This window comes from Malus domestica, chromosome 16 (assembly GCF_042453785.1).
Source record: "Malus domestica chromosome 16, GDT2T_hap1".
Taxonomy (NCBI): domain Eukaryota; kingdom Viridiplantae; phylum Streptophyta; class Magnoliopsida; order Rosales; family Rosaceae; genus Malus; species Malus domestica.
In genome coordinates this window covers 37,808,823-37,919,456 of record NC_091676.1, presented here as the reverse complement: position 1 = coordinate 37,919,456, position 110,634 = coordinate 37,808,823, and the positions used below count along the sequence as shown (strand labels likewise).

At 38.9% G+C, this 110,634-nt stretch overlaps 4 protein-coding genes and 1 long non-coding RNA gene across 5 annotated transcripts; 3 read left to right on the top strand and 2 right to left on the bottom strand.

Moving 5' to 3' along the window:
• The first annotated feature begins 43,669 nt into the window (after window positions 1–43,669).
• Window positions 43,670–50,781, top strand: LOC114822182 (protein NUCLEAR FUSION DEFECTIVE 4-like). The gene is made up of 3 exons (XM_029096402.2): window positions 43,670–44,125; window positions 48,836–49,785; window positions 50,009–50,781. The coding sequence occupies exons 1-3, from the start codon at window positions 43,817–43,819 to the stop codon at window positions 50,475–50,477; spliced, it is 1,728 nt and encodes a 575-aa protein (XP_028952235.2). The 5' UTR covers window positions 43,670–43,816; the 3' UTR covers window positions 50,478–50,781.
• Window positions 50,782–71,006: 20,225 nt separating this feature from the next.
• Window positions 71,007–74,371, top strand: LOC139192824 (uncharacterized). Its single transcript, XR_011577246.1, has 5 exons — window positions 71,007–72,611; window positions 72,886–73,124; window positions 73,229–73,447; window positions 73,571–73,662; window positions 73,858–74,371. It is a non-coding gene; the product is annotated as an uncharacterized lncRNA (long non-coding RNA).
• Window positions 74,372–81,822: 7,451 nt separating this feature from the next.
• On the bottom strand, window positions 81,823–82,461 carry LOC139193145 (uncharacterized mitochondrial protein AtMg00860-like). Its single transcript, XM_070816120.1, has one exon. The coding sequence runs from the start codon at window positions 82,459–82,461 to the stop codon at window positions 81,823–81,825; it is 639 nt and encodes a 212-aa protein (XP_070672221.1).
• Window positions 82,462–87,159: 4,698 nt separating this feature from the next.
• On the top strand, window positions 87,160–88,862 carry LOC114822223 (uncharacterized). Its single transcript, XM_029096523.2, has one exon. It carries the CDS (start codon window positions 87,269–87,271, stop codon window positions 88,742–88,744), a length of 1,476 nt encoding a protein of 491 aa, XP_028952356.1. The 5' UTR covers window positions 87,160–87,268; the 3' UTR covers window positions 88,745–88,862.
• Window positions 88,863–97,927: 9,065 nt separating this feature from the next.
• LOC114822069 (probable serine/threonine-protein kinase PBL15) lies at window positions 97,928–102,035 on the bottom strand. Its single transcript, XM_029096066.2, has 5 exons — window positions 101,529–102,035; window positions 99,252–99,387; window positions 98,983–99,119; window positions 98,680–98,803; window positions 97,928–98,466 (listed from the first exon to the last, which is right to left on the bottom strand). The coding sequence occupies exons 1-5, from the start codon at window positions 101,763–101,765 to the stop codon at window positions 98,018–98,020; spliced, it is 1,083 nt and encodes a 360-aa protein (XP_028951899.1). The 5' UTR covers window positions 101,766–102,035; the 3' UTR covers window positions 97,928–98,017.
• Window positions 102,036–110,634: the final 8,599 nt, after the last annotated feature.

Sequence of the window (110,634 nt, the reverse complement as noted above, 5' to 3'; positions counted from 1 at the left end):
CTATGGGTTTTTTTTATCCCACCTTGGGTTTTACCATACCGAGGTTTTGTGAGTTTTACCTTTTATGCATTATTCCGTTGATTTGAGATTCGCATTCACTCATTGCGTCTACAACTTGTCCAACTGAACTTACTTCATCATTGCAGACCTAATGCACCATTTACTTGAGTAATTACACACTAAAGGGGGAGCTTTGGAGTCATAATAGTTTAGGAATGTGATTGTGTAAATCCTAGGAAATCCTTATGGGATTATACTATATCTTATACTTTAGATATTATCTTATTAGAGTTGTAATCATATTGGAGTAAGGAATTAACCATCCCTACTACTATAAATAAAGGCATAATGGGGTGAGAAATCACACCTCAAAATTCACCCAATTCTCTCTCTCTCTCTATGCTTGCCGCACTTCACTATAATTCTTCAGTGAAATAGGCCCTATAACAAGTTCATCTTAAACTTTTATTTGTGATTGTGTTTTTTTTTTTGTACTTATTGACAATCCTTACCATATGGAGGTGAGTTCCTTAATACGTGACCTATAAAAATAATAACTTAATATAATGTGGAGTTTATTCTTATACATAACAAGCCCAAGTTAAGACCTTAAATTTTTATGACTATAAGGAGGTTTTTACTACATAGTGGTTTGACTGTATTTAAGTCTAAAAGCAACTTAATACTTCTCTCATGCACAAGAGTTAAAAGTGAAATTTGACTCTGTATGGATTGAAGATGATTATTACACTTGAACATTTGGAGCCAACAATGACTTTATAACGTTTAACCTTTTCTTTTAAAATTAGAAAAGTTTGGAAAAGCTACCATTTTATTAATAAACTTTTAAGGACCATTGTTAATCCGTGTTTTCATGTATAAATCGAGAAACATATTCTCATGTGCAGAAGTAAACACTCTCAATCATTTGATTAACAAACATTTAGGGAAAATGTTACAAAACTAGAAAAATGATGATAATTTGATGTATAAAAATGTGAAATATTATTGACACATCATATAACTTGGACAAGGCTAGATATTTAACTTGGTGAGGTTGTTTGGGTATTATGTTGTCTTTCTTATCGTCATGTAATTTGGTGTCACGCTATTGATGTGGGTGCTTTGGCCTTAGCTTCCAATCGTGCTCACACGTCTGCTATTTTATTAGGGATTTGGTCGTTAAAGCCAAAGGTGCTATTTTGATTCGTTTACAAACTCCTTCTCTGTTTTAGGTTCTTTTTTTTTTTTTTTTTTGGAAACTAGGAACTTCATTCCAGGGCTAAGAAGCCAAAAGGTACACGAAAGGCTACCGAGAGGCAAACACCTAGAAAGACAGACTAAGGTGAAAGTAGTGAAAGGGGATACATCCAGAAGACCCCAATAGTCCCCGATGCCCTCATTGCATCCAAGAATGATCCCATCACATTTGATAAAGCCAACACCACCTTGGTGGGGTTGAATGGTACCTAATAAATATCAGTGTGCGCAACGAACGAGACTATAAACTAATAGAAATATTATTAAACAAACGAGAATGCCGGAACGGCTACAAAATCTTAAGAAGCTACATTGTGACTTGCTTTTTTTTCTAATGAATAACAAAACACCCTATTTATAATAAACTAACCCTAATTTCTAACAAAACCTAATTATAATGGGCTAAGCCCAAAAAACCAAAATACTAATATTTTCCAACACCCCCCGTCAAACTCATGGCAGTATACGACATGGGTTTGCAAACAAGCAGATGCGGACTGACTCCGTTAGGCGGACAGACAAACATGCAGGCTCCGCAACGCGGACAGGCAGACATGCAGGCTCCGCAACGCGGACAGGCAGACAGGCAGGCTCCGCAACGCGGACAGACAGACAGGCAGGCTCCGCAACGCGGACAGACAAACAGGCAGGCTCTGCAACGCGAACAGACAAACATGCATGCAAACTTGACTTGACTTGACTTGACTTGATTCTTGATTGCAAACTGGCAAACTGGTTCTTGATTCTTGACTGGCTAGTGTTGAGAGTATGAAAAGAACCCGTCACTAAACAGACGAGATTTTCATATCTCAATTCTAGCAACGAACAAACAAACACAAATACTATCACTCGAGTGGTCACAATTCAACACTCGAATGACGATCACAAAACAATTCCAAACACGGCAACCAACAATTCCTGCGGGTCTAAAACAAACTTAAACCATATTTTTTTCTTTTGCCCGTGTGGGCCTAAAAAACTCCAAACAATTTTTTCTTTTTCCTTTTTTTTTTCCTTCTTCTCTTTTCTTCTGGGCGAAACCGATTGCAGCAAACAAATCTTGCGAAACCGATTGCAGCAATCAAATCTTGCAAAACCAATTGCAGCAAGCTTCAAAAACTTATAGTGCAAAGGCAACCTGCTGAAGGGGACTTCATAGGGTTGTGACATATTCAAGCAGGCGGCGGTTCGAACTGGTGCAGATGGCGAGTACGAGGATGGCTGGTGGTATGGTGCGAGATGGGTACGTTTCTTCAGTCAACAGCAGTGGCAGGTTGCAGAAGGCACGACAAGTATGCTTGGTGGGTCGATTCTAGCGCAGCAGCGGCAGAGGATGCGGTTCAAAGGGCGAGGATGCGGAGGTGCAGGTTGTGGACGGAACTGATCAGGTGGGCTTGGTCGGCGGGGTGGATGTCGAGCAGCAGCGGGACAGTGATGGTTTTGCAGATCAAGTACGGTACGGTACGAAGGCTGGTGGGCATAACGGCAGATGTGCAACAAAGTTTCAGTGGCCCTCTTTTTTTTTTTTTCTTCAAACTGAACCAACGACAATACTAAACAATGAACAAGACGGATATACAAACTAATAGAAATCAAGGGCAAATTAAATTCCGAAGGATCAAACCTGCTCTGATACCAACTTAAATATCAGTGTGCGCAACGAACGAGACTATAAACTAATAGAAATATTATTAAACAAACGAGAATGCCGGAACGGCTACAAAATCCTAAGAAGCTACATTGTGACTTGCTTTTTTTTCTAATGAATAACAAAACACCCTATTTATAATAAACTAACCCTAATCTCTAACAAAACCTAATTCTAATGGGCTAAGCCCAAAAAACCAAAATACTAATATTTTCCAACAAATTGAACACAAAATCACAACAGGCTTTCCAAATAAAGCAGCAGGTGAAAGCAACATATGACTGAACCCACTTCCTATTGGCTGTGGACCCAAGGTTTGAAGACAAAAATACCTGTAACCAAAGCACCCACGTTTGAATACCTGCTGTATCAACTTTATAGTTTAGAGCTCCTCCAAACAAAATTGCTTCCGCCCATGGACAAAGGAGGAAGAGATGCTTAATAGTTTCCTCTTGACAAAGACAAATGGAACAAGTTTGGGTAGGGGATGATCGTCTTCTAAAGAGATCCGCTCTAGTTGCGAGGCCATTGCGTAGTGATAACCAAAGGAAATGACAAATCTTTGGGGGCACTTCCAACTGCCAGACAACTCTTCATAATTCCTTCGGGACCAATCGAACGCCTGACTGACGATGATCCCTCAATCCAATTGTCCTCAATTAAATCCAACGGTACCCTGACTTAACCAAGTACCTTCCATTCTTGCTAGTTGCCCAAACTAACCGATCCTTCCTTCTCAAGTCGTCGAATGGCGTGTCTCTAATAGCCGCTTGAGCCACCGCATAGAGAAACGGCTACAGAAAGCTTATATTCCACTCACGGGATAAGGAGCATATAAGAGAGTTGACACGCAAGTTTGTAGTAACCGCAACTTCTCCAAGCGGCATCGGATGCCTCGCAGGTAAAGATGGCAACCATCGATCCACCCAAACTGCACATCCTTTCCTCCCATGATTTGCCAATGAGATCCAATTCTAAGTAACTCCCGTCCCGTGCGGAGACTTGTCCAGGCCCAAGAGGCCCGACCCCCTTTTTCGGCATCCCAAAATGAACAATTCGGGAAGTACTGGGCCTTGATAACTCGAGCCTAAAGAGAATTTGGTTCAGAAATCAAACGCCAACATTGTTTGGCAAGCAAAGCACCATTGAACTCTTGAAAATTCTTGAAGCTCAATCCTCCCATATCCTTTGGAAGACCAAGGACCTCCTTCGAAACCTAATGAATCTTCCGCAGGTCCCCCACCAAAAACCAGCAACCAAAGCGTCCTTCTCTGTTTCTGGTTTTGAGCATTTGAAAAACATGTCCCATGCCCTTCCGCTTGAGGGGTGATATCGACACATCATGGGCTCTATTGGACAGGTGCTCTCCTGATGATAAGTTAAACCAACGGTTGAGGATTAGTTAGTTATATATAATGCTAGGGAGTTACTGTACAACTATCATGAGTTGTCAAGAGGAGAGCATAGCTAGTGTGGTTAGCCTTCTCTATGTATATCTTAAGTTTGGCCAAAACAATAGCACGTTGCGGTTGACATAACGTGTTTGTCCATACCATAAAACCCAACGAACAACAAGAAGTGATGCAAAGCTCCAAATATCATATAAAATCCATCTGATGGAAACATATTGGCGTCCAAGCACTCTCTATTTTTGTCCACCTACTGTAATGCTAGGACACTAAAATTGTAACTAGATTTTGCAAACTATATGATTTGGTTGTTAATAAGTGGATTATTATGAAGCATTGATTAACATGCTTATTTTCTATTGGCGACACATCATTTAGTTTGCAAATTTAATTTAAAAATTTAGTCTCCGTAGAACCGTCTACAAGCTTCTAAGGGTGAACAAAAGGAATATTTATGCCAAAAAAAAGAGCCAAAAAGGAATACCAAATACAACAATTCAATTTTTTGAACAAACAATAATATTTACACCAAGAAAATGGAGGAGTGGGATAAACCTTACAGATACAACAATTGAATTGGATGTTCTAATTGATTACGAAACTTTTTTAGTGCTATTTTCCGTCTACAAAGTAAAAGTATATTTTCTTCAAGTATTGTTTAAGTATTTAATTTGGGGATTGAGTACAACATATAAAATATAGATTTAAAACAGTCACTAGTCAGACATAATTCATGTAAATGTATGTATGTTATACAATTGTCATCGGACTGTTGGGATGGTTACAATGTAAGTATTGAAGCCAAATTCTTTAAATTTGAAACATTTTTCTCGAAGTGTAATCTTATCAAAGGCTTCAATGTGGAGCCTTAAAATTACTAGCAATTGACCTGCATGATTGATGTGTGATAATTTCTTACTGTATATACTATAGCTTGATAATACTTAGGGCTTCTTGTCCTAATGGTTTAGGAATGTGATTGTGTAAATTCTATTATATCGTGGGATATCATTGGTGGATTCTATCATATCTTGTAAATTAAATATTATCCTATTAGAGTTGTAATCCTTTATGGTTAAGGAATTCACCTTCCTACCACAATAAATAAAGGCACAATGGGGTAAGATCATATACACCTCAGAATTACACATCTCTCTCTTGTAGATTAGATATGTGATCGTGTAAATCCTATTACACACTCAAGGCAGAGTGTTGCAGTCCTAATGGATTCTACCATATCTTGTAGATTAGATATTATCCTATTAGAGTTATAATTCTATTGGGGTAAGTAATTCACTTTCCCTACTACTATACATAAAGGCACAATGGCTGAGATCAGATATATCTCAGAATCAAACATCTCTCTTCTCTTTCTTGTCCTGTTGTAGCCCCCTCTCTCTGTCTTTTTAGTTGTTTAGTTAAATAGGTGTACAACAATTTTTTGTTTGTTTTGTTTTTCACTTTTTGTCCAAAAGATGTATGAAACCTATATGGGCCGTAGAAGAGATGAAAAATGATGATAAGTGATGGAGGAAAAAAATAAAGGTTAATGAATGAAAATAAAAGGCTTGTTATCTTAACACCCTAACACCCCACATATTGTTGAATTCACTCCACATACTTACTACACTCCACATTTGCTTTTTCAATTAAAATTTAGGATCATTTTAGTTCCGGTCCTTAGTTAACCTAATTGTTAGAATAAAACCTTGTTTGTTAAAATAGTTTAATTGAGGTCGCTAAAATGATTTAAGAAATTTAACTCTTGCATTATGCATTTAATATCCCACTTATGAAGTTTAAACAAATTCAAATAATATTTTTACAATATAAAAATTACTTAAAATCAATAATATTGTTCTAGGCATAATTTATTGAACAATTATGGAGGCCAGAGAGAAAGCAGGGGTGCGGCAAATAGATTGGGAAGAAAGAGATGTGTAATTGTGAGGTGTGTTCTATTCCACCCCATTGTGCCTTTATTTATAGTAGTAGGGAAGGTTAATTGCTTACCCTAATATGATTACAACTCTAATAGAATAATATCTAACCCTAGGGAATATTCCAAGATATCCCTAGATACACTAGGATTTACACAATCACATTCCTAATCTAATAGCATTGCAACACTCCCCCTTGAGTGTGTAAATACTTAACTACATGGTGCATCAGGTCGTCAACGATGAAGTAAGTACAATTTATGAAGTCGTCGGCACAATGAGCGAATGCGAGTCTCAAATCAATGGAAAAATGCATAAAAGGTAAAACTCCTAAAACCTAGCTATGGTAAAACCCAAGGTGGGATAAAAACCATAGACTAAGGAGAAATGTGAGAAGTTGCATTAAGTCAAAACTATACATCTTCTAGACGCAAGTAGAAGAACTCACAAGGGTATGACTAGCCCAAGATAGGTGCCTCGTCAAAACCTAGTTAGGTAGCAAAAACCCAGTGGAAAAAATGATCCTAATCGTAGGGAAAAAGAGTACATTAAGATCAAGTGAGTATACTTCTAGATACTCCCCCTGAGTTTGACAGAACTTCCAAATGAGAACTACAAGCATTGCATATGAATAGTTAGACATACCAATTCCTCGGACAAGCTTCTGGAAGGTTGACTTTAGTAGTGACGTCATATAGAGGTCGGCAATGTTGTCTGGGATTGGCTTGCATGACTTTAATATTCTGATGCTTTGTTGATATGATGTAGACGCAATATGTCTTGGCGTTGACTTCGTTGATGTATCATGTCTTGGTCGAGTGGATACATGAGGCATTGTCTTCATGGATCATCGAAACTCAACAATGGATGAAAACTGCAAGTACTTTGAATATGCTCAACAAGAACTCTTAACCATGTCATACATGTGGCGTAGTGAATTGAGGTGAGTCTTGGAATGATTTGAAGATTTCGCAACTAAGGTCATATCGTGGACCTCCAAGATATTGCGATATCCCTAAAGGGAAGGACATAACCATTTGGGGGTTTACCTTGTGCAGGTTTGATAAGTAACCAACATCAGCATAACAAACAAGGCAAGCATCATTCTAAGGATCAAGGGGGTCAAATCCGCTCGGGATGTGTTAGGATTAGCCCAAATCCTAGTACCTTTTAGGGTAGCGGAAAAACGTCTTTAATACCAATTCAGTGGTTGAGTGTAGGCACAATGCTGCATCATTATCAATAGATCAACTGTGAAGGAGATGTCCTTTCTAATTGCAATGAGCTAAGTATAACAAGCGCAAAGTTGAACTCAGATATGGAACTTTGGATTCCATAACCTCTTCCAGGGTCTCATTTGCATATAGTGTATGGAAGATTATAGGTATACTCAAAGGTAACACCTTCGAGGTGTTGTTTGATTGGTAGACCAAAGTACCGTCAAAACAATGCTTGAACTTCAAGTCAAGATGAGTTTTCCCAAGATCCATCATCTCAAATTCCGTCTTTAGGTGCAAGATAGTTTTCTCAAGCTCTTTTAGAGTCTTGGTGAGATGCATGTCATTAACATAAACTGTAACTCTAACAATTCGGAATAAGACTTCATAGTTTAACACGCAAGGGCATAATTCATCTATAACTGATCAAATAATCACTTAGATAGTTATACCACATTCGTTGGATTGTTTTAATTCCTAAGTGAACGCCTTAAATAAGTTAAGAGGGTGTTCTGTGGTTTGGAATTATTTGAACTAGTCCATGTAATTCTTTGGGAACTTACATGTAAATCTCCGTATCTATATCCCCATGGAGAAACACTAACAACATTCGTAATGCTGCAGTCAATCACAGGGCATTTGAGAGAAACCTGGGTCGTAAGGTGTGGATCATATCACACTATTTCATTCATCTCAGTACGTTTTCTTTCCCACATGTAACACAACAGCGTTACCTTGGATATTGTGTGAATGATAGGTCCAAACACACTTTGGTAAGAAATTTAAACCTGGATTGTGATTTTGGTTGTCCAATCAGTTATGCATTGTTACTAATCAATGGAACATGGTTCGATATCGTCGTTTTTCTTTTAAGTCGGTAGCTACCATATAAGTGAAAACATCATCAATGATAATCTTATTCCAATTCCATTTATCTTATCCAAACTAGTATACTGGACCAAGAACTTCAAGTCTCAGGAGTAATTTAGATTAATCTCATGAGATGTAAATGATTTGAGACAACAATCAAGTATGGATTCATTATGTGTTGTGACCTTCCTCTTCTAGGGAAGTGAATTCTATGAACTGAGTGATATGTCGTGCTTCAGGCCAAGACAAATTGATTGGTTATCCGTTAATGTACTGGATCATCTAATAGGAGTGGCCAAACCGTCCAACAAGGGCGGCACACTTTTCCAGGATGTTGACTTGACGTTCGTTAAGTACGTCTATCTTTGTAGGCAAGTTTACAGCTAGTATATAATCTCGTCACTTCGGCTAGATCAAAGGAATGTGTCTGGAGCAACATTCTGAAAGATAGAATTCATCACACTTGTGCGGTATGGGGATCGAGATGAGACATAATGGGCAACGTCCATGCAAGTTCGCGTCGTTCTACAAGAACTTTGATGTTCTTATCTATCCCTAATGACAGGAAGACTATCTCATTGAAGTGATAATCCGCAAATGATCGGTAAAGAGATCACTTGCAAGGGCTCTAAAGGAGCTAGTTTGAAGGAGAATCATGATCAACAGATATTCACAACCTTCTATGAGGGCCCATATTGGTAAGTTGCGACGGCGCAACTTGGCACATGGAATGCATACCCAAAACGTGTAAGTACAAATGTCAGGGTCGTACCCAGTAACCAACTGTAACATCGAATAGGTTGGGTGGCAATAGGCCTCAAGGTGGACAAACATAGATGCGTACAAGATTGCATAACCCTAGGCAGAAACTGAAAACTTAGTGCGTTCACTAAGGTTTGGGCGATCAATTAAATTGCGCTTTATGATCGCTCTATGAGGCTATTTTGGGGTGAACATGGGAATTCGATGTTCAATTATAAACCGAAAAGGCATGCAATACTTATTGAAAACCGTCGATATAAACTCTCCAGCATTATCCAGTTTTTCAGATTTTATGGGATAAGTAGGGTGGTGAACCCTTAAAATTGGCCATGAGGTTTAGTAGCAATGTGTGTGGACAAACATGTGACCAGTTTGTCGATTCATCAACTAAAACTATAAGTATTTATATGTTCCGCATTTTGGTTGGATTAGTCCACATATATTCCCTTAAATCCACTGTGAAAAGAAGGTCATTCCCTATCTTTGCTAGGGATGATTTAGAAATCAAATTCCTTAAATGAGCAGGCTTGGCAAAGTGTGCTTGTAAGCATAACATCATTACTTCGCGTAAGGAGATGCGTCGTGGCATCATTGTTCGACCTAAATGTCCCAAATGGTCGCTCCAAGGCAAGTTAACTGCTTAATCACCAGGCTCCAGGCCGGCCACATGTGGCGTGTTCCTAGTTGGGAGACAGCCCATTGGCCCCAAATCAAAGCTTCAGGCTTTTTTTTTGGAAGTGGTGCAAGGATATTTCACTTTATTTTCTTCAATGGTTTCATTCATAATCATTGTTCTCTCAAATATCCTTAAAACTCAACGACGTTCTTCCAGAACGGGGAGAATATAAAGTCTCTTAAATGGTACTTTAGTGCCATTCATACACTCCTAATCAGGTTGGATAGACCTGAAGTCATTCCTAAAGATGTGATTTAGGTATAAAGTTAGTGTGCGTAGTATCGTATTCATCCAGACAACTAATTTCCCACATTCCTACCTAATCACATGTTTAATTGAATTTGGTCACATATATTAAGAAACATGATTCAATTAATTCATATTCGAGGACAATATCAATAAGATTATCCATAACTAAACAAACACCAAATGTGAATCCAAGAACATAGAAAAATGTTCACAAAGTAAGCCAAGGTTACTAAGGTGGATTCGGCCAACATGGCCATTCATGTCAAAATTCTGCTTTTCCAATGATGTTTGGTGGAGCAAAATCAATCTCACATATTGACTACTAGAATGGTACTCCTCAACGACATTGGTAAGGGTACAAACAGGTGCATAACCAATGATTTATTCCATCGAGACAGAAGTAGATTCTGCAGGGTTAAGGTTTAGGAACAATATCCTTAATTCTTGAAGTTTTAGGTCTTAGGTGCCAAGGATCACGCTTCGGCATGATGCAACACCTTGGTTGTCCTTGATTCAACCATAGGTTGTAAAAACAAACTTGAAATTGAATCGTGAGAGAGACATACCTAGACTTGGGTTTGGTAGGCTCCTAGCCGAAGCTAGAGGGGCCTGTTTGGTAGGTCTCTACCGAAGCAGAGCAATACCGTTTAGTGCATTTATGCTGAAGTAGAGCATGCCATTTGGTGCATCCCTGCCGAAGTAAGGCACCACCATTCTGTAGGCCTTGACCGAATTGGGTCGAGCCATTCAGTAGACTCTAGCCGAGGCTGGGTCTATACATTTTTCTCACATTTATGGTAGTAAATTTGGTAAACTTCCACTCTCTACACTGCTGCTTCAAGAGCAAGTTAGAAACATAGAAGGATGAGAAAAGTATTCTCCAATCAAAATTTGATTAGATTTATAAACTTCAAAATTGTACTTATTCATGGACGTAATCATGGTGTGCTTCAGGCAATATCTTTCATGATTAGACAGTTCGTATGAGCGAACCAAAGAGCCATGGAATCCTCGTTCGGGAGGTACTTCCGCTTGTAGTGCTTTGGGCATAGGTCTTCGAATGAAGATCATGGCAGAGGCTTATTCAGCTCTTCCATGCCATTGTTAGCTTTAATGGTTTCTCAACTACTTGATAGTCAAGTGGAGATTCACGCTTGTACCCCACATAAAGTGGTTTCTATTAGAAACGTACAAATCAAGAAAATCAAACTTGTCACGGTTCGACAATCCACTGAATAGAGGGAACAAGATTGTGAATAGTGCTATGGGCAATAAAACATCCACAAGCATCAAAGGTAGAACATTCGGGGTTCTAAGACATGGTTTTATGAAAAAACGTCGGGTTTTCATGGGTGTATTATTTTAAGAAAACTTCGGGCTTCAAATGCACTAAATTTGAAACTATAGGTTTGATTTAGTTATGAACATTCGGTTCACATATAGGCATACCAACAAGAATACAGAAGACAATATACAATAAAGTGTAGTGAATTTGTGGATTGCTTCATGAACCCAAGTGTGAGTGCATCGGGACTACGAAAGATAGTCAACGGTTCAAAGAAATGAAATAAATTATTGAATCGTTAATGTCCAAAAGCTTCAGGCCAATAATTTTAGATTTCTTGTCAGATTAATAGACTGTTGGTCACTTTTAATTAATTCAATAAATCGGGACCATACTGGGTTGATCGTGGAAGCAAAATAATGGCATTCGGGTTTTATTAGCTTCAATTGGCGGTGGGCCAAGTGACAAGTGAATTATATCTTAATTAGCGTTAACCAAAAAATGTCCCAAAAATATTTGGGTATGGTTAAGAACCAGAGGATGCCAAAATATGGCATTGGGTCGAAAAAAGAATGCAGCCTAGCAGGTATGGGCTGGCTGCAACACACGGCCCTGCAACATGTAAAATATTGTAGGTCCTTAGGCTTGGGGACATGGCTACCAAGCAGCCTAGTCCACTGCAGGGTAAGCTGCAAACTTGTTGCAGCATTTAGGCCAAAGGTATGGGAAAAGCCCAGCAACTCATAAGCTGCTGGACGCTGGCGAAAAACTCGGGAGGGAGCCTAGCATTTACAGGCTTTGGGCTGGTGTGCGAAAAGCCCACCTTTGGTGCTGGACAAGCTCATCAATGCTGGCTTGGTAGGCCGAGTGGGTGTGACAAACCCAACATCGCTGGCTTAGTCTGCGCAGGCTGGCTTGTGAGAAAGGGGCCCAGTGAGGTTATTATGTGGCTTGGAGAGGTTGCAGGGCCATGCAAATTTTAAACCCAGGCCAAGAGCCTGTTCTACGCATACAGTAAAGTAAAAAAAAAAAAAAAAAAAAAACTACTGCCTCACATGGACGTTGAAACAACGTCGTTCCAACTCCCAAGCCTCGAGCTATAGACTCGGCTTAGTGTCAAGTCGGCGTGGTGGCGCGGCTGTGGGCTGTTGCTCAGCTGCAAATTTCCCATAAATTTTGATTTTTTTTTTTTTTGAAATTCTTAGGGTTTGAAAAACCCTAATTGCTTCTAATTTCTTTCGATTCTTTGACTCACAAATTCCACATAGCAAAAATTGCGTAATACATGAAACATATATATATATATATATATTGACAAATATATGAAATATATACAATATATATATCGGAAGGAAAATATAAATGTAGGGGGTTCATGCATCATGGGGAATATTTTGGTCGTTTCAAATATCTTCCTTTATTTTAAGCGTACCTGATTGGCAGAAAACAACAAAAGCCTTTGAATTTGTGGAAGATCCTTCTTGGAAAGCCGGAATTGCATCTTCAATGCATTGTATCACATTCAACAAAGAAAACTTAAGGGTAAAAGACTGTTTACTACCCTCATGTTTCGTGGTTTTCAACATTTAGTACTTCAAGTTTTTTTCGTCTCAGAGTCATACCTAAAGTGTAAATTTTGGGATAGTCTCATACATCCGTTAGTCAAACTGTTAAATCTACCGTTAATTGTGATGTGGCGCTCATGTGGACAATGACTGGGTACCACGTGTCATCCACGTTTTGTTTTTTTGTTTTTTTCTTTCCCTTTCTTCTTTTTCTTCTTCTTCATTTTTCTTCTTCTTCTGGGGTTCGGTCTTTTTTTTTTTCTTTTTCTTTCTTCTTCTTCTTTCTCCTCCTTCTTCTTCTTTTGGGTTGCAGGGGGTTGGGTTTTGGGGGGGGGGGGAAGGGGGGGACGAATTGGGTTCCATTTTTTATTTTTTTCTTCTTCTTCCTCCGAATCTGGGTTGCAGATTCGGTTTTTTTTTTTTTTTCTTCTTCCCGTTCTTCCTATCCTTCTTCCTTCTTCTCCTTCTTCTTCCGAATCTGGGTTGCAGATTCGGTTTCTTTTTTTTTTTTTTAAATTTTGTTTTTCTTCTTCCTCCTCCTTCTTTTTCTTCTTCCTCCGAATCTGGGTTGCAGATTCGGTTTATTTTTTCTTCTTCTTCTTCCTCCTCCTCCTTCCTTCTTCTTGTTCCCTCTTCTTCTTCTTCCTCTGAATCTGGGTTGCAGATTTTGTTTTTTTTTCTTCTTCTTCCTCCTTCTTCCTTCCCCTTCTTCTTCTTCTTCTTCCTCCGAATCTGGGTTGTAGATTTGGTTTTTTTTTTTTTTTCTTCTTCCTCCTTCTTCCTTCCCCTTCTTCTTCTTCTTCTTCTTCCTCCGAATATGGGATGCATATTCGATTTTTTTTCTTTCCTTCTTCCACCTTCTTCCTTCTTCTTCTTCTTCTTCTTCTTCTTCCTTCGAATCTGGGTTGCAGATTCTGTTTTTTTTTCTTCTTCCTCCTCCTTCTTCTTCTTCTTCTCCTTCTTCCTTCCTCATTCTTCCTTCTTCCTTCCCCTTCTTCTCCTTCTTCCTTCTTCTTCTTCTTCTTCTTCTTCTTCTTCTTCTTCTTCTTCTTCTTCTTCTTCTTCTTCTTCTTCTTCTTCTTCTTCTTCCTCATTCTTCCTTCTTCTTCCTTCTTCTTCTCCTTCTTTCCTCCCTCCTCCTTCTTCCTTCCCCTTCTTCTCCTTCTTCCTTCTTCTTCCTTCTCCTTTTTTTTCTTCCTCCAAATCTGGGGAAGATGAAGGTTTTTTTATTTTTTATTTTTTATTTATATATATATATATATATAATTTTTTATTTTATTTATTTTTAATTTCCATGTGGGTGACACGTGGCACCCAGTCATTGTCCACATGGACGCCATGTCACAGTTAACGGGAGACTTAACAGTTTGACTAACGGATGTATGAGACTGCCCTAAAATTTACACTTTAGGTATGACTCTGGGACGAAAAAAACTTGATGTACTAAATGTTGAAAACCACGAAACATGAGGGTAGTAAACAATTTTTTACCCAAAAATTAAATTAAATCAATAGCAAGTAGATCAATATAATAAAAGAATTAATCATAAAAAATGATTAAAACGTAATACTCTCATGATTGAAGTATAAAATGTTATGCTCTTAAATTCGCTATTATATATATAATAATTCTCCTTGTTTACACCTTTGTCTTACTCTTCTAACAAGCAAAGATGGCAAAAGGAGATAAAAAGGCTTTTACAATCCTATGTCATCAGCACAGCCTGTGCAGATCAGCTGTGTTCGTGCGTTAAATTGTATTCACTCGGGAAGAACCAGGAGATGTGCCATATATGCTTGCAAAGCCACGGATGTCTATTTTCCATAGAATTTTACGGTTCGTGAATATCATTTTTCTAGAGGGAGTTATGGCAGTTTTAGTACGGTTCGTGAATATCATTTTTCTAGAGGGAGTTATGGCAGTTTTAGTACAAGAAGGTTGGGCGCGAATACAAAGTTTTCTAGAAACATGTATCTATGTGATAGATTAAAGGAAGATTAAAATTCCTATTTATTAGGAGTTTTAACCAGTTGAAGAAAGCCAAAAAGTATGAGAGAGAGTAAATTAACAGTCTTTGTAATATAATGAGACTTTAAAGCTCATTAAGCTTGATAAGGAAAAGAAGGCTAATTGCCTTGTCGGTTACAACTAGAAGGGAGAAAAAGGAAGGACCAGAGCACCATTCTGCAATTCGTCATGGAAAAGTTTCTTCTTCTCCTTTTAATTTCTGTTTTGTTTGTCTTTACTGCCCATTTACATTATGAGTAACTAAATTTCATAGTTGGGACTTGGTTGAAGTCCTAATCATGTTTGCTTGAGTATTTTCAATACACTTTTGTTATGAGACAATTTGTTGATGCTTTAGTGATTAATTCCAATTTTAATTCCAATCTTATTGAGTTATTTAATCATTGATCACCATATAATAGCTTTGTAATTGAGTTTGTTACATGGGTAAATTTGGATGATCGAGTCTTGTACTTATGCCGAGTAACAAGAGAACTAGTTACGGTTCTTGGAATAAATTTTCATGAATAACTGGAATAGATACCATGTTCTAGGATTCGTGTGTTTGCCGATTTCCGTTGTATTATGCTTTCTCAGAGTGCAACTTAGTAGATACCATGCTAAATACTTCGAGAATGAAAAGAGTTAGTGTAGACACCCATGCCTAATTCGTTGTTTAGGGAAATCAATAACTTAAAGAGTAGATACCATGGATTTAGGTTGACAAACATAAAGCATCAAAAATCCATTTTGTATCATAGTGTGTATCGGTTGCTTAGGCGAAAAAGGTTAGAGATGGAAGTCAAAGTCCTAACCGTTCAAACATCATTTTCAAAACCCTTATTGCCAATTACATTTAGGGAAGTGTTATTGGCACTCCAAAAATCTCATTCCACACTCCTCACAAGTGTATTGTTCTTTCCTAATATAGAAAGTTTGGAGTGTAGAATGATATTTTTGGAGTGCTAATAACAATTCCCTACTTTTAATTGCCTACGTTCTTTATATTGTGCTTTTATACTTAAACTTAAGACGTCTCTAACTATTTTGTAAAACTTTAGTTGCATATTTGCTAGTTTTGTGAATTAATTAATTTAAATTTTTAGGAATCATAGTCTAGATACATATTAGTACAATCCTCGTGGGAATGATCTCGTACTTGCTTTCTATACTATGTGTTTGATCTTGTGCACTTGCGAGTTTAAAACGTGAAATTAGTAGCTTAATATTTAGGTTGCTAATTGCATAACATAAACTCTCTTTAGCACAACGTCAAGAGCGTGCTGATAACGTGTTGTAGGCATAATTTACATAATAATTGCAGAGGCCAGAGAGAGGGGGTGCGGCACATAGAGAGGGAAGAGAGAGATGTGTAATTGTGAGGTGTGTTCTATTTCACCCCCATTGTGCCTTTATTTATAGTAGTAGGGAAGGTTAATTCCTTATCCTAATAGGATTATAACTCTAAGAGGACAATATCTAACCCTAGGGAATATTCCAAGATATCCCTAGACACACTAGGATTTACACAATCACATTCCTAATCCAATAGGACTGCAACAAATATAATAATATAGTTCTTCATATAGTTATACTAAAAAAATAATGTACCCACGTAATAATCAATAATATAATAATATTGTTCTTCGTATAGTTATACGAAAAAAAATAATGTACCCACGTAATAATTAATATACTTTAAGAAATAACTATAGATATATTTTAAAACATACAAAAATAAATGTAATTATGTAAGATCCCACATCGCCCAGGGGTGAGGATCCTGTAAGCCTTATATGTATATTTCCATCTCTACCTAGCACGTGACCTTTTGGGAGCTCATTGGCTTCGGGTGCCATCGGAACCTCGTAGTTAAGCTAGTTTGAGTGAGAGCATTCCCAAGATGGGTGACCCACTAGGAAGTTCTCGTGTGAGTTCCCAGAAATAAAACAGTGAGGGTGTGGTCGGGGCCCAAGCCCGGGATGTGGTGGGGGCCTGGGCCGGGATGTGACAATTTGGTATCAGAGCCTATCCCCGGCTGAAAGTGTGCCGACGAGGACGTCGGGCCCTTAAGGGGGTGGATTGTAAGATCCCATATCGCCTAGGGGTGAGGATCCTGTAAGCCTTATATGTATATTCCCATCTCTACGTAGCACGAGGCCTTTTGCGAGCTCATTGGCTTCGGGTTCCATTGGAACTCCAAAGTTAAGCGAGTTAGCACGAGAGCATTCCCAGGATGGGTGACCCACTGGGAAGTTCTAGTATGAGTTCCCAGAAACAAAACTGTGAGGGCATGGTTGGGGCCCAAAGTGGACAATATCGTGCTACAACGGAGTCGAGCCCGGGACATAGTGGGGGCCCGGGCCGGGATGTGACAAATTAGTATGGGTACATTTAGCAAAAAAAATATGGGTACAAATTAAATTTAAAAAAAATGGTTACATAATAGATCTTAAAATATGGGTAAAAAATAAAAACTAAAAAGAATTTTGATATAAATTTTAAAAAGGGTACAAATTAAAAATAGAAATATATGAAAAATAATAAAAATATATATTTGGAAATGGTTAATAATTTTTTTTTCATTCTTAATATTGACATCTAATGACATGTAAATAATTTAAAATGCAAATAATGACATAGATAAAAGTCAACGTGTTGCAGTCCTATTAGATTAGGAATGTGTTGACCCTAAAAACTACCAAGCCTATGTGGCGCGTATGCCGAGTAACTAATGAGCTAACTACATCATTCGGTTGCTGCGGGGCATGCCAACTCGTCAACTGAGCTTGGCCGAGGAGTAAAATGTGCTGATGTTGCGTTGAGCGCGCAACTGACTTCTCGATCTTGCGACTGTGCCGAGGAAGGAACACGTCTTGGCCTTTGGGTTCTAGAGCCTGAAGACAAGGCTGCTAGTTCTACGAAGTTCACAAATCGTCGGCGCCGGATTCAGTCACAGTGATTATATTCCTAAGAGTATAAGCACGCCGAATCGACACCAAACTATATGGGAACAAGTACTCAAAGCAAATGTACGTCTTAATCGTAAACATAGTTCGGCCGTCTGAATGGCGAACTCTAAATCCCACTTGGGAGTATCCAATCATAAACAACTCGGCATTGAATGTTCTGAGCCTAGTAATTCGTAATACCTCATTTCGCCGAGAAGGCTAATGAGATGACCTCTGCCAACAAGAACTAAAAAATCCTTCTTGGCCGAGACTTGGATAGGTAACCAGTCGGCCTCGACGCAGTGTTGTTTATCCAAACTGAAGGTACTCCGAGGTCGGCTGATTCTATGGCAACAGCGCTGTTTGTCCAAACTGAAGGTGTTCGCTGGTTGCCTTCACAGTGCTGTTTATCCAAACTGAAGATGTGTTGGCGAAAAAGAAAATAAAAATCTTAAGATGTTTGAGAGGTTTCGCGTAGAGCGAGGGTTTGCTCAGGGCAGTTTGTGTGTTGAGTTGGAGAGAGTTGAATGATGCACCCCTCTATCTATTTATAGTAGCAAACCTATTTCTGATCAAATCAAAACTATACTCAGATTAGGACTCCTTACCTCGATCCAATCTTATCTTGGCCAGTCCTACTCCTATTAGAACTTTGAACTCATCCCCTTATCAGGCCGTATTCATTCCCAAGTTTCAGCATCCTCATCCTGTCGAAAGTCCTTATTGTATCAGGATTCAACTACCCCATCCTGATAGGACACGGTCGGCCCCTGAGCAACGCTTGCGGGCCGAGAACAATCCTAAGCTTGGCCCAAACCAGTATTTTGGGCCCAAACATTGCCCCCTCGCTTCTGAGGTCGTCGACCTATATTCCTTGGTTCGAGCCTCGGCCTAGAAGAAGCGAAACCGTCATAAAACAAACATTGAACCCTCTTACGAAATACCACCATGCGTATTTATGAGACATGATCTCACGATTTTGATTTTCCAACCGTCCTGCCATGTGTCGGTCCCTTGATTAACCTAGCAGTCCTTAATCATAACCCTCGAAAATTTGCGACAGTCGAAACGTCTCTTCTACATTGAACCCGCCGTAACACGTAATCGTGCATCTTCAAACCGCAAAAAACCTCGGTCTTTTCGCCTGGATTCTCTGAATATCCACAATGATTAGCAACTTTCCCGCTTGATTTTATCCTCAATTTTGAAAATCAAACCCTTAACCTTCCTTCCAAAATGCCTATAAATACCTGAATCTTTTCCATTCGTACTTTACACTTTCCAAGGCCCTTGAAACCTTCTTGCCATTTTGCTTTCAAAATCCTAAAAAACCCCAAGCTCTTAACCCAGAAATCCTCGAGTCTTCATCAATGGCCTCATTCATCTCCAAGCTCTCCGACGAATGCAACAAGTGCAAAGACTTCATTGATAGGAGCGTCGTCAAGACTCTGCGCTTCGAGAGTGATTTAAGCGCCACTCATCAAATCCTGGGACTACTTTTCAAGGATGCAGTGCCATCGTCTATCATCAACCTCTTCAAAGACCACTGCCTGACACCCTTGCTGCAAGGGTTTGATTGGTCGAAGTGGTGCTTGACGAAGCCCCAAGGAGCCTGGCTTTTGACCAACGCGACCTGGCCTACTTGGGTCAAACAGATGGAAAAGTTCTTCGGAAAAGAATGGAAGGCTCCCAACATCCATGACGCCATTAAACTTTCGACCATGGAGATTGCCATAGATAAAGAACTCTTTATGGTAGCTCTAAGCTTCTGGTGCTCGGCCACCAACACCATGATCCTTCCCTTCGGCCCTATCACCCCCACCATTTTTGACATCTCAACCATCCTTGGGACCCCTCTCTCTGGTGTCCTAGTAGATGCCGCCATTTTTGGGTGCCCATTGAATCTCGACCTTAAAGTACTATTCGAAGAATGGGCCGTCGAGACGCTGAGCCAAGAAGGTGAAGAGCCTTCAGAAGAAGAAGTTTAGAAGTTGCACAAGAACTTCTTCAACACCCTCATCCTCCATTTTGCTGGCCAAGGGGAGGAGAGTCTACGAAAGGGAGAGCACGAAGCTTTCCTATTTTACTAGTACAACAAGTTTGTCTATTGTACCAAGTCAAATGAATGCTTGGTCGAAAATATACCGGTGGCTGAAGCCCTGGCTAGTGGTCACTCCCTGGCGTACAGTCCAGCTATTATCACCAACCTCTTACGTTGTCTGGCTGAAACGACCATCAACAAGATCGACCCATACCAAAACAGACCTCTCTGGTATTCCAACTCTGGCTGCAGGTCTATTTTTCCATACTTCAGCTAAAGATCCCCAACTTTCAGTCTACTACAGCGCTAGGCCTTTAGTTGGCATCTCGACCGGCTCCTTATCACCGGGTTGAAGAAGTCTTCAAATACTTATTCGGCTTAGATGTCTTCTTAGACGATGAGTTTTTGTTATGTCGTCGTCAAGAGTACCCTTTTTCCCTCAGGCTCCAATCATCATCATGGATTGAAAGTGAGGATGCTGATCTTCGTCAAAACTAGGGGTCGTTCATGATAACACATGACCTTCCTCTTGGCTGTGATGCTCGTCGAGTGAGCTGGGATGTCTACCAACCTTACTTTGCTGCCCGACAGCTCGGCTACCTTCAAGGTTGCCCGGTTCCTTTACTTACTTCCTGCTCCCTCCTAAGCCGAGGACGTCTCTCTGGTTCCTTAGAGAGCGAGTGTAGAGATACCGAGAAAGAGTTTCAGGAACAGTGTAAAAAATTTCATCTCCGACCAACTGTTATTGAATCTCTCGGCACTGACACCTTTGGTGATTGGTGGGAAGGGAACACTCATGACTTTTTTGGCGCTTCAGTCGAAGGCGTGGTCAACAAAATTTTTGGCAACCGACCCAAAAAAACCCCGCTCTTCAATCCAAAAAGACGACCCAAGGTATATGGCTATCTTTACCTTTATTCTTCAAACACTTAACTCTATTTTACTAACTTGACTTCGCTTTCTCAGGCAGTCAAGTACTGAAACAAGCAGACGTGATCGCCGCAGCTACGGCCAGAAAAAAATTACCCCCTTTCTTTATGAAGACTAAAATTGCCGCGCAAACCTCGCCGAGCAAATGGCCTTACCGGGAAACTAAGACGGCATATGAAGCTCCTCGTCCCATAAAACGCGTCAAGAAATTTACAAAGAAAGGGGAACGAGAAATTCACGTTATCTCCAGCCAGACCACGAGAGCGACCACTCCTAGTGCCTCTCATCCTGCTCCCGTTGTCCAGGCCTCGACGGAGAAGCGACCAACTCCAACTATCCCAGCACCCCAAATTCAATATGTCCCTAATGTCCCTGAGGTCATGGTCGAACGAGTTGCTGCACTGCTGGTCGAAAAGCCTGCAGCTCTGGGGCTGACCGTTGTACCTGTCTTGGAGGAGGTAACCCTTTCGGTCGGGAAAAGTCTCCCTAAAAATCCAAAACAATCAGCGATCAACTTGGAAGAGGTATGATTATGTTGTTGGTAACTCCATTTTCTCATTAAATTCAAAAGTATTAACAACTTTTTATTTCAGGATGACGAGAACGACGAGATTCCACTCGCGAGTCGCCCTCGACTAATTAAACCTCCTCCCATTGAGCCTCCCTCTGTGGTTGAGGCGACTGACCAGGTCGATCCTCCTGCAGTCGATCGTGGAAAAATGCCTCAAGTTGAGCCTGAAGCGACAACAGAAACACCAATTCACCCGCAGGATCAAGACCTCAACGTTCCCCCTCAAGAAGCGACTTCGGCTTTTGTAAGACTCGACCACTTTCTCGTGTTAACTTTACTATAACGAGTCTGAACCGAAAAAATATTACATGTTGAATGTAGATAACCTTCATTAGTCATGTGAATTGAGAAGCAGTCTAAAACACTAGGCTCGACCATTAAGCGCTCTAGGTTCGAGCAATGAACCAGGAGACATGGTCGAAGTCTCTTCTTGGCAGGTCTAAAAACAAATTATCTCTGCTATATTCTTTTACGTTTTCCTTTTGCCAAAATTCTTTTCATGTGCAAGCTTCATGGGAAATCGAGTTCGATGCTCTTCTTTTAAATACTTCAGGAATAGCCGGCCGTTCGGTGGCTACAATCAAGTCCTCCATATCAACGGCTGAATCAAATGCTCCTGTTAGGCTGCAAGAGGTCTTGTCTCTCTCAGCTTCACAAATTCTCGAACGCCAAGGCCTCGACTTAGTGGGTGCGTGTTTGAACGTCTTCTACCCTGGAACGAACCCGAGAATATTTTGGTACTTTCGAGAAAGCTCTTCGGGCCGAAGACGACTTGAAAGCTGCAACAGCCGTTCGAGAAGCTCTTCGTCTAAAGGTCGAAGTTTTGAAGGCGAAGAGAGAAACGATAGCCGACCTTGACTATCAAATTGTCGAACTCTAACGTCGAAGGTCGGCAGTCACTTCCGAGCTTGCAAAGGATTTTGAGTTGAGCGGCAAATCTTGCTTAACCGAATACGCGGCTAGCGTGAAGCGGGTCGAACAACTGAAGATGGATAAGAGGAATCGGCAAGCTGAGGTCACCATGGGTGAGGTGAGGTGGGTGAAGTTAAAGGCTGTTCTTGAATCTCTCATTCCTTCATCACCTTAGAATTATTTATTTGTAAATTGATCGACCAACTTTATTTGTACATCCTTTTGCAAATTTAATGAGATGAACTTTTGTTCCCGCATTTCCCATGTGATTAGATATTATTTCTTTAAAAACTTCCTATTGATTAGCAACTTGTGAATTACACCAGTTCGATCCCTAAGATGGTATGCCCTCTTGCAGAGAACTTTATGAATAACGAATGGCCCCTCCCAATTTGGCGACCACTTGCCGAACCTGGGGTCTTTCATTCCTATGGGTAGTAAGGTTTGCTAAACCAACTCTCATTCGCCGAACTTTTTTTGTCTGGCCCGTTGATTATAAGCTCACTCGGTGATCTTGTTTTGTGCCATTAATAAGTTATAAGCATCAAGCCGAGCTTCTTCTAAATCTTATAACTCTTGTCTCATGGCTCAACTGTACTCGACACTGAACAAATTACTTTGTTCGATTACTCGCAACGAGTTTATACTTAGCTCGACTGGTAACATTGCTTCGTGTCCATAAGTGTCATTCCAGTGGCTGATCGAAGAGAAGTTCGATAGGCCCATAACGCTTCGTTTATCTTTAGATGCCACATACCAAGCCTTTCTCTCACCATTTTTTCAAGAATACCAATCAAAACTTTATTACTTGCTTCGGCCTACCCATTTGCCTGCAGGTAATATGGCGTAGACTACTCAAGTTGAATTTTCAAATTCGTTGTATACTCTTTAAACCTGTCTAATGTGAAGATCGTATCATTATATGTTATGAGTGTTTCTGGTACGTCAAATCTAGTCACGATGTTTTCTTCTATGAAATTACAAACTTCTTTAGACGTTAACTCGGCATATGACTTTGCTTCGACCCATTTGGTGAAGTAGTCCGTCGCGACAAGTATCTATGCATGCTTTGCGGACCCGAAAGATGGCATAATTTTGCTGATTACATCCATGGCCCATCCTCTGAATGACCATGGTTTAGTGACCGAATGTAGTGATTCAGCCGGGACCCTTTGTATACGACCATGAATTTGGAACTGTACACATCCTCGTGTGAACTTAATGCAATCTTTCAGTATACTTGGCTAGAAATAGCCGTGTCGGCGAAGCAACCACCGCATCTTTCGGCCGGACTGATGAGCCCCGCAAATCCCTTCGTGAACTTCTGCGATTTCTTGGGTAGCCTCTTGCGGTCTGAGGCATAACAGTAATAAACCATCCTCACCCTTTCGGTATAATTTTTTTTGGTATAATACGTAGTTTGTGGCATGGACCCTTGTCTGTCGGTCATGTTTTTCGCTAGGGTTATCAATATATCACATAATCACCCTTCTCCAATCGTCTGGTAATGCCTCGACAACACAAACCTCAATAGTGTCCTTCCGTTCTAATAACGAAGGTAAGGACATGACCCGTGTACGGATGACGTAATCGAGTTGGAGAACTTGCTCATTAATCAAGGGCGAGTGTGCTTGTCGTGACACAAGTATTTCTCGGCCTAATTTTCCCCCCAAGAGTTGTGCTCCAGAGGCTATTTGAGTTAATTCGTCAGCGTCGGTGTTACGAGCTCGTGAAGTGTGTTTGAAAGTAATGCCGTCAAAAGACTCGGCCAAATAGCTGGCAACCATGTGGTAGGGCGCCAAAGTACAACTTATGCAACGAAAAGTCCCATTGAGTTGATTAATGACAAGTTCGGAGTCACCAAGAACAAAGACACGAGTCGCCCGTAAATCGTGTAATACACCAAGGCCGATGACAAGGGCTTCATATTCGGCTTGATTATTTGTACAATAGAAATCGAGCTTGAGGGAAAAATACTAACGGTTATGAGTAGGGGATTGAATAACAATCCCAACGCCAACCGAGACTGAAGTACTAGAACAATCAAAGTACATCGTTTAGTAATTATCACGTGTTTCTACCATGCCGATTTCAATGTTATTACCCCCGAACTCGTACGGGGAAGGGTATTGGGCCAAGAAATCGGCCAACGCTTAGCCTTTGACAGCTTTATGGGGCACATATTGCAAGCTGAACTCAGAGAGGGCCATTGTCAACTTGCCGATTCGGCCCTTTACGATTGGCCAAGTAAGCATGTAACGAATGACATCGGTCTGGGTGATGACTTGAGTGACTGACAGGAGCATGTAATGTCTGAGTTTTGATGCAGCGAAAAATAGGGCGAGACAAAGCTTCTCAACAACGGAGTAATTAATCTCTGGTGGGTTGAGATTTCGGCTAAGGTAGAAATTACCTGTTCTTGCCCAGCGTCATTGTCTTGTGCAAGAAGGCATCCGATGGATTCTTCAGCGGTCGAGATATATAGCTTAAAAGATCTGCCACGTCGTGGTGGGATGAGGACGGGTGAAGTTGTTAGGAAGACCTTGATATGCGTAAACGCCTCTTGGTGTTCTGCGCGCCATTCGAAGATGTTAGAATCCTTAAGTTTCAAAAGTGTGGAGAAGGCTTTCATTTTCCCAATCGAATTAGCAATAAATCGACAGAGAAAGTTAATCTTGCCGAGCAACGATTGTAGTTGTTTCTTAGTCGTTAGGGATGGAGCATTGATGATTGCGCGAGCCTTGTTATCGTCTACTTCAATACCATGATGATGTACGAGGAATTCTAAAAAATGGTCGGTTGATACACAGAAAGCACATTTGGCGGGATTCATCTTAAGATTGTGCTGGCGCATACGCAGGAAAGCCAGACGGAGGTCATCCAAATGTGTCTGTCAACGTTCGAATTTGATTACAACATCGTTGATGTAGACTTCGGCGATGGTTCCAATCAAATAATGGAAAATAGTGTTCATGGCTCGTTGGTATGTGGCACCGGTGTTCTTGAGGCCGAATAGCACGACGACCCATTCATATGTGCCGAGTGCCCCGGGGCAGCGAAAAGTGGCTTTATGGACATCAGCTTCGGCCATGAAAATTTGGTTATAACCAGTATGTCTATCCATAAAGGATAAGAAATCGTGACGTGCCACTGCGTCGATTAACAAATTTGAAATTGGCATTGGATACTCGTCTTTAGGCGTTGCCAAGTTCAAATTTCGAAAATCAATATAGATGCGCAGGGCACCACTTTTCTTTAAAACGGGGATGTTGTTTGCCAGCCATTCGACGTATCGAGCTGTTTGAATAAACCCAGCTTTTAAAAGTCGAACGAGTTTGTCTTTTATGCCGATTTTTACATGTTGGGGGTAACAAAGCACTAATGAACAAAGGTCGTCGCTCTTCAACCATTCCAACATTTATTTCCTCTAACGAATCTTTAACTTGAGGTTGACTATCCTCGAGCTCGGCTGGTGTAGCCTGAACTTTGTCTAGTGATAGTATGGGATCGTTGTCTCATTCGGCCAAAAATTCGACTAAGTTGACGCCCGAATTTGGGTGTTTGGAAATAGCATTCCAGTGGGCTAGCAGTCGTTCCATGGTAGATGAAAATGCGGCTCGGCGTCTATCCTGTCTTTCTTCAGGCATCAATGTCGGCGATCAAGTTGGCCAACCCAAGTCTCGCCGAATCCTGATGGACAGTCTCGGCACCTACTTCGATCGCTTTCTGGACCGAAATTCAAGTCGGTCGCCCTTCCTTATTCAAACCTTGTAGGGTAATATAACCAACATGGTCATCATAATATTGTGCCTGAATCATATTGGCTTCGAATGGTTGACTGTCGGCCGGATGAACCACAACTGATTGTCCGTCCCAAAAGATGAGAACTTGATATAAAGAAGAGGGAATGCAATTCATTTGATGAATCAAATCCCGACGGAGCAATGCATTATACTCGGTCTTGGAGTCGACGATAAAAAATACGGTCATGTGATTGTGACCTGCAATGTTTACCTCTAAAGGGAGCACTCATTTGGTTTGGGATTTGTCACATACGAAGTTGCTCATGGTTATTCCTGATGGGATGAGTTCGTCGTTGGATTGTCGTAATGCTTTCATGATGGATATAGGCATGATATTGACCGTCGCCTTACAAATGACGAAAATTTTAGAGATTGGATAACCTTCGATGTGAGCCGTGACATACAATGGCTTTAAATGTTGAAGATTGACCGAGGATGAGTGGGGAAACAATATGGCCAGAGCTGCTTTAAGTTTGTCGTTGTTATTTGCTTATCCATGTTCGGTGGTGGTGATGAAATCGACTTGTGTTGCTTCCTCAGTGACCACATCACCATCCAAGAAATTTGGTTGGTGTGCAATTGGCTGGAATTCAGCAGGTAGAACATGAACCATGCTGATTTCCATGTTCTCGAGGATTGAAGGGCCCATCGGATCTTGGTTGTCGTCTTCTGGGTTATCGAGAACTGTAGCATCGTGCGTTAGAGCATCTTCGGCCTGATTATCGTGTGCCTCAACGAGTACTCACTCTTGTGATATATAGCCCGACCTTGCTTCCTTCTGACTGTAGTCTTCGAGCCCGTTCGTTTCTGGTGTCTGACTTTACACCTGCTGTGCTTTACGGGCTCGTTATTCATAGGCAATCTGGGCTTCCCTTGTGTCTAAGTAGGCGTCCAGACGTGTCACCTAATCTTTTTCATCGGCCGTAAGATCGAAGAGAGATACGATCGAGAAGACTTCGAAGTGGTGTCGTAAGTATTGAAGGTCTTTAAGAGAAAAATGAAGCTCGGCCATATCAATGTCTGTGTATGGATCAACCTCGAAGCCAAGGACCCTAGCTTCTCGTACATGCTGGAACCTGGCCTTCATTGCCGGATTTGTGGTTTTTTGGATAATTTGTTCAGCATCAGGACAAGTTAGTGCCCGATCGAGAGCTTATTGACATGTCTTGGGGAGGCCATACAAATTGTTGGCAGAATATTTCTTATGAAACTTTCTCATGTACTCCAAAGATTCACCGAGGAATGAAGGGTGTAGATTATGCGAAAACGAACTTTCATCTCCCCATGCCGAATGAGGAGATTGATGCGCTTCTCAGACTCCTCAATGGTGGTTTTGAAGTCACAATCGGTTCTCTTTCGCCCTTGTAATTCAGCCATGATTGTTGGTGTTTGTTGGTCATCTCCACTACTTATCGCTTATTTCGGCTGCCATTTAGTGATTGAAATGGTCTGGGCTGCCTGTCGTCGAGCCATGCAATCTATCTGCTGGCGTCGAAGTTTTTGAGATTTAGATAGTGCAATATACGTGCCAGTGAGAGAGTTGTAACTGTACCAACGTTGGTCGTGTGGCTCAAGCGGCTTGAAGGTTTTTTTCTTCACATGATGAACTTGAACTACTGGAATTACGCGAGTAATAATCCTCGTTATAAAATGGCGCGTCAAAATCAAGACGTCGTCTGGCCAAGGTAGGGTCGTTTATCTATTCCTGAGGGCCGAGCCTATCAAACACTTTCTGGCGCTGGCCTCCGCCAAGTTCTTTTGGAGGTGTTGCCGCGGCCTTGGATGGTTGTCGAGGTGTTGGAGTCTGAGGCGGTCTCTCCTTCTGTTCGGTTAATACGATGCATGCCTTATAATTATTGCACAAAACCATTGGCCAGTCAGTTTTTTCTGCACTGGAGTCTGACATAGATTCGACTATGGCCGATCCTGAAAACTCGGTGGGCGGTTCGTTGGAAAATAAATCAATTTTGAGTCGTGGCCGAGAGTTTTTCTTTGGGACGTGTTGTATTGGGACAAACTCGGCCTTCCCTTTCCCTTTGCTTTTGGGCAAATGGGCGTCTACCATGCTAACTATTGCCGAAGGGAATGGATCAACGTCGATCACCGTTTGTTTTTCAGGAAACTTTAGCTTACCTTTATCAATATAGCTTTGAATGTCATCACGGAACACGACCCAGTTGTTCGTGGTATGCTTAGTCGAGTTATGGTACTTGCAATACGTCTTTCCTTTAAGCTCTTCGGCCTTGGGAATGTTATGTCCTAGCAGAAGTTTGATAATCTTTGCTAACAACTACTGGTCGAAAATTATGTCGGCCTTGGTAATATCAAAAGTGTAAACTTTTTATGTTTTCACCGTCTCTTCAGTGGCCGAGCGGGTTTTGCCATCCTTGGAATTAATTTGAGTCAATGCCTTGCAGACATATGGTTTATCTATTACTATCTCAGCCGCGTCCACACTGAAGTATAGGGAATCCTCGCCTTCGGCCGATGTGTAGCTGACCATTGGATTTTTGTAAATCGTTCCTCGGAATGGGGACATCGAGATCTTTTCCTCTCGGAGAAAATGATCATATTGCTCGACATGTTGGGCTAATTCGTACATATCTCGGAAGTTTAACCCTAGGAATTTCTTTTTGTACTTCACGTCTAGCCCATTAAGAGCAAGCCTAACAAATTTGACTTCGGGTAGCGGTACTCGACACCAATTCCTGGCCGATTTAAACCTTGTGAGATAGTCCATTGGTGACTCATCAGATGCTTGAGCCATCCTGGCCAATGAAGAAACTGACATTTCCATCCTTGGCCGATAGAATTGCTCGTGAAATTTCTCGAGCAGCTCCAGCCAACTTTGGATGGAATTAGGTGGGAGGTTAATATACCATGCGAATGCTGAGCCCGTCAACGAAAAGTTGAACAATCGCAGTTTATGGAAATCACTATTGATGTCTCCGCATTACGCAGTGAACCGGGCCACATGTTCTAACGAGGACAAGGACGATTCTCCAGCAAAAAGGCTGAAATCTGGGATCTTGAAGCCTTTAGGATATTTGAATTTTTCCACATAAGCTGGATATGGATGGATGAATTTCGGGAACTTCAGCCCCTTTTTCATGGCCGAATCAATCATCATTTGGATCTCGATTATATCGACGGATGCTACTTTCACTCTCTGGTCAGGTCCATCTGACCTACTACCTGATCCTCCCTTTTTTTCCAAGTCAATTGTTTTGAGCCGAGTAGACCCTACTTCGGCCTGTAGCGGATTACCTTTGAGCGAAAATTGTCGGGATTGATCAGTAGGTCCCCCGGCAAAGAATCTGCTAACTAATAATTCGAGCAATTGGATGTGTGTCTCACCATTACTTCGTATTACCTCGAGCAAACTGTTCATTTTTTGGATAACTATCTGGTCAACCTGCCGAGATTGCTCGTCAAGTCGTCTTTGAAGAAATGACCTAGTTGGAGAGTCAAAGCCTTCACCATCGTCAATGAAAAAGCCTGCGGTTCGGTTGGGTACTTCTATGTTTCGGGGCTGGGTACTGAGACAAACCTTCTTTTCTCGGTGTGTCACATTTGCAGCCTCAAGGGTCACAGCAACGAGGGGATTTCACGCATGTGACATTTCTTGTCCAGGATTCTGAACTGGCAGATCAGTCGTCGACTTTCCCATGATTGTTTTCTTTTTAACCGATCATGTCTCGATGGTCATGAACTTCGTAGTTTTAGCATCGGTCCCACTGGGCGTGCCAAAATGTTGACCCTAAAAACTACCAAAGCCTACATGGTTGTGTAAATCCTAGTATATCTTGGAATATCTCTTATATTCCTTTAGGAGTTGATTACCTATTAAATGTTGTAATCCTAAAGGGAAAGGTTTTTACCTATCCTACTACTATAAATAATGGCACAATGAGGTGGAATAGAACACACCCACAATTACACATCTCTCTTTCTTTCTACTAGTGCCGCACCTTCTCTCACTCTAAGGCTTCCATAATTGTTCAGTAAATTATGCCTACAACACGTTATCAGCACGCTCTTGACGCTGCACTAAAGAGAGTTTGATCTTTAATCTGGGGAGTATTACATTTTAGTCATTCTTTTTATGATTAATTTATTATTTTGAATTGATCTACATGTTATTGATTCAATTTAATTTTTTTGTGTTGAACATGATACAACGCATTAGAGATGTAATTTTGGCTTTCCGAGAAGGATCTTCTACAAATTCAAAGGCTTTTGTTGTTTTTTGCCAATCAGGTACGCTTAAAATAAAGTAAGATATTTGAAAAGACCTTGAAGCATGAAAACATTCCCCATGACGCATGAACCCCCTATGTTTATATTTTCCTTCCGATATATATATTGTATATATTCATATATTTGTTAATATATATATATATTTGTTTCATGCATCGCACAATTAAATTGTTATGTGGAATATGTGAGTCAAAGTATCAAATTAAATTAGAAGCAAATATGGGTTTCCTAAACCCTAAGGGATTTTCGAAAAAAGGGGAATTCGGCATGGTGCGGAACACCCACCGCACCATCGCTGTGCAAACAGAAACCAGGCTTTGGCTTGGGGTCAATTTGATGGGCCTGAAGCCCTCAACCTGTTTGTACCTTGACCTATAGCCTGCTACTTTCTCTCAAACTGAACCAAGCCTCAGATTGGGTTCTATACAGCCTAGGCCTGCAACCTTCATCCAATCCAGCCCAGTTGGCTGGGTTTTCTGCCACGACCCGTGTACTTCACGCAGCCTACATGGTTGGGCTTGGTCACTGCGGCCTGCATCACCCTGCAGCCAGCCCATGCAGCTGGGATTTGCTCATGCTCGCCCAGAACCCACAGCTAGCTTGCACTGGACCTCACCCGTGCCCCCACCCTTCGGCCCAGATTTGAAACCCAGCTACGGCTAAGATTTCACCTCACCCCTTTGACCTGCAGTTACTCCTGAGGACCTTTTTGGGCCATGCCTTTTCTACTTAAGGCACCCAACCAAGCCAAAATATTTTTGGGGCTAGATTTTTGATCCAATAATATTATTTTAATATTATTTAGCTTCTACAATCCACCCTATATGGCCCCGATTTATTAAATTAATTAAAAGTGACTTGCAATCCATTAATCTGATAATGAATCCAAAATTATTGACCTGAAGATCACTTTTGGACATTAACGATTCAATAATTTATTTTTATACTTTGAACCGTTGACATCTTTCATAGTCCCGAAGCACTAACACTTGAGTTCCTGAAGCAACCCAAATCCACTACACTTAGTTGTATATTGCATTCTGTGTTAATGCAGGAACCTCTCTTTTATGAACTAAACGTTCATAAACTAAATTGAACCTGTAGTTTCAAATTAGTGCCCTTGAAACCCGAACTTTTCATAAAACAATACACCCCTGAAAACCCGACGTTTTTCATGAAAACCATGTCTTAGAACTTGAATGTTCTAGCTTTGATGCTTATGGATGATTCATTCCCATAGCACCAATCACAATATTGTTCCCTCCAATTCAGTGGATTGTCGAACCGTCATAAGTTTGATTTTCATGATTTGGACGTTTCTAATATAAACCACTTTATGTGAGGTACAAGACGTGAATCTCCACTTAACTATCAAGAAGCTGAGAAACCATTGAAGCCAACAATGGCATGGAAGAGCTGAATAAGCCTCCGTCATGATCTTCATTCGAAGACTTAAGCTCAAAGCATTACAAATGGAAATACCTCCCGATTGAGGATTCCATGGCTCTTTGGCTCGCTTCTACGGACCGTCTAATCATAAAAGACATTGCCTGAAGCACACCATGATTACGTCCATGAATGAGTACAATTCTAAAGTTTATAAATCCGATCAAATTTTAATTGGAGAATACTTTTCTCGTCCTTCCATGTTTCTAACTTGCCCCTGAAGCAGTAGTGTAGAAAGCGGAAGTTACCAAATTCTCGGATCTGATTACTACCATAAATGTGAGAGAAAGGTATGGACCCAGTTCTGCTGAAGTCTACCGAATAGCTCGACCCAGTTCGGTCAAAGCCTACCGAATGGTGATACACTGCTTCGACAGGGATACACCGAATGGCATATTCTCTCACAATCCAGTTTCAAGTTTGTTTTTACAACATATGGTAGAATCAGGGCCTGCCAAGGTGTGGCATCATGCCCCGAAGCATGATCCTTGGTACCTAAAACCTAAAACTTAAAAAATAAGGGATAGTATTCTCGAACCTTAACCCTGCAAAATCTATTTCTGTCTCGATGGAATAAACCATTAGTTATGCACCTGTTCGTGCCCCTACCAATGTTGTTAAGGAGTACCATTCTAGTAGTCAAGACGTGAGACTAATTTTGCTCCACCAAACACCGTTGGAAGAACAGAATTTTGACATGGATGGCCTTGTTGGCCGAATCCCCTTAAGTAAACCATTTACTTTGTGAACATTTTTCCACGTTCTTGGATTCACGTTTGGTGTATGTTATACTTATGGATAATCTTATTGATATTGTCCTCGAATATGAGTTAATTGAATCATGTTTCTTAATACATGTGACCGATTCAATTAAACACGTGATTAGGAAGGAATGTGGGAAAGTTAGTTGTCTGGATGAATACGTACTACGCACACTAACTTTACACCTAAATCACATCTCTAACAACAACTTCAGGTCTATCCAACCTGATTAAGTGACCTTAAATTCTCCCTAACGTTGAGTTTTTGAGGATATTCGAGATGACAAAGATCATAAATGAACCACTAAAGAAAATATAGTGGAATATCTTTGCACCACCTCCAAAAATGAGCCTGAAGCTTTGATTTGGGGCCAATGGGTTGTCTCGTAACTGGAAACATGCCACATATGGCCGACCTGGAGCTGGGTGATTGAGCAGTTTACTTGTTTTGGCACGACCTTTTGGGACACTTAGGTCGAACAATGATGCTACGACGCATCTCCTTACCCAAAGTAAGGATCTTGTGCCTACAAGCACACTTTGCCAAAACCCACTCATTTTGGGAAATTTGATTTCTAAATCATCCCTAACAAAGATACAAAACGACTCCTTTTTCACAGTGGATTCAAGGGAATATATGTGGACTAATCCAACCAAAATGCGGACCATATAAATAGTTATGGTTTTGGTTGATGAATCGAAAAACTGGTCACATGTTTTCCCACACACATTGCTGCTAAACCTCTTGGCCGATTAAGGGTTCACCACCCTACTTATCCCTTAAAGTCCGGGAGATTGGATAATGCTTGAGAGTTTATATCGACGGTTTTCGATAAAGTATTGCATGTATTTTGGGTTTATAATTGAACATTGAATTCCTATGTTCACCTCTAATAGCCTCGCCTAGTGATCATAAAGCGCAATTTAAATGATCGCCCGAATTTTGGTAAACGTACCAAGTTTTTGGTTTCTGCCTAGGGCTATGCAATCTTGTACGCAGTTATGTTGGTCCGCCTTGAGACCCATTGCCACCCAACCTATATGACGTTACAGTGGTTACTGGGTACGAACCTGACGATTTTTGTATTTACGCATTTCGGTGTGCATTCCATGTGCCAAGTTGGGTCGCCGTAACGTACCACCATGGATCCTCAAAGAAGGATGTGTATCTTTTGTCGATCATGATACTCCTTCACACTAGCTCTCTTCGAGCCCTTGCATGCTATCTTTTTACCGCTCATTTGTGAGTTGTCACTTTAATGAGACAATCTTCCCACCGTTAGGGGGAGATAAGAAAGTCAACGTTCCTATAGAAATGCACGAATTTGCGTGGACGTTGCCCACTATGTCTCATCTCGATCCCCATACCGAACAAGTGTGATAAGCAAGTGTGATGAATTCTAGTTTTCAGAATGTTGCTCCAGACGCATTCCTCTGATCTAGCTAAAGTGATGAGATCATATACCAGCTGCAAACATGCCTACAAGGATAGACGTACTTAACGGATGTCAAGTCAACATCCCTGGAGGGTGTACCGCCCCTGTTGGATGTCTAGTACACCAACGGATAGCCAATTAATCTGTCTTGGCCTGGAGCACGACAGATCATTCGGTTCGTAGGATTCACTGATAGACGCATATTTATGCGACTTAGTTAACTAGTTTTCTTGCATTTACGTTATTAGTTCTTAGTTATTTTAGTACTTTAAGCCATTTTCGTGTGTTTGTAGGTCCAAAGGGCTAAGGTAGCAAGAAAGTGCATTTTGGTGCATTTTGGAGCAGTTTTGAGCTTGGAATGGATTACATATGATATGAGCAAGATGGATGGACGAATTTGAAGACAAAAGAAGCTAAGAACATGCTAAAAATCTGGTGAAACAAATACAAGTTGCAACAAGGGATAAATTTCTAGAAGGATTGGCCAAAACTTCACTCAAAACACATCAATGCCGTGGCTTTTACTTCCACCTCCACCAGAAATTTGAGTAATGATGCAATGCTTAACTCACCATGACATGTGAGTGGATGATGCAATGCTTAGCTCACCATGACATGTGAGTGGATGATGCAATGCTTAGCTAACCATGACATGTGAGTGGATGACTCAATACCTAACCCACCAACAATTCCCACTCTTTGCCATGCTCACCTACTCAATTCCACCAACATTTTGTGTTAAACAAGTCCATCCTCTTCCTATAAATACCATGGCATCAACCTCATTCAAATCATCCAGAAATTAACCATTCTCCAAGCCTTTCCTTGCCTCTCCTACATATCTAAACCCCTTCCCATCCATTCCTCCAAATAACCAACCCTTCAACATCATTCCAACCTTGTTGTTGCGGCAAAGAGAAGGAGAAAAGTCCTTAGACGCACTTGCTATCCAACATGGATCGTTGGAACGTTTAGGTGCTTTCTTTCCTTTGTTTTTCAATGTTTAAATTTGTTTATCTTTGTTTTGTAATAATGAGGAACTAAACCCCCCTTGGCTAGGGGGGGATTCGAAACCATGTTAATGCTTGCAATATGATTTGATTACTTTTAATTGCGTTTCATAAGTTATGAATTCGATTTACTTATCTATTTGATTGATAACATGTTTATGTATGTTGATTAGGGATGCATACTTAGTTTGCATGCATAAATATGATACTAGAGTATAAGGGAATTTTACCTAATCGTTATGAACTTATATTCATGAGTAGTAAAAGTCGCTAGTCACGATTGTGTTAAGTAAATCCTTGGCATAAGTTTCATGCAAATCATAGTAACGAGTGCCTCGTCAATGCTTATGTTTTTCATAGAACTTAATGATTCTTGCTTGTATCTCTATTATGCAATTCATGTAGGGAACTTGTAGGGAATGTTTTGGGTTGTCGTATGCAATCATCCAACCCAATAACTTGTGGAAAAACTGAGGGTTAATTAGTGCAATTCACGGTTAATTTGGGGCGTTGAGAATTAATAAGTTATTGAAATGCAATTGGAAATCATTTTGTATGCAAGCAAGACATGTGTGGAGAAGAACCCCTTAGCTAGCCTTCCATTATCCATTCAACCCAAATTTGTTTAAAATCTATTTAAGTTTTTAGTTTATTCGTTTTTACTTTCAACTTCACCAAACTCAAATCCCCCTTTTACTTTCTTGTTTTAAAATCTTTTGTTTACATTTTTAACTTTGTTTTTATGTTTTTAAATTAGTTTTCAAGTGATTTAGCAATCCCTCCTAATCCCCGGTTTAGAACGATCCCTACTTACATCTATACTACAATTGTCAAAAGAGGGTTAAATTTGTGTGCTTATATATTTCGCATCATTCACTTCCCTAGAAGAGGAAGACACGACACAAAAATGAATCTAAACTCGATCGCTGTCTCAAATCATTTTCATATCATGAGATTAATCCAGATCTCTCCCAAGACTTAAAGTTCTTGGTCCAGTATACTAGTTTGGATGAGCATAATGGAATTGAAATGAGATTATCATCGATGATGTTTTCACTTATATGGTAGCTATCGACATAAATGAAAAGAGACGATATTGAACCGTGTTCCATTGATTAAGTGACAACGTAGAAATGATTGGACAACTAAAATTACTATCCAGGTCAAATTCCTTACCAAAGTGTGTTTTGGACCTGTCGTTCCTACACTGCCCAAGGTAACCCTATTATGTTACAAATGGGAAATGAAGCGTTATGAGATGAATGAAATAATGTGATATGATGCATAACTTACGGCGTAAGGTTTCTCTCAAAACGTCATGTGATTAATAGCAGCATTATGAAATGTGGTTAGTGTTTTCTCCATGGGGATATAGATACGGAGATTTACATGTAAGTTCTCGAAGAATTACATGGACGGGTTCAAATAGTTCCCAAAATCACGGAACACCCTCTTAACTTGTTTGAGGCGTTTACTTACAATCCAACAGATGTGGTATACCTGTGTAAGTGATTATTTGATCAGTTAGGGATATGAATTATACCTTTGCGTGTTAAACTATGAAGTCTTATTCCAAATTGCTAGAGTTACAGTTTATGTCGTTAACACGAATCTTACTAAGACTCCGGAAGAGCTTGAGAAAACTGCCTCGCATCTGAAGATGGAATATGAGATTAAGGATCTTGGGAAAACTCGTTTATGCTTAGACCTGAAGTTCAAGCGTTGTTCTAACAGTATTTTGGTCTACCAGTCGAACTACACCCTGAATGTGTCACCTTTGAGTATACCCATGATCGTCCATATGTTATATACAAATGAGACCCTTGAAGAGGTTATGGAATCCGAAATTCCATATCTGAGTTCAACTTTGCACTTCGTTGTACTTAGCTCATTGTATTTAGACAGAACATCTCCTTCCATGTTGATCTTGGTAAAGATGCAGCATCGCGCCTACACGTAACCACTGAATTGGTATTAAAGACGTACCCTGAAGGTACTACAAGGGCAAATCCCAGCGCATCTCAGCTGATCCAACCCCCCTGATCCTCGAAATGATGTTTGTCGTGTTTGTTATGCTGACACATGTTACTTATCAAACCCGCACAAGGCAAATTCCCTAAATGGTTATGTCTTTACTGTTAGGGATATCGTAATATGTTGGAGGTCCATGATATGACCTTAGTTGCGAAATCTTCAAATCGTTCCAAGACTCACCTTAGTTCACTATGCCACAAGTGAGACATGGTTAGGAGTTCTTGTTGAGCATATTCGAAGTACTTGTTATTTTTCATCCATCGTTGAGTCCCAACGATGATCCATGAAGATTATGCCGCATGTATCCACCCGACCAAACCATGATACATCAACAAAGTCAACACCAAGACATATTGCGTCTACATCTACATCAGCAAAGCATCAGGAGATTTAAGTCATGCAAACCGATCCCAAACAACCTTGCCGACCTCTACACGGCGTCACTGCAGAAGTTAACCTTCCAAAAACTTGTCCGAGGAATTTGTATGCCTAACTATTCATATGCAATGCTTGTAGTTCTCATTTGGAAGTTATGTCAAACTCAGAAGGAGTATCCAGAAGTATACTCACTTGATCTTAATGTACATTTTTTCCCTACGATTAGCAGCATTTTTCCCACTGGGTTTTTGCTACCTAACTAGGTTTTAATAAGGCACCCATCCTGGGCTGATCATACCCTTGTGAGCTCTTCTACTTGCATCCAAAAGACGTATAGTTTTGACTTAATGTAACTTCTCACTTTTCTCCTTAGACTATGGGTTTATCTCCCACTTTGGGTTTTACCATAGCGAGGTTTTGCGAGTTTTACCTTTTTATGCATTCTTCCACTGATCTAAGACTCGCATTCGCTCATTGTGCCGACAACTTCATCAACTATACTTGCTTCATCACTGAAGACCTAATGCGCCATTTACTTGAGTATTTACACACTCAAGGGGGAGTGTTGCAGTCCTATTAGATTAGGAATGTGATTTTGTAAATCCTAGTATATCTTGGAATATCTCTTATATTCCTATTAGGAGTTGATTACCTATTAAATGTTGTAATCCTAAAGGGAAAGGTTTTTACCTATCCTACTACTATAAATAAAGGCACAATGGGGTGGAATAGAACACACCCACAATTACACATCTCTCTTTCTCTCTACTATGGCCACACCTTCCCTCTCTCTAAAGCCTCCATAATTGTTCAGTAAATTATGCCTACAACACAACGGAAATTGATAAAAAAATAAAAAAGTAATAAGGTTTCAATTAATAAGAAAAGAAATGAAGGATGAAAATTTAATTTATCCTATATCTTAATACTCCTTACATACTTTCTCAACATACACCTTACATTTTTCTACATACACTCACTTTTCTACATACATCCACACTCTTCACTTTCACCCGTTTACCCGAATTCCTTACCCATTTACCCGTCTGGAATGAAAATAAAAAGACTCTCACTTTTGCTATGTATTGGAATAAATAATCAAATATAAGCTTCTGAGTCGTATAGCAATTTAAGACTAAGAAAATGGGGGACAAAACCTAGTTCATTTGACTCCGGAAGCCATGGGAATCGACGGTGCTACTCCATACATGCGTATAAACATGAGCAATTCCTATCTTGTATTTAAATATTTGCACCCAACAAAGTACACGCGCAGTTGTTGAATTGAAGTCTACATACTTCATCCAGCGGTATCTCAAACTGTCAACCAGATTATGGTTGAATAACGTTGGAGCAAAATAATTATTCCAACCAGCTTCAGTCTGCAACCTAAAGCTTAAATTGTATATTTAGTTGTTCTTGTAATTAAGGTAACAAAAAAAAAATTGCTTCTCCAATACTTTTCAACTCAGGAATTCTTTGAAGCTTATATTTTTTTCTTGCACTTTCTCTTCGATTTTCCTCCACCCTCTTCTATATTTATGGTATCAAAGCTTCAACCTAACAGTGTTTTTTTTACCCAAATCCAAGGTAAAGACAAACAATGATTTCAATTAAGGGGTGTGGATCACCCCTTTTACTTCTCACACATCTCTTATTAATTTCTGTCATTTGATATTCTTCAATTCATTCGATCTAACGGTCAGAAATTAAGAGAGTATATAAGAAGTAAAAGGAAGAGCGTGGATAGCACACCCCTCAATTAATTGTAAACATCCAACAAAGATTACTCATGGCATCATGAATTGGCAAAACGTTCAGAGGCCATATGATTAACACAAACCTCTCTGTTCTCTGTGAAGAAATAATAGTGAATCTCATGACCCATCAATTTTACATATTGCTTTTAGTGTCTTGTAGACATATTTTACATATTGCTTTTAGTGTCTTGTAGACATATTTTACGTAGTGAAGAAAAAAAATCTCTTTCTTAGACATCCGAAAGAATTTATCATACCACATCAATCTTGTGCATATATTCTTCATTTCATGTCCATCTCTTCTTTCTACGTTAAATATGAAGTCTTACCTCATGTGAAGCTTCTGTTACGTCAATTTCATGTTTCATTCATCAAAAATAAATTTTTTCATTCAACGTGTTTATAGTTTTATTGGTTAGGGTTTTGTTGTACAATATAGGGTGATAGTGGTTTTGAGAGTCAAAGACATAAATAATCTTGGCTTGCCACTAGATCATGCTGAGTGACACTACCACACCCTTCATAACTTGCCATGTGTTAATCATTGTTGCATTAGTATAATTTCTTATTTTCAATTTATATAATAGAGAATAAAATTAATAATAAAAAAAAACTATATGAAAAAAGTAAATTTTTAAAAGGCCTTCTTTCACCAGTTTTCAAATACTATGTACTATTGATGTGAAATTGAATTAATTATATAAGCAATCATGAGAGAGAAAGATGAATGATGGGGGAATGAGGGAAGGGGGAGGCTGAGTAGTAAGGGAGGAGAATTGACGGCGTTGGGGACACAGACCAACGAGAGAAGAGTCCATGGGCGGGTTTGCAGATGGAGGAAGGTGAACTGGGGTTGTGAGTTTTATTTTAACAATTTTAGTTTCTTGAAGAAATAATGCTTTAAGTTTTTAATTTTATTTTGATATAAAACAAAAAATAAGAAATCATATTTATGTTTAACACCTGGTAAGTTACAAGTGGTGTGTAGTGCCACTCAGCATGGTTCAATGACAAGTTAAGCCTCACACAAGTTTTTCTCGTTTCCAATATTATGTTGGATGCTAATAAAAAACCCAAACAAAATCTTGAAATTGAAACACTCAAAATAGTTTTTTGTTTTAGTTTTATATTTCGTGGCCATTTTCTTATACATTTCTCCCATCATCCTTCATCAACTTTTCTTCATCCCTTATTTTCACTAACATCAACGGTTATGCTTAAGATATGAGAAAAGTATATGGTGGTGGAAGAGAGGAAGAAATAAAGAAGATTGAATGAAAATACAATCTTGAAAGTGAAACACAACTGAAAAAACAGAACTAAAGTTAAATTTTTTGTTTTTGGATCCGATGTTGATCCAAAAGGTCATTATATTATTTTGGCAAGTGGTGAATTAGGCGTTGTAGCATGTTGGATGTATGATGTTGATGAAGGTAGGAATCAAATCAATAGGATTGGTGGACGCTGTGCGAGGCAAATCTATTTCCATAGGATTGGGAAATTAGGATAGAACTTGCTTTGGTGAGATGTTTTGTAACCCTTCGTTTCCGATTTGAATACAACTACAGACTCGAAATAAGGTATCATTTTTTTGTTCAACGTAAAGAAGGTATCATTTCTTGAGATGTTTCAATTATTATATTTTCTTTATTCCCTTTTGGGTTTTCGATAATAAGAAATTAGAAAAATTCTATCCTATGTGGCAAATCCGATGCCAAATTGAAGACCACAATTAGGAATTGGCATCCATTATCTGAACAGAAGTGAAAGAAGTCGAACGATCGTAAAATCAATTGGTAAAAGAAGGACTGACCAAAATTTCTTATAAGCCTGCAAAGGTTCTTAAATTTTAATGTGAGATTTACAATTTGGATATGCTCATTCACTACCAAAAAAATACTATTTGTAAGACGAAATATTCTTATAAGAATGCAAAGGTTCTTAAATTTTAATGCGAGATTTATACTTTTAATATGCTCATTCAGTACCAGAAAATACTATTTATCTAACTAAATATTGTCTGATGAACCATATTTCGTCTTGGAGTAATATCCGATAAGAGCCAACTTCACTTAGAGGGATAAGGTTTTGTTGTTGTATAACGTTTACCGAGCGAAATTGTCGTCAGGCTAAATATATTTCCTCTTTTTTTCCTTAAATTTAAACTTTGCTCTATAAAAAAACTTTGGTCGGGCATGTGTAGTTCATCTAGTATAGTTGGTCAATGCATTTTTGGCCGACAAAATGGTCATCAGAAATTTTGTCAGGCAAAACGCCGTTGCCTGACGGTTTCTAAGTTTCGTCAAGTAAACCTTTGAGAGACAGCTTTTGCGTCACTAACTTTGCCTAACGAATTTCCTCAGCTAAAAGTTCAGGCGACGAAAACTTATTTGGCCCAACAAATTATTCGGTCTGGCAAAGGATTTTTGTTTGTAGTGATTCCTTCTTGTATGACTCTAGGGCAATATATATTACATGGATAACTTGTTCTGATAGCATGAATAAATTGATGTTTTATCCAAAAACCAATTGGAAACAACGAGAGTGGCTAAAATTTTACCATAGGCCTATGTAAGGTTCTTTTAATTCATCGATATAAGAATCACACTCTCAACCGGAAGAACTGATATTGGAGAAAAGGCAAATCGAAGTGAAAATGATGCAGACGTAAAAATTCTTAACTACTTAAATTATTTTGAAAATCTTTTGCATTATTCTCATTTCGATTTGCCCTTATAATTATTTAATTCATTTTCTTTGCATTTTAAAATCGTCTCACATAGACTTTTTTTATTCCTTTTGGTCGACTTGGAATACCTGTAATAGAAAGAGATGTAATACTAAAGGAGAGTTGTTATTACCACTCTAAAAGTCATCATGCACTCTAAAATTACCCTATATAAAAAAGCAGAATGTGTCAAATATAAGAACTTCTAATCAAGTAATTGAACAAACTTGTCTAGGTCCTTTCGTTCGTATAAACAAAATCAATTAAGAATGCAAAACAAAAACATAGAGTTAAAGTGATGCGTGGATCTCAACGTTGAGGGAAGCTCTCTATTGTAGCTAGAAACTCTTCCTCGACTAACTGTGACGCGTGGGGATACATTTGATCTTGAATCTCTTCGCTGGACCTTCCGGCATATTTCTTGTGTGAATATCTTTGCCTCAAAACTCTCCGTTGGCCGCATGAGCCTTAGGGATATTCAAGAATAAAGGCTCTTTGTCGGAAGTTTCGTCGGAATTAACTCAAAACTACATTATTGTCAACCACATGGACTATACCAAACCATGTGTTAAAATGTGGCTCAAACAATAATTAATGCCAGAAATCATATATTAGATTTGTTAACCTCTCAAATTGAGTAAGGTTCAAACAAATGGAAAGAGAATATGTTTTGAGGATTTGCATGTGCATTAGAGACGTTAACCTCAGCGATGGGAATAACTTATACACATGTACATGTATATACACAAACATATATTACTGAATGAGATGGTGGTTGCCCCTTCTCGAACAATCAACATGGTCACCACCACACAGCATATGTACGAGGTGGGGATTCTCCCCTTAATACAGTTCAAAATTATTAGGGTTCTTACAACACATATTGTACCGACCAACGCCAAGTGATCCAAGACAAGTAGTCTTCCGGCTGCCCTTGGATGCCTCTGTCACATGATCACATGTTGCCACATTATCATGAATTTGAAGCGGATAAATGATACACTCTTTTTTGGTTTCATACGTACCCTTGTTTAATCATGTTTACTATTTTTGTTTGAATTATTATTTAATCTGATGACTATAAACAAAGAGCAATGTGTACATAAGCTAAAAAGATTGTCTGAAAACATACCCGGAAAAAAAAAATTGTAAAAAAAGGACTGCCCTCAGTTCCATCCCCTTGCGCATAAGCGCTTATCTTGAACTTTAATGCATTCTTCACCTCACATACAACAACGGAAAGAGATTCTCTTCAGATCTTTTCTTCCAAAGTCTAGGAACAAAATGATTCGAATTTTTAAATTTAATTCAATGGTTAAAAATAGAGAAGTTAGTAAAAACTTTTAAAAGCTATAATAATTTTTTGTTGTTGCATCAAATTTTAAAAATCCAAGTCACTTGTTCTCTAAGCTTTGAGGGGAAAGATGCGGAGAGGATCTCTTTCCTACAACAACGGTCCTGGGTTAGCTTCCGCTGGGTTTTGTACAGCCAACTGACGTGCACTAATTTTAAAGCGTTGATGCACTTTGAGCTTTATATACATCAACGGTCGAAATCTTTTCACTTGTGCATGTGCAATTAACCCGATTACTAAGCCTGTGTAAAATCTTCAATAAGTATTAAAAAAACAAAAAGAACAATTATTAGTTACTAAACGACAAGAGAGAGAAAGTACGTCAACATTATAATGAAGAGAAATTCTAGAGAGTGGGGGCCCACATCAAGGGATATGAGATCGTTGGTTTATAAATGAGGCCACGCAGGGAGACAGAGAGACGCAAACCACACAACACCAGCAGCAGCAAGACACAACAACGACAACCGTGGTGGCCTTTGCAGCGGAACGGAGGCGCTGCCGCTGGTGGCGTTGGTATTGTAAACATCAAATATTTTTAAGGAAATTCTGATGGCGGGGCAGTCGAGAAAATGGATGATTCTGGTGGCCACAATATGGATTCAGGCGTTTACAGGGACGAACTTCGATTTCTCATCGTATTCGTCGTCGTTGAAGTTGGTGCTGGGAATCTCGCAGGTGCAGTTGAATTACCTGGCGACGGCGTCTGACCTTGGGAAGGTGTTGGGGTGGTCGTCGGGGCTGGCTCTCATGTATTTTCCTCTGTGGGTGGTGCTGTTCATGTCCGCCTTCATGGGATTTATCGGTTACGGCATGCAGTGGCTCGTCATTCGCCAAATCGTCTCCTTGCCTTATTTCCTGGTACGTATGTTTCAATTAATTTAATATATATCTTTCTCTTAGTTATTTGTTTTCTCTTCCTTAAAAAAAAATTATTTGTTCTCTTTCTTCTCCTTCTCTTTCTAATTTCTCCAACACTAAAATTCTACGCCATTGCCATGTTTTATGTGATTTCTAATTAATTGGGTGCTTATCTTTGTATTTTGTTTCCTTTGATGTGGAGTGTTGTTTTAATTTAATCTATACCATGAGAGAAACTCAAACGTTAGATGTAGAAGGTGCATATTGTTGTACTCAACTTGGTTACGACTAGGTCTGTGAGTTTATGTAATTTATGTTGTTATTGCAATTTGGTGTTTTTGTTCTATTTCTTTCTTCAACCTAATTCCGTGTTTAGAGTTTTTCTTATTTTTTGTTTGTTTGATGCAAAATCTAACTATTTTGTACGTTTCTTATTGGTTGAAAGTCTACCTGGCATTCGTGTCGTGTTTTCCGTGTTCGTGTCGTTTTCGTGTCATACCCGATATCTTAACGAGTCGTGTCGTGTAACATCCGTTAAAATAAATGGGTAAAATGACCCGATCCGAAATCGACCTGATAATATTAACAGGTAATATGACCCGACCCGTTACCCGTTAAGGAAAATATATTTTAAACCAATAAATAATCAAATGAAAAACATAATACTAAATAAGTATATACATATCATATTGTCACATCCAAAACATAAAACACAATTTTATTTTAAGTATATTTTCACTTACCTAAAGTCTTTAATAGTTTTTTAATTAATGTAGAAGTGTTAAAAAATATAGAAAAAATATATAAATGCTCGTAATGACAAGCTTTACAACTTTCATGAAGAGCTTAACTTCGAAATTCGCCACTACAATCATATAAATCATAGATCAAAATTTGACCGTTGATTGTTGTTTACATTTACGCTTCATTGTTCTCATCAAATTTTGTTTTTTTAGATTTTCTTTTTTTAAAACTTGATCTATTAGAAGATGCAGGAAGATGAGCGGTTTGGATCGTTGATATTATATTCAGAGTTTTACGGTTAGTGAAAATATTGTTTGATGTTTATAAAGTTTTTACAAACTATATGACATCGACTCATATTTCAGTTAACCGTAAATATCGAAACGTGATATCAAAGATCTGGACTGTTCATCTTGTTACATCCGCCATATGATCATGTTTTCAAAAAAGAAAATTTAAAAAATGAAATTCAGTAAGAAGAATAAAGCGTAAATGGCAATCGACGGTTAAATATAATTTTAAGGTTTATGAATTATAGTGTTGGATTTCGAAGTTGACCCATTCATGAAAGTTGTAAAGTTTGTCAATATGAGTGATTGTATATTTTTTTTTTACATTTTTTACACTTCTACAATAATTATTATTAATTTTATTAATTTTTCCCTCAAATAAAAAACATTATTCATGAAGGTTTGGAGGATTTTAAAAATCTAAACGATAATGTAAGTGTAACCATTATCTACTCGTGGAGAAATAATGATGAATCACGAGTGTTTATATATTCTTTCACATTTTTCATACTTGTATGTATGTCTTCTTAGTTCTTGCCTATACAAATACTATATTAGTTTATTTTAATTTTAGACAGCAATATGTTAAGTAAAATTTATCCTAGAAATGATAATAAGGAACTCTGATAATAAAAATAAATAATGACAAAAACTTTTTTTTAACTTATATAGAATAATAATACAAAACTATATATTTAATATAGAATAGACTGTATATATTAATATGGCTATTGTATTTTATAAGAAATCTTTTAGTAATTAAACTTTAAAATTATCAAAATAATTTTTTTCTTAACGGGTCGAAACAGGTTACCCACGTGTTAACCGTTGTACCGTTAAGAACCCGTTATTAACGGGTTCTTAACGGGTCACCCGATAATGACCCGATAAGTTATCGTGTTGACCCAAAACCCGTTATTTTCGTGTCGTTTTCGTGTCGTGTCACCGTGTCGTGTCAGAAACTGCCGGGTCTAGTTGAAAGTAGTAGTTTTCATGTTACAACTCAGTGACAAATGCTGCTTGTTTGGGGTGGATACACTTCTAACCACCGCAATATCACTGCCATCCTCCACCAGATGTTTCTGCTGTTTCCTTTTACTCGAAAGTTCATTTAACTTTCTCGAAAAAAATGAATTCAGCTCATTTATTTATTTTTCACGTAAATTAAAGTAGCAAAAAAGGGTGTGTGGGGTCTGCGTGAGATCCTGAATTTTTATTTTATTTGTTTCGGTAAAGTTTATTTGTCAAATATTGCCTTTAACTTTCACTAACAATCGTTGTTATATCACAAGCGAAAGCACAAATTGTATCCACCTGTTGCTTCTCTGGACCCCGCTATGCTATACGGTATTCTTACTATATATATACTTTTTTAGGACCAAAATGAAATTTCCTTTAGAAAGTATTATTCTTAATAATTATATATGTATAGCGTTCAATTTTTGAGACAATAATTTATTCAACTTTTTAAAAATTTATTGCAATTTCTAGGTTCTTTTTGTTGGGAATCAAGTGGTCCCAGTTAACTGTATGTATATAAAAGGCATATCAGCTCATCAGTCCTTTTTAATTCTGATAACGCCAAAAGAACAAATAAGCTCATCAGTCACTTCCGAATTCTTTGAAAGTTCCTTGGAATTATTTCAAGGGATTCAAGTCCAATAAGATTCATATAGGATTAATTTTTTAATTTCGTTCCCACTCCTAGATAACTATAAGCCTTAGTAAAAAAAATTAATTAGTTAAAGTTAATAGTGTTTATGTTTGTATTTATTTTATAAGCACTTTTTTTCTCTTAATAAAAAACATTCCTGACATATCATGTGCTTAATAACATAGTGGCAATAAAAGTAAGTTGATCTCATATATTGAAATTAGAGTACGTCATACCTAAACAACCAGGTATGGATCACCAACAAAATTTGTTCATCTCGTAGTTGAACAATCATGTCTCATTCGCATAACTGCTTCTCTTCTTTTAAGTAAGTAAATCACTTTGAAAAAAAATTAAATTTACTCAGTGTTTGATTGCTCCTTTCCTTAGTATTAAATGCACATTTTTGTTTTCACCAGTTAGTTGAGAATTATTTTGTTTTCAACAGTGTTGAATTGTCCTGGTGATTATGGTCATCCTCTTTAATATACTGTAACTTGAGTTAAAATTCTTTCCCTCTCCCCTCCTCTAACTTTGAGTAATAATATCACTTGTAGCAATTTTATTTTTTTATAAACAAAAATTTTAAAATATTGGGATTTTACAAACTTAATTAGGTACATCACAATTGGGTTTGTTATCTTTAGCCCAAACAGTAAATTGATATATTCTGCATTATCAAATTTTAGGAAGCATCTTTACCGTCCACGTGAAACAAAAGTTAGTTTTGCTTTTAAAATTTTTAGTGATGAAACAAAAGTTGATTGGAAGAAGCTTCCTTTCGATATCAGATTCAATTTTGTGCCATATTACTTGCAGAAAAAACGGGTACAGCATTCGCTCTGATGAGCAGACTTGTTGGAACGAGACTACTTGGTAACTTCTTGGAGTTGTCAATATTAGGTTTTTGTTTTCACTTTTCTTTTGTCTTCTTTTCTCACCTCTCTTTCCTTACTATTTCTTGTCTTTCTCTTTCTCTAATTTTATTTCTTTTATTGTTTCTTTGGTGTTTAAGTACAAATAAAATCCTTGTCATCTGTCCTTGGTACAAAAAAATCTTCATACCAATTAGTTTCTGTTTTCTGTTTTGTTTTCAAATGTTAATAAGAAAATAGTAAATTAGAAAAAAAAAAAAAAAACGATATACATTTGGTCTATAATTTGGCTTGTGATTATGAATAGTGGTGGATACTGCATGATTCTCGACAAGTAATCCAAGAAGTTCTTATTTCTTTGTTGAGACTCTCTATGGTGCTTCTAAATATAGGGTACTATATGAAGCATATTATAGAATTCTGTTTTTTCCTTAATTATAGTTATTTAAAAGTGATTGGCGAGAGTTTGCATTCAGTATTTACACTGTTAGGTCGAAGTCAAGAATCTCCACCAACAATTTCGTGCATTTGCATGCATGTCATCGTTTGATCGAGCACGAGAGTTTGATGTGTTAATAAAACAGTTTGTTGCTCCATTTTTTTTAACTATTAATCCTCCAACCAATATTCCAAACATTCCATTTGATGGATTCATGGTTGTATTGTTAATCAACCTCACATGAATCTAAGAGTACTTGTCAATATGCATTGCATGTGATGGATGACTAGATTTTTAATTTAATCGTTTTTTTTTTTTGGTTTCATTTAATTATTTTAATTTGTTTATATATTAATTTCATATGAGCTATAGTTGTAGTCAGATTTTGTTTAATTTGCCAACTGAAAATAAAAATTGAATACCATGCCACCTTCGTTAAAATATTGTTGTAATGTGCTACCTCTAACCAATCATTTTACCGTCCAGAAAATTGCATGTGATTCTAAGATGACCCTTTTCAAAGGTCACGCACGAATCACATTCAAATTTTCAGAATTAAGAATCAAAGTATAGGTCTTGGTGCAACCTTTTAAACGGAAAATTGCAGCAGGACCTATAGGAGACAGTTGTATTGATGTGATTTTTGCCCGAGTGTTTTTTCATGGATATAGCTCTAACTTGTCTTGTTATGGAACTTGTTTCTGGCAGATATTTCTTCTTTGTTTGTTGGCTGGGTGTAGCATCTGTTGGTTCAACACCGTATGCTTCGTTCTTTGCATTCGGAACTTCCCAGCTAATCAACCCTTAGCAATATCACTCACAGTAAGCTTCAATGGCGTAAGTGCAGCCTTATACAACCTTGCAGCCAGTGCAATTGACTCATCGTCTACTTCTTTATTTCTAATTTTGAATGGTGTCATTCCCCTTCTCACCTCTGCCGCTGCATTGATCCCTATTCTCCGCCAACCCAGTCTAGACCCTCTCCCACCTGATGGAGTCCGCCGTGACTCCCTCATCTTTCTCCTTTTGAATATTTTAGCTGTTCTAACTGGTGTTTACCTTCTTCTCTTTGGTTCAACCTCATTTGATACAGCAACAGCTCGTCTCTTCTTAGGCGGTGCCATTTTCCTACTCATTTTCCCTCTGTGTATACCTGGCATTGTCTACGCTAGAGATTGGTTTCGCCGTTCCCTTCATTCTAGCATCCGCCTTGAAGGCTCGGGCTTCGTTCTTATTGATGTTGAAGATCTTGAGCTTCACAAAGAACTCCTTTCGCGTGATAACAGTATGAATTACGGGAATGCATGTGTTGATCACCTCTTCAACAACAATGAAAGACCTCCTTCAACTTTGTCATTTAGACATAAGAGCGGATATCAGAGCACCGCAGGCTGTTGTGGGGCAATTTTGGGCAAGGGTCAGTTGGCAATGCTTGGGGAAGACCACACAGCAGGAGCACTTGTACGAAGGTTCGATTTTTGGCTATACTACGTAGCATATTTTTGTGGAGGTACTATTGGTCTTGTGTACAGCAACAATCTGGGGCAGATAGCTCAATCATTAGGACAGAGCTCCAAGACTACAACACTTGTCACACTTTATTCATCATTTTCATTCTTCGGCCGGTTGCTTTCGGCTGCACCAGACTACATACGTGCGTAAGTATTGATAATGCGCACTTCTTTTGCCTAATTTATCTAAACTACGTAATTGATGACATTATGTGTAAGTTAATCTGTAATTAATAATTGGTCATAAAATGTACGTACAAAATAAGTGTGTGACATCACTTGAAATGTCATTTTTATGCTATTCAACATTTTAAACTTTTGAGGTTTGTTACATCTTTGACTAACACAATGTTTTATCCACATTTTGCAGGAAGGTTTATTTTGCTAGGACAGGATGGTTGACAATTGCACTTTTGCCAACCCCAGTGGCCTTCTTGTTGCTTGCTTCATCAAGCAGTAGCTTCGCTTTGCACACAGGCACTGCATTAATAGGATTGAGCTCCGGATTCATTTTCGCAGCTGCTGTTTCCATCACATCGGAGTTGTTCGGGCCCAACAGCGTAGGTGTTAACCACAACATGCTTATTACAAACATACCAATTGGTTCGCTCGTCTATGGCCTTCTTGCAGCGATCGTTTATGATTCAAATGTGAGGTCTAACCTAAACATCTTAAGGACTGATTCGATTGTGTGCATGGGGAGGGACTGCTACTTCTTAACCTTTGTGGGGTGGGCTTGCATATCTGTTCTTGGGCTAGGTTCAAGTGTACTGTTATTCTTAAGAACCCGACATGCGTATGATCATTTCGAACATAACCGTTCAACGCAACTCTACTAACATGGAACATTGTTGGAGGCAGAAGAAAACACATTCCTTAGTTTATTGCTAAATTTTGGAGGGAGAGAAGAAGCGTCCTTTGCGGCAAAAAGTTTGATTGTCGACGGAATCAACAAGGCAGTTCTTAGTCTACCTAATCTGGGGGTGTATTGATGATGACGACAACACTATTGAGGGAATACTTCAACAACTATTGGTTAACCAAGAAATAGATTACGGTTTAGCATGTTGCATTTGTATTACAATATCTTAGATGCTTGAAGCTATTCGTTACGCCGACATATAATTAGGTTTCTCGTTTGTATATTATTTCTCATTTCTTTTTTTTGAGCAAACGATATTATCTACATAAAGGGGGAGGGTATTCAAAATTTGGCCCAAAGTGGGCTTACCTGAGCCCCGCCTGTTGTTGGGTTGCTTGGGCCAAGGGTTTGAAATCCAGCCCGGCCCAAATGTGCTCAATTCATCTTGACCACCCCGCTCTAAAGCTGTCACGCCCCAAACTCGGGGTCGATGGAAAAATAACCCTGCGCCTGGTGCACCAGTAAAAGTTAAAAAAAATTAAAACAAAAAACAAACTTCTCTTATTCAAATAACTCCAAAATCTTTACAGGGTGTACAAAGATAAATCAAATCCTTAAATCTCTTATGTAACACAACCTTAGTTTGTCTAGCATCTATCTTGCCAAATAATTCATCTGAAAAATAATAGGATGAAGGGTGAGAAACCACTACTGTCGCTCAGTGAGTAGAATATGTAATATGCAGTCAAGCATGCTGTTTTACCCACACTATAAAATAGATAATAATATCAAATTATTATACACTTAGTGCCATATCACATCGTCCCGTCATGTGTTCATTATATCCGTCATAAATTGTAACTCACCACGTGACTCCTAATGGTCATTCTGCCCTAATGTCCCCATGTGCAGTTTACATTTATCTCTTGGATTAATGCAACACCAAAGTTCTCATGCTCCATGAACATTCCAAAGAATCCACATATCACCATACATAATAACTCCGATACATTTCAACAAATCCAACATACTTGACTTGAAATAGAGAGATATTTAAAAATAGAGTAAAATCCCATGATAACTCATGGTTTTCGTTTATCAGAATATAAGAATATTTTGAACACATTAGATAAATCACTCACCTCAATTATCAGAACCTTGACAAAACAAGCCCACTAACCATCTCCACACAACCAACTCCTTACCCTAACTCTCTTTCTTCCCTCTCTATATATATATGTGCTCTGCATGCAGCGCATGCATCACTTTCTAATAACCAACCAATATCAAAAACAAAGAACTAAAGTCCTATATATAGTTGGAGGAAGGCGGCAAAAGTACATAAGATAACATCGAAGGTTAATATGATAATGTATAAAGGAGATGAGTAAGCTAATTAGCAAGTTGACACCTAAAGCACCTGTTGTCTGTCGACCTCGTAGGAATACTATCTACTGGGGTGACACCAAGAAGCTATAACATATATGTATTGACTGCAAAGCTCTACCTCAAGCTAATTGCATGCAACAATTAACGCCACATGCACTTGATCACACACCTCATGTAATAAGCCATCTTTATCATCTACCTCATGCTAACAAATCATCCACCTCATGCTAAGATTAATTAAGTATAAGCTAGCTTAAAAAAATGGGGCAAGAATAATAGTATAAGTATAATCTTTTTCTTAAAATATGGGTTCTCACTATTTATTGAACGCGTTTTCTAAGGTGCAGACCGGATGTGGTCCATTAGATCAAATCCGAACGTGTTACATCCCACATCATCTAGTGGAGTGGATCCTGTAAGCTTTATATGTATATTCCCATCTCTACTTAGCATGAGGCCTTTTGGGAGCTCACTGGCTTTGGGTTCCGTCGGAACTCCGAAGTTAAGCGAGTTCGCGAGAGGGCAATCCCAGGATGGGTGACCCACTAGGAAGTTCTCGTGTGAGTTCCCATAAACAAAATCGTGAGGGCGTGGTCGGGGCCCAAAGCGGACAATATCGTGCTACGGTGGAGTCGAGTCCGGGATGTGGTGGGGGCCTTGGCCGGGATGTGACAATTTGGTATCAGAGCCAATCCCTGGCTGATAAACACGTCGGGCCCCTAAGGGGGGTGGATTGTTACATCCCACATATCTCAGAGGAGTGGATCCTGTAAGCCTTATATGTATATTCCCATCTCTATCTAGCACGAGGCCTTTTGGGAGCTCATTGGCTTCAGGTTCCGTCGGAACTGCGAAGTTAAGTGAGTTCGCTCGAGGGCAATCCCAAGATAGGTAACCCACTAGGAAGTTCTCATGTGAATTCCCAGAAACAAAACCGTGAGGGCGTGGTCGGGGCCCAAAGCGGACAATATCGTGTTACGATGGAGTCGAGCCAGGGATGTAGTGGGGGCTCGGGACAGGATGTGACAGAACGGCTGAAAACGAATCCATCAAAATGAGCTTACGGTGAAACTGGGTCATAATTGATCCGTCACTAAATGAAAATGGTACCCGACAACAATTTAATTTAATTATTTTTTTTGGATTTAAACTATCTCCCGCCCCAACAACAATAGTAACCTTCTTAAATTTGTGTTCTCCTCCCAAAACTCTTCATCTCCCACGAGCCGTTCAAAAACTTGCTTCTCGTTCCAAACCCAGTTGTAGTTATGCTATGCTTGTCTTCTTCGGCCTCACTGCACTTCCAGACAGTAGTGGAAAAAATCAAGGGAGTTTGGTTCAAGGCTGTCTAGGCGGTTCCATAGAAAGGACATGTGTTTTCACTTCATTGGAGTTGGGTTCATTGTCCTTGCACGAAAACAAATGTCATATTTGATTCCCCATAATCAATTTCGAACTTGGTGAGTTTTGAAACTACAACCCTAGAATTTAATTTTATTATTTCTATTTATTATGATTAAGTAAGTCAAAGAGTTTATTATGCGTGTCCGTTTGATGTAATTATTTGAAATTGGTGGATAAATGTGAAAGTTTTGGAAAACTTGGGTGCTTTGTGAAGTTATGAAGCGATGTTGGCGGGTTGTGATTGCTTGACGGGGGCAAGGTAGGTGGTTATGGGGGTGGGTTTAAGTGGGTTGGTGGTGGGGCGGGGTACAGTGGTGGTGAGGTGGGGGACAGGGTGGTGGGGTGGGTACGGTAACACTAGTAGAAAAAACAGCTTGCGCGACTATATTTTGCACGACGAAAGCGACGAAAAATAAACTTCGTCGCGCAAAATAAAGCGACGAATAACTTCGTTGTGCAAGAACACTTTGCGCAACAAATAACCTCAAAAAATTGCGTGACGAAGAGTTTCGTCGCTCAATAACAGTTCTCGCGACGAATAATCTCTGGCGCCGCGTAAAGTGGGCAAGAAAACACGGGGTGACACGAAAAACTTGGGCGACGAAATGGAGAATTTGCGCAACCAATAATTCGTCGCGCAAGTTCCTGTCAGTTTTGACCATTTACTGCAGGTGAAACCGAGGAATTAATACCGCATTTAATACAGGTGTTTGCGGGACAAAGGATTCGTCGCGCAAAGGTCCTAACCCACCTATAAATATTCGTTTCTGCTGTCCTGATTCTTCACAATTTTATTATCCTTATTCTTCAAAATTATTTTCGTGCTAGGATGGCGGATAAGAACAAGGGTGAGACTGTATGTAATGCCAACCCGCATGATTTAAGGGATCATTTTGAGTTTGCGCATGCGATCACTGTAGCCATAGGGAATAATTGTCCCACTCCTGAGTGGTGTTCTTGGGAAGATGTACCTGGGAATGTGAAGAAGGTTGTGATGGATGAAGTATTAGTGAGTATATTATTCTTGATGGATTAATAATTAAGCTTGTGAAAATTTTAATTATATGTTGAAATTAATTATTTGCATATATGTGTAACAGTGTAAGTATACTCTTGATGATGATACAAACAAACAGTTGATGAAGTTGATGGATAATGCGTTGGAGGGAGGTTACAATCAATGGCGTTATGAAGTCTTGCGAAATGGACCAAGATCATCCAAATAGTAGTTTTAAATTTATGTTTTGTATGACAATATTTAAATGTAAGGTGTTTTTTTTATGTTACGTATTCAGACTTAATTATGTTTCAATTATGTATTTGGACTTAATTAGGTTTCAATTCATGTTGGTTTTTTTTATTGAAACCTAATGTAAGCACCCTATCCTCGGTTTATATGTGTTTACAATCTTCAATGAATATTGTACTTATGCTGAAAATAATTGCATGGATTAAGTAATTAATTATATATAGACTAAATATTTAAGGCATTAATTATTTATAGAATAATATTTCAGGTATTAATTATTTATAGAATAAATATTTAAAGTATTAATTATTTTTAGAATAAATATTTAAAGTATTAAATATCATACCTTAAATATTTATTCTAAAAATAATTAATATTTTATTCGTTGCACAATATTTTGAGCGGCAATAGCTTCGTCGCGTAAGGAATCTTTGCACGATGAACACATGTATTTGTCGCGCAAAGCACGGCCAACATGCATTCAAACCTTCCAATTAATTGTGCATTGATGACGCATTTTGCGCGACGAACGAATATTTTCGTCGCTTAAAGGTGTCCTGGTGCTATATAATAGTTTCAAAGCCCTAGTTTTCAAATTTTTTTTTTGTTTAAAAAATGATGGCCGATTCTAGAGAAGGTTCTGGCAAAAAAAAACTTGTAGTGCAAATAGAGAGGTATCGACGGAAGCAAGTGCCGTACTTTGAAGGCAAAAATTTGGATGAGGCGTACGCCAAATTTAAGTATGACGTTGGGAATTTGGTGTAGAGGGATTGTTCTGCCGAGTTTGAGTCTTGGAAAAAAGTCCCTGAGGAGTTGAAGAAGTCCATGCTGAGAAAGTTATCGGTAGGTTTGGTAAATAATGAACAATTATTTTGTTAAAACGTAATATTTTTTAAATTACTAATTTGTTGTTACTGGCATTAATGTAGGTTCATTGTGATGTTGATGAAACCGATGAGAAGCAACGGATTTATGTGGATGGGCTTTTCAAGCAGAGTTTTCGACAGTGGAAGTTTGATGTGTTGCGGGCGGAGGATTAAAGTTGATGAGGGTTGTTTTTTTTTTCAATAGGATTTTGTGGACTTTATATTTAATTTAATGAATAAATATATGTTATGTGGATGAGTATTAATATTTGCATTAATTATAATTTCTATTTGGGATAGTAAATTAGTTTTGTTAATTAATTTAATGTTTAATTATGACACACCCTGACCCAGAAAGGTCGAAGCATGCTGGCCATCACCGTAAGGTGACGTAACCATAAGGGTAAGTGATGCAACAAGTGAACAAAATTAAAACTAATTAGAACTAATTATACTAAACAGTGAAAGAGTGCGCAATTGTGGGACGAACCCACTACAATTATCCAGAGCATAACAAACAGTGAGACTACAGAAGAGTAGTCAAGATAATTAAAGTACACTTATTACACAACAATGATAAGTTCGTACGTCTAAACAGAAGATAATGTCAGAACTGCCAAGATTCCTCGAGTGCCACAAAGAGTACAGCTATCTAGGTTCTGGAGGGGCAAAAAACAAAATTGAGTGGGTCAGCAAAACAATGCTTAATGAAACCTTTATTTTCGAAATATACTAACCCATCGCCGTAAAACAAGTATAGCTTCCTTAAAACATACTAAGTAAGTATGTAAATGATGAATCAAAAACATTATAACCAGAAATATGCCAATTCATAGTATATCAAATGCCACAATCATAAAATCATGTGATAATCAAGTATAGCTAAGCGCTCATCCATCTAAGTTGACACACAAGTTCGAACAGATAATTTCTGACATGAACCGAACTGAGTGTAATCAATATGCTCTAGTACTACGATCACGTGAAGACTGGTGCATGAGCACATCACATACAATTCAAATTGCCTAATGCTATCTACCCGACAGTTTGTCACCTAACTTGAATCCAAGGCGAGCAAATGGTGCATTGTGAACATACAAGTGAAGGACTGGCCCTGGCCCTAGGGCGAGTACTAACACCAGGGTGCAACAAGATGAACATGTACAAATATATATGAATGTCATGACAGTAATATCTCAACCATATAACAACATTTATCACATTTATATCGCAGTTAACAATTATTTGGCATTATAGCAAGTGGTGCATTTATGAAATTTTGGAAAACTATAAATACGTATATATATAAAAATAAACTGCCCACTCACAAGTACGTCGCTGGGTCTTAACCCCCGAGCCTACCTTGACCTCGAACGTCCTCGGGATACATTTCCCCTATATGTGAAATAACTAAAATAAAATTAATTAAAGCACATATATGGAAACCTAAATAAAACCCCCATAGTTTGCTCAAACCTAGGGTTTAAATATACCATCGTGACCTACTCGACGTCATGAACATCCCCAAATTTTCAGAAAAATTTTTGGACGGCTCATGCGCCTTCAAGGGCACGGCCAAACGTGCCCCACGCGCAGGCCAGTGCCTGACATCTGTCAGGAATATTCCACGGAATATTCTGTTAAAAGTTAACAGACGTTAACGACGTTACCTGACGCCGTCAGGAATATTCCGTCAACTCTGACGGAATATTCCACCTCCTTCTCCAGTGAGCCTTGCCATCGCCGTCGTCGGCCGCCGTCTATAACTCGGTTTTTTGTCGAAATTCTGGAAAATTTTCAAATTCACTATTCTCCTTCATTTCTCAACCATTTTCGACGCACTTGTTGACCCTAAACACTACCAAGCCTACGTGGCGCGCAAGCCGAGTAATCTATAAGCTAACTACGTCATTTGGTGAATGTAGGGCGTGCTAACTCGTCGGCCGAGCTCGGCCGAGGAGTAAATTTGTTGATGTTGCGTTAGGTGCGCGGCTGACTTCTGCGTCTTGCGATTGCAGCCGATGAAGGAACACGTCTCGGCCTCTTGGGTTCTCGAACCTGAAGACAAGGCTACTATCCTTACGAAGTTCATGAATCGTCGTCGTCGGATTCGGTCACAGTGATGGTATTCGTCAGAGTAAACTCACGCCGAATCGACAGTAAAGTGTAAGGGCACAAATACTCAAAGCAGATATAAGTCTTAATAGTGAACATGGTTCGGCCGTCTGAATGCCAACTCTAAATCCCATTTGAGAGTATCCAATCATAAAATAACTCGGCGTGCAATGCGCCGAGCTCAGTAAGCTGTAACACCTCACTTCGCCGAGAAGGCTAATGAGATGACCTCAATCAATAAGGATTCGGAAACCCTTCTCGACCGACACTTGGATGGGTAACCAACCGTCCTCGCCGCAGTGCTGTTGATGCTAATGGAAGATGCTGCGAGACCGGCTGATTCTACGGCGACAGAGTTATTTATGCCGACTGAAGATATCACTGGTTGCTTTCACAGTGTTGTTGATGCCAACGGAAGATGTGTCAGCGAAAAGAGAAAATAAAAAATCTCAAGTTGTTGAAAGAGTTTGCGCAGGGCAGTTGTGTGTTGAATTAGAGGCCGACTGAATGTTGTCTGTGGCTTTGTATTTATAATAATGAACTGCCTCATCCTCATGTTGTAGCCACGGCACACGATTCTTGGAATATTACTTCATGTAGAATAATCATCCCCTAATCTCGTTGATTATCTCGTGTGTTGCATTAGGATAATTATCCCTTCATCACTCATGAGCCAATTGGAAATCGTCATATGCATCTGTAGAATCCTGAATTACATGGAACCATAGATGTCATCACCTCCCTATGTTAGCCCGAGACAGAATCCTAATAGGACTCATATTCACTCGTCGCATGCAAAAACAAAGGCTGCCACCTAGTCATCCAATGCTAATGATAATCCATATGCACATAAACCAACCTGATTCAAAGCTCACGTGCCCATCACAAATCTACTTGCCTCCATCCCATTTATTTTGCATAAAAACCCGAGATAACTTATTAAAAGATAATTATTATGATTAAAAATAATAATATTATCTCTTAACAATAATAACTTAACTTTCTTATTCAACGGTTGAGAACCACGCTTACTCAACGGCATCGACCGCTTAGGCCGATGGTGTAAAATCGGGTCCAAATAGCACTATATATGGATTTGAAGCTAATGAAGAGTAGAATCGCGTTATACCTATTTGGAGTCCAAAAAGTGGATGGAGATCGCCGGAAAAAGCCTTGAAATTTCCGGCCAAAAGTGAACTCTTCGAAACTCAGTCGTTTCACATCGACCTTCTTCCAAAACAAGCCTAGGACCTTTAGAACGTCAAGTAGAATCTTTCCCAAGTTTCAAAATGTCCTAACTCGTTCGAAAACACATCGAACTCAATGTGCCCGAGTTTGGACCTCACGAGTTAACGAGTCAAAACTCGTCTAAACCAGGTTTCAAGAACATGGTTGTGATTGTGAAGATGAGAGGAGTATAATGGTGCGGTTTTTGGGTTTGATCTGCGAGCTTTGAAGCTCGTTTGAAGGTTTTGGAAAGAGAGAGCATACATGAGAGAGAGAGAAGAGAGAGAAGGAGAGTTCCTTTTTCTCTTTTCTGATTGGGGGACAAAAATGAGGGAAAAATGTGATTAGTGAGAAAGTGAATAATGGAGGAGGGTACACGGGATGGGCTAGGTAAAATCTAGGGATATGGTTTTAGATTTTCTACTGAACAAAGTATCGAAAATCTATCCGGGATAGCATTTTCGCACTGATAAAAATTTACGTACACCCGCAACAACGTGTACAATTTAAATGCGATAGCGAGAAATAAAATGAAAGTGATAAGAATACGTCCACGTTACTTGCCAATCAGGGCATAACCGTCAATACACATACTCGGGGAGAGATTACATAGGAAAATTTGGGACGGGTCATCACAAATTAGGTTTGAGTTTTTGATTTATAATAAAATAAAATTTTACAATATATACAAATAAAAAATAAAATAGAAAAAAAAATTAAAAAATATGCATTGCGCGACGATACATTCATTCGTCGCGCAATGTGTTGAAAAGAATAAATTGTAAAGGACATAAAATAAATAAATAGTAAACTTGCGCGACGAATACTTATTTTTTCGTTGTGCAAATGACATTTGCGTGACGAACACCATCTTCGTCACGCAATGGTGTTTGTGCGACGAATACCTGTTTCGTCGCGCAAAATCGTTCGTCCAAAAATGAACTTTTTAATATGGATTCAGCCATGTGCAGAGGCAAACTGCAAAACAAATTGCAGATTGTGCCTCTGCACTCATCCCTTCGATTTTGCTCAATCCGTCATCCGTCATTTTCATTTTCTCTTAATTTCATCATCTAATACTCCCTCCATTTTCTTCTTTTGGTTGATCGAGCTATCTCGGTGTGTCTGGTAAGCGTTTTTTGTCGTTACGGTAAAAGTATTAATGTAAATTCATACTAACGCCATTAATTTCGTTGTCTATAGGGATATTGTGTGTGATTAGCGATTGGTGGAGAATGATTGAGAAGGTATTTTCTTCGTTTTATTTTTTAAAGATATAAAACTAATTAAATTATCTTGAACTTAGTTTGTATTGTTTATATTGTGTTGTGAAATTATATTTATATTATGTTATTAAATTTGTACGTGACGTTGTTGACCCTAAAATCTACCAAGCCTACGTGGCGCGCAGGCCGAGTATATTCTAAGCTAACTACGTCCTTCGGTGATTGCGGGGCGTGCCAACTCGTCGGCCGAGGCTCGGCCGAGGAGTAAATTTGATGATGTTGCGTTGGGTCGCGCTACTGACTTCTGCGTCTTGCGATTGCGGCCGAGAAAGGAACACGTCTCGGCCTCTTGGGTTCTCGAGCCTGAAGACAAGGCTGCTATTTCTTACAAAGTTCACGAACCGAATTCGGCTTTCAATGTGCCGAATGTAATAACTGTGACACCTCACCTCGCCGAGAAGGCTAATGGGATGACCTCGACCAACAAGGATTCGAAAACCCTTCTCGACCGAGACTTGGATAGGTAATCGACCGTTCTCGCCGCAGTGCTGTTGATGCCAACGGAAGATACTGCGAGACCGACCAACTCTACGGTGACAGAGCTATCTATGCCGACTTAAGATATCACCGGTTGCTTCCACAGTGCTGTTGATGCCAACGGAAGATGTGTCAGCGAAAAAGGAAAAGAAAAAGATCTCAAGTTGTGAGAGTTTGCGCAGGGCAATTTTGTGTTGATTTTGTCGGGCTTTTGAATGATGCACTGCCTCTGTATTTATAGAACCTGATGTACTTGCTTGGCACGGCCTGACTCTTATTTCAAATTCCCTTGATCTTTAAAGGATTTGATCTTTGGTGACGTGGCTTCACCACTTGCTTTCCTCCATCCATCTTTACGGAACCAACCCAAGAAATAAGCATTAAAAACCTAGCCTACCTTATCATCACATCACCAAAAAGACCTACGTTCCTAGGCTTCCTTTAAATGAATATTAAATTCATTTTATCTCATAATTTCATCCCATCCATGCATCATGCATGCATCTCAACAAACCATCTTGATCGATTCCGAGCTACGTGCTCAACAACATTTATCCACCATTTATCACCCACTTTTAAATGGATAATAACAATAAAATACTCCAATGCTCTAATCTACCACACGTTTAAATCCCAAGAACCCCAAATTAAATTGAACTGTACTGCTCACTTTGAAGATATAATTTGCACCTCATCTTGTACAAGAAAATATCAAGATAATTTTTTAAACGATAAATATCATGATAAAAATCATAATATTATCCTTTAACAATAAAAATTATCTCCACTTTTCCATCCGACGGTTGAGAACTACGTTTTCTCAACGGCCTTGATTACATGGGCCGATGGTGTAAATTTGGGTCCAAACATTGCCCCCCAGTTTCCTTGAACTTCGGCTCGTAAGCCGAATGGTTAAGGAAATTAATTATTTTGTAGCCAGTAAACCTCGTCGTACCGTCGAAAAAGAAATTTTGTTTCCTCAGCAATAATACCTCTGTCTTACCAACGCTGTCGTCTCCCCGGCTTCCACAATTCTCTACGAGGCTCAGTAACTTTAGATAAAACCTTGCAATCACTTCGACCCCACACTAATCGGTCGCAATACTCAAAACTTGCTTTAAGGGCCGAGAGAATTTTGGCCGAGAAAACCCCGATTCCGGGTAGCTCGGCCTGCCATCAATCATGAATGCTCTATTCACTTCTCGGTAGTGGCATCCTAAAGCAAGTCTACCATATATATATATATATATATATATATACACATCGAAACTCAACTGAGTGTTCTGCCACCATGCATCTTTGATAAGACTTCCCACTAAGCCATGCATATATAATGTTGAAAAAGCATGCCTATTTCTTCTTTTTTTTCTAGATTCCCCCACTATGTGATTGCATGGATATACAGCTGCCACGCATATACTTCAAACACCTTAATAGACCACTTCGGCCATCTCATGATTGGTGGATGACTTGGTTGGGCCACCGAGAAAACTAGGCCGAGAGAACAGACCTTACTCGGCAACAATACACCCCGCCGAGCTCGGTATGTATGGTTATATATATATATATATATATATATATATTAGTCGACCGCATGGCATGAATTGATCTGCACCCATACATCCATTGAGGCCTGCATGCTCTGTCGTCCATGATACCCAAAACCCCATTAATTCGGCCAAAAGCTGCTTATATATATATGTATATCTGTTTCGGCCAAGTCTTTGCTTTGTAATGGGGCCGAGGCCGAGGCTTTTGTAAAGTAGTCGAGGCCGAGGCTAAAGCCGAAATTTTTTCTCTCAGCCATCTCGGCCAACTAATATATATAAGCCTGGATTGCTTCTTCGACCAACTAATATATATATTTGGATCATTGCCCCCCTTATTTTCTGATGCATTGGCTTACGTAGCCAGACGATTAAGAAAATATTTTTTTTTTCTAAATGGAAATAAAAGTGGCCGAACCATATTCAGGAGGAGGCCAACGATGCTTTATTCCAAGCCGCGATCTTTTTGCATCAAAATTTTCAAATTGATTTCGCTCTAGGCCGAGTAAAGAATTTTTCCAAAATATTTTTGACTTGGTGAAATATTTTTCATTCTCGGCCGCCGAATGTGTTGAACAATTATTATGCCCCCCAAGCATAATTTCGGCTTTTAATTCAAATAACTTAGCCGAACGGGATTTCTTATCACCAATAATCATATCAATTAGTGTAGTTTCGGCGTCTAAAACCATGTATTGGTTTTGTTCGTCATTGGAACACTCCTCTGACGAATCATTTTCCAAGTCAATTTTGGGCTCAGAAACTTGAACATTTTCTTCTAGGCCTACCACACTTTCAGTCTCAACCGAAAAAATAGGTGGCCTAAACTCTTCTTCGGCCGTCTCGACTATGTTCTGAGGCCGAATTTTGATTGTGGCCGGAGCAAAAAATTGCCCCCCGGCCTTTGGACCTAACCATTTTTCAAATGGAATTGAACTGTAATCAGAAACGTAAGGAAAACGGTCGTCATCTAGCCAGGCATTAAACCGAGCCCTATCTTCGTTTACCCATTGCTTTTGTAGGATAACAGGAGCTTCTATTCTCAACATGTAGGCGAATGATTTTTGCCTGGCTCTTTCGCCACGAAGAATTTTTACCGTTTCCCATGATCTTTTATCTTCCTCAAGGCGTTTTCTATTCTCCTCATTGTTTCTTTTCAATTGCTCAAGGAGCTCGTGCAATCGGCTAAATGGAGCCGGATTGACATCTTGATATATCATATGAACTTCGTAGTTTTAGCACTGGGTCCCACTGGGCGTGCCAAAATGTTGACCCTAAAATCTACCAAGCCTACGTGGCGCGCAGGCCGAGTATATTCTAAGCTAACTACGTCCTTCGGTGATTGCGGGGCGTGCCAACTCGTCGGCCGAGGCTCGGCCGAGGAGTAAATTTGATGATGTTGCGTTGGGTCGCGCTACTGACTTCTGCGTCTTGCGATTGCGGCCGAGAAAGGAACACGTCTCGGCCTCTTGGGTTCTCGAGCCTGAAGACAAGGCTGCTATTTCTTACAAAGTTCACGAACCGAATTCGGCTTTCAATGTGCCGAATGTAATAACTGTGACACCTCACCTCGCCGAGAAGGCTAATGGGATGACCTCGACCAACAAGGATTCGAAAACCCTTCTCGACCGAGACTTGGATAGGTAATCGACCGTTCTCGCCGCAGTGCTGTTGATGCCAACGGAAGATACTGCGAGACCGACCAACTCTACGGTGACAGAGCTATCTATGCCGACTTAAGATATCACCGGTTGCTTCCACAGTGCTGTTGATGCCAACGGAAGATGTGTCAGCGAAAAAGGAAAAGAAAAAGATCTCAAGTTGTGAGAGTTTGCGCAGGGCAATTTTGTGTTGATTTTGTCGGGCTTTTGAATGATGCACTGCCTCTGTATTTATAGAACCTGATGTACTTGCTTGGCACGGCCTGACTCTTATTTCAAATTCCCTTGATCTTTAAAGGATTTGATCTTTGGTGACGTGGCTTCACCACTTGCTTTCCTCCATCCATCTTTACGGAACCAACCCAAGAAATAAGCATTAAAAACCTAGCCTACCTTATCATCACATCACCAAAAAGACCTACGTTCCTAGGCTTCCTTTAAATGAATATTAAATTCATTTTATCTCATAATTTCATCCCATCCATGCATCATGCATGCATCTCAACAAACCATCTTGATCGATTCCGAGCTACGTGCTCAACAACATTTATCCACCATTTATCACCCACTTTTAAATGGATAATAACAATAAAATACTCCAATGCTCTAATCTACCACACGTTTAAATCCCAAGAACCCCAAATTAAATTGAACTGTACTGCTCACTTTGAAGATATAATTTGCACCTCATCTTGTACAAGAAAATATCAAGATAATTTTTTAAACGATAAATATCATGATAAAAATCATAATATTATCCTTTAACAATAAAAATTATCTCCACTTTTCCATCCGACGGTTGAGAACTACGTTTTCTCAACGGCCTTGATTACATGGGCCGATGGTGTAAATTTGGGTCCAAACAGACGTACAAATATGTGTTGTGATGTATGGAGTTAATTGAAATTAACTTCGTTTTTTATTTTTAGTAAAACTTAGTTTACCGTTCGAGGATTAGTTGGATTTCACGCATGGATGCGAAAGCATGACTGCGGTCCAATTAATTCTTGAATTGTCTCATTATTTGGACAGTTTGTGAATGCATAGTTATGACGCGTAGTTTATGGTTGAAGGATTAGGTTTCGATTGTGGAGATTTCGGTGTCATCTCTATACGTTCTTCAGGTTGTACACCTGAAGAACTGTATCGAGATGCTGTCGAAATTTATCTACATCGAAATCTAATATGATGTAGCTGTAAATTACGTGACATGACAATGCATTCCCGAATAGGATAGGGCCCTTACCGGAGGCATAAGGTGACATTATCATTTTGTATGAAGTTGTTGTGATCGTTGTATTGTTATTGTGGTTCCAGGAATTATGGACATGACATGGATACAAAACCCGAATAGATGCGCGAACGAATACTTCGATGGAATTGAGGATTTTATTGACTTTGCACGTACACACAACCCGAGTGCAACTAGAATCCGATGTCCTTATAGGAGGTGTAACAAGATAATTGAAAATGTTCTATTTCATTTAGTAAGGAATGGAATGATTGAGACATATAATACTTGGAACCATCATGAGGAACAATTAGACAATGCTTCGTCTTCAAACATCACAATAGTGGATAATGTTGAACCTATTGTGGATCCTAATGAATAAGTCATGGATATTATAAATGATGCTTTTCCATTTGCATCGACAAACACCAATTAGGAAGGGGAAGATGACGTGCCTACACCAATGGACAGTGCAGAGTTCGAACAATATGAAATACTGTTAAAAATGCCAACCAAGAGTTATACCTGGGATGTGAGAGCTTTTCCGCTCTCACGGCCATTGTTGAACTAATGCATGGAAAAATAAAGTATCGTATATCAAACCAGTATTTCGATTACTTTTTGGGGGGTTTCAAGAGAATGCTTCCGAAGGACAATTGTTTGCCGAAAGACCATAGACACACGCAAAAGGTGTTGAATGGTCTTGGATTGGGTTATGAAAAAATTCACGCTTGCAAAAACAATTGTATTTTATTCTACAAAGAGAATAAAGCATTGGATAAATGCCTTGTATGCAATGAGTCGAGGTTCAAAATGACATCTCATAATAGAACGACTAAGATCCCACAAAAAGTTATGCGTTATCTGCCCCTGAAACCAAGGTTGCAGCGATTGTATATGTCAGTGCATACTACCACAGACATGAGATGGCATAAGGAAAAACGGGAAGACGACGATATGATGCGGCATCCTGTAGATGGGGAGGCATGGAAAGAGTTCGATCGAACATTCCTCGAGTTTACTGCTGATTCTCGTAACGTTAGATTGAGACTTGCCACTGACGAATTTAATCCGTTTGAGGTTTTAAACCAACACCACAGTACTTGGTAAATTTTCGTATTTCCATATAATTTGCCACCATGGAAATGTACGAAAAATGAATACATGATGATGACTCTATTGATAACTGAGGATCCTGGTAGGTCAATCGATGTATACTTACGGCCGTTGGTGGATGCGCTAAAAGATTTATGGACACACGGTGTGCGCACATACGATAAATGTATTGGCATGATGTTCACTCTGTGGGCTGCAGTGATGTGGACTGTGAACGATTTCCTTGCATATGCAATGGTTTCCTGGTAGAGCACTAGGGGTTATATGGCATTCCCTGTATGCAAGGAAGACGTAACATCTAGTTGGCACGCCGGAAAAGTTTGTTACCTTGATCATCGAAGATGGTTGCCTTAGGACCACAAGTGGTGAGAGAAGGATAAAGAGTTTGACGGGGAGAAAGAGCATCGCCTCAGACCCAGAGAATGGTCCGGTGCTCAGATTTTGGAACAGCTTAACCGTTTGGATTTTGCTCTTTTCGGGACCAATGTCAGTAGGACAAGACCTTCTACACATATGAACTAGACGCACAAGTCTATGTTTTTTTATCTCCCGTATTGGTCCAAACTAAAATTGAGACACAACCTCGATGTTATGCATGTTGAGAAAAATGTATTTGACACATTGGTCAGCACAATTCTAGATATTGAGGGCAAGACAAAAGACACGATCAAAGCTCGTCTTGATTTGGAACGAATGGGAATACGATGAGGTTTATGGATGAATAGGGACAATGATAAAGCTAGAAGGGATCTTGAATTTTTTCAATGAAACTGAATGCAAGAAAGAATTTTTAAAGTTTTTATCGTCTGTAAAGTTTCCCAATGGGTATTCTTCAAATATCGCGCATTGTGTGAACGTTGACGGGGGTAAATTAGCTGGCCTAAAGAGTCATGACTGCCATGTGGTTCTGCAAAGCCTGCTTCCTATGGGTATTCGACATCTCTTGCCAGTCAATGTAGTGAAACCAATCATGTTGTTGTTCGGTATTTTTTCGCAATTGACGTCAAGAACGTTGTGAAAAACGGACGTTAATCAGTTGCGCCATGACATTGTGCAAGTTCTATGCAAGTTTGAGATGATATTTCCTCCATCTTTCTTCACAAGTATGATACACGTGATGGTTCACTTACCAGAAGAGGCATTGCTTGCTGGACCAGTCAACTTTCGATGGATGTATCCAATAGAAAGGTATATACTCCTCGTCTTTTTTATTAATCAATATTAAATATATTACAATTAGTAATATGTGTATCGTATCGTTTTCTTTTGGCAGGCTTCTCGGAGACTTGAAGAAAAGTGTACGAAACAAAGCGAAGCCCTAAGGATCCATTATACAAGCTTGGGTGGCATATGAGGCGTTTACATTTTGTGGAATGTATTTAAAGGATGTTAAGACAACTTTCAATCGTCCTCCTCGCAATAATGACGGGGGTGTGAGAAAGGAGAAACTTTCAGTTTTTGCCCAAATTGCTCGACCATTCGGAGATCCAATTTGTGGTGAGTCATTTTCCAATAAGAACATGGAGGTAGCACATTGGTTCATACTCAACAATTGTGAGGAGACACTGTCATACCTAGACAAGCATGAAAATATAATGAAGCAGGCACATCCTTCACATTTGTATGCCAAGAAACACCATGAATTGTTTCCGCAGTGGTTTATCGAATATGTAAGTTTGAAGTGTTTTGTATTGGACATATATATTGTACCAATTAAGTTGCTTGAACTAACAAATTTAAATGTCTGTCTAATATTAGGTGAATCAACTGAAAGCATCGAATTCACCCGCGTACATTGAAGAGTTATATAACTTGGCGTTCGGACCAATTCGTGTTGAATTTTACTCGGGTTGCCATGTCAACGGCGTCAAGTTCTTAGCGGGTGCCTGAGATGACAAGTTGTGTACGCAAAACAGCGGTGTTCATGTCCCCGGGGGAGGCAAAAGTACAGACATTGAATTCTATGGTAAACTAACAAGTGTCGTGCAATTGCTTTACAAAGACCGGTTCCAAGCGATCCTATTTAAGTGTCGATGGTTTTATACAAACCCAAATAGGCATGGAAGTGTGAAAAGAGATCATGGATTACTATCAATGAACACTACCAAAACTTGGTACGATGACGACCCTTACATCTTAGCAACCATGGCAAAACAAATTGTGTATCTAGATGACCCTAAAGTCGGGAGGGGTTGGAAAGTTGTTCTGAAGATGGATCATAGGAACATGTATGTTATACCAGAACAAGACCATATTGACGACGACATCGACAATGTTGCTGACCAACGTCTTGAATCTTCGATGGAAAGTGGTGTGGAAACACTCCAAGATACTAATCTTATCCAAGAACCATTTCAGATAGAAGGAGTATCTTCAATCGACATACCGATTCAGTCAATCACAATTGACCTCGGTAATATTCCACGATACAATGGTCCAGTGCGCACAAACGACGATGGTGACGTACCTATCGATGATGAGGAATGAGACACTGAAAGTGATGATAGCGACGAAAGTGAAAGTTATTATAGTTCGGATGAAGATTAAGGCAATATATTTGTAACTTTTTTTTGTAAAACACATGAAATGGTTAATGCATTATATAGAGATGGTATGAACAATTCCCATTTTATATGTGAATTACTTTGTAAATAAATTTGGTATGTTTGTATTTTATAATAAATTGTAAACTAAAAAACCATTTTAAAACATAATTGCGTGATGCATAACAATTTTTGGTCGTGCAAGCTAGGCCTGGCAATTCCTGACATGACCCGATAACCCGACACGACAAGCAAAATATTAATTTTATAATTTTATAACCCTAAAAGAAATTACTATAATAATTATATACATTAATTTAACAATTTTATACCCCTAAATACTATAATATATATATGTATTAAATTAAATTTAAAAAAATTGGATACCACAAGGTAAACTAATGGATACCACAAAATCTTAAGTTTATGAAATTGGATACCACATGTTATACGTACAAAATAAATAAATTTAAATCTACTAAACTAATGGATACCACAAAATCTTATGTTATACTTAATACAAGTATAAATAAACTCGAAGTGTTAGTGAATCTATCTTTTTTATGGGATACACATTGTACGAAACTAATTTCAACGATCCAACCGTCAAACTTGTTTGCATATGTTCGAGATCGCATATGCCAAAAATCGCAGAAAACAAACATTCAGAGATCAAGTAATGGTACAAACTTTTTGACGGTTAGAAACAAAAAATCACGATTTAATGGTTATTTTAACTCCGATTTTGATAATTTTTTATAGCTACACTCCTTGACCCTATATGAATACAATGAATGAATTCGATCTTCAATTTCAACTATTTACACTAGTGGATACCACAAAATCTTATGTTATACTTAATGAAAGTATAAATAAATTGTGTTAGTGAATCTATCTTTTTGATGGGATACGCATTGTACGAAACTAATTTCAACGATCCAACCGTCAAACTTGTTTGTATATGGTTCGAGATCGCATACGCTAAAAAGCTTAGAAAACAAACATTCAGAGATCAAGTAACGGTACAAAACCTTTCGACGGTTATAAACAAAAAATCACGATTTAACGTTATTTTAACTCCGATTTTGATTTTTTTTACAGCTACACTCCTTTACCCTATATGAAAACAATGAATGAATTCGATCTTCAATTTCAACTATTTACACTAGTGGATACCACAAAATCTTATGTTATACTTAATGAAAGTATAAATAAATTGTGTTAGTGAATCTATCTTTTTGATGGGATACGCATTGTACGAAACTAATTTCAACGATCCAACCTTCAAACTTGTTTGTATATGGTTCGAGATCGCATACGCTAAAAAGCTTAGAAAACAAACATTCAGAGATCAAGTAACGGTACAAAACTTTTCGACGGTTATAAACAAAAAATCACGATTTAACGTTATTTTAACTCCGATTTTGATTTTTTTTACAGCTACACTCCTTTACCCTATATGAAAACAATGAATGAATTCGATCTTCAATTTCAACTATTTACACTAGTGGATACCACAAAATCTTATGTTATACTTAATGAAAGTATAAATAAACTCTAGTGTTAGTGAATCTATCTTTTTGATGGGTTACACATTGTAAGAAACTAATTTCAAGGATCCAACCGTCAAACTTATTTGTATATGGTTCAAGATCGGATAATCCAAAAATCGCAGAAAACAAACATTCAGAGATCAAGTAACAGTACAAAACTTTTCGACGATTATAAACAAAAAATCACGATTTAACAGTTATTTTAAATTTACGAGGGAATATTGGCGATGAATACATATATTTCGTCGCACAAAGTATATTTACGCGACGAAATATATTTATTTGTCGCGCAAGTGTTTGAAATTTCAATTAAGGCGCTTTTTTTTTGGGAAATTTTAAAAAACTTGCTCAACTATTTTTTAGCCTTGCGTGACAAAGTCGCGCAAGATTCTATATTTTAATCCCCCTCCTTCTTCCCCTCACTTCCCTCTTCTTCCTTTTTCCTTGCGCTATACCCTCTTTTTCATTCCTCTGTATCTCCATCTTTCTCTCCATCCCTCTCTCCAGCCGTCGCGACTTTGTCTCCAATAAGTAATTTCCTCTTTAGTTTTTATTTTTAATTTTCTTTATTTACAAATTGGGGGCTAGAATTAGGGTTTTTTTTGGTTTTTTTTTCTTTTTCAAATTGGGGGTTAGAATTAGGGCAGTCGGGTAAGTTTAGGGTTCAGAAATTGGGCGTTACATTTAGGTTCTTAAATTAGAGTTTTTAGGGTTCTTAATTGGGGTTAGATTTAGGTCTTAAATTAGGGGAACGATTTTGGGCAGTGAGGTTAGATTAGGTTTTCTTAAATTGGGGGTTAGATTTAGGGTTCTTAAATTAGGGGTTCTTAAATTGGTGGTGATTGTCATACTGCAATCAAGTTTATGTCCAAGTGCTCAGGAAAGTGCACATGCGGAGATTAGTTTTGTAAACTTCCATGTGCTTCCCTTTGTTTTTGTTTTCTCTGTGATAGCACGTTGCTCTCTTCATAAAATATGCAGACATGAACACATCTAGAACATGGGTTCAGCGAGTTGGCATTTTTCATATTTCAAAATTTTGTTTTCTAGAGAAAGGGTTTAGCAATTTGGGATTTTTTTTTCATCCAAATTTGTGTTTCCTAGAGAATGATATTGTGTTGTAAGTTCTTATATTCTAGATGGGTATTTGTTTGCTCTCTTGAAGAAATTTGTTTATCTTTTTTGGATACCGGGTGAGGTTTTTTGTCAATGAATACTTTCATTGCTAATAATGTCATTCTTTAACGAAAATACTTTCATATGATAAGATTGTCATTCTTGATTTTTTCAATTTTTAGGAGAAAAATTCACTAGCTTTTGGACGTACACTTTGGTCACTTGCATTACTTTATGGTAATTTTAATTACTATTTCCATAATTTTATTACCTTCCATTGCTTTCTAGTATTGTTGTTTGACTTCAAGTTCAAGTGGTCTACTCGAAAGTAGTCCCATGGATTTTGATATTGTTGTGGTTGACTTGCTTTTTTAAGGTTCATTTGATGAGAGCTTACATATTAGAATTAGATGTTTTGGTTACTCTCTTTTCATTGGTTTTCTGATTGTATTCATTGACCAATACTGTGCTTTGATTTTTGAAAATAGAAGGTTATCATCTCTGCTTCTAGGGAGATGCAAAGAAGGTTATCAGTTATCCTCTTCCCTTTGTTTTAATTGTGTTATAGCACCTGTTGTGTGTATTGGCGTGATATATTGGACTTTGTAACTCCTAAGATGCCTAATGCTTTCTTTTTCTGGCTATGATGCTTGCATCCCTGGTTATTGTTGAATACGTGCCATACTTTTTTGTTTCCATCCATTAACTTTGGTGCATGTTCTTGGTTTCTACCTACCCTCGAGGAGCCAAATTGCTAGCTTGTGGCTTATTTGTCACTTGAATTCCCTAACACACACAGAGCATGTACATACTAGATTTTGCCTCCAACTACTCCCTTATGCTAGTTTCTTCTTATAAGTTATAATTGCTGGGTTTATATCCTATATGAATTGATTAGTTTGTGTATAGTATATCAGTTTTAAGTTTTGTTTCTGCCAAACTTGAATTGGGTTTAGAATTAGGGTTTTTAAATTTCGTTTTAAATTTAAGTTGAAATTATTAGCATGTGTACGGTAAGTTAAATCTTTGTGTACGAAACAAATTGATTTCCAATTTTGTAGATGTCAAACCTCATTAGAACCAGAGGGCGATGACTTCTACACCTAGTCCGATGACTACACCTACTACTGCCGCCACTACTCCGGCAGAGATGGACCATAGGCCGGTCAATCCGGTTGACCCAGTTGGTCATCCAGTCCCACAGGCGCAGGCATCGTTGACTTCTTCGGTGGCGTTGCCTGTTAGCGCCCGATGTACTCACTGGCGCCCCCACACTACGGACCAGATCTCGCCATCGAGATCCACAACCGATGCCTCGGGTACACGGCCATGTATACAATCCTAATTCACTTCCTCATTCCCATGTTAACTGAATTTTATTATTTTAGGTTCAATTTGTTAAGTTATGTTATGTAAGGATTAAAAAGTTGTCATCGTTCCGAACCTTTTATTAATTGTTGTGATCATTGTGTTGGATGCGTATATTGTTTATGTTATTTTCAGGGTTTTGGGAAATGTTTTAATTATAGGGGAGGTTATGCTGAAATTTTAGTAGGATTTTTTTATTAGTTTTGGGTTAATGATTAATTTTTCATCTCTTTGCAGCGAAGAAAAACACCCGGTGACCTTGTCTGCAATTGAAGACGGCCAAGGTCACCCGGGTGATAAACAGTCGTATCCCAATCGGATACGATGAGCAACATCGGGCGGCACCAACGGCGGAGCAGCATAGTGCATTGGTCCATGACATTGGGCATATCGTGCGGACCTTTTGCCCTATGCGGTGGAAGCCTTGGAAGGCGATGCCAGAGGAGACAAAGAACACGGTGCGCAACCAATTGTCCGTAAGTAGCGTTACCTTTTTAATGCTTTTCATGTAAAATTTATATATTTATATTTATTACTGTCTTTTATTACTAATACTTTCAAAATGTTTGTTACATTGCAGACAAACTACAATTTGGACGACATGGACGAGGACATGTTCGCGTACCTCAATCGGCTTTTCTTCGAACACTACAAGCAGTGGAAGAGTGACGTGCACCAATGTTTCCAGCAATTTGATGATCCGCAGGTCGCTCTCGAGGAGGGTTGTCCGAAGGAGTTGGAGGACTGACAAAATAGTTGGGTTTGGCTTTGCGGTCATTTTCAGGAGCCGGGCTATGTGGTGCGTTTTTAATTACGACTTCTTTCATTTTACTTTTTTTTTAATTTTTACTAATGTTTATTATTATTTTTTTTAATTTTCTTTAAGTATTACAACTAATACGTTTATTTTTTTTTATAACAGAAGAAGGCAACAAGATCAATCGGGAGAAGAAAACTCTTCTCCACCATTCGGGTTCGAGGCCTTTCTCTTATAGAATGGAGGCACAACGGAAGGTATATATTACATCTTTCATTTCCAATTTTAAAATGCCACTAATATATATTTTTTTCTTACTAACATTTTCCTTATCTTCGGCGTGGGAATGAGTTGACCGAGTCCATTCATGTAAGTAATTTCTTATACATTCAACTTTTATACAAATTATTTCAAATTGTTTTCTATTAATAATCCATGTTTGTTTTTCACAGGCAACTATGGTGGAAAAGAGTCAGTCGGTGCTTCAAGAGTCCGCCTCCCAGCTTCCCTCGGACATGCCAATTGAGTATGTGGATCCCCCTGAGGATGTAGGGTTTCACATTGTGACAGAGACGTTGGACCAGACTTTCGGTCGGAGGCCAGGGACTTATTGTTGAGGGATGGGAAATGCTAGGCGGCAGGAGAGTAGAGCCTCGTCATCCTCGCAGTCAAAGAGCCAGGTTACGACTTTGACGCAAGAAGTCCCTGGCCTAAGGAGTGAGCTGGCATCGTACAAGTCTTAAATGTCGATGCTTGTACAAGCCCTCAGTTCCTCCATAATACATCTCCTAGGTTTTTCTGCACCATCGCCCTCACAGCCCTTCCACACCAAGCAAGCATAGCAATCAGGCTCGTCGACCTCCGACCCCGTCCCCAACCAGCAGCAAGATCCTTCGAACGACATTCCTATAGATTTTTCTGCTTTTTTTTCATAGTTTTGTTCTTGCTTCTTTTAAAACTTTATATTTGTACGTACAGTTTTATTTATATTATAAATAAAAATTGTTTTTTATTCATTATTTGCTTTTTTTTTTGTCATTAGTATGAAATCTTTTTTTTTTTTATTTTCCTTTTATTCTATTTATTTATTTATTGATAAAAATTACACTTGCGCGACGTTGACAAGTCGTCGCGCAAAATTAAGCGCGTCTTATAACTTCGTCGCACATTACCACGCGCCTCTAACATTTTTCGTCGTGCAAACTTTTCGAGATGAACTAGTCACAAAGCGCACTTGTACCCTTTTATATCGTACGACGAAAACCTTCGTCCATATAACTTTAGTGCGACGAGTAATAAAGCGTCGCACAATTTTTTTTTGCGCGACGAGTTTGAAATTGTTCGCCGCACAATGTCTTTTTTCACGACCTTTGCGCGACAAAATACGTGCGACGAGTTTCTGGTCGCCATAGATTTTGTGCGACCTAATAATGATTTGCGCGACAAAATCTTCCTCGTCGTGTAAACTGTTTAATTTAGTAGTGTAAGGGGACATGGTGGTGGGATGGGCAGGGGGACGGGGTGGGTGGTGGGGGATGAGGCACAGTATTGGAGGGGGGATGGGGGAGGGTATGGTGGTGGTGGGGTAGGGGGACGAGGTAGTGGTTTTAGGTATTCATAGGTGGTTTTAGGTGTTCATAGGTAGTTATTTTATGTTGTAAAGTGAAACATTTAGGTGGTAGAAATATGTGGACTTGTGAAATTTGTAGAAAAATATGAAAATTGGGTAAAATTGTAGAAATATGTGAAAATTGTAGGAAATATGTTTAATTTTGGTAAAATTGTAGAAATATGTGACATTGTAGGAAATATTTGAAAATTTGTGAAATTTGTAGGAAAATATGAAAATTTGGTAAAATTCTAGAAATATATGAAATTGTAGGAAATATGTTTAAATTGGGTGGAACTATACAAATATGGGAAATTGTAGGAAATATGTTTAAGTTGGTAAAATTGTAGAAATATTTGAAACAGTAGGAAATATTTGAAATTTTGTAGGAAAATATGAAAATTTGGTAAAATTCTAGAAATATGTGAAATTGTAAGAAAAATGTGAAACTATGATTATTTTTTTTTATATTTTTTTTACAAATGTCATCGCGCTTGGCCATTAGTGGTCTCTGCTCTGCCTCCTCATTTGGTCAATGTGAGAGGTCAATCCCCAACGCCGCCCGGGCAGTCGGTATGGATGCAAATTTCTTCCTTCTACTTGGACAAAATTGCACCTACAAAACAAATAACACCTTAGGTCAAGGCCAAGAGCCTCACGTGCCCACAATGAATGGGGGGGGGGGCTTTGGCCGAAGAACCTCTGATGCCAAAGTTAGAATTTTGAGCAAAAAGTGTTTAGAGAATTTAGAGAATTTTGCAAGAGAGTTGGAATTGAGTTTTGGAGAAAATGAGATTGTATTTATAAGGGTGTGGCCGGCCCCTTTGGGAGGATGGGGACCGGCCACTTGGATGGTTTTTTGGGTGAGATTCATGGTTTGTTAGCTAATTAATAAATTAATTGGATAATAAATCAATTAATTAGCTAATTAATATAATTAGATAGGAATGATTTGGGGGTTACCTTGTGGAGAAGATTTGATGAGGATAGATGAAATAGGTTTTGAATAAATACCTATTTTGGGCACTTTTGACTTGATTGGGGGATGATTGCATACTGCATGCGTGTAGAAATCCTGGTGTGCCTCAAGGGTAATCTTGTCCTTTTTATCCAAAAATCCACGTGTCGCCTCCAATTCTTCTTGATTATTTTTTGCTCTACAAATGCCCCCACACCTGTTGGGCTGCTCGCAGGAAAGGGTAGCAGGTGTAGAGATCTTCTTGCTTTAGGAAACATAGGATTGTTTCCTATTTTGATGTAGATTCTCTTCAATAGGAAATTAGATCCTTGGAAAGGGAAATAAATTTCTCTCAAAGCCTATTTAAGTCCACCTCAAGTGGATTATTAAATCAACTTTGGAGAAAAATTTATTTTACCCTACAAGAGAGAGAAAGCTTAGAAGATATTTGTTCCCCGTCCTCTAGTAATCTTCTACATCTTGCCCGTGCAAAGGATCGTCTTTCGTTGCTTGCTTCATCTTCATGCTGCTTCAAGCTGATTTCTATAAGCTGGGTTATGTAGACCATCTCTTTAGACGGTCGTCTGACTTTGAGTTTTCTGGTAAAGACTTCGAGACCTTCTACATTTCTCCGAAAGACTTGCTCGCCTTCACTTTCGAGGCTTCTATTGGTGAGGTAGTAGGAGAAGCTGATGCCCGAGCTGCAGTAGTCGGGGGTGAAGCGTCGGATGGTGCTGCTGTTGAGGGTGCAGCGACTGTTGAAGGCGTGACGACCGAGTAGTCATAGATCGTCCAAGCTGCTGACATGTAGTCTTCTAAGTAGTCTTTAGGATTTTCTTTATTTTCCTTATTTCTTTTTATTTTTCTTGAACTCCTTCGGTCTTTGCTAGTTGTTTATCAATTTTGCTAGAAAATTTAATAAACTTGTTTCCTTCGCTTTTCTCCATCTTCGCTTCTATAGTTTGTGCATTAACCTTAAACTTTATATACTAGTGGCAGGCGTGCTACTTTTCTATAAGCAAACAAGCCTACGTAGCCTATGTAGTTGTAGGTGTTGGTGTAGAACTTTGCAAAGTTATTAACCATAGGGTTGGCAGCCAGACGCATTACTTACAGAAGTAGACAAGTTCGCGTAACCACTAGGTTGTTAACCTTGACTTTCTCCAATTCTGTAAGTTATGTAACAAGTATCACAACACTTTAAGACTTGCTGTAGGTGATTTAGCGCTTGGCAGAGGTGAAGTTTATCGACTGCGTAGTATGTCGACAGTGGATAAAGCTTCGGATATGCACGCTAACTTGTTTTAACCTCTCATGGAAACCTGCGGTTGTTTAAGTTTAGCGCGGCTTACTTCTCGAAAGGTAAGTCATAGACAGTTTTCTGGAAACCGTAGGCTACCTTAGTGCACTCGGTAGCAGCTTTAGGGTTCCAGGCCAAGAGACCCAAAATCCTTCAGTTAGCTAAGCCTTGAAAAAGACCATTGTGGCTACTTTTAGAAATCCCGGCGCAAGCCATCATGCATTTAATTATTCTAGGGTTGCCCAACCCATCCATGTCTGGATATTTGAAGTGTAGAGTTTATCCTCCCCTTTGGAGAGCAGACCCATGTGGGTGTCAGGGAATTGGTTTACCCTCTCGTACTGAAAAGTATGGTTAGTCACTCGAGGGGTGCAATTCCTGCAATGAGTCCCTAAGAAGGGCGCAATCTTCTTTTAAGTACAGGTGAGATCAGTTGTTGTAAGCATGTAGTTGAGCCAAGTTGTAAATTACTTTTGAATTCCTCATTGAAAAACGAGTGAAATGAACGAAGCATTTAGCTGTAAAGTAGAGACTGCATAACAACTGGATAATCGTCGGCTCGCGAGGTGGTGTTCTTTGACCTGCTTGAGTTCTTGAGACTTTGATGTAGTAAGAGGTCACACATGGTACTTCCTCAGATTGTAGGTTTTCCACTGCTTTTCAATCTCTTTGTCATTCATGGTGGCGAAGGTGTAATTACCATTGTCGCCTATTCTGCTGATCTTATACGGACCTTCTTAAATGGGATCCATCTTTTTGGAGCCTTCTCTGCGGGCAATGATGAAGGCTTTTCTTAGAACTAGATCTCCAGGTTGGAACTGTCGGATCTTGGCCCTTTTGTTGTAACTGGAGAAGAGTTGCTGCTGGTAGGTTGCGATGCGGGTAATGGCCTGCCCGCGCTTCTCCTCTGCCAGATCTAAACTTGTGGCCATCTCCTTACTGTTCTGCTTAATGCTTGGCAATAGAGTGCTGATACTTGGCACAATAATGTTGGGAGGAATGATTGCTTTCAAACCAAATGCCAAAGAGAAGGGAGTCTCACTGGTTGCTCGTCTTTTAGTGGTGCGATATGCCCATAGACATCCGGGGAGTTCGTCTGGCCATTTTCCCTTTTTGTCGGAGAGGGATTTCTTGAGGCAGTCAAGGATTGTCTTGTTGGATGTTTCGGCCTGCCCATTGCCTTGAGGATATCTTGGCGTGGACATGTGTTGCTTGATGCCATACTTTTGGAAGAACTTCACCAAATCTTTGCCCATGAATTACAGGCTGTTGTAGGTGATGATGGAGTAAAGGATGCCAAATCGGCAAATGATGTTCCTCCGTATGCAGCGCTCTATGTCCGTCTGAGTCGTGGTTGTCATGGGCTTTGCCTCTACCCATTTAGTGAAGTAATTGATTGCCATAATCATCATGCCTCTACCCCCAGTAGCGGGCGACATTGGCCCTACCAAGTCAATTGCTCACTACATGAATAGTCAAGGACTCATCTGCAGGTGAAGTTCGTTGGCAGACAGTGCTGGTACCAGCTTGTAGCGTTGGCAGCGGTTGCACTTTTGTACTAACTCCTTAGCATCTTGGTGCATGGTAGGCCAGTAGTAGCCTGTGTTAAAAGCCTTCTGAGCTAAGGATCGGCCTTCGGAGTGATTTCCACAAATGCCTTCGTGGATTGAGCTTAGAACCTTCAGGTTATCGGGAGGCGCTAGGCAATGGAGATGTGGTCTGGTGTATGATCTTCGGACGAGAATGTCGTTCCATATGTAGTAGCGCGCTGCCCTCTAATCAAAGGGCACGCTTTACCATTGCTCTATGGACACATATGTTGGTGCCCTTTGACCTAATAGGGCACAAATAACTTTTTGTGCACGCTGGCCATATTTTTTGTAATGTTTAGGTCAGGTTATTCCTACATATGTATCATGTTTGTGGTAATGCCATGTGAGAATGACTTGTATGTTTATTACAACATTTAACTATTATGACCATTTTAGGTCGTGCCACCTAGTCACAAGCTTACGAAGAACTGATAATCTCTTAAATGGTGATATTATTCACAAGGATTATGAGTTCCTCACACTGCATTTGCTGGAATCTATCGCTAAACCCTCCTAAACTCCAACCATATCTTTGCTTTTTCCTTCCACCCTTCTCCTTTGCCTCTGCTTTTCCCTTCTCCTCGACATTGACTTTGATACAACCCCACGCTGCACGGGTGATTAAAAAAAAAAAAAAAAAAAGTTGAATTTGACCCTAAGAGTTGTTTAAATCTTTCCCTTACGTCTAAAAGTTGATTTCTGCAATCTAAGTGAATTCTAAGTTTAAGTTCATTATTTTATTTGCTATTGCTTTAAGAACGTTTGTTTTCCCTTACCTTCATTTGTTAGCCAACACCCCAAGCCCGTTACAACCTTTGACTTCATCTTAAGTGTCATGCGTTTAAATATGTGGAGTTTGAAATTGATATGAGCATATGGTGTCACTGGTTCTCAGTGAAGGATGCATTTCTTCTTACTGTAATAACATTTTCAACAACCCTTTTCTTCTTACAGTCTTTCCTTATATAGTGACTGGGTAGCTTTCCCACTAAGTCACTCTCTAACAACCCCATAACAACCAACAATCCCAACTAATTTCTGTTTATCCTAATCAGCACTACCAACTCACCAATACAACTGTGCTGATTTGTCATCATACACAGCATCATATCAATACCCCTTTCAAAATAAGGCTTGGAACATAAGATTTAAAAAACACAAAAGGATTACAAAGCAACAGAGAATCGACACATCATAATTAGGACACCATAGGAAATCTAGACTTCAATTCAGAGTAGTTCTCCCAAGTTGCCTCTTCTGGAGCATGATTCTGCCACTGGACCAAGACTTCAATTGCTGTAGTAGCTCATTTTTTTATTAACCTCATCTCTAAAATTGATGCTGGAACGTCTCGTAGTATTCCTGCATCCGTGATGGTTGGTAACTAGACTGTAGGCTGAATGTTAGGTCCTAGATGCTTCTTGAGATAAAAAAAACATGAAAAACTGGGTGTAATTTCTAATTCTCTGGCAATTTGAGTCTATAAGCAACCAGTCTTATCTTAGCCAACACCTCAAAAGGCCCATAGAATCTAGGTTGGAGCTTGTGAAAATGATGTTAAGCCAAAGATAAATGCTGATACGAAACCAACCTCAAATACACTAAATCACCTATTTGAAAGACCTTCTCAGTTTTGTGCTTATTAGCCTGAACAGTCATCCGATTTTAAGCAGCCAGTAAGTTTTCCTTTAATAGAGATAAGATCTTGTTTTGCTCTTGCAATCATCTATCAACCATATCAAGCTTTGTAGTACCTGTCTCATATATTGGAATCTCAGGTGGTGGTTGTCCATAAACCACTTCATAAGGACAAAACTTAGTTGCTGTGTGGAAAATAGTGTTATAACTGTACTCTGCCCAAGATAACCAAGTAGACCACTTCTTGGGTTGTAGGCTACAAAAGCACCTCAAATATGTTTCCAAACACCTGCTAACCACCTCGGTTTGACCATCTGTCTGAGGATGGTAACCCGAGCTAAAACACATAGATGATCCTTACAGGGCAAAGAACTCCTTCCAAAATTTTCTTATCAAGATTAGGTCTCGATCTGATATTATCGAAGTAGGCATGCCATGAAGTTTAAAGATGTGCTCAACAAACAGATTGGCCATCAAGGTCGCAGTATAAGGATGGGAAAGAGCAAGGAAGTGAGCATATTTTGATAGTTTGTCTACAACTACCCAAATGATGAAATCCATAGAAATGTCTGTCCATACCCAAGAATGGATAGGCAATGATTGGAGTAATCATGCAGGAGCCAATGTCTCATTTTTTGTTGCTGACAAGTTGTACAATTGGCTACCAACTCCTTGGTGTCCTTTTTCATGCCTACCCAATAAAAGGACTGAGATAGTCTTTTATAGGTTTTAAGGAACCTCGCATGGCTAGCAATAGCACTATAATGATGTTCTGCAATGATCTTGTGTCTCTAAGAACTAGTAGAACTTAATATTATTCTGCCTTTGTATCTCAAAAACCCATTGTCTACCTTGTATTTCAAGTTACTGAGCACAGTTGAATCAATAATCTGTAATACTTCTTGGATTTTTGTCACAATCCAAGTATCTTGCTCAAGATCCCTCCTCAAGTCATCCATCCAACTGAGATAAGGGTAGGAAATAGCAACCAATTCCATATTACAATTCTGAGCTTTAATATCAACAGGTAATCTTGAAAGAGCATTAGCCACTTGATTATCACAACCTTGTTTATACTGAATCTTATAATCGAAACCCAATAACTTTGAAACCCATTTTTGTTGAAATGAAGTGTGAGCTCAATTTTGCAAGAAAAATTTAAGCCTATGATGATCAGTTCTAATTATAAAGTGTCTCCCCATCAAGTAAGATTGCCATTTCTTCACTGCATGAATAATGGCCATCATCTTTCTCATATGCAGATAGTGACTGATTTCGTAGACTAAGAGCTTTACTGGTAAAGGCAATAGGTCTCCCATGCTATTGTAACACAGTGCCAATCCCAAATCCAGATGCATCACTCTCAATAATAAATGGCTGTGTAAAATCAGGAAGTCCCAACACATGTGGAGAAAGTATAGCTGTCTTCAACTGATTAAATGCAGTGGTTGCCTCTGGAGTCCAATGGAAATTATCTTTCTTAGTTAAAACTGTTAGGGGACTGATGATCTTTCCAAAACCAAGAATAAACTTCCTATAATACCTTGTCAATCCTAAAAATCCTTGAAGTGCCTTTACTGATGTAGGTACGGGCCAATTTGCAATGGCTTCCAGTTTACATGGATCAACTGCAACCCCATCCTTAGAGAGAATGTGACCAAGATATTCCACTATAGATTGTCCAAAAGCACACTTGGATTTCTTCACAAACAAGGTGTGTTCTTTTAACAACTGAAAAACCACTCGAAGATGAGTCAAGTGAGATTCCCAAGAACTGCTATAAACAAGAATATCATCAAAGAAAACCAGAATAAGCCTTCGAAGATAGGGCCTGAGAATCTCATTCATGAGACACTGAAATGTTGTTAGAGCATTGGTTAAGCCAAAAGGCATAACCAGAAACTCATAATGCCCATCGTGTGTTCGGAAAGTCGTTTTCTCGATGTCATTTAAATGCATTCTGATTTGGTGATAACCAAGTTGCAGGTCTAATTTGGAAAAAGAACCGAGCCCCAAACAATTCATCAAGTAACTCATCAATTAAAGGAATAGGAAACTTATCTTTTATTGTAATCAAGTTAAGCCTCCTATAGTCCATACACATTCATCATGTTCCCTCCTTCTTCTTGACTAAGATAACTGGGGACGAATATGGACTATTGCTTACTTGGATAAACCCAGTGTCTAACAATTCCTGCACACATTTCTCTATTTATATCTTCTGTAAAGGCCCATACCTGTAAGGCCTCATACTTGGTGGCTTACTACCTTCTAATAATGGTATTCGATGATCATGGAACCTATGAGGAGGTAAAGTGGTTGAAGGTAAGAAAACCAACTCAAATTCCTACAATAGCTAGTGCAATTCCTGAGACTATTGATCAGTGAGTGTTGATGCTACACAATATCTTCAGTTTGAAGAGCTCTGATAGAAGACTCGTGTTGCAAAAGTTTCTCCATTTGAAAAACAGAGATATCTTGAATGTGCTCATTAGGAGTTTCAGGGCTAGAGAGACAATAAGTGGAGTTACCCTTCTTGAACTTCATATACATTTTGTCAAAATCCCAAACAACTTGTCCAAGCATTCGTAACCATTGAACACCCAAAACAATGTCACAACCACTAATCGCTATAGCATACAAGTCAGTAACATAATCTTTAATTTTAAGAGAAACTGCTCCTAATGATCCAATTATGTTCACTTTCCCACCATCAGCAACCTTAACACTAAAAGAGTGAGATGTGTCCAGATGACCTTTAATTTTTTTCACCAAGGACGAGTCAATGAAGTTGTGAGAGCTACCAAAATCAATGAGGATTACTACAGGACAATTTTTTATGCAACCCAACACTTTCATAGTCTTGATGGATTTAGGTGCAGGAGTATCGAAAAGAGCACAATATGTTATTTCAGCTTCTAAGTTCTCATCCTCATAACTATCAGTGTCATACACAGTTTGAATATCAACGAGTAATAAATGTTTCTTCTCACAAGAATGCCATTTGGAATATTTTTCCTTATAATGAAAACGCAACCCATTTTTTCTACAATATTTAACTTCCTCAAGGGTTAATCTCCTAACAGCCTCAGTTTTAATCTTGCTATCTCCTACGGGCACATTACCCACATTCTATAAAGGTGCACAAAAGGAAGAATTACCAGAAGAATGAGTAAAAGGGTTAACCTTCAAATCTGCTAGCTTGGCATCAATCTGTTGTGCATAGGCAGTGGCTTCAAGAACATTTCTGGGCTTCAAGATTTTGACATCATGACGCAATTCTTCTTTGAGATCGCCAATGAAGCAAGATTTCAGCAAGGAAAGATTGATATCCGATGTGCGATTTGCCAAATGCCTAAATTCCATAATGTAGTCCCGCAATGTCCCAAATTGTCTCAATTTGACCAAGCTCTTTGCTGAATCTTCAAATTTTGATGGTTCGAACTCCTGACATAAAGCTGCTGTGAAATCCTCCCATTTGGGGTAATTGACTACCCAATTCGCCCATTGAAACCATTAAAGAGGTTCTCCCTTCAAATGAAAAGAAGCCATCTTGACTTTCTTGGAATCGTCGATACTGAAGAAATCAAAATAATGTTCGGTCTCATAGATCTAAGATAAGGGTTCATCACCATCACCAAAACGAGGAAAATCCATCTTAATGAACGGCGGATTTTGAGGAAAAAATTGCTAATTTGTATCCGTGCAATTGAGATTGGATGTGAAATTAGGGTTCATACCCAGTGGAAAATTGGGATCAGGATGAGTTGCTTCAGAGGATTCCCCAAACGCCCCACTCTCTTTTGTTGATAAGGATTGCAGTTGCTGCATGATCAATTCAGTTGTTGCTCGGGATTCTGGACGCGATTCGTTGAATTCCTTCTGAAAATCTTCAAACAAAGATTCAAGCTTGGAAACGCTCGACTCTATTGTTCTTTTGGAACCCATGCGAGTCATACAGGAGAAGGATTGAGGAGGATCGAAGGCACTGGTGCTAATACCAATGATACAACCCCCCACGCTCTGCTTCTACTTAATGTATAGTGAAGGATGTATTTCTTATTACTGTAATAACATTTTCAACAACCCCTTTCTTCTTACAGTCTTTCCTTATATAGTGACTGGGTAGCTTTCCCACTAAGTCACTCTCTAACAACCCCATAACAACCAACAATCCCAACTAATTTTTGTTTATCCTAATCAGCACTGCCAACTCACCAATACAACCGTGCTGATTTGTCATCATACACAGCATCTTATCAGACTTGGACTTTTGCCCTTGCTCTTTCTCTTATTTTTCGATTTGTTGACTTTTATATTGCCCTTGGCCTTAGCCTTGCCTATACCCTCGTCTTGAACACTACCATCATTATAAATAGACTCTGCAACATAATTGTTGTCACCATCATCATCATCATTCGTGCTCTTGGAAGCAAATAAAAGGGCATTGCGGGTGTTCTCAAACGACAAAGTTCCTCAGGAATGTTCATTGAACATTATCAAATTATCGGCCATATGCAAGTAAAGGTCCGTTACCTTTACACTTGGATCAACCCAAAAGTGACAAAATGTAGCATGGACAAAAGATCTAATTTCGGCAAATCATCCTTATCATGCATTTATTGTTTTTTGGATACCATGACATTCGCATAGAGTACTTTAGTTTCAAATCGCCATTATTTGGCACTCTTATGTCCTACGTTCAGCACTCTGCCATATTGCAGCCTAGTAGTCAGAGCAAAATCTTGCTCGATAAATTTTGAAACACTATCCCGCCAATAAAAGCTCTATTTTCATAATCATGAGTATAAATTTTATAAGATTTTTTAGTTAAAATAGTCTCTGAGATTGGTATAACTCTCAATTTCTGTCCTTAAGATTTAAAATCGATAGAAGTGGTTCCTAAGTTTGTCCACCATCAATCATTTTGGTCGTTCCTAAAAAAAATCTCTATTAATTAAGGACCAAAATGACAAAAGTTCTCTCAATTCAATAAGCATTGGGCCAAAATGATTTAACAAAATTTGAGGGTATTTTGGTCATTTTATCTTTTTTTAGGGAGATTTTTCATGGGATGATAAAAAAATTGACGATAGACAAACTCAGGGATTAGTTCTATTGATTTTAAATTTGAGAGACCAAAATGAAGATTTATGTCAATCTCAAAGTTCATTTTGGCTAAAAAGCCATTTCATAATAATCACTAACTTTAGATTCTTCAAATACTGTAAATCCTTTGTTTAAAAAAAAATGTAAATAGACAATTCTACTACTTGAATAAGCTAAAACAGTAATAACTCAACTGAAAACTTCAGATTTATGGACCCCAACAAGAGCGGAGAGATGGCAAAAGATTTTTGGATCTCAACTTGAGCGGAGAATGACGCAATATCCACTTTTGGACCGCAACTTGAGCAGAGAATGGGGCACATATCTCAGGGCTGTCGGCTCAAGACCAGTTTTTAGCGTTTAGGGTTTATATATTTCAGGGAGAGATGATATTTCTAGGGACGAAGATAAACAAGGTGCAATGGATTAGTAAAGCAGATGTATAACGCGATGTTCAGCTTGGTTTTTTTTTTTTTTTTTTCGGGTATTTTTGGGTCGGATTGGGTTGATCCGTCACAAAATGAGAATGATCAGTATAAAATGTGAAGAATTCTCTGCAGCAAATGCATGCAACTCATTTGAGTCGAGGCTATTTATTTTTTATCGTGCGACTAGTGTTCGTCCATGTTGCAGCGCACATAGGCTGCGGATTTGGCTTAGTGCATAAGAGATTTCTTTGAACAAATGATATCATCTACATTAAGAGGGTGGGAGAGTGGGCTAAACCTCACAATGAGGTAGCAATAATATAGTTTAAATTCATCTTTAACTAGAATCGAATTTAAGGCATTTCACTTACTAGTTGTGAACAAACAATTGCATAAGAGCCTTGCGAATTACATGCATGCTTGACTAACATGATTAATTAACAAAATGGAAAAGAAAGTCCAATGTGTATGAGTATTCGAATCAAATACATGCCTCACAAATCGCCCAAAAACCTGGCTTAGTGTTATGTGACGGTTCCTCTAAGTCAGAATCCACATGCAGTTGCGTCTACTTAAAGTCTTCCAAGTCAAACATAACGAAACTAACACATATGGAGTTATGGACTCTAATATCTTAAGGACTTACGAGGAACATGTTCACTACAATATTTCATTTCAGTTAAATAATACAATATCATATTTAAGTTTTTCTTTACATATTATTATACCAGAATGCTGTAGTTACAGTGAACCAGTTTCAGATAAATTGTTCTAAACTAAAAATATATACCGTTTTTATTGGGCCTAATTTAATAAGTTCCTACTTCGTCAATCAAATACACCCCACATAGCACCAAATCTCATCAATTTAACCATAAGTGAGGCTTCTAACGTGAATGATATAGAATTTTCCGTGTGTTTAAATATATTTTTAATGACTATATGACAACGCACGAGTCGTCAAGGGCCATAACAAATCATTGAAAATACATCAATCAACCCTTAAACAAGTCACAATATTCATGCATGTGGCACATGAAAATTCCTTTTTTCAGAAAAGGGGCGTGAGTAACGCACTCAAAGAAATTCCAAACGAGACTCACTTGCTTCAGTGCGTGGGCACCTCCCCACTTTCCCACATAGCCAGCCATACAATTTTATAAAATTTCTAAACAATACAGCCATACATCATAACTCCACACCCTTTTCCTTTTCAATTCGCCAACCAAATGGCCTCCAACCACAAACCCAAGAAACTCATGGTTTCCTCTTCCCAATCAAATCTTTGCACCACCCTCTTCTTCATCGTCCTCTTCACCATCCCTGCCCTTTTTCTCCTCCGCACCACCACCACCACCTCTCTATGTACCACCTCCTTTTCCACCCATCCCAGCCCTAGCTGGTCCGGCAATCTCCTTGCCGCTCAGTTCGCCTGGAACCACCTTCCCTTAGTTCAAGACCGTTCTCGACCCACCGCCCTCAGAATCGCCGTCTTCTCAAGAAAATGGCCTATTGGCACCGTCCCGGGGGGCATGGAACGCCACGCCCACACTCTCCACACGACACTTTCCCTCCTCGGCCATCAAGTCCATGTGTTCACATCCCCAGTCCTGCCCAAGGAGCTGATCAAACTCGACAACCAACAAGGAAGTCCGAGCCCATCATCGCCCTACATTCACTTCCACGAGGGCGAGCCAGGGCGATGGCGTTACAACAAGGCATGGGAGCAGTTTTTGGAAGAAAACCAACGTGAACAATTCGACGTGGTTCACTCCGAAAGCGTGGCGCTCCCTCATTGGCTAGCGCGAAAGCTACCGAACCTCGCAGTGTCATGGCATGGGATCGCCCTGGAAAGCTTACACTCGGACATCTTCCAAGATTTAACACGCAAGCCTAACGAGCCTATCTCCCCATCTTTCAACCAAAGCATCCAAGGGGTTGTCCCAAAAGTGTTGAACGAGATAAGATTCTTTCATAACTATGCCCATCATGTTGCTATAAGTGATAGTTGTGGGGAGATGCTAAGGGATGTCTACCAAATACCAGACAAAAGAGTGCATGTGATTGTCAACGGTGTTGACGAAGCGGACTTTGGTGTGGATGATAACCTAGGCCAAGAGTTTAGGTCCGCAATTGGCATACCGAAAAATGCTAGTTTGGTATTGGGAGTGGCCGGAAGATTAGTGAAAGACAAAGGCCATCCTATACTATACGAAGCATTCTCAAAGCTTATAGATAAGAACCCTAACGTGTATTTGATCGTAGCCGGTTCGGGACCATGGGAGGGAAGGTACAAGGATTTGGGGCCTCAAGTGCTAGTTCTTGGATCTATGAATCCATCTAAATTACATGCATTTTATAACGGCATCGACATTTTTGTGAATCCAACGCTTAGACCGCAGGGTCTCGATCTTACTCTGATGGAGGCAATGATGAGTGGGAAGCCGGTGATGGCGTCGAGGTTTCCGAGCATAAAGGGTACTATTGTTGTGGATGATGAGTTTGGCTTCATGTTTTCTCCGAACGTCGAATCTTTGTTGGAGGCTTTGGAGTTGGCTGTGAGTGAAGGGCCAAAGAGGGCAGCTCAAAGGGGAAAAGCTTGCCGGGAATATGCTAATTCCATGTTTACGGCAAGAAAGATGGCATTAGCATATGAGAGGTTGTTTCTTTGTATAAAAAATGAAACATTTTGTGCTTACCCTTGATTAATTAGACTGTAGATTTTTTTTTTTTTTTTTTTTACCTATATTCTTATTACAAATTAAATTTTCATAGGAACTTTGTATTGTTTTTACATGATATATTAAAGATTTGATCAGCTTCTTAATTGTTTTTATATACATGAAGCTATTACTGACATTCCCAAATCGTCATTTGGCCTTTCTTTTTACTAAGTAGAGGAGAAGGCTTGAATTTAAAACTCAGTGATTTAGAGAGAAAGATCCCATGTACCATGACGATCTGCCACTTGTCCTTTTAAATTTATTTTCTTGTTTATATTTACTACAAGAAAAAGAAGCAACATCCATACAACAAACGGTGCTGTTGTTTATGTAGCTATTACTAGAAGCTTGACAAACAGTAAAAAGCTGTGACAACTTTGAGAAATTGACATGAGCCTAACTTCTAGATGTCGCATCATATGAGTCCAACTTTTATTTGTTCTGGTCAAATTAACGCACCTGTCTGTGTGTGTTAGCCGTGTCCTTATTACCGTTGGCTTCCCTTGTTTCCGTGTGGTTGTTGGGTCAGAGAGCTTTCCTTTTTGTAATTAGAACATGAGTTATGATGTTATGTAGTTTTGGATGTATCATTATCATTATATTATAGTCTTTCTTTTATGGTTTTTTATCCAAAATGATCATGAGATTTGCATAGCACGTCACTTTAGTTCTTGAGATTGAAAATCAATATAAATGGTTCCTGAGATTGTCCACCATCCATTATTTTGGTTATTCCGTTAAAAACTCCGCTAAGTGTCCCGGAACTCTTGGCCTGAAGTTTGGACAATTTTCAAAACTTCGTAACTTAATCGTTTCTTAACCAAATTCGACCCATAATATATCAAAATAAAGATAGGAAAGTGTAGAACAAGATTATACCTATTTGGAAACCCAATGGTTGCCGGAGATGGCCGGAAAATAGCCTGAAAGGTGACTGGTCAGCGGGAAAACTGGAAAACTCACTGGAAACTGGGTAAAATTTAAACGTTCATAACTTCTTCAATACTCAACGAAATCAAGTGATTCAAAAACAAAGTGATGTGTTTTTAACGGAAAAACTGGAAAACTCGCTGGAAACTGGGTAAGATTTCCAGGACACTTAACAGAATTTTTAACGGAATGACCAAAATAATGGATGGTGGACAATCTCAGGGACCATTTCTATTGATTTTCAATCTCAATGATCAAAGTGATGTGTTATGCAAATCTCAGAGACCATTTTAACTAAAAAGCTTTCTTTTATTTACAAGAAAAGAAAAATCAAGAATAAATTAAAAATAACTAAGCAAGCTTCTAATATATATGAATACTGATAACTTTGTCTCGTCCCACATATAATAGAAAATTGCTAATTTAATAGTCTAATATCTAAATCCAATAATAGATGAATACTGATAATGTTATAGTGGAACACTTTAACTAGTACTCAGCATGATCATTTTTGTTGGAAAGGTTTTTAAATTAATACGCTTTTTTGGTTTATTATTACATTCTACACCATTTAGATTTGAGGTGAGTTTTAAATTGAGCCATGAAGTTTTAATTTTTTTCACGTGACACCATAAAGTTTTAAACAATGTATTTTATATTCTAACGAATTATTTGAATTTTAATTAAATTGATGATATGATGAGCGTGGAACTCGTAATTGAGTTGACATGCAACCTATATTAGTACCGAAATGACTAAAAACTCATCAATTTAATGTAGATTTAAACGTTCAATCGACAAATGGAGTAAATTGATATAATCACAAAACCTTAGGGTGCAATGTGAAATAATTGAAACCTCATGGACCATTTTGAAAACCACATAAAACCTTGAGGTTGAAAAATGTAGGTAGCCTTTATTGTTAGGGGTGTGCTATCCACACACCCCTTTTTACTTCTCCCACACCCTTGTTAATTTCTGTCCTTTGATCTTCTTCAATTCATCCGATCCGACGGCCGAAAATTAAAAAGGTGTGAGAGAAGTAAAAAGGGGTGTGTGGATATCACATCCCTATTGTTATTGTTGGAACCAAATTGGCACACCTCCATGTGGGGAGGAGATACACAAACTCGATTACCTATAAAATAACAAACAATCGTAAAGTAACCTCGGCACTTGTGGGGTGTCAACCAAAGGCTCTACGATGGTCAAGTTAGTAAACAATTTATGAGACTCAAGCAGTAGACAAAAGAATAGAGTATGCGATAATTGTGTTACCAAGGATGAACCTTAGAAGGACATATTTATAACAGTTGTGAGAGAGTCCTTTTCGGATATAGAATTCGTGTTAAACGGGAAAACCAAAAGGAAATTTAGGAGTAGATATTGCATCCTTTTAAGAGTGTGATTACTTGCGGCACACACCAATCCCTAGATTGTACGAACTCCAAGAATATAGGAGCCATGGACAATGAAGTTTCTCCAACTTCTTTTTGAACAGTGGTACGATACGCTCATAGAACTCCAGACCATTCTTCTGGCCATTTTCTGTTTTTCTCGAACCTCTTTTTTAAGCACTGAATGACTGTTTTGTTTAAGCCTCTGCTTGAGCATTGCCTTGGGGATATCGTGGAGTGGAGGTGAAATGGCAGATTTTGAGTTCTTTATACCAATCCATGACTTCGAAGCTGGTGAATTGCAGACCATTGTCAGTAAGTACGGTGTGCAGAATTCCAAATCAGCAGATGATATTTTTCCAGACAAAGGACTAGATTGATGTGCTAGTAATTCGAGACAAAGGCTTTGCTTCATCCATTTGGAGGATTAGTTTATTGCTACTATCATGGTTACCTTTGGCCTTCTTGAGTGGACTAGCAAAATTGATGCTTTATTCCTCGATGAGCCATGCCTTAGTCAAGGTGTTAATTTCTTTCGCATGCTAATGATTGATTGGCGTGTATCTCTGACACTTGTTGCAGGTTTGCGCGCAATGCAAAGAATCCTGCCTCATGGTGGGCTAGTAGTATTAAGCTGTCAACACTTTTTGCACCAGGGATCTCCCGCCAAAGCGATTTTTGTATATCCATAATGGATGTCAATCGGAATTTGTATGCCCATTTCTTGAGTTACACACATCTTTTGAGGTCCAGGGTACAAACATCAATAAAATCTTCTACGAACAACGATGTATCTTTAAGACTTTTAGACCAGTTTCTTGCACAAGCGGCGATTTTCAGGAAGTTTCCCGTCTTGGATATAGTCGATGATCTCGTCCATCCAGTTCTCTCTTGTATCGCTAGTAGCAACTATCTCCAGTTCTAATTCGTGGATGCTTGGTAAGGTACTCAAAGGGAATTATCTGTTGGAATGAGTAGTCTACAGTAGATTCGATGTTCACGAGTACATCAGCGTAGCTGTTCTCATTCTAAAAAATCTGTTGAATTTCATACTTCTCAAATTCCTCAAGTATTGTCTTGGCCTTGACCATATAGAATCTCATAGTCGGGTTATGGGTGGCGTAGTCTCCCTTGACCTGGTTAACAATTAGAGTTGAGTCACAATAGATTGCCAATTCTTTCACCTAAAGTTTTGTTGCTACCCGAAGTCCAACTATCAGTGCTTCATACTCTGCCTCGTTGTTGATTGCTTAAAATAAAAGTTTCAAGGCTTGCTCAAGAATAGATTCATATGGCGTCATCAAGACTATTCATGCCCCTATTCCATTCACATTTAATGATCCATCCACGTAGAGTTTCCAGAGATGAGGATTGTCAAGTGTTTTGCAGATCTATGAAGGATGAGACATCTTGATTAGTTGTAGTAAATTCAGCCACAAAGTCTGCAAATTCTTAGGCTTTAATCGAAGTCTTGGGCCGGTAGATGATTTCATATTGCCCCAATTCGATGGCCCACTTAGTGATTCTAGAAGATGAATCTAGACCATGTAAAATGGATCAGAATGAGTATTCTGTTTTGAAAACGATTTGGAATGATTGGAAGTATGACTGGAGTTTTCTGGTTGCTGTCACCAAAGTAAGAGTAAGTCTCTCCACCTTCAGATATTTAGTTTCTACTATGAGAAGAGATTTAGACACATAGTATACTGGTTTTCGCTCCTTCTAGTCTTCTCATACCAGAGCTGCCCTAGCTGCACATACAAGAATGTCGGATTCAATAGGTACTCCTTTAGCTTTGTAAAAGCATCTTCACACTCGTCGATCAACAGTAGACCCTTGCTTTTCTTGATTGTTGTGAAAAATGACTTGCATTTTTCAGAGATCATGAGAGGAATTGACTAAGAGCGGTTGCTCTTTTGGTTAGACTTTGAATTTATTTCACGGTTCACGGCGACTTCATTTCTATGATGGCTCCGATCTAGTCCGGATTGGCTTCAACTCTGAGCTAGGTGATCAAATAATATAATAACTTCTTTTACGCAACTTTAAAAGTGCACATTTTTTGGCTGAGCTTCATATTGTATTTTCAGAGTAGTTCGAAAGATTCTTAGAGGTGAGTGAGGTCGTCTGTCTTTTCTTCTTTCTTGACTACCATGTCATTGACCTACACTTCCATTGTTTTCCCAATATTTTCTTTGAAGATTTGAACATTCAGCCTATGATAGGTTGCCCCTGCATTTTTAAGTCTGAAAGGCATAACTTTTTAACAATACGTAACTCAGTCGATGACAAAAAGATGTCTTATCCATGTCTAGTTCGTACATCTTGATCTAGTTGTAACCGAAGTATGCATCCACGAAGCTTAGCAATTTCATATGGACAGTCGGCCTCCTTAGTGTAACATCCCACATCAACCAACGGAGAGGGGGTGATAAGCCTTGTATGTATATTCCCATCTCTACCTAGCACGAGGCATTTTGGGAGCTCACTAGCTTCGGGTTCCGTAGGAACTCCGAAGTTAAGCAAGAAAGGGGCCAGAGCATTCCAGGATGGGTGACCCACTGGGAAGTTCTGCTCGCGTGAGTTACTAGAAACAAAACCGTGAGGGCATGGTTGGGGCTCAAAGCGGATAATATCGTGCTACGGTGGAGTCGAGCCCGGGATGTGGTGGGGGCCCGGATCGGGATGTGACACCTTAGTGTGTGTTTGGCTTTGGCCTTTTATAAATTTAAGTAATCTTGTGCTTCAAATAAAAGCCCAATGCTTAACATAAAAGCCAAATGAGTTTGGGCCCAATGGAACTGAAAGAACCCGAACTACCTTTTAAGCCAAAAAGTGATGTTTCATCATTTCTATGATTTATTTAGACTTTCTAATTAATCATAACACTTAATTAATACTAATTAATTAATTCTATCATCCTTTAGTTATCTCATTAGACGAGTGTATTGGTGTACAATTGATTTATATTCTAATTAGCAAGGCAGTGAGGTGATTGATATCAATCTAATTGATTAGTACATATTCAATCATTTAGTGAATTAAAACCTATTTTTAATTTTCTTTCTACTTTGATTATTGGTTATTTAACCATCAAGAATGACCCACAAGCAATTAGTGACATTTAATCAGATATCATGGCTACCCAAGCCAATGTAGAGTTTGGTTGGAGAACCTATTCAGTTAGAATTACAATATAATTCAATCCTTCTCTAATTCAATACTCTCAATCACAATACCTGGGTATAGTTACTTTATGTCAAACCCTAATGTGATTAAACTATCTTATAGATACTTCGGCCGAAGATTCCCAAATCATATCTTAGAGTATTCATTCTCTTATACTGAGGATTAGAGATTCCTTATTGAACATTCACATGCCTCTGAGAATAAATCACTGACCTCAACAGTGCATAGAACACAGCCAAGATAAGATGTGGTCACATCTCATTGTCAAATTATCAACAACGTATCCCAAGACAACTATGATGTCTCATGTCAAATGACTACTTACATTATTTCAACCAGTAGAGTTACTTACTAAACATGTGACTAAACCTCAATGCAAGTACTCTCGTTTGATTATGTTCAATGGACTCATTCCCTTAACGAGCACCGACATACTTGTCTTAGTGTCCCTACATGAATGGCTTGAGACTATCCATCATTCTCATTGAAGCAAACATAGTCTATACTGGTTTATCTAGATTGTCACATTCCTCTAACAATCCTATGACCAAGAACTTTTTGGACATCATGGTTATGTGAAGAAGGTCTCTATAGTCTAACATATTTAGATTACTTTTTTCATCAATCCATTGTACTATATTCACTATTTGGACGTATATTGTTTATTAAGATAATTCTAATGAGTGACTTTGGCCTTTTGTTGTATTAGACTTTACCTATACATTCAAACATTATCCTAAAATGTTTATTCCCAAGATTGAACTCGGGGCACATCTCCAACATGAATAACCAACATGGAGTCTGTTTCAACCCATAATGTTTCCAATGTTTAACCCAAGTTATACGTACAACCTCAATGCAAGCAAGAATTTCTAAAGTAACTAAACTTACCAATTTTGTGTTTGATGCAAAAACACCAAGTGCCCCACCTTCCAATAAGCAAAAAATTCCCACTAATACAGCATGTTCGTTGGCACAAGACTCATCAATATCAACCTTGAGCCACCAAGTCATTGGCAATCTTCAGATGACTTGAATAAAGGATGGAGCCACGTTGAGAAAATAAGCAACATTGAAGAAGATGAGCTACCATTAAAAACACACAAGAGCCGAGTCATGAAACTGAGCTGCTAGCCAGCATTTTGCATAATCTAGAGAAACAGACTTGCCCTCAAACCGAATTTGATTGCGAATAAACCAAATGCTCCATATAAAAGTACAAGCCACTAAAATCCAAAATTTTTTAGTAAAGGTTGTAAGAAAAGTTTCACAAAAAACCTGTAACACTACTAATTGAACCACTAGAGAAGAACAGGGAAAATGCTTCAACAACCAAGACCAAAGACTCACAGTCCAAGAGTATTCCATAGAATGTGTGAAAGAGACTCAACAATTGAATTACAAAATGAGCAACAAGAAACCATCGAAACTCCCATATGTTGAAAAACTGTATCAGTGAGGAGGCGACCTTGTACAACTTTGCAAATAGTTAGGCTTATCCTTGGTTGAATTCAATGAGACCAAATGGTTTCCCCCAAGGCACTTGGATATCAAAGTTAAGCAAGTGAAAATAAACTTAATTAGTTGTAAGGATACCAGACAGAGAACCAGACCAACATAAAGAGACTGAAGATGTTTGCAACAAAAGAGGAATAGTTGTAATTAAGCAACAACTTCAAGAAAAATAGTGAAGAAATCCAGCTGCCAATTCCCAATGAGAACCGCATATCAAGACTCTTAATAAGGCTCCGACCATATAAGCAAGAGTATCAAGGATGTAAAGGTAGGAAAACAAAGGCTTGCCCAACCAATTATCAGACCAAAAAGAAACTTGAGAAACATCACCTACAATCCATGTCAAATGTGAGGAGATAATAGGGAGAACCTTTTTAAAACCCAACCACACTGAAGATTTTTTGTAAGTGGAAAGAGAAACCAAACCTCCATGCAAGAAGCGAGTATGCGTGAAGATAGCCAAATAGAGAGGAAGAATCCACCATATTTTAGCAACGCTTCAAAAGCAATGAGTGATTTAGAATGGTCAAATCCTTTAACCCTAAGCCACCAAGATGCTTTGGACGACAACAAATGAACAAACATGTCAAGAAATTGGAAGAGTACCACGAGAGTCTAGATCACCTAATCAGAAAAAATTCCTCATCCACCTTTGGACTTAATATGTTTATCCACATATATGATGTGAATCCCATTTAGATCAGTTGACTAGCTTTTTTTCTTAGCTTTTTTCTTATCTTTTTTCATTAAGGTGATAGTTCAAATTTCAAAAACTCCACAGTCACACACAAACTAGACTTTCTTGAGTGCTCCGAAGTTCCCACTACTCTAAAGTTGTAGCCATTAAACGTTTGTTTAAAAATTAAAATTAAAATTTAACCTTTAAAACCAGAGCACCAGATACTCCGGTGCACCCAAGAATTTTCGCGCACACACATATAAATATAAGGAAAACTAATGAAAATTACTTGAAAAGTTTTAGTTTTAATCAAAAACCATGTTATAAGTTTTGTTTAATGATTAGTACAAGGCCCATATTAAAGTAATCCAACTAAAAATGACCTAACTATAATAAATTATGATTTGTCGATTTTACCCCTATCTTTTTAGGTTGAGTTCCAGATTTTCGTCATTAATGGAGTTCATCGTTGAATTGCAGACCTTCTTTTTCTTTGAAACAAAAATATAGATCCTCATGCTACTTAATTTATATTTTGTATTATTTCGTTGAAACGTGATCGTCGTTATTATTCATAAAGTATTCGAGGTACTGTTTTTCAATTTTTCTTCATTAGTGGAGTTCATCGTTTGTTTCTCCAGAAAATAAATTTGAGATCTGCATGTTATTCAATAATAACAACGGGTCACTATTTCATAACTGTAAAAATAAACTGTTTATTGATTTTAAGTAATACTATTTCTGGAATCTAAGTCACTATTTCTGGATCCAAAAGAAATGGACACTGTTTCTTAAATGTAAGCTAGAAAAGAAATAGTGAAATTCATTGTATTTGGATTCAAAGCAAAATAAGCATCCTGTTTCTTAAATATAATCAACCGATGCATGAAAGAAAATAAACAATCAAAGGTTAAAACATAGACTGTTTCTGGAATTTAAGTCACTGTTTCTGGATTTTGGTTCCTTTCTTTCTAGATACAGTGTTTGTTTGTGCACAGAAAAAAAACACTGTATCTTTTTTTTTTTTTTCCATAAACAGTGTTATGTTTTGGGTTCTCCAGAAACAGTTTTATGTTTTGGTTCTTTTTTTTTCCTATTTATAGACTCCTGACATGTACGTACATCACCAGGACCGTAGGTCCTTATTGGATCTGATTGGAATAAAATACTAACACTATAAATTATTCGTGGTGCAGATAAGAGGATGAGGATGAGGACGATGACGAGGAAGAGGAGGATAAGGGCACGAAAAAGGTAGACAATAGTTTTGGATGGTTTTTTATTAAACTTTGAGCTCTTTTAGTTAAATAACATTTTAGGATGGTTTTTGGTTAAATATTTTTTGGTCTAAGCCCTTTTCATTAAAGCTCTCATAAAAATATGGATAAAGTGCAACCCTATAAATCATCCCGATTCAATTTATATATTTATATAGGCAACTATACATATTCCTCGGATTTGAAATTTGTCTTTCTAACTTGCAATATTCCACACTTCCTATGGTACACTTGATATATAGCCCTGAGTCATCGAAATTGCCCAAGATTATTTATGATTTGCAGTTGCCGTTGGAGACGATTTCCTGATATTCCCAACTCTATGACCATCCATTCTAGCTTTAGCAAAAACACCATTTCTAGCAAATTTTGGTGATGCCGGCCAATGCCCATAAGCGACGGCAATGTCCTTCAAGTCTCGAAGGCTTTCAAGAGTCTCGATAATGGAAGGCATTCTAGGCCTGTCTTTGGGGTTCATGCTTATGCATTGTAATGCCAGATGGGCAATCTCCTTTGCTCCCTTAACAGAATACTGGCCGGCAAGTCTCGGGTCCATAATACAGCACAACCTCCGACTACTATACATGTAAGGTTTTGCCCATTCAATCAGATTTTGCTCGCTCTTTGGTCTTGATTTATCCATTGCTCTTTTTCCTGTTAGCAATTCTAGCAGCACCACTCCAAAGCTGTAGATGTCACATTTTATTGTCAATTGCCCTGAAAATTGAACTTCTTCCAATGTCAATGCATTTGATTAAATCATCAACCAGTTTCATTAATTCGTAAAATTAATTAGTAACAATATCTTTCCCGATTTCTAAGGCTCCTGATATGCACACCTCAATGCACTAAAAATATAACCCCAAACAGACCATATATACTAGAAGAAGAAAAGTTGGGAAGTATATACATAACATTTTCAAGTTATACCTGTTGAGACATATTCAGGGGCTGCATATCCATAGGTACCCATTACTCTTGTTGTGACATGTGTTTCTGATCCTTCGGGTCCCATCTTTGCTAGTCCAAAATCTGACAGCTTTGCTGTGAAATCCTACCAAATACAGAGTAAAATCCAGCTTATATAATGCTTAAATTTCCTTGAATTAAAAGTGGGTTTGATTTTTGTCATTTTACTTTAGGAGCTGTATAAAAAAAATATAAAAAATCATATTGCACTCCCTGTCACTTATTTTGCAGAATGTTTTATAATTAGTTCTATATGACACTTACAGAATCTAGCAAAACATTTGAACTTTTGAAATCCCGGTATATGACAGGTGTCTCGGCCCCATGCAAGAAAGCAAGGCCTTCGGCTGCTCCTATTGCAATCTTTAATCTTGTGGCCCAAGGCAATGATATTGAAAGCCCTGTAGTTATATAGCAGATATAATAATTACCGCATGCATGCATATGCAGATTGATAATTCTAAAACTAACTGTAAGTAGAAATAATTATGATAATGTGGTTGGAGAATGGAGATAATATTATGCAAACGCACTTTTGAATAAGTGATTCTCTAAGCTGCCTCGAGGCATAAACTCGTAAACAAGGAGTCTTTCCTCGTTCTTGCAACAGTAGCCAATTAATTTCACCAAATTATGGTGCCTGAGCTGCCCAAGAAATATCACTTCTGCCTGCAACAAATTAACGAGTTATGAATAAATTTGTCTAAACTAACCCTAACTAACGTAACTGGAAAAGTCCTCTTTCTTTTTTCAAATCAAATCATTTGACTCGAGCTGTGAATTTTGAAGATTCGTCCACATACAATTATTTATTTATTTATGTATGACCCTTTAGTCAAAACCCTTTAGAGTAAACTGTCGATTTGTTCCCTGAACTTTCAATTAACTTTCGATTTCCCCTCTGAACTTTTCTATTCGAAAATTAAGGAGTCAAACTAATTTTTTTAGCCGATTTGCCCCCTACCGTTAGTTTTTCATATATTCCATCCATATTTCGATTAAGTGAGACCATGTGCACAATATGTGAGGGTAGTTAAGTCATTTCACTCTTAAAAATGATTAAAAAACTGAAGGAAAAAAAAACAAAACAAAACCTTCCCTCTATTTTTTTCCTCTAATTCCTATCCTCAATTTTATTTTTCCCTCTCATTCCTATGCATGAGAAATGACATAGGGTGTTATTGTCTTCATAAGTAGCTAAGTTAGTCTTTTTCTTGAAGCATGTACGTACTACTATTTTTATTTTCTCTAACAAATTAATAATTTGACAAATGTTCATGGTGTTATTGTCTCCAATGCAGTGCATTAATATAAGAAACATGTTCACAATACTCATAAAAAAATGCTCAAGATAATTACATGTTTTTCATAATGTCATAATAATCCCAATACAATTCCACAAAATGATCCTTAAGAAGTTGGAAAACATAACACCCTCAACCTTACTCAGCCATCAGAAATGAAAATAGGTTGAGGTACAAGATTCCAACCAAACAAGGAAGGCCATGGAAAGTGTAGTTGATCTCCACGTGTCATGTGTGTTTCGAGCAGAATGTTTGTGCTCTTGTTTTGATAACTAAAACCTTATTTTGCTTGTGTTTGGTTAAGTGGAATGCCCATATTTTGTAATCGAGATTCTGTGGGTTATATACCTTATGGATGGTAAAATCTCTTATGTTTTCCAACTTCTTAAGGATCATTTTGTGGAATTGTATTGGGATTATTATGACATTATGAAAAGTATGTAATTATCTTGAGCATTTTTTATGAGTATTATGAACATGTTTCTTATATTAATGCACTGCTTTGGACACAATAACACCATGAGCATTTGTCAAATTATTAATTTGTTAGAGAAAATAAAAATGGTAGTACATGCTTCAAGAAAAGGACTAACTTAGCTATTTATGAAGACAATAACACCATATGTCATTTCTCATGCATATGAATGAGAAGGAAAAATAAAATTAAGGATAGGAATTAGCGGGAAAAAATAAAGGGAAAGTTTTGTTTTTTTTTTTATTTTCAGTTTTTTAATCATTTTTAAGAGTGAAATGACTTAACTACCCTCACATGTTGTGCACATGATCTCACTTAATAGAAAGATGGATGGAATATATGAAAAACTAATGGTAGGGGGCAAATCGGCTAAAAAAAATAGTTTGAGTCCTTAATTTTCCAATAGAAAAGTTCAGGGGGGAAATCGAAAGCTAAGTGAAAGTTCATGGGGTAAATCGACAGTTTACTCAAACTCTTTATATACAAAGATCTCAACAGGTTCCTCTTCGGATCTTTTGGTGAGGATCTTGTAGATCAGTGAAGCGTGTTCGTTCATCGTATATCGTGCGGTCAATTTTTTACATTTTGTCAAGTATTGTTTGTATTTAATTTTAAATAAAAATATTTAAAATAATTTATGACCACACGATGTACAATGAACAGATACGATTCACGGATCCATAGGATCCTCACAAAGAGGATCCGAAGAGGATCCGGATTCACAAAGATCTGGCCTTGTTCGAAAAAAATTTATTTGTACTATTAAAAATGATAACCATTATCGTTATTAATCGAATTAACCCCATCTTTATACATTAAATTAACCTCGACTTTTTCTACTTAGTGCTTTATAATACCTAGTAATACCATCTTCCTTCGTATTTTGGAGGTGATTTTTACACATATTTTTTTCATTTTTCAACCTCTCTGTATTTTTAGTTATCGAATTAAATATATTAAACGAAAACAACATACATAATTAAATAAGATGTGTGAGAGACTAAAACGAGTGAATGTTTATCATTTCCTACTAGCCATTCGCGGTGTCCTTGTAGGCCTTCAATGTCGAGGAGCTTAATGGCAACGGCCTGAGCTTTCAAACCCTGCCTCAGATTCTCATCAATGTAACCCTTATGAACAGTTCCAAACCCGCCTTCTCCAAGTAAAAAATTGACCGAAAATTTCTGAGTCACAGCACGCAGCTCACTCAGTTGAAAATCATACAAATCCGACCCGAAAGACTCTGCAAGATCCTCGTTGATACACATGGACGAAGAGCGGCTGAGATTGGAGAAAGACAACCGCCGGAAGGATGGCAGTTAAGCAACGTCCTCGGAGAAATCGGACCTTGATGGCCTGCACCTGCTGAAGTTGCCAAAGATTGTTTGGTTTTCAGATGAACAGCAGTTTGCTGTCAATGGTATCCAAGGCTTTGAGTGCTGCTGCTGCTGCTGCCGCCTCATAATTATTGGAGGAGAAGAGAAAAGCTAGTGGAAAGAGATATGCATTTGTTGCAAAGAATACCACATGAACCATGGTTTCTTATTCTAAAACTGAGCAAATTAAAGACGGAAAGTTGTGTACGTCCTTACTTCAACTGCTCTAACCACTCTGCTAAATGGGGGAAGTGTATTTCGTTTGCAATCTGTTAAAAATTTTGTTGTGATTTGTCTTTAACGCAACGTCTTCATGCAGAAGGTTAAGAAATTCTGCAATTGAGTAAATCTTAATCTTTTTTTTCTTTATGGACGCACACAACATGACCAAATTTTGTAACAAGCTCATCAACCCCACTTATATATGTGAGACCCACTTTGCTTATAAGGTTGATAAAAATTTGGTGGAACTACTCTATTGGCATGAGCAATTTATGATAAGGTACATATTATATAATTGAGCCAAGTCGAGTACAAGATGCTCAAGCTCGGCTCAGTTGAAATTGTTCTTGCTCAAGTGCAGCTCAAGCTTAAAAAAGCTCGTAAATGCATGCTCAAGCTCAACTCGAATGATATTTTCAAGCTTGAGCTCGACTCATTTGTAAACTAAACTTGAGCTTTTGTTTGGCTCGATTTATTGAGAATTAATATAAAAAAAATAAAAATTATAAAAAGTTGGTAGTAATATTGAATACATGCAAACTAAACTCTATATAATAAGCTAAATATACTTTGATATTGTTTGGGTTAAAACTTAAACTTTGGGCTCAGAAGGGAGTTGGCCCAAAAAGAGGAGAAAAGCCCGAAGCACAGCCCAAGCCCAGAAAGCAGAAAAGACCTTTCCCGACTAGGTGCAGATCATTTGCACCACTTGCTCACCTACCCAAGGGCCAAGTGGTATAGACCAGCCAGCTAATCAGCCCAAAAGTACTTTACAGTGGCAATACAAGTAAATAGCTGATGAGTCACCATCCTTTAAACTACATTCGGGCAAGGTTACTGCTACAGGAAGCCAAGCCGAGTTGTCTATAAAAGAAGAAAGAGAAATCAAGGATTAAGGACACTCAAACAAACCAACAAATACAAGCACAAACTCTGCTCAAAGCCAGATTTGCCTTCAAAACGAAGCTGTAGTCAGCCCAAACCTTCATCCCTTTCGGGCCTTTCGAGATAACCCTTTGTAATAGCTCTGCTACCCTGTTCAACTCTTGCTATAGTATCGATTTCTTTCTGTAAACTCATCTCCCAACCCCTTTTCTAAGCTTTCAAACCCCCTGATAAACCACAAAGATAGGAAGTCGCAAGACGATCAGCCTTGCCCGACAAGCCTTGCCCGATAAGCCCTGCCCGACAGGCTTTGCCCGACAAGCCCGCCAGTAAAGCAGAAGCCCGACAGAAAGCATCAACCAGCGCCGACCTCTCGGGGAGCTGTGTGCTCGTCGGCCAGGAAACATCCTCGACGGAAATTCCTGCCACGAACATATATGATTGCATGTCCAACACATACGAGCTACTCATGATCGAGTATTATGAGCTGAAGATATATCATAGCTCAAGATAGGCTATATGTTCAAGCTCAGCTCATTTCGTACCAAGCTTGAACAAGCAAAAACAAGCCAACTACACGAGTCAAACTCGAACCGTTCAAGCATTTTAGATCTAGTAAGAGTATCTAACTCAAAGTTTATTGCCCAACTAGTTCATAGTCTACTACTTCTTTCATACCACTACTAGAAATTAACATTTGCTCGACGAACCCAATTTCGTCGGGCAACTAAACTTTGCCCAACAATAAATCATTTGGTCGGACAAAAGTGATCAATGTTTTAGTTTTTTTTTTTCAAAGACTTTAGGCGATCAAAAGTTTCGATAGCCAAAGAATTCAAGCCAAAGGAAAAAATTGGTGCATATTATGTCACCTTTGTGCGAAGAACCTTCCAACTTTCGTTGGGCAAATGTATATTTTATGATTTAGGGTTTAAGGTTTAGGGCATATAGTTCGTCGGGCAAAAGTGAGGGACATTTTCACATATCCAATTCCTTCAATGATTTTCATAGTCTGCAAAAGTAATTTTAACAAGCCAACCATCAATGTAGTTATATATGCTCTGAGATTTTAGGATTTAACACGTGTCATAATTTAAAACATTTGGCCGACGAACCAGTCCGTTGGGCAAAGATCTAATATTTTATAACATAGATAGCTTTCTTCTTCCTCCTCACGGCGTCTTCTCCTGAACTCTGTTTCCTCTCTACTCTCTCTTTGCTCTCTCATCTCTCTCTGCAATCTCGCTCTCAACTCTCTCTGCAATCTCCCTCTTAACTCTCTCTCTCTCATCTCTCTCACAAAGGAATTTTATCTCTCTTACTCTTTTTCAAATTTATTTTTCATTAATTGTTGAAATTTTATGAATATATGTGATTGTAATTTGTGATTGGTGGGGTGGATTGAGGTGGGTACGAGTAAGGGGTGGGATGTGGGGTGGGGAAATAAAGTCGAGTTTAGGGGACGGTATGGTGGTAGGTACGAGCTGGGGTGTAGGGAAAGGGTGGGTTGCAGGTGGGGAAAAGGCTCGGGTGCAGGATTTTTGTGAAAATTATAGGAATATTGTGAAAATTGTGAAAATTGTAAGAAACGGGGAAATTTGTGAAATTATTAGGAAAATAGGAAATTTCTAAAATTTAAAAAAAAAAAACCCAAGGAAATTTGTAGGAAAACAGATATACACAGTGGCAACCAGGTGGCCACTAGTGCCTAGTCGACTGTCGGGCCCACGACTTTGGCTTCATCAGGCCAAGTGCCTTGATTTGCCCGGCGTGTTTGATGTGAGAATTACTTAACACACAAATTAAACCCTCTTTTGACAATTGTAGTATATATGTAAGTAGGGTATCGTTCTAGGCCGGGGATTAGGAGGGATTGCTAATCTATTCTAAATTAATTTAAAAATATTAAATAAGACTCAAGGACACAAAATTAGGCTAAAAACTCTAATAACTCGAAACACACTTAAAATGACTCAAAATAATGAAAACAATTAAATTAAACACTAGGAACTGAAATGGACGGAAATTAAATTAAAAGACTAACAATAAAGAAAACTAACTAAATAATATAATTTAATAATGGATGGGTGTTTGGTTTTGGTGAAAAGTAAATTAAACTTAATTAAATTACAGAATTGACAAAAACATAAAATTAAGGTAAAATGATAAATGACAGACTAGCTAGAGGGTTCTTCTCCACACATGTTATACTTGCATACAAAATGATTTCCAGTTGCTTTTCGATAAGCTATGAATACTCAACGCCCCAAATTAACCGTGAATTGCACTAATTAACCCTCAGTTTTTCCACAAGTTATTGGGTTGGATGATTGCATACGACAACCCAAAACATTCCCTACAAGTTCCCTACATGAATTGCATAATAGAGATACAAGCAAGAATCATTAAGTTCTATGAAAAACATAAGCATTGACGATGCACTCGTTACTATGATTTGCATGAAACTTATGCCAAGAATTTACTTAACGTGATTGTGACTAGCAACCTTTACTACTTGTGAATATAAGTTCATAACGATTAGGTGAAATTCACTTATATTCTAGCATCAAATTCATGCATGTAAATTAAGCGTGCACTCTCAACCAACATACACAAATCAGTTTTTATACGAACGGATAAGTAAATTGAATTCACAACTTATGAAATCACAACCGAAGGTAATCAATTCATATTACAAATATATTCATGGTTTTGAATTAACCTCTAGCCAACATAAATTTAATTACACATTATTAAAAACAGAAATAAAATAGAAGTTTGGAAAGATTTAACCAAAAGATAAGTGCTTCTGTTTTGCTCTTCCAGTCGCTGCGCAAGGGCCGACTGCTCCTCTGCCTTGCTGCCACGGGCAGCAGAGTTTTGTTTTTCTTTTCTCGCACCTTCTCTGACTTCTTCTCGGTACTGCCCAGCTGCAAAGGCAGCTTGTACCTTTTCTGCTGAGGCCCTCTCCCTCTTCACGTGTTGCACAAGAGGCAGCTTCTTCTATTTTTTCCCCGAGGCCTCCAGGTACTGCCCAAAGGGCAACACACACACAGCACAAAAATGCCGAGCCCCCCTCCACGCTGCAAGGCAGCGATCCTTATATCCTTTTTTTTTTTTTTCTCACGCAAGCTGCCAACTTTTATTCCTTTTGTTTCCTTTTTCGTTCCACTCCACAAGGTGCTCTAGTTTTTTATTCTCTAGTGCTGCAAGGTGCAGCCCTTTTTCTATTATTCCCTCACCAAACGCAGCTTTGGCTAATTAATGGTCGACATCAGCCTGCATGAAAGAACACAGAATTAGCCATATATTAATTAATCCACTGATAAACTTAGCGTCCATATACCATATAGGCACGCATGTATGTACAGGCAGCTTTCCACTCTTTTTTTTCTTTTTCTTTGTGCGTCTCCTTTAGCACCAAAACAAGTTCCCACCATTCCACTACCATTCCCATTTCACTAACCCTTTCCAATATTAAATATCCGGTTGTCCCGATCACGTCCAACCATATTGTTTTAATCATTTGATTTGTAGCATTGCCGCATCATGCTGCTTATATATTTTTTTTTATTTGCCAGTCGAAAGGATGAATGAAATGTTAGTTTTGACGAATTTATTATTTAAAACTCATTTGTGCCATTTTTATTTTCTTTGCATAACAAATCCTATAAACACAAAAATAACGTAAATAGCTCAAAAATATAAGGAACTAACTAAGAAAAGACAAGTGAATTTGAAGTAAAAATATATATAAATATGATCCGATCAGTGTTCATAGCCAAAGATGTCAACAACTATGCGCATGGAGGGCGACGGAGAATTCTCAACCTGGAAGAATGGCAAAATACAAAGGATCTATAGAGGCTTGGCCTCCAACTAGATCACTTGCTTATTGCAAAACTGGATCATGGTTGTTTCCTACTGTTGACCCTAAAAACTACCAAGCCTATGTGGCGCGGAGGCCGAGTAACTAGTGAGCTAACTACGTCATTCGGTTATGTGCGGGCGTGTCAACTCGTCAGCCGAGCTTGGCCGAGGAGTAAAATATGTTGATGTTGCGTTGGTACGCTCCTGACTTCTTGATCTTGCGATTGCGGCCGAGGAAGGAACACGTCTCGGCCTTCAGGTTCTAGAGCCTGAAGACAAGGCTGCTAGTTCTGTAAAGTTCACAAATTGTCGGCGCCAGATTCAATCACAGTGATTATATTTGTTAAAGTATAAGCACGCTGAATCAACACCAGACTATATGGGCACAAGTACTCAAAACAAATGTATGTTTTGATTATGAAAGTGGTTCAACCGTCCGAACTCTAAAACCTACTGGTGAATAACTAATCATAAACAACTTGGCATTCAATGTGCCGAGCCCAGTAATTCGTAACCCCTCACTTCGCCGAGAAGGCTAATGAGATGACCTATGCCAATAAGGATTTGAAAATCCTTCTCGACCGAGACTTGGATAAATAACCAGTCGACCTCGATGCAGTGCTGTTTATCCAAACTGAAGGTGCTCCAAACTGCAGCCGAGGAAGGAACACGTCTCGGCATCCATGACGCCATTAAGCTTTCGACCATGGAGATTACCATGGATAAAGAACTCCTTATGGCAGCTCTAAGCTTCTGGTGCTCGGCCACCAACACCATGGTCCTTCCATTCAACCCTATCACCCCCACCATCCTCGACATCTCAGCTATCCTCAGGACTTCTCTTTCTGGCATTCCAATAAACGCCGCCCTTATTGGATGCCCATCAAACCTTGACCTCAAGGTACTATTCGACGAAAGGGTCGTCGAGACGTTGAGTCAAGAAGGTCAAGAACCTTCAAAAGAGGAAGTTCAGAAGTTACATAAAAAAATTTCAACAACAACACCCTCATCTTCTATTTTGCTGGCCGAGGAGAAGCGAGTTTGCGGAGGGGCGAACATGAGGCCTTCTTATTTTATTGGTATAACAAGTTTATCTGTTGTACCAAGTTGAATAAGTGTTTGGTCGAAAATATGCCGGTGGCGGAAGCCCTGGCTAGTGGTCACTCTCTGGTGCTCAATCTGGCTATCCTTACCAACCTTCTGCGCTGCCTGGCTGAAATGACCGTCAACAAGATTGACCCGTACCAGAATGGACCTATCTGGGTATTCCAACTCTGGCTGCAAGTTTATTTCTCCACACTTCGACTAGAAATCCCCAACCTCCAATCTACTGCAACACTCGACCTTCAATTGGCTCATCGACCAGTGCCTCCTCACCGAGCTGGAGAAGTCTTCAAACACTTCTTCGGCCTAGACATCATTTCAGACGATGAATTTTTGATATGTCGTCGTCAGGAATACCCTCACTCCATCAGACTTCCCAGATCAACCTGGAATGAAAGCGAAGATGTTGGTTTTCGTCAAAACTGGGGGTCGTTCGTGTTAACTCGCGACCTTCCCTTCGGTTGCAATGCTCGCCGAGCAACTTGGGAAGTTTACCACCCCCACTTTGCTGCCCGATAGCTTGGCTACCTCCAAGGTTGCCCAGTGCTTCTACTTTCTTCCCGCTCCGTTCTAAGCCAAGGACGCCTCTCTGGTTCCTCAGAAAGGGAGTGCAGAGACATCGAGAAGGAGTTTCAGGAATGGTGCAAGAAATTTCACCTTCGACCAACTGTTCCTGAATCTCTCGGGATCGACACCTTCGGTGACTGGTGGGAAGAATATACCCATGACTTTTTTAGCGTTTCGATCGAAAACATAGTCAACAAGATTTTTAATGACCGACCCAAAAAAACTTATACCCCTCAATCCAAAGAGACGCCCCAGTGTATATGACTATCTCTACTTTTATTCTTCAAACACTTAATCGATTTTACTAATTAGATTTCTCTTTCTCAGGCGGTTGAGTATTGAAACAGCCAAGAAAAAATTAGTCCCTTCATCTAAGAAGTCTAAAACCGCCGCACAAAACACACCAAGCAAACGGCCTTGCCAGGACACCGAAAAGGCTGGTGAAGCCCCTCGCCCCACAAAACACGTCAAGAAATTGGCGAAGAAAGGAGCACGGGAAATTCACATTATCTCCAGCCATACCACCGGAGCGACTGCTCTTAATGTCTCTCCTCATGCTCCTGTTGTCCAAGCCTCAGCGGAGAAATGACCATCTTTAACCAGCCCGGCAACCTAAGCTGACTCGACCCCAGAGGTCCCCGAGGTCATGGTCGAACCAGTTGTTGTACCGCTGATCGAAAAGCTTGTAGCTCAGGGGCCGACCGTAACACTCGTACTGGGGAGGCAACCCCTTCGATTGGGAAGAATCTTCCTAAGAATCCAAAATAATCAGCGATCATCTTAGAAGAGGTATGATTACGCTGTCAACTCCCTTCACTCATTAAATTCAAAAGTATTCACAGCTCTTTTGTTTCAAGATGACGAGAGTGACGAGATTCTGCCGGCGAGTCACTCTCGACCAACCGAAACTTCTTCCATTGATCTTCCCCCTGTGGTTGAGGCGACCGACTAGGTTGATCCTCCTGCAGCCGATCGTGGAAAAAGGCCTATCATTGAACCTGAAGCGACGTCAGAATCTCCAATTCACCCGCAGTACCAAGACCTTGGTATCCCCCCTCAAGAAGCGACCTCGGCTTTTATAAGGCCCGATTACACTCTCTTGTCAATTTTGTTATAACAAGTCTGAATCGAGAAAAATATTAAATGTCAAGTGCCCAGTTATTCATTTCACCAAAAATTCTATGCGCCAAAGGGTGTTATCTATATTTCCTGGCCACCTCAGTGGCCGTCGGACGTAGATAACCTTCATCGGCCACGTGAATTAAGAAGCAGTCTAAAACACTGGGCTTGGCCATTAAGCTCTCTAGGTTCGAGCAATGAACCAGGAGACATGGCCAAAGTCTACTCTCGGCAAGTCTAAAACAAATTCTCTCTGCTACATTCTTTTATGATTTTCCTTTCTCCTAAATTCTTTTCGTGTGCAGCCTTCATGGGAAGTCGAGTTCGATGTTCTCCTATCAAGTACTTCGGGAGTGGCTGGCCCTTCCGCAGCTACAACCGGGCCTTCCGTATCAACATCCGAATCGACTGTTCTTGTTAGGTTATAGGAACTCTTGTCTCTTTCAGCTTCACAAGTTCTCGAACGCCAGGGCCTTGATTTAGTGGGTGCATATTTGAACGACCTCGCAGCTGATGGTCAATTAAGCACTAAGGCTATTACTCAAGTGTTTTCTACCTTGGAACGAACCCGAGAATATTTTAGTATTTTCGAGAAAGCTCTTCGGGCTAAAGACAACTTGAAAGCTACAACAGCCATTCGAGACACTCTTTGTCCACAGGTCAAAGTTTTAAAGGCAAAAAAAGAGACATTGGCTGACCTTGATCGTCAAATTACCGAACTCTAAAATCGAAGGTCAACAATTGCTTCCGAGCTTACAAAAGATTTTGATTCGAGCGGCAAATCCTGCTTAACCGACTACGCGGCTAGCGTGAAGCGGGTTGAGTAGCTGAAGATGGACAAGAGGAATCAGCAAGCTGAGGTCACGATGGGCGAGGTGCGAGGTGCGGTGGTTGAAGTTGAAGGCCGTTCTTGAATCTCTCATACCTTCATCACCCTAGAATTATTTGATTGTAACTGATCGCCCAACTCCATTTGTACACCTTTTTACGAGCT

Excerpts from the sequence above, each read along its gene's own strand:
- LOC114822182 (XM_029096402.2), top strand. The coding sequence starts at position 43,817 with ATGGCGGGGCAGTCGAGAAAATGGATGATTCTGGTGGCCACAATATGG. Across the intron at positions 44,126-48,835 it reads TCTCCTTGCCTTATTTCCTG|ATATTTCTTCTTTGTTTGTT; the intron begins GTACGTATGTTT and ends TGTTTCTGGCAG. Across the intron at positions 49,786-50,008 it reads GCACCAGACTACATACGTGC|GAAGGTTTATTTTGCTAGGA; the intron begins GTAAGTATTGAT and ends CACATTTTGCAG.
- LOC139193145 (XM_070816120.1), bottom strand. The coding sequence starts at position 82,461 with ATGCATTTAAATGACATCGAGAAAACGACTTTCCGAACACACGATGGG.
- LOC114822223 (XM_029096523.2), top strand. The coding sequence starts at position 87,269 with ATGGCCTCCAACCACAAACCCAAGAAACTCATGGTTTCCTCTTCCCAA.
- LOC114822069 (XM_029096066.2), bottom strand. The coding sequence starts at position 101,765 with ATGTGTATCAACGAGGATCTTGCAGAGTCTTTCGGGTCGGATTTGTAT. Across the intron at positions 99,388-101,528 it reads AAGGACACCGCGAATGGCTA|GCAGAAGTGATATTTCTTGG; the intron begins GTAGGAAATGAT and ends AATTTGTTGCAG. Across the intron at positions 99,120-99,251 it reads AGAGAATCACTTATTCAAAA|GGCTTTCAATATCATTGCCT; the intron begins GTGCGTTTGCAT and ends ATATAACTACAG.